The following is a 144,179-nucleotide window of genomic DNA, read 5'->3' as shown; positions in this document are numbered from 1 at the left end:
TTTACAGATGAATATACTGATAAAAAAAGGTCAGGTAGGTACTACTTTTAGTGTTTACAAACAAACATGGCGTCGCCCTTGTGGAAACGTTCATTGAAGCATATTATGTTACGCAATTCCATGTGTGTTATCATCATCAAAATAATAGCCTAAGATATCGAAAATCAGTGTCAAAATGCCAATTTCAGTTGGATCAATACTGCGGTGTCACTGTCCAAGTGTCTAATAACTAAGTTTGTTTTTTATGAAATCGAAAATTGAAGGAAATGTTGTTTAATTCCATTTATCTACTTAACCATCACTAATTCCTGCAACTGTCTGCAAAAAGTAATCTGTTGCCGGGTAATTCTGTGCAAAAATAAATTAGTTGAATGAAGATTGGGATGTGAAATAAATATACAACCACATGACCCCTACCTTGTTTGAAATTTAAATGTTTGCCCCAAAAAGCAACTTGATTGATTTTCAAACATAAGATGACGAAGTTACCATATCAGCTGTTGTGTATTAAGCTAATAAAAAAATAATTTTAAAAAGTTTTAAATCAAATTATATTTTTAAAAATAAGACCATGTAGAATTTGTCTTTAGGTGCTGACTAAACGCCAGTTTATCTTTTGGATATCATATCGCTAACTTAAGATATTTGCAAGTGAAAATCAAAAATGATAAAATCAACTTAGAAGTATAGCTTTTGCCCCTCATTTTACATGCAGCCATGAATGTAGAGCATGCCGTGATTAGCGAATGTCTCGTTTCATGAAAAGGTGTAATTTAATTCCTCCGCTTTCTTCTATAATACGAAAGCCAGTTTGAAAGCATTAGTTTTTTTAATCGAAATTTCTCTTTTTATCAACTATTTTCTCGAATGTTTGAGCTCTTACTCGTTATTTCGAATATTTCCTCAATATTTCAAGTTTATCTAAAAAGAAATCAAAATTTCGATTATTTTCTCGTTGCTTCGACTGTTTTCTCGTTATTTCTGTTAGTTTCTCTTTATTTCGATTATTTTCTCGTTGCTTCGATATTTTTCTCGTTACTTCGATTATTTTCTCGTTACTTCGATTATTTTCTTGATATTTCAAGTTTATTTCAAAAACTCAAAATTTGGATTTTTGTTATCGTTGCTTCGACTTTCTCTCGTTATTTCTGTCATTTTCTCATTATTTCGTTTATTTTCTCGTCGCTTCGACTATTAATCGTAATTTCGACTATTTTCTCGTTATTTCAAGTTTATTTTAAAAACTCGAAATTACGATTTTTATTGTCGTAATTTAAATTATTTTCTCATTGCTTCGAGTTTTTTCTCGTTATTTCAATTATTATCTCGTTGTTTCAATTATTTTCTCGAAATTTCCAGTTTTTGAAATGAGCTTAAAATAACGAGAAACTATGCGAAATTACGAGAAAATGATTGAAATAACGAAGAAAAAAACTCGAAGCAACGAGAAAAAAACTCGAATCAACGAGAAAATAAATGAAATTACGAGTAAATAATTGAAGTAACGAGAATTTCTTTTCTTTTGCTACCCCTGATGCCGACCATTGAGAAATACAAAATGAAATTGAGACCCTTCTTACAGATATGAACGATTGGTACATAAAGTACAAAATGTAAATCTTTAATTAAATACAATATCTCTGACAGAAGCACAAGTTCAACGAGTGCCTTTTAAACGCAAACAAATGTCTTTGAGCACCTACATGTATAGTCACATCCTCTTATATCCAGGGATCGCATTTCGGTAAACTTATATTAGTGCGAAATGCGAGGCCTGCAGATGTAAACGACGCTTTAGTCAGTTTCGGTGTTATTGTTTATGTACGTAAGTTTCATTGTATATCTGGTTTTGTTGTTATAACTTAAAACTAAACTATTGAGTTAATGTTTACACATTAGATCTTATATGTTAAAAATATCTAGTGCAAAGTATGTATACATGTACAGGGTGCGCACCTCCCTGTTTATCTGACATACATGTCAACATATTATGTGATTCTGCTTGTGTCACGACTTCTTTATTTCCCAAACTTGGGATCAAAAACTCGGGATCCACCCAGCCAACCCACGACCCCCCTCCCCCCTACAGCCATCCCTACCCCCACGACCCCCAAACCCCCTATATCCATCACTACCACCACCCTAAAACCCCCTACATCCATCCCTTCCACCACCGCCACCCAACGCCCCCCCCCCCCCCCCCCCCCCCCCCGCCATACACCTATCCATACCACCACCTCCAACCCCCCCTACATTCATCCCTACCAGCCCCACCACCGCCACCCCCCTACATCCATCCCTACCCCCACAGCCACCCCATGACCCCCAAACCCCCTATATCCATCACTACCACCACCCCCAAACCCCCTACATCCATCCCTACCCCCACAGCCACCCCATGACCCCCAAACCCCCTATATCCATCACTACCACCACCGCCACCCCCCTACATCCATCCCTACCCCCACAGCCGTCCCATGACCCCCAAACCCCCTATATCCATTACTACCACCACCCCCAAACCCCCTACATCCATCCCTACCACCAACGCCACCCTCCCCCAACATATATACCTTCCACCACCACCACCCAACGCCCCCCACCCCACCCCACCCACCCACCCCGCACACCTATCTATTCCACCACCGCCACCCCACGACCTCCAACCCCCCCTACATTCATCCCTACCACCGCCACCCCACGACCCCAAACCCCCCAACATTCATCCCTACCCCCATAGCTACCCAATGACTCCCAACCCACCCACCCCCATCCATCCCTACCACCACCACCACCTTGACAACCCCCAGCCCCACCCCCCACCCCAAAACACACACACACACACACACACACACACATCCATTCCAACCACAGCCACATCACGGCAGGAAGATTAAAGCCGTTATTCATTGACTCGAACTGTGGGATACCCTGAAACGTTGATGGAGGGAGATGGAAGAGATTTTGACGTAAAAGACAATATAGTCAATTAACTGCCACGTGGTTAGTCGGTTTGGTCTGGTTAATTAATATGTAAGTCTTTCAGTAACCTTGTCACAATATTGCAATAATATTTATCTTGTATGAACGAAGAAAATATAAGTCCATCTTGGCCCCGGGTTGCCACGAATAGCTGCAAAATGCTGATTCGGCGAAACGCAAGATTCATTTATTCACTCACTGCTCCGTTTAGGGGTTGCCATCACAACAATATACCCACACCCACCCCTCCCCAAAATGATACAAAAGGGGAATTCCTGGAGGAATGGCATCAAAGCGTGCAATCAGTATTTTGTAAAAGGAAAGGTGCATTTGACAATTTCCATTCAGTAATCGTGTAATGTGCTGAGGAAATACCACAAAATGAGATCGCTTAAGTGTTGAAATGCGGTTTTTTCATTTTAGTATATCGATAATTTATAAAAAATTGCGAATAAACAAATGTTTAGTGTTTCAAATCTGGGAGGCGGATAACCCCCTGGATCCGCATATAATGAGTGAGTGAGTGAGTGAGTGAGTGAGTATGGTTTTACGCCGCTTTTAGCAATATTCCAGCAATATCACGGCGGGGGACACCAGAAATGGGCTTCACACATTGTACCCATGTCGGGAATCGAACCCGGGTCATGGGGTGACGAGCGAACGCTTTAACCACTAGGCTACCCGACCGCCCCCGCATACAATGACAGACTATGGCAGTGTGTTTAATAACTATTGATGGCATCAGGAAGCAGTCTCACACAAGCTGTGATATGTGGAAGGGCTTAAACTTCTATACTTGACATGTAAAGGCGACTTGTATAATTCGGATTTTTAATTAACGCAAATATCCAATAAACCTAAATCCAATTCTGTCCAATCTCTTTGTGTTACGGTAGCAAGCACTAAAATCTGAATTTAATTAGATTGAATTTTGTGAAGTGAGGTTTGTTCTGGTGCGTCGTTCAATCGATATTCAAAAGCAGACATATCCATTTCAAATGACAAATGAATATTCTGTTTCAACAGAACTACAATCACATGGAAATATATATTCCGTTTCCAACTACCGCAGGACTTCGAAGTCTTTCCTGGGCAGAACAGGCCCCCGGTGCTTGTCGTTGAAACTGACTAAAGTGGGGCGTTAAATTTTTACTCACTCACTAAAGTGGGGATCAGGAGGTCACAGTGTGTCACCTGTCTGTCATGTCATGACTGACTGGTTGTCGCTAATGCTTTTAAACAATGGTATTTCTTACCTGGACTAGATTCTTAACGTGTAGAATAAAACACGTCCGAGAATTTTAATGAAATTTAAAACACGCATCCGATGGTTTTAACTCTCATAAAACCACCAAGGGAAATGTTTTGTTTCAAACATACTTTCCACGACCCTTAGGAATCGGACGTAAAATATCTCTTGCTATTCCTATTCTAACACCTATTTTAAATATGAATGTGTATACTATATAGAGGATATTATATAAAATGTTCTATTTATTACCGAAGAGGATGTCTACACACAGAGACGAATGTTAGTGTTTACCTATAAGGACAGCAAGTCGCAACAAAAGCGGAACCGCAATTTCTCGAATGAGGTAATAAATATTTTTTTACCAACGAGGGCAAACATATCGGGGTTCATAAAAATCTGGACTGGTTCCCTGATCCCCCGCTTGGTGTCGCTGCTCTTGCTCCGCTTTCCAAAGAAAGGACCGGAATCGCCCACCATAAAACATCGTCTGCTACAACAAGATGGCGGCTGTCAAAACGCATTGGGCGAAGCTAGTGAGCTCTGGAAAATTGTAGTTTTAAGAGGTGAGTATTGGTACCAACATAACGGATATGGGATGACAATGTATTCTTTGACTAATTTCCTGCAAATATTGACACGGCAGTGTTTTTTGTTTTAAATGGAGGACGACGAATTTCTTATGAATTTACCTTCTGAAGAGATTATCATCATCTTACGCAAGAAAATTAAGTTTCTGAGAAATTCTGTATGAAATTGCCGTGTTGTCAACTATCAGTTGCATGGACTATTACATATGCACTTATATTCATAATTCAGATGCTTGTCATTGTGTCTGGTAGTACGGAAATGTCATTTCTAGGCTACAACATGACAGAGCCAAAATGTCAATGACAGCACACGAAACTGAATTTTAACCGAAATAATATCTAGAAATTTTTTTAATAGCTTTGATGATTCCCGCATAAAAAAATGCAAAGGCAATGAAAGCACGAGTAAATATTTAGCTGCAAATACTTTATCGTTACAATAATTACGAAACGGGAATCATTTGAACTGGGCTATGTATATGGTCATGTACCCTAATTTCGTGGGTATATTAATAAATTCCTGAGCAAACTGAGGGACCATTTGATATTGGTTGGGGAGTGGGGTAGGGTAGGTAGGGTAACACGATTATCTCCCTTAGACCACTTACTGCATGATGGCGCCGCACGGCTGCTTGCTACCTTCACAACACACCGCGCTGGCAGTATAATCTTTTAACGACGTTTATAAACGTCTCGTACAGGTGAATGCTTCTATCTTGATTCATTGTTCGTCATTTATGAACGTCTGTTGGGATCGGGCGACGACATTTATGTCACACAAACTTACCGGAAATATCCTGAGTTCCAGATGCCTTGTTGCAAATGTGATCAATCTTTCAGAGTATCATAGTTACCGATTTACCCTAAAACATAACATGGCATAAACCCATATCACGTTAGATCAAACCTTTAACGTCACATTATATGTTTCATAACGGCAGGAAATGTGCAGATGACATGACGTATATTTTAGGATTTGCCGATCTATAAAAAGCCATACAGTTACTGATCGTTAGTAGCATTAAGGGCGTTCATACTGATTTTTGTGTTTCCAATCTCCAAGGTTTACCCAGATTTCAGAATACCTATTCAAGGCTTTGACGATCTATACCAAATATTTGGTAATTTAAACATATGTCTGGTCGACTATTGAGAGAAAGCTGAACCTCAAAACACAAATTTAAACACATTGTGGAAAAGACCTATTAAAGAGGAAGGCACATGTCGATAAAAAAAAAGAACCCATCACTATAAACATGATAAAGACATGCTGTAATTCAAAAACAAGGGCAACAACTCCAGCCCGGGACAGTGTAGTTGCATTAAGAAATTGTTGCAGGGACCGGTTACAAAGATCAACTAATGTTGGGGTACGACGTGACAAGGTTTGTTCAAGCTTATAGACATTATTGTATTTTTACCAACTCCCACAACTGTAATATTAGTGTATAGAGTGTATAGTTTACTTCCCAGTTGTAGCTGACAGGGGGGCGGTCGGGTAGCCTAGTGGTTAAAGCGTTCGCTCGTCACGCAAAAGACCCGGGTTCGAATCCCGACATGGGTACAATGTGTGAAGCCCATTTCTGGTGTCCCCCGCCGTGATATTGCTAGAATATTGCTAAAAGCGGCGTAAAACCAAACTCACTCACTCACTCACTGTGGCTGACAGTTAGCAAGTGCACTACAACAGTTCCACTGTGGAAACAATAGACAGACAAAAACATCAACAATGCAATAAGCCTTATTGAAAAATAACAATACAAATATCAATAGATGTATAGTAATAATTACAATGTGTAAAAATATTTCTACATTTTAGATCACATGCATCATATTGTAAAGAATCCATGCACACATTATTTATGAATTATGAGGTGGAAATGTTCTACTAAACAGCATTATAAATATATAAACTCATAGATTATGTAGGAAGCTCTTTTTTTAAATATCAATAAATTAATCAATAAATGTAAAGTCATAATAAACATTCATAACAATAGTACTTTTTTATGGATCACATGTTGGATATTTTTAAGAACATACCAACATATTTTTTAAAATAAGATGTTTGGTATAATTTATGAGGTGTAAACTGTTTTGATAAATTTCATATACATATATACATTCACATGTTACGTAGGAAGTTCTTATTGAGAGATATCAAAATATATTAATCAATATATTTATAGTAATAATAACACCGTGTAACAATAACACTATATAAAGATCACAAAATGCTATTTTAGAGACTATCTACACACAGTACTTTTGTACATGGCTATGGTTATGTGGTAAAATTGTACTCAGCAAATACATATCATACTAAATTCATATGTATTTACAGTTTACCAGGAATGTATTCATGAAAACAAATGGTATCTATATCTGGTAAACTCAATCATAATGTATAGGTATTTATATCAAGTATGTAAAACTGACTAATGGTAATGACATCTCATTTTTTAATAGTATAGTTCCAAATCATCTTTCTATTTATTACTTCAATTACACTTCCTCCCCCCGAAATATTGCTGATGCTACCTTGATGTTTTCACTGGATCACACACTATCCTAACCTGCTCCATGCTGCCTGTCCAAACCGAACCCATCCACTGTCATCTTCTATCACTCATCCCCATCCTTTCAGAAACAGGCACTCCAACCTCATCACTACATCAAATGACCAGACACAACTCTCAATAACATGTATACAATTTTAGCCATTCTTTGAAACCCAAGTCCATCCTTTCCCTCAAAGATGAAAAAAAAGAGGTACAATCGTATACCTATGAAGATCATCTATGCACTCAAGTGTCGCTCCGATACACAAGGCAGGGTCAAGGTCGGTCCTATACACACAGCAGGGTCAAGGTCGGTCCTATACATAGGCAAGGTCCATCTGTGCCGATCCGCCTTGCACTTGAGTTATGAAGGTGAACTTCAGTGCCCTGTCTTCAGGGTGTGGCTCAGATTCATGGTACCAAACGTGCCGCTCACATTCTTCCCATACCTGTCAACTCTCACGCATCTCGCGTGAGCCTCACGCATTTATCACCTATGTCACGCTCACACGCAAGGTTGAGAAATTCTCACGCATTCAAATAAAATGTGGATGAAACATATTTTGAAACGCTTTTCTCTTTCGATTTATCGCGATTGCAATCAAAACCAGTTTTCACCCTGGCTTCGCACTCATTTAGACATCCAGGGGTTGACAGCTATGTCTTCCAACTTTGAGGCTGAAGAGAGGAAATACAATCTGGTGTGTACTTCAACATGTCCACTTCTTCAAGGTGCTATATGTTTAGAGGTGTAGAGTATTTGAAAGAAATTGAGGTGTTAAATATGTAAATTAAAATAAAGTGATATGTTAACACAGTGTTTTGAATAGCTGATTATGTCTTTAAGATGATTATAAACATTTGGTAAAGCCAGAATCATGCATTAAGATTCAGTCGTTATCAAGAATTCAGAAATATGTTTTCTTACCTTGGCAAAGATGCTGAACTGCCCATGTCCCATTGCAGGGACTGTGTTCATGTCATTGTTCTGAAATAAACAAACATGTAAACATTATGATACGATCCATGTGTCTCCTTTTACAAACACCACCTTTCCAACTGCCAGATTGTATAGAAAGAGTACCAATGAAAACATAAAGTTACATACCGAAAATATACTGAACTGGCTGTGCCCTGTGGAACGTTGGGTGTCCATTGCCTCTTCCTGAAATTAGAACACGTGTATGACAAGAACAGCCTCCCTCCAATGCGCCGACCTTGATACAAGAGAAAGCAATAAGGCACCCTATATGACAAGTTTATGTATGTAACGCTTCGTCCAGAATACGATGTATATTCAACAAAGAATGTTGTCTGGTTGACCTGGATAGTGCTAGAGGAATCCCACGTTCTGATTAAAATCACGGAAATCCTATAGGCCTTCTCTCTACCAAACACCCCCATCTATATTTGCGCATAATAAGAAAAGACCCCCTGCAAGGAAGCTATGCTTGTCGTTGGAGGCGACAGTACCGATCGGATGGCCAGGCCGGGACTTGATTGTCATTGCCATAGTGCTCGTGGATTGTTGATCAGATTATCAATCGTTACTTTGTCTTATCCAGACTCATTATGTACAGGCTGCCGCAAGAAAGTTGGAATATTGTGCGGCGTTAAACAACATGTAAACAGGCTAACAAGCTAACCCTAATGGGATGATAAAACAAATCAAAATATTATTATTAATATAGTTCATCCTTCTCGATGGACACCTTAATATAACCCCCCAAAAGAAAAAACTCACGACAGTGACGAATATAAAGAAATCTTACCCCGAAGATGCTGAACTGACTTGGTCCAAAAGCAGGCAGCGTATCCATTGCTTCGAAAAACTGTTATAAAGTAGACACAAAGACATACAAAGAAAATGTTTGTCTGATTACTGCCTTCTTATTTAATTCCTACCGTCTTATAAATGTAATGACGACTTCTTATTTCTAAGAAACTTGTTTACTTCAAACATGACCCCTCCGTGTGTGTACTACACTTTGCGTGTTTCATGTGCTGAATTTACTGTCTTTTACAAAGACCAACAGACGTAAAACTGTTACCTGTTGGGCGGCATGTCCGGCGATGGTAGAAGGGAGTCTCCGTACCCCAGTGCCTGATGTCGACAGGTAGGCGGCAAGACCAAGTTTGAGAGCTGCCAATGGTATAGAATAAATACATTAACGGCAGGTGATACAAGAAATGATAAATAATAAATTGCACGATCTGCTTCATAATCCAAGTTTTTTCTTCACTGAAATGCATGATTCCTTTTCCAAGTATGTCTACTCCAATATGATAGTCGCGCGTATTGACATAAAGGCGCTGAAGGCCTGAGTTCGATTCCCCACATGGATACAACGCCGTGATATTGCTGGAATATTGCTGAAACCAGTGTTAAACCCAACTTCCTCACCTTAGTTCTGAAAGAAACCGCAAATTAATCCAAAACAATGAAGAGTATGAGAGAAAATATTCATAACAGTTCATAAGACAAATTTATGTAACTCTGAAATTACTACCTACCAAGCATTGTTCCGTTATCTAACTTTCAGGGCATATACAACTTAACAAAACTTGATAACATAATATATTAACACTATGTGTGTGACATGTTTCCAAGAACACGTAAACTCATTCATAACATTCTAGAGTGTGAGAACAGTACCTAAAACCATACCATACACGTTCTCGCTGAAGAAAATTTGAGAAAGTTTCAAAATTACCCTCCTACCAGACATAATCTTCTTGATTAACTCTTTGGAAAGAGTTTGAGAAGTCCCGTAGACGTATAAGACAGTGTATCATCAACAAAAGCAGAGACAATGTGCTTTGCATGTGCACATTCAGCGATTGTCGATGACGAATGAAAACGTCGCCACAGTGACGTTGTCTGTTCAAAGGGACGCTACTCTGCAAGTTACGAGGCGCGACTATTCAAACCCGTGACAAAAATTTCTGCGGTTTGTAAGTTGTTTTTTATCGTTTTTGGACGGTCATGTTTATCGCGGTTAGTCGCGCTATGACGGGGTTTAGCATCACACAGACATTTTAAATACTCCGATGATGGCTGTTTTTAAGAGAAAGTGCCTTTTACAGTTGTTCATGTCATTTGAGAGAAATCAACGAATGTTTCCTAAGTGTCCGAAAACCCATGACAAGGGGATACGTTAAATTACCTAAATATATTGTTTATCGAACTCAGAATACTGCTTATCGAACATGAAACACCGGCGTGAACGGAATGTTGGGTAAGAACACATTTCCGTTGAACAAGGGACTGCCGTGCACAAGCATTCAAGTCTCGGTTTGTTTGTTTGTTTGTTGTGTGACGTCGCATTCAGAAATATTCCAGCTCTATGACGGCGGTCTGTAAATAATCAAGTCTGGACCAGACAATACAGCGACTGACATGAGCATCATGAGATACGATGACATATGACTCAACTGAGTCACGAGCCTGACAACCCGATCCCGTTAGTTGCCTCTTACGACAAGCTGGGTTGCTGAAGGTCACCTCACTGGCAGAGTCCACGCTCCAAGTGTATTCATTCGTCAGTGCACCACCTCGACTCGACACATAGCTGTACTGTGGCAAACTTTCCAGCCCTCCTGCTGTTATATCAACTGCACGGATTATGCAGATCTGCGGACTCATTAACCAGGTCGTGATTTCAAAGTTTGTTCAGCAGTATGTGAACCGGTTTACCGGTATGTGAACATGTATACAATGGTATGTTTGTACCCGCGTACCTTTGGTATGACCTATCGAACTAAGATAAAAAAGACATTAGAAACCATGGTGGAAGTTTATAAATGAAACAAAAAGTATCACATCCGAAACCAAACATTCAGAGACTTTTACCAAAATATAAAGAGGTCAGAATGTTTCGAGTGACGTTTGAAGCCTCTGTGTAAATAATCAAGTAAGGATCAAACAGACCAGGGATTGATATTATGAGCAATGATCCACGCTTTAGGGGTACGATGACATACAAACAATCACGTCACCGAGCCTGACCATCCGATCCATTATGACGCCTCTTACGGCCAGCATAGGCTGGTAGGGTCCAGGTCTGACCCTGAATCACTATTGGAGTCTTTCTTAAAACCGACCAATTCACCCACCCACTTCTAACTTCAGGTAAACATTGCTTTCTGTCTCTTCTTGTATAAGTAATTGTTAGCGAGTTTTCAAATGTTTTGATCTATCTTTCTATCATATGATCACAATACGAATATAAATTTTATATATATATATATATCGATGTAGTCTGAATGTACACAAATATATACTGATAAGTATCAAGTCCAGCCCATCGCCGGAGGTTCAAGGTATGTCCTTCGGGGCCATATAACAGATTGTATGACTCTTCAAAAGGTAACAATGTTTTCGTATTAAATCTTATAAATTTGTTTGTTGGTTTGCTTCAGCAATGTTCCAGCTATATGACGGCGGTCTGTAAATAATCGAGTCTGGACCAGACAATCCAGTGATTGACATCATGAGCATCGATCTACGCATTTGGGATACGATGACGTGCATCAACCAAGTCAGCGATCCTGACGGCTCGAGTCCATTAGTCGCCTTTTCCAAGCATGGGTTGCTGAAGACCTATTCTAACCCGGATCTTCACAGGTAAAGTTTATTAGAATTGAAATAGTAACGTATAATAATACAGCTGTAAATAATAAAGACCAAGGGAAGTCGGTTTATATAGTTATTACTTGTGGGTAATAATGGATTTACGACAAGTTTATATAAATGATAAGGCCAAACAAATAAATGTATGTTTCCGGTTTTCCAACCGCTCCTATTCTGGAACCCCCCAAAGCTTAAAGCAAGAAAACATCACAAGACTGGGCCTAGATTTTCGAAAAGATCTTAGCTAAGATTAATCTTAACAACTTACCTTCAAAGATAAGATATCTTAAGTTTAAGATAAGATAAATTTTCGAAACCATCGTAAACCTGTCGCAGATCGTTCAGAGCTATCGTTACTCTGACAGAGTACTCATTTGTGTTTGAGATTGAAAAAGCGGGGTGTTTCCCAATGACGTCACGGTATTTCCAAGCCGCTAGCAATAACAACATGGAGAAGTGACACGGAATTGTTAGGTCACACTGTTTAACACGCAACTATTTGAGTGACATTCCGTACAATTATACATATGTCCTACATGTAGACGTTTCGTTCTTATGATAAAACGATGCCATGACCCGAACACAAATAGCCTTCGTGTTCAATGCAAAAGCATTTTTCAAACCCAATAAATCTTATAATCAATAAGTATTGTGTTGCCACAAATGCCTCTGAAAGAAGTCAACCACTATTTAAATTGAAATAATGTGCCAAAAGATACTTCACTATTTCCCCTGCCAATGGTCCTCTGGCGAGCGCGCAGAACTTTATATAAACACATAGCGTCAAGGACTAAAGTAAGGGACGTTATTCTAAATGAGAATGACGAGACCTTTGATCAAACAGCAGGCCTTCAGCATTTGAGATGCGTGTTCAAGTCTGATGATACGTGATGTATACTGGGTCAGTTTGACAATACTGCATGTTTTTGTGTGTTTATGTCAAAAGTCAAGTTTATAGAGAAAACACCAACATTATACCTGGAAACACTCAATACAAAAATTGTTCAGGAAGCAGCGCACCCACGATCGAGCCAGTTACAATGACAATGTAAGCTTGTTAAGTTTGTCTTGATATGTATACATCCATTATATTTCACGAATAAACAAAGGACTCAAATAAAATATAAAGCTATTTTTATTTAGATGATGTAATTATATATTTTTTTATCTGTCTGGATCCATACTTATTTTCAAAATGTGAAAGTGACACTAAATTTCGTTCAAAGGGAGACAATTTAGGAATTGTCAAGTTATGTTGTCTCATGGAACATGCCACATGTTGACGTGAACATACATGTAATGTAGTCCTTTTCTATACTTTTAGATTAAGTTGAGCTAATAAACTGATATGTCTGATTTGATGCAAATCTGACTGAGGAGCGAAATAACTACATTGTGAATGTGTGAAATTTATTCCTGAAAGTATTATGATGACGTTTGGCTTGTCTGACAGCATTGCCGAGGGTCATTCACTAGTATTTGTCCGGTGATCTTACAATGATTGTATTGTCTGAATGGTCTCAATAGCTATATTTTTTAAATATAACACGGCGAAAAGAACACTTAAATTTAAAAAAGACTGTCATCAATTATTATTTTAAAATCGTTCCATTGAATGCAAAATTCAAAGATTATTAAAGTGAAACTGTCAATTTCATATTGATCAGTAAATTTAATTCAATAAACATTTTCTGCGAAATTATATTGGAAAGAGTTCAAACTCTGCTGCTTTTTATGACATTTTAAACCCAAACGAGCATGGGAACCTTTTTTTTATTTGATTTTACCAATCGCCATTCTTGAAAATGCGATACGAAAATCTGTGCGTAACTTTTGCTGTCAAAATTTTTAAAAATTGCTTTTCGTAATGGAATATATCTATGCCGCTAATCACCTGTTGCAGTTGTTCAACAGACAATATTTAATCACTTGTTATCAAATATTTGTCTTTCAATAACATAGATGGCCTACGTGTTGTTTTTAAAAGGAAACAATATAGAATTACTTTTTATAGAAAAATATTTAATATATTCTTTATACGAATATACTACACAAATATTTGATCACATGGATGTCCTTGTTAAATCAATAAATACACTGTATAGTTCATCCCACACCATTTCCTCACAGCGATAGTCCCTTCGCGGAGCTCTCTATATTTTTTCCATTTGGCTTGGCCGGGCGAATACGAAGGGAAACCACTCTCAGTTTAAGAATGGAACGTCAGTTTGGATGGGTTCATGGAAGTGTGAACGATTTCAAAGCGAAGTTTAACCAGCGCTTTGAAATCGTTCACACTTCCATGAACCCATCAAAACTGACGTTCAATTCTTATAATTTCAGACTTTGTAGTTTACTGGTCTCGCCGAATAATATTGTAACACTATTTGCTTAAACTTGAAGTCCTCTGGTTTCGCCAAAGAACATTACAACAACGTTACTTTATCGGTATTTGCCGGCTCTCGGTCGCATACGTTTCCCCACTCATACTCAGTTACGCAAAGAAAAATAGTTCTTTGAATATGTACAGCATAATCTAGAAATATGTCAACATAGTTTCATTCTCTGAACAAATTTACAAACAATATTTGGGATAAATCAAATCTTAAAAATAGGTTACAGGAAGTTGAACAAAAATATAAACATGACCTCGATGCACCGACCGAGGCGAGGTCAATTTTCAAGCGCGGATGTATACATGACGTCACATAAGTTTGTAAAGAGGTGTATTTCGAGTCGAACGGGAGCATGATACTTACGTACTGCTGTTGAAAATGACGTTCATGGAGCAGTTATGGAAACACCCCGACGCGTGAACCCTCTCATGGCACTAGCAAATTCGGAATATCACCGATTAATGAATGTGTTGCTTGTGTTTGGATAATCGCAAACCTATCCGGACGATGCGGAATGGACTGGTTGGGGTTGAACAGAGTGCTCTGAAACTTGTGTGTCTTGTGATAATTTTCAACGTCAGGGTATGTTATATTTGAAGTTTGGGATTTGTCGCGTGTGCTGTAATACTTTGCTTAGCTGGTGTTTCTTGTCACCTGAGATGGACCTACTGTATGACCTGATACCAGTTTCATTTCTGTGCCCCGTCATTCCTCCTGTTACCCCGCTTCTCGGCCTAGAATGCACGGAGAAGGTCGGCCAACGCAGAAACCGGAATAGCCTAGGCCTAGTTGATTTCTTATTCCGTCTACGGATATTTTCTCGACTCCGATGACCAAGCGATAAAACAGGTAGGCAAGTTTTGGGGTTTTTTTTAAATTTAAGTTTCTTTCCTTACCTTTTTATGTTTTATGGTTTCTCAAAATCTTAGATTTTTTCCCCGATACGATAGTAAATTGGATTTTAGTTTGGGATTGATCAGGAGCAGTCGCGTTTGCTCTGTCAGCGGCCACATCTGAGCAGGGTACGACATTGTTTTCATTGGTGCAAAATTCCTGTTATTTCCGAAAACAAGGCATCAAAGTCAATATCGCTCAATAAATCAATTTCGTTCACCTCAGTAATTTTACAGAATTAATTTTCTTCACTTGCGTTATTAGTATTGAAAGTTAACCATTCCATATCCAAATCATCGCAAGGACAATTAAATCCATTAATTTTTGTTTCATGTAGCAGCTAGACGACATCATCTATTACCAGAACCAAAGCATTTATTTATTTATAAATCAGATGAAACGTTACAAGACCAGGCAAAAATACAAAATTAATTATTTTGCTGATAAATGCAGGTATTAAAAGAAAATAGAACAACGAGTTGATCGTAAACATACCGTCCAAATTTCAAATTGCAATTCAATTGTAAACTTCAAAGTATGAAATTATTAGAGTATGAACTAAGATAAGCTGCCCCTGAGTTATCAATGAGGTCACGGTCATTACTGTAGCCTGCCGACACCTTCCGTTTAAAAGGTATGTTGTTTCACATTTCTTCAGCATGGTGAGGTGAGGTGAAGTTGGGTTTAACGTCGCGTCCAAGATTATTGCACTTATATAGCGACGTGCATGTACGTGTATGTGTGTGTGTGGCTGCTTGTACTAGTCCGGACTGATGCCGATTTATAGTGCTAGCTCACTGAGATACCATGCCGCAGTTTAACATGAATACCCCACTCAGACACAGTATACTGACTCCGAGCCGACCAGTCCTTGTTTTAGCCCCTTAATGCCGAGCGCCAGACAGGGTAACAACAAGTACAATCTTTTAACGTCTTTTTGTATGACGCGGCCCGGGATCGAACCCTGGACCTTCCGCTCTCCGGGCGGACGCTCTACCACAAAACCACGGAGGCTCTTAAGCATGGACTCGGATAGAAATATATTGTAAGCTATCGACTCCATAGTTATGTGGATCGCTATCGCGATTAAGAACATTTCTGACTTGAAATCTTTAATGCGTTCTTCATGTTTTTGAAGTGTCAATTTGAATTACAGTTTTACAAAATGAAATGTCAATGTTTGAGCGTAAAGCAGACTAATTGTTTGGCAAAATATCTATGGCAAAGGATGCCACCATCTTGGATGAAGATAAAATAAACTTACGACAGGTATGGGGCTATCTTAGATTTACGACAGACTTAGATAGCTTAGGGCTACGATCGTTTCGAAAATCTAGCAGGCCTCGATTATCCAGTGTATTATTTCCCCACTCTACCATAATAGCACAAAAACGTTGTTGAAATATACTCTCGAAACTTATGACCAATCTTTCCCTATTTAAAAGTGTTGGAAATCGTAGTACTGAACTTCTAAAAATTCCCCTTTCGGCATCGTCTGCTAAGTTAACCATGTTTGTAAACAATATATCACGTGACTGACGTCATTAGATGCCGCGCGGTAAAAAAAATATGGAAACGTTTTCGGGACATCTCTTATACTATTTTACCGTTCGTTCCAATGGTTCTAAGATACTTCTTTATGTTCTTTCAGACCAGTGCGACCGTTCGTGGTCATTATAGATCCAATTACAGCATTGATCACCTGGATAATGCCTATAAACTTGTTACCGAAGAAAATGTATCTGGACAGAGGACTGCAGCTAGATGGGGTGTTCCAGTTTCAACACTTAAAGACCGTCTTCTCGGAAATATCAGCCTCGACACAGTCAAGTCGGGACCGATGCCGTTATTTACAGCAACACAGGAATCATTCTTGGCCAGTCACAGTCGGGTTATGGGGGAGATTGGCTATGGTTACACTCGTCAGGAGACAAGCAACCTTGCGAGTTACTATGCTGTCCACTTGGGATATCGGGATCGTTCTCATCCATTGAGTTTACGGTGGTTGTACAGTTTCATTGATAGATGGCCAGAACTTAAAGTCCAGAAACCACGCAAACTGGAGGCTGCAAGGGCGAGATCGGCGACCAAGGAGAACATTTTGAGGTATTTTGAAGAGCTATCACAGGTCATAAAGAAGCACTGCTTGGACAATTCTCCTATCATGCTACCTTCAACATCGACGAGAAAGGCCTCTCTGCCGACGTTACACCCCCGGAGATTGTTGCCGGTGTTAATTGCAAGGCACAGACCGTGACATCGGGGAAGTCTAAAACAGTCACGATTATTGCAGCTGTCAGTGCAGTTGGCGGGAATGTTCCTCCTTATTTTGTATTTCCTGGTAAACGGATGAGAGAAGAACTGCTGTCCGAAGCAGCACCTGGAGCCTCTGGCACTGTGTCTGAGACAGGATGGTCGAATGCGGATGTATTCAGTACCTACATGAAGGATCACTTGGCGAAATACCTCCCAGCTCGTGACGCAGATTCACCCGTTCTTACATTATATGACGGCCACAAGAGTCACGTGTCACTTGGTTTAATTGAACGAGCGAGGCAAAATCACATCATATTGTTTGTTCTTCCACCTCATACCAGTCACCTTTTACAACCGCTTGATATCGGGTGTTACGATCCTTTTGAGACCACCTGGATTACAGCCTGTCATTCATTTCTGGGAGAGCCATCAGTAAACACGACATATGCGGGATAGCATGTAAAGTGTTCAATTCCACTTTGACGCCTATTAACATTGTATCTTCCTTCAGAAAATCTGTAATCCACCCGTTCAACTCAGAGGTTGTTGATGACTTGCTTGTCATGCCTGCTCGGTCTTTTACCAGGCCCCCGCCGTCTGATTCGGAAGGAAATGCGGTTGTTACCAATACTGATTGTGCTGCACGAGATTTTCTGGAATGTCGGGATGGCGTAACAAGGTTTGATCAAACTTATAGACATCGTTGTATTTTTACCAACTCCCACATCTATAATATTAGTGTGTGGAGTGTATAGTTTACTTCCCAGTTGTAGCTGACAGTTAGCAAGTGCACTACAACAGTTCAACTGTGGAAACAATAGACAGACGAAACATCAATAATGCAATAAGCTTTTTTGAAAAATAACAATACAAATATCAACAGATGTATAGTAATAATTACAATGTGTAACAATAGTACTACATTGTAGATCACATGCATCATATTGTAAAGAATCCATGCACACATTATTTATGAATTATAAGGTGGAAATATTCAGCTAAACAGCATTATCAGCGTTAGAAATTGGCACTAGTCCTATAGTCCTTGCCAAACTGCCCAATGGTAAAGGTATCATAAGGACTAGTAGAAATGTTCCCTTTTTAAGGGTTTTGCTATATGTTATCATTATAAGGACTAGTGGAGGAAAACTGTTAGTTTCTAACCCTGATTATAAATATATACATATTTACATTCACATCTTACGTAGGAAGTTCTTATTGGAAGATAGAAAAATATATTTATCAATAAATTTATAGTAATAATAACACTATATATAGATCACATAATGCTATTTTAGAGACTATCTACACACAATACTTTTGTACATGGCTGTGGTTATGTGGCAAAATTGTTCTGTTCAACAGCAAATACATAAAATACTGTATTCATATGTATTTACAGTTTACAGGAATGTATTGGAAACGAGTGGTATCTATACCCGGTAAACTCAATCATAATGTATAGATATTTATATAAAGTATGTAAAACTGACTAATGATAATGGCATATCAATTTTGAATAGTAATTTTCCAAATAATCTTTCTATTAATAACTTCAATTACTCTATACTATATTTTCTTACCTTGGCAAAGATGCTGAACTGCCCATGTCCCATTGCAGGTGCTGTGTCCATGTCATTGTTCTGAAGTAAACAAACATGTAAACATTATGATACGATCGATGTGTCATCTGTTACAACACCTCTCCCACTGCCAGATTGTACAGAAAGAGTAACAATGAAAATAAAGTTGGGTGTCCATTGCCTCTTCCTCAAATTAGAACACGTGTATGACAAGAACATCCTCCCTCCCATGCGCCGATCTTGATACAAGAGAAAGCAATAAGGCACCCATTATGCATGATATTTGCGCATAATAAGAAAAGACCCCCTGCAAGGAAGCTATGCTTGTCGTTGGAGGCGACAGTACCGATCGAATGGTCAGGACGCGTTTGATTGTCATTGCCATAGTGCTGGTGGATCGTTAATCAGATTATCAATTGTTACTTTGTCTGATCCAGACTAAATTATTTACAGGCTGCCGCAATAAAGCTGGAATATTGTGCGGCGTTAAACAACATGTAAACAGGCTAACAAGCTAACCCTAATGGGATGATAAAATAAATCAAAATATTATTATTAATATAGTTCATCTTTCTCAAAGACCAACAGACGTAAAACTGTTACCTGTTGGGCGGCATGTCCGGCGATGGTAGAAGGTAGTCTCCGTACCCCAGTGCCTGATGTTGACAGGTACTTCAACATGTCCACTTCTTCAACTTGAGGTATTAGAAATGTAAACTAAACTAAAGAAGTGATATGTTAACACAGTGTTTTGAATAGTTGATTATGTCTTTAAGATGAATATAAACATTTGGTAACGCCAGAAGCATGATTTAAGATTCAGTCGTTATCAAGAATTCAGAAATATGTTTTCTTACCTTGGCAAAGATGCTGAACTGCCCATGTCCCATTGCAGGGACTGTGTCCATGTCATTGTTCTGAAATAAACAAACATGTAAACATTATGATACGATCCATGTGTCTCCTGTTACAAACACCACCTTTCCCACTGCCAGATTGTATGGAAAGAGTACCAATGAAAACATAAAGTTACATACCGAAAATATACTGAACTGGCTGTGCCCTGTGGATGGTTGGGTGTCCATTGCCTCTCCCTGAAATTAGAACACGTGTATGACAAGAACAGCCTCCCTCCCATGCGCCGATCTTATGGAAATACAAGAGAAAGCAATAGTAGTATGTGTGCATGATGAGTTTATGCTATAATACATGCTTAGTTCTGAACTCCATACTGCCGCCATATACCTGGAATACTGTGCGGCGTTAAACAACATGTAAACAGGGTAACAATCTAATCCTAATGGGATGATAATATAAATACTATCATAAATATATTTCTCGATACAATATCGTCTGAGTAGAACCCCAGATGTAATTGACAACCACGACGGATATAAGGAAATCTTACCCCGAAGATGCCGAACTGACTGGGTCCAAAAGCAGGCAGCGTATCCATTGCTTCAAACATCTGTTATAAAAAACACACAATGAGCAAGTCCTAATATATATCAAATGTTTAACCGCGTACGTGAGCTAAATTGTTTCATCACCGCCTTCCTGTTCAATTACTGCCGTCTTATTGAATCTCTGCCTTCTTATTTCTTAAGAAATGTGTTTCCCTTAAATACCACCCCTTAAATTCGTATCTGAACTATTATTTTGCGTATTTTATTGGTGATAAATTTACTTACTTTTGTAAAGAAGAACAAGCATAAATAAAACAGTTACCTACCTGTCGGGCGTTATGTCCGGCGATGGTAGAAGGGAGTCTCCGTACCCCAGTGCCTGATGTCGACAGGTAGGCGGCAAGACCAAGTTTAAGGGCTGCCGATGGTATGGAATAAATACATTAACGGCAGGTCAGACATTAAATGATGAATAATAAATTGCAAGATATGCTTGATATTTCAAACGTTTTCTTCACTGAAATGCATGATTCCTTTTCCAAGTAGATCTACTCCAAAATGATGGTCGTATAAACTTTGACGGCGCTGAAGGACTGTGTTCGATTCCAAGTAAATTCCGTTTGGTATTAACTTACAAATGAAGAATATACAGAACGCGTGACAACATCTATTAACACTATGTGTGTGCCATATGTCTGAAGGGAAACGTAAACTCATTCATAACAATCAAGAATGTGAGAAAGTATTATATGAAATCATACCATTCACGTTCTCACTGAAGACACATTGATATCAGTTTCAAATTATCACCTACCAGACATAATCTTCTGTTTGGGAAGAGTTTGGGAAGTCCGGGAGATGTATAAGACAATGTATTAGCAACAAAAGCAGAGACGATCCTCTTTACGCGTGCACATTCGGCGAACGTGGATGACGAATGTAAACGTCACCCTCGTGACGTTGTCTGTTCAAAGGGACGCTACTCTGCAAGCTACGAGGCGTGATTATTCCGCGGCAGCTATGCCGCCATTGTCCATTTGAAAAAGTTTTCTGAAAAATCTTTGAGACTTGTGGGATAATTAAAATGTGGTCTTAAGGGTAATTGAATAGAAAGTACATGTAGTTCTATATTTTAAACAACTGTTTCCAACATTAAAATTCACGACGTTTTGTTTGTTGTTGAGTGTTTATTTATTTTTTTAAAACCTGAAATGCATAACATTTGTTTGAAAGTCTACCGCAATAATTAGAGAGAGACACATTTTTTCTGAGTAAACTAGGGGAGACGATTGGTAATTTAAACAAGTGTTTATAACATGCCATATCTGGTCTTCTAGTTCTTAAATGTCTCTATATATTGTTGGTTGTTCAGTTATATTGATATTTAAAGCCTGAAAGGCATGACACGATAATGAGAGAGACAGTGCCAACTTGTGTGTTCATCACAAGCAGAATGCACTTTGACCTAGTTACGGCCTGAACCGGCTACCGCCTCATTTACAGTGGAAAGACATTGTTTATCAATTTCAGTATATATTGTAAATTTAATCTGATCAAAACAGATTGCCGCCGTGTTCATGTAACGCATCAAAGGTTTTCTTGTCTTCTCTAGTAATATACTCATGGAAAAAACAAATCTCTGGCAATCATTTCATATTCTTTGATTCTACATGAATTAAATGTCTGCATTAAATGCTTTTAAACAACAAATAAGTCTGAATTACGTTATAATTGAAGTGGATAATACTTATTCATATACTGCTTATCAAACTTACGAAATATCGGCGTGAACACTGCGTTTTGGGACAGTGGGCGTCTCTCGCGCAACGGAAGAATCAAGAAGTTCTATTGAACAGGGGACTGTGGTGCAGTGTGACGCGGTGCACATGGAGTTCATGCTAGTGTGTTCGTCAGCGCGTCACATTATGACCCGGCATCCCCACAGGGGTAATCTGAGATCATCATCCAACGTGGAAGATGCAAATGGCGTCATTCCGTGAGGGGATTCCAGATTAGAAGTAGTCCAGAACAACCTATGCTTGTATACAGGGCGACTACATGGATGGGGTGCTCGGTGACCTGCGTGGGTGATTGTGTGTCATCGTACCCCGGCGGCGTGATCGTTGTTCATAATAAAAGTGAGGCGACACACAAAAGGAAATTACGTCAAGGGAAAACATATAAGACCTAATCGCGTTGATGCCGTAACAGACAACATGGGTCTTTATCACCGACTCTACTGCCAGCTGGATCGGACAGGACTTAGATATGGTAGGAACATTTATCAATGCCGTCCGGGTATTCGGTGGCACAAAGCTACCCAAACTAGTGAATTGGGTTTTACGCCGTTTTGAACAGTATTCCAGTTATATCACGGCGTGTCAGCTCAATGTTGGAGGAAAGCCCGAAGTGACGCAGATCTAAGACGTTCATCACTTTGGTGAAACCCATGAGCTGGTGCTGCCAAACCTAGAAACATAAACCGGCAAACCGGTATTCGAACCCATGACTTTAGGTTTCCGGTGTGCCCAAGGGACGCAACTCTACACAGCACCCTTAGAAATAAAGCCATGCAATGTTCATCTAATAGATCTACTCAGTAGCCAGTGAATCTAACCATCCTTCTCGATGTCTCGTGGAGTTGGTGTGTGAGTGTTGTTTAACGCCAGTCACCAATATAATCAATATGAATAATCGAGTCCGGACAGCAAATATGTGGGAAACTGGGAAAGCGGAAAGCTTGAGCGGCGATCCCCACCATCGGGGCAGAAGAAAGTCTGCCAGGTCACAGGGTCTGACGACCCGATCAATAGTAGTCTTATGACAAGCACAGCTAGGTTACTGCAGAGACCAAATATTGAATTACTTCTGACGTCACAGACATGTGGGATCAGCTACATGGGGCGGTAGCCCAGTGGTTGAAGCTTTCGCGTCATGCCGGTTCGATTCCCAACATAGATACAATGTCTGAAGGCTAGGTGTGGATTGTTGGTCAAGCTATAACCAAGACATCACGATGACAAGCACCATCACGATCAGCCATGAAAGCCCTGAGCAACCGATCAGTTTCAGTCGACTCTTACAACGCGCATAGGTTACTGAAGGGACCAATTCTACCACGGAATTTCTGTAACATTGGTTACTGCAGGGACCGATTCTACCACGGAATTTCTGTAACATAGGTTACTGCAAGGACAAATTCTACCACGGAATATCTGTTACATTGGTTACTGCAGGGACAAACTCTACCACGGAATATCTGTAACTTTGGTTACAGCAGGGGCCAATTCTACCACGGAACAGCCCTGAGCACCCGATCAGTTTCAGTCTACTCTTACAACGCGCATAGGTTACTGAAGGGACACATTCTACCACGGAATTTCTGTAACATTGGTTACTGCAGGGACCGATTCTACCACGGAATTTCTCTAACATAGGTTACTGCAAGGACAAACTCTACCACGGAATTTCTGTAACACAGGTTACAGCAGGGACCAATTCTACCACGGAATATCTTTAACATAAGCTACTACAGGGACCAATTCTACCACGAAATTTCTGTAACATTGGTTACTGCAGGGACCAATTCTACCACGGCATTTCTGTACCATGCAATTCGGATACAATGACATGCATCAACCATGTCCGTGGGCGTGACCACCCGATCCCGTAAGTCGCCTCTTACGACAAGCATGGGTTGCTGAAGATATAACCTGGATCGTCACGTGTCGGATCCGATTAAAATAGCGTAGTTCACTGGTCACCGAGATCTCCATATGGGCGCAGTGGACAACAGTATGTCCCAGTCACTATATATGCACAGCAGGAGACCGAAAGAGTCACAAGGTTTGTTCAAGCTTGTAGACATTGGTTGTATTTTTCCCAACATCTATAATAGCAGTGTGTGGAGTGTACAGGTTACAGTTGTAGCTGACAGTTAGCAAGTGCACTACAATAGTTCCACTGTGGAAACAATAGACAGACAAAAACATCAATGCAATAAACTTTATTGAAAAATAACAATACAAATATTAACCGTTATATAGTAATAATTACAATGTGTAACAAACAGCATCTACTAAACAGCATTATAAATATAAAAACTCATAGATTATGTAGGAAGCATACGATGACATGCATCAACCAAATCAGCAAGTCTGACCACCCGACAGGCATGGGATGCTGAAGATGTGTCACGTGTCGGGTCGTATTAGAATAGCGTACTTCACCGAGATTCTCCATTTGGGCACAATGTGTCAGCAATATTTTGCTACTGGGTCCGTCGTAACATGGCTGGGATATTGATGAAAGTTGGTTTGTTAACTGTTGTGTCAGCAATACTCATGCAAAATGACGTTTACCTGTAAATAATCAAGTATGGATCAAACAAACCAGTAATTGGTATTATGATCCATTCCGTTGGGGTACGATGCCACACAACCAAGTCACCGAGCCTGACCACCAGATCTAGTATGTCGCCTCTTGCTGACAGCAAAGATTGCAGGGGACCACTTCTAACACCGAACCACGTTTGAGGTCTTGCTAAAACCGGCTCACACACCCACTCACTTCTCAACTTCAGATAAACATTACTTTTTGTCTCTTCTCTTATAAATAATTGTTCGCGATTTTGCTGATCCATCTTTGTATCATATGATCAAGTTAAAGGTTATAAGTATCGGTCTCTTAACGTACACAACCATTGACAAGTATCAAGTTTAGCCATTCGGCGGAGTTTAAAGGTGCATCATTTCAGGACCATATGACAGATGTAAGGACACTTCTCCGTATTAACGTTTGAATATAGAATTGAAATAGTAACTTAAAATAATACAGCTGTACAAAATGAAGTTCAACAGGAAGTCTCAATTTCTTTAGTACATCTCGAGTCAAAATTAATCATTAAAAAAACAAAGGTCACCATCTTTGTTCTAAATTTGACTGGTTAAGACTTGTACATGTATCACTCGTGTCATTACAACCACAACCGCAAACTTCCGGTTATGATATACATGTATACCGTCGGGCCATAGCTTAAAGCAAGAATACATTACAAGAGCAGCCCTCGATTATCCAGTGGCTTATTTTTCCAATCTAACATGGTAGATGTCATAGAATATAATACTCTGGATAATCGAGGCTGAAACCCTGTTAGTCTTCATTGTCCAATCCCAAATGACATAATACGGTTTAACGAATCATTGGACAACAGTATGCCCCAGTCACTATATACACACATTCCCAACAGCAGGAGACCGAAAGGGTGACAAGGTTTATTCAAGCTTATAGACAGTGTTTGTTTATTTACCAACTCCCACATCTATAATATTAGTGTGTTGAGTGTATAGGTTACTTCCCAGTTGTAGCTGACAGTTAGCAAGTGCACTACAACAGTTCCATTATGGAAACAATAGACAGACAAAAACATCAACAATGCAATAAGCTTTATTGAAAAGTAACAATACAAATATCAACAGATGTATAGTAATAATAACAATGTGTAACAATAGTACTTAAAAGTAGTATAAAAAAACATACCATACACGTTTTCACTGAAAACAAATTCATATACGTTTCAAATTATCACGAACCGACATACTCTTCTGTTTGGGAAGAGTTTGAGAAGTCAGTGAGATGTGTAAGACAATGCATTAGCAACAAAAGCAGAGACGATGTATTTTGTATGTGCACATCCATCGATCAGCGATGCCGAACGAAAACGTCTCATAGTGACGATGTCTGTTCAAAGGGACGCTACTCTGCAAGCTACGAAGCGCCACAATTCAAACAAAAGATATCCGTTCGCCAAACAAAAAAGCAGTTTCTGTTGCGAAAATGTTTTTAAACGTTATTCAAGTAAAGCCGCCTAACAAATGCATTTTCTCCAATTATTATGTATATCGAGCAGTATTATGTAGATTTTATATTATGGCAATACCTGTGTTTAGTCTGTATTCACACAGGTAAAGTTATTCCACTTATCAACTCATAACCGAATTCTCAGTGGATCGTGGGTTGGTTTTAATATCGTTTTCCCCCAATGTATTTTAAACAAGAAAACAGCGTCATCACTATCCCCCGCAATGGGGCACATTAAATGCACTAAGTAACATGTAGTATGGATCAATCACTGTAAAAACATAATTTACAGCACCAATACTATACGTGTAATTTTATTAGTCTTGACACATATCTCTCAGATAATCATGCAAACTGTCATGCATGTAACTACAATAGTTTATATTTAAATAACCGTGTCCCCATTTCACGCAGTATGCACCAGTACGGGCGTAAAAAAATGGACTATATTATTTATGATAACACGACAGAGTGTTAGATCTAATATTGATATTATATTTAAAAATATAATAAGACAATATAATGTACAAATATAATAAGACAATCTTATGTACACACAGTTGAGCAAGTTAATTGAATTTTTAACAGTGAGAACGCTGGCAAAATGAATAATAAATCAAACAGCCTTCTTAATATTATGGCCACACATATAAATCTCGAATGGTTCAAATAATAACATGATTAGTTATAGTAATTACACACAATATAGACCATTGGTTTCTGAATAGCAAAGTGTTTTCTTTGTAAATGTGCTTTTGTTTTGAACTTATAAACAGTTTTCGTTATATTCCTTTTACCCTATATTGTCTCAATTACTTTCATATGTATTTAGTAGTGAGTGAGTGAGTGAGTTGGGTTTAACGCCGCTTTTAACAATATTCCAGTTATATCGCGGCGAGTCAGCTTAACGTGGGAGGAAAGCCCGAAGTGATGCAGGTCTCAGACGTTTACCACTTCGGTGAAACCCACGAGTGCGGGTATGGTGCTGACAAACCTAGAAACATAATCGGGGCGAACCGGGATTCGAACCAACAATCATAGGTTTCTGGCGTGCCCAAGGGACGCAACTTTGCAGAGCGAATCGCGGCGCCTTAGACGACTGGGCCACCCGTGCCCCCATGTATTTAGTAATATCTACAGTATTTTGAATCATTCATGAATAATAGAATTTGTAAAAAATAAATCTAGTGTTCATTCAGATGTGTTTTTTCACAATCTTAAATTATATTTCCCTCTATGCTCTAGTTTAGCTTGGCCAAAAGAAAAAGAAAGACAGATGCAATTCCTGAAAATAAATATATATATTGCTGGCCTTATTTTCGTACTTCAATTCTAAAAACCTATTAATATTCTGGGTTTTCCTTTATGACAAAGAATTCCATTAGTTTCATTAGTCTACGATCATTATCAAACATTTCGTTTTGTAGAATGGAGTGAAATGGGAACCTTTCTTGAAATAAACTATCACGTATACGTGTCTTCAAATGTAAAACAAAAATATTTCCTTTCACCCGCGCAAGTTGTACTTTAATAGCCTAAGATTTAAACCATTAACAACACATCATAACACCCGAAGTATAAATAAGCGGTCTGCGTGATTCAGCCACCTGATTCATGAAGTTGCCTCGAACGACGCAAGTTGCTGGGGACCTGTTCTAACCTGAAATTCTCACGGGTGTGTTCACGATGTCTCTGAATTGAAGTGAGATTGCGACACCTTTTCTAAATACTCAAGAAAGCATTACACTGTGATAGATATGAGTTCATATGTTCGGCTCTTCCAGTGTTGCCGAAACTTGAAAGAAAGATGCGATTCAATAAACAATGTTATTATTCTGTCATGTCTTGAGGGAAATTGCTTACGGGAACGCCAACATTCCACGTAATACTACCATTTATTGCCGTTTTGCCCTACAACACGTGTCTTAAAACAGAACCCGCAAATTTTGTTAATAATTCAGCCCCCTTGGAGTCAACGGGATTAGCTTTAGCAAGTATTCGCGTCCCCGGTGTCTTATAACTGGGGCTTTATCAAACAGGCGGGTGCGCCTGTCACGCAGTTCACGTTAATCTCGTGCAGCACGTGCAAATGCTACTGTGAGTTTTATCAGGCGGTGAGTTGCGTCGTGCTGATTTGAACAGAAACGATGACCAATGTTGAGTTGGTGAGATCACTTCAGCATTTGGGGTGACGCCATTTGTGTAAGTTGCGTTATCAGGTTCCAAATATGAAATGACTTGTCAGTTTTAAAGTTTGTCAAACGTTTTTTTTGTGTCTCGCGAGAAGCAATGAAACGCTCGATCATTAACTCTGGATTTACTCCTAATGATACTAACAGCAAAACGTAACAGTTTACTTACGTTATATTATGAAACTGTTATTTTTTTGTCATGCTGTAATAACATGTTATTGGTACATGATTAAAGAGTCATGGTTAATTTGAAGGAATAAACGATGCTGTGTTTAGTGTGGGTGACGTGGACGTGAAATATATTCAGATTATAAATAAAACACATTTCTTAATTTTCTAATTGACATTCCTGCTGTCACTTTGGTTTTGCATAGACAGTTATTCATTATGTCTGATTTTATGTGAGTTGCAGCTAATACTGTAAATTATTTAAGGAAGCTTGAAGGGAGACAATTAATGGTTATATTTCAGTTCCCATTAACAATGGTTAAGACTGTCCAGTTGGATTATTGACCATTCTTTAAAGTCAGTAGTTAATATCATGTTTTTAATAATACAATTACAAAGTTGAACACATTTAATTTTTCTATTATTGTGTATATATTTCTATGAAATGGATCATATTAAAACAGAAAGAGAGCTTAGAAAGGTTATATATGTTTGCATAATATAAACAATTTGTTAATATCATTTGTTATTTAATGCAGCACTCAAAATATTCAACATTTATGACAACAGTTTGCAAATACTTGAGTTTGGACCAAATACCCCATTGACTGATATCATGGAATATTGTTGAAAGAGGTGTTAAACCCAACTCACTCACTCACTCACTCACTCACTCACTGTTTGGCACCAATACACTTTATAACAAGTTAATGCATTCACAAGTGGAATGCTATTATTTTTGTTTATATATTATCAGTCACATTAATGCACCTTGTGAATGTTCTCTCTTACCAAGTTGTAATGGAAATAGCTCAGTGAAAGGTTTCCCCATCACACAAGAGAATGAGTTTGATTCCCTGCATTGGTGCTTTGAGGCAACTGTTGGTGTCCACATATTGCTGTGCAGAGTTGTGTCCCTTGGGAAGACCAGAAACCTGTGATTGTGGGTTCAAGTCCTGGTTCGCCCTGATTATGTTTGTTGGTATAAAATCAAACAAAAAAGACAAAAGTATTTTACAACTCAGTTAATAAAGAGCATTTTAGGGTTCTGAATTAAAATAGGCAAGCACACATGTCACTGTATGCTGAATAAGTCCCTGATAATTACATAATTACATTATTATACATTTTTAATGGTTGCCGTGTGGCCATGTTTAAGATTGGTTCAGATACTGTGAGCTGGGACCACATTCATAAATGCTTCGTGATCTCGGTGGCTTTAGACATGTGGCAGACATTTCCAAATTTGAGGTATCAGTGATGAAAATGAAGCAATTCTTCATATTTACTTTTACTATATTGTTCAGGTGAATAATTGACTTGCCTTTGCATGAGTTTGTGATGGATATGACCAGTGAGGCTGCATAAGGGATGTTCAACGTTTAACGAACACCTGGTATCACTTTTTGATAGTGATTCTTAACACATGCTCATGATTTAGTCAGAATTATACAATCCACTCTGTTTTTAGCAGGTATTTGCTATGATTATGCAAAGAATTTTGTCACTCTTATGTTAGAGGAGGTCACAGATGATGTATAACAAGATCCAAGGTTTCAAAATACACCAAAGTCAAGCTATACATTTGTATATTAATATGCTTAGAGGGCACAGGTGGTCCTGGTTGTTTAAGTCACTATGCAGAGATGCATGTGTTCGGATGTTTCCATATTTACCTCAAATTTAATGTGAGAAATGGTTGAATAACAGACTAAAAGAGTATTTAAACCTGGCTGTAGTGGCGGCCATAATTAAAATATGAAATACTCACAATGTATGCTTCGTGACAATGGGAGGAGCAGTGGGGTAGTCCAGTGGTGAAAGCATACGCTCATCGTGCCGAAGACCCGGGTTTGATTCCCCACATGGGTAAAATGTTTGAAACCCATCTCTGGTGGCCCCTACTGTAATATTGCTAAAAGTGTTGTAAAACCAAATTCATTCACTTCTTGACAATGGTCAGAATGTGATATTAGATTGTTCGTTGTGTTTGAAAGTAAAGATCAGGGTTAGAAATTGGCACTAGTCCTATAGTCCTGGCCAAACTGCCCAATAGTAAAGGTATCATAAGGACTAGTAGAAATTTGCCATTTTTAAGGGTTTTGCTATATGTTATCATTATAAGGACTAATTGACTCAAACTGTTAGTTTCTACTGCTGAAGATACAAACAAAACCATCAAGTTTGTCAAATTTCACAATCATCAATGCAGAAATAGCTGAATGAGTGCGGCTATTTTCAGTGTTGGTGCCATGATGGCCTTGTGTGGAATTCCTTCACTAAATGTCATCACCGGTCAAAGCCAAGTTTCATCTCCGGCCTTGTAATTCCAGAGGTAAGATGAGTTAAAATAAAAATATTAAGGGAGACCATATTTTTTTATTTTTTTTATTTTATTGTTTTTAGAAAGACGCACCTGTTACATAAATGGGCTTCCGCCCAGGGTAGCAGAAAGCCCATGACATAAAGCACAACTTATCAGTACATCTTACTTGGTTGTTTTTTTTACAGAAAATAACATACTTCTCACTCACACATTCACTCTTGTTTATATATCATATTGCAGTTTAGGAAAGTACAGGGAGACAATATTTTACTATACTCACTCATGGAACAAGAGTGCCCACTGTTACACAAGAATAAGGACATACTTCGATATTTTATTATTTTAAACATCTTTGACTTGGGATGCAACTCAAACATAAATTATTTTTTGTTATAATTTCAAATGAATAGTCAATATGGAAATTTAGATCAAGGTCCATGTCAAATTACGGATAGAGGCGAGTTACGGGATTGGGTGGTCAGGCTCGCTGACTTGGTTTGATGCATGTCATCGTATCCCAATTGCATGGATCGATGCTCATGATGTCAATCACTCGATTGTCTGGTCCAGACTCGAATATTTACAGACCGTCGTCATAGGGCTGTAATATTGCTGAGTGCAGTGTTAAACAATAGACAGACATGCAGTTTTAACTCCATGGAAGAAGACTTTCTTATAAATGAATAAATGAATAAATGATTGACATAGCTATTTATTTTTATTTCAACTGACTTTGTGTGGATAAGCTGGAATATATCCATAAAACATAAGATTAAAGAAGTTTGACCTTTTCTAGCCCTGATCCTCCCAGGTTACAAGCCAAAGTGACACAGCTCTAATATTTCTGGGAACTGCCTAAACAATAAATAAAGAAGTTGAGGAATTCTCACCTCACATCTAAAACCATACAATCAGTGATCATTAATTCCTATTCATATTGTCATTGTTTGTAACTGATTGTTGTGGGTCCTTGTTTTCAGAAACTGACCCAAAAGGTTACCATAGTAACCATCTTCCCAAGTGCTCCAGAATGGCTAGTCCCTCAGCTAAGCGTAAATCAGACAGCTTTAAAAAAGTACGAAAGAACTGTAGAAAGAAAATGACAATGAAGAAACGAACATTCACATGTCATAAATGTAAGGCTCATTTCAGAATAGAAACATATCTTGTTAAACACATGAAGGAATGTCCAGGGTCACAGCAGGAGATGGTGATTTGCCATCTGTGTGGGAAAGGTTTCCCTGACCGAGCAGGCATTGAGAAGCACCTGCGAGCCCACACGAAGAGCCCTTGCTGCTTCTGCACAATGTGCAACAAAACATTTGCTGAGTTCGAAGACCTTGAAGCTCACATCAATGTCTGCAAAGTCCTGAGATTACGAAGAAAGGAGATGAGAAAAGCATTCATCAGAAAGCATCAAATTTTTAAAAGGTTAGAACAAATTGAGATTATGTCTGAACATGAAACATCAAATCAAATCATTGTTTCACCTGATAAAACTGTGGATATTGCTGGTGGGTATGCAGGAGTTGTGATCAAAGAAAAAGAGAATGTTGATATGAACAGCACTGTCAGCATGAACAACCAGCATTTGGACGAGAACAACACCGTCAGCATGAACTACCAGCATTTGGACGACAACAGCACCGTCAGCATGAACTACCAGCATTTGGACGAGAACAACACCGTCAGCATGAACCACCAGCATTTGGACGACAACAACACCAACAGCATGAACTACCAGCATTTGGACGACGACAACACCATCAGCATGAATATCAATGAGTTGAATGAGAACAGCACTGTCAGCATGAATGACCATCAGTTGGACAAGAACTCCATCGGCATGAATGGCCAACAGTTTGATGAAAAGAACACCATCAGCATGATTGACAAGCAGTTGGATGAAAACAGCACCATTGGCATGAATGACAAGCAGTCGGATGAGGACATCATCAACATGAATGACAAGCAGTCGGATGAGGACATCATCAACATGAACGACCATCAGTTGGATGAAATGGACCTGAAATCACATGACAACCTGGATGCTGATCTAGATTTTCTGTGTGAGAATTGTGGACTTCAGTTTGAAAGATGTTCAAGTTTGATAGAGCACTACCAGGTTCATAAGGCCCCCAAATTGGCAAGTGAAGATGACCACAGACATGTGGAAGAATTTGATTACAGTCTGTTCTTTGGTGATGAGGAACTCAAAGAAGTTTCTGAAATGAAATCAGGGCCAAGGTTGTATGTTGATGACATAATGGATTTAATGAATGAAAGATTTGATGTACCCACTGGGGGAAGGAACAGCATGTCATCAGAAACTGGATTGTTCCATGAAGGAAACAGTGGTCAAGACCACACAGACATGCATGAAGATCAAATGGTTACAGAGAATCTATGGGCAAAGGATCAAGTTGAGTGTTTCAGGCCTAATCAAGTTAAGCAGCAGAAAGTGTTTGAGGTGTCCGAGGTTTATGCTCTGGATTGCGCATATCATGAATGTGGAGGATGGAAGTTCACAAAGTTGTTAAAGGCTGACGACAAGTGTGAAACCCAAACCTCTGACATTGCTGTCCCTTGGAATACTGACAATAATTGGACATCCATCTTGGATCCCAAAGGACACGATGCAACCATCCCTGATCCCAGTGGATGTGATCAGACCATCTCTAATCCCAGTGAATGTGATCAGACCATCTCTAATCCCAGTGAATGTGATCAGACCATCTCTAATCCCAGTGAATGTGATCAGACCATCTCTAATCCCAGTGAATATGGTCAAACCATCTCTAATCCCAGTGAATGTGATCAGACCATCTCTAATCCCAGTGAATATGGTCAAACCATCCAAGATAAAAATGGATATGATGCAACCATCACACATCCAAAAGGATATGATCAAACTATCCCAGATTCAAAAGGATATGTTGTTACTATGCCAGACCCTAAATGGCATGAAAGAACCTTCAAGGATCATGCAGGATGTGACAAAATCTTCTCACATCCTGAAGGATATGTTGTTACAATCCCAGATTGCAAAGGGTATGATAAAAACAATCCTGATTGCAAAGGATATGATAGCATGTTTGATCCTACAGGATATGACAATACAATCAAAGATACCAAGGGAATTGATACTACCAACCAAGATTCTAGTGGATATGTTGTTACCACCCCAGACAACAAAGGATATGTCAATCATGATGCTGAATTTGAACTCATCATCACTTGGAACTCTGACAGTTCATCTATGTATTCAGAAAATGTCAATATGGAAAATGTCTGCAGTGAAGAAAGACTTGATGCAGATGGACATCATTTCTCAAATGATGCACTGTCCTTTGATGTGTGTAGTCGTGATTTGAAACCAATTAAGGTTTATAATTTCGAGGATGTTTTTGAAAAGTTTGTTTCTGACAGAAATTCCAATAAGTGTGTTGAAATTGATGAGTGCACTGATACCATATTCGTTTGCAGTTACTGTAGAGAATGGTTTTTAACAGATCCTGACCTTAAAGACCACTTATTGCAGCATTGGGACAATCCAAACTTTAGCAGTGTTGGTAAAGAGGATGTTCACTCTAGCTGTAGCAGTATTGGTAAGGAGCATGGTCATTCAAGCTTAAGCAGTGTTGGTAAAGAGGATGTTCACTCTAGCTGTAGCAGTATTGGTAAGGAGCATGGTCATTCAAGCTTAAGCAGTGTTGACTCAGTTTTAAGCATGATCCCAAATGGATCTTTTGACACAAATGGGGACCTTATTCAATCCTCTCAGTTCAACTCATTTGAAGAATTTTGGATTTCTGATTCATCTTCCCAAGTTCTGACTGAGCAATCAGAACAACCGGCTCAGGAGAATCCAAGGGAAACTGAGCAGGTAGAGCCAGTCGATTTACGTAGACACTTCAACACCGTAGAACAGAACACTGATTGTCACAATCAGTTGAAGGTTGATCAGATCACTTACTTAGACACCTTGGACAACATAAAAATCACATGCCATCAGTGCAGCAGATCGTTCAAGGAGGATCACCTATTCTGCCACGACCCATGCTTTACCAACAAAAACAAGGACCTGGATGATTGTGGGATCTGTCATCGTAAGTTTTCTTCCTATAGAAGTGTTCTAACACACATGAGAGCCCACAGTGAACTGGCAAAACCCAACAAATGTTCCATGTGCCCAAGAACCTACATGAATAAGGCTGTGTTGGATGTGCACTGTGCGGTCCATACCTTGGAGAACCAAGAGTGTCACATCTGTGGTAAGCTGGTGAACCCCGCCCTGTTGAAATACCATGTAAAGCTTCACGATAGGAACGAAGGGCAGCAGAGGTCGCTGCAGTGTGTTGTGTGTGAACAGGGCTTTCAGAGCATGGCCTCCTTGGCCTCCCATCAGTACTCGGAACATGACATGCAGGATGATTCTGTCACTGATATCATCTCCTGCTACAAGTGCCCCCACTGCAAGGAGGAAATGCAGCACAAGCCGTTATTCATAGCTCATGTCGCTAGTCACACTGGTGTCTTCCCATTCGAGTGTAGCCAGTGCATGGAAGGCTTCTTCTACAAGACTCTGCTCAATGTGCATTCAATTAAATATCATTCTGTGCCTTGAAAAATGGTTAAGTATTTTGAACATTTTTGCATGGAAACAAAATGCAGTTAGAATTTGGGTTATCAATTTGGTGAAAAGGACTTAACTGTTCTCATTTGGCTTCAACTAAATTGCTGCAAGAACAAATTAATGCGACAATACAATTCTCTCTTTTTCGTCCCTTTATGGTTTACAGAATACAAATAAAGTTTCATTTGTGATGAAAACCAAAGTACTGAAATGTGTTCAAGTGATCCTTCATTAAAAGAAGAGACCTAAAAATATAACCTGACCTATCAGGATGGATAAAAAGATTGTTTTTGGCTTGAAATTTGAAATCTTAGAGGATTTTGTTGCCAATACATAGGACATTATCTAATTTTAATCCATTGTACTTGATACACATTAGGCCTGATTCACTTGATTATTAGATCACCACCAAACACCCTGCCTAACATTATTTTATTGTCCCTCCATTTTATAAGTACCAATACCTTTACTTCATGAAAGACATGACAAACCTAGCCCTACCAACCATTCTTGATACATAGGAATCATGTGTCAAATATCCACAGATGCCTTGATCAGTTCGCTTAAAGTAAAATATTTTAATATGGGAGCTAGTGTATTCTGTAATCGACTTATCATTGTTCTTAAGTTACTTTCAAGTTCATAAATTTTGCCGTTTTCATTTTCATTCCAAGGAATATTCAGTTAATCTATATTGTGTAGGGGTTTCTGAGAACATCCCTGATTTTGAGCTATTAGTTCTATCAAATGTTATTTTGTTGTCCTCTGGTCATTAGTGATACTGTTTATCTTCACAATTGTTATCCATTGGTATGTGGGGGCACGGGTGGCCCAGTCCTCTAAGGTGCTGCGATTGGCGGTGCTGAGTTGCGTCCCTTGGGCACGCCAGAAACCTATGATTGTGGGTTCGAGTTCCGATTCGCCCCAATTATGTTTCTAGGTTTGTCAGCACCATACCTGTGCTCGTGGGTTTCACCAAAATGGTAAACGTCCGAGACCTGCATCACTTCGGGCTTTCCTCCCACGTTAAGTTGACACGCCATGATATAACTGGAATAATGTTAAAAGCGGCGTTAAACCCTTTGGTATGTATCAAATACCTCCCTGTCAGTCTGTATAAGGAGCTCAGATGTGTAATAAATTGTCACAATAAAATATTTATGTATATTTATGGAGAAGTATAACATAAAAAATAAAATGCCACCCAAATTAATTTGTGGCATTCCTCATGTTCATTATTGTATGTTGGACCAGGAAAAGACTCAACTCAAACACAAACGTAGGTGTTATGATGGTTATATAACAAGCATTTTAACACCAGGCTGATTTGGTAGGTAAATACATTTTCAAAGAAAGTGTTGTTTTATTTGACATGTATTTTATTGAACAGCTGTGATCAGTACCAAAAGTCAAATCAAAGGACTTTAAATGACATTACATATTTTTGTTATGGCTCATTTGTAATGAGGACTGTTACCCTGTTATCTGTTACTTGTGACCAGCTCTGTGGTCTAGTTGATAGAGCGTCTGCCCGGTGAGCAGGTCCGTGGTTCCAACCCCAGTCTGAGGACTGTCCAAATGGGGCATCCATATTAAACTGCAGCATGGTATTTCAGTGGGCTAGCACTATAAAAACGGCATTAGTCCTGTCAAGTACAAGCAGCTACACACAGACACACGTGCACGTCTGTCTGTTTAATACATTGTTAAACCTCACCTGTTATTAGTAAACAAACCCAAACTTCCCCTGTGGCATGTGTTGAGGTAAAAGCAAGATGCAGATATCATTGTTTGGACATTTCAAAATTGCTTGAAACCAGTGTATTCTGTAGTCATCTTATCTTATTTGCAAGTATTGAATATGTTGTTTCTTTCAAGTTCATCAGTTTTGCTGTTTTCATTTTAATTCCAAAGAATATTCAGTTAATCTGTATTGTGTTATGGTTTCAGTAAATCCCTGTTTGCTTGTGATGGTACTGGTTATCTTCACGTTTTTGTTATTATCTTGGTATGTAGTAAATACATACGAGTGAATCTCTCCCACCCAGTCTGTATAAGAAGCTCAGATTGTGAAATAAATTGTCATAGTATGTTGTGTTGTCATCATTTTGCTTGAACTGATTAAAGCTGTGTAGCACATGTGGAGTTTGCCTGGGGCAGGGATGGCCCAGTCGTCTCAGGCTGTGCAGAGTTGTGTCCCTTGGGAAACCTATGATTGTCTTCGGGCTTTCTTCCTCCATTATAAACCGGCATGCTGTAATATAACTGGAATGCTGTTCAAATGTGGTGTTAAACCAAACTCACACACTCCATGGGCATGTGACTTTGTTCAAAATATGCCTCTGTTCTCACTTCAGTGAGTGGGTACCCAGTAGGATGAAGGACGGTTAACCTTCTAGCACCCAACAGGCAAATTATGATGTACACCCTGTATTGTATGATGATATTGTCTCAGGGGGGGAGGGGGCACGGGTAGCCCAGTCGTCTAAGGCGCCGCGATTCGCTGTGCAGAGTTACGTCCCTTGGGCATGCCAGACACCTATGATTGTGGGTTGGAATCCCGGTTCGCCCCGATTATGTTTCTAGGTTTGTCAGCACCATACCCGTGCTCGTGGGTTTCACCGAAGTGGTAAACGTCTGAGACCTGCATCACTTCGGGCTTTCCTCCCACATTAAGCTGACACACTGTGATATAACTGGAATACTGTTAAAAGCAGCGTTAAACCCAACTCACTCACTCGGGGGAGGCTGGAGAGGATCTGGAAACAAAGTGCCGAGATGGCCTCTGTGGTTTAGTGAATAGAGCATCTTCCTGGAGAGGATGTCGGTGGTGAAGGATTGGTCGGTTCGAAGTCTGTGTAATGTGTCTGAGTGAGCATCATGTTGCACTGGCATTTTATCGTCCCAATAAGTGAAATCATATTGAAGGTGACATTAAACCCCTTTTCACTTCACCTTTGTCACTTGACAGTATTTCAGTTATATCACTGCATGTCAGCTTAATGTTAGAGGAAATCACAAAGTGATGCAGATCTTGGACACTTCCACTTTGGTGAAACCACTGTATTGTGCAGCCAAACCAATGATCGTCATATTTTTTATTCAAGCCAAGATCCTGGCATGTCCATGGGAAGCAACTCCGCATAACAAATTGCAGTACCTCCGCAGCTGGTAAAAAGGAATGTGTCCAATTAATTTGAACCAAACATGGACTCCTATTGAAGTCAATTCCTTGCTCAATGTCTACACTGGTCTCCAATGAAATGCACACAACGCTGAAAAGGATCAAATCAATTTTATTGAAAAACATATTTTGCAATATTTTACATAATGATGAAGGTTATCAGAAGCAAATAAAACATATACACTTACAGTGTATTACAAGATAAGGCTTGTGTCTCCCAGAAACTGTAATCAAAATATCTTCTTTGTACTTAATAATTACACTCACATTCATATAATTCAGAGCTAGCAGTATGCTTTGAAACATAGAATATCTACACGAAATATTTACAAGCAAGTTCTATTACAATCAAGTGCGGTTCAATTTACAAAATTCAGCTGAAGACTTTTCATGGTGTCAAGATAATTTTTATTTCCATTTTGGGCTAAAGATGACTTGCAGTCTTGTTTTACTTTACGTTGTGCAGTGTGTGGGTTATGCTTGGGAGATGTTCAAATTGCTTCTTGGTGTGTTGTTTGATCCCTAAGACTAGAAACTGATTTGAAAGTAGAGAGAGTACTTCTCACCGACCGATGTATACTACTCAAAATAGGCTTATCTTCCCGAGGTAAGGGAGTTTACTTACAATAGAAGTCTAGTTTCCACTCTTGCCAAATTAGGCTGGACATCCCGAGTTACACTTGGCTGGACCAATGAGTCAATGCATAGTCAAATCAAAACCAATTAATGGACTAGACATCCGGATTGTAAACAACATGGATTTCAAAATACAGATTTTCGTCAACTGCAGGATTTGCTAAGCATGTGTACAACTGGGTGTCAACAGATGTTTTCCAAATCTTTTCATGTTTCTTATCAAGGTGCTCACATGATTTGAGGCACTTCGCGAGGTAAGACCTGTTTTATTACAAAAAAGATCTTGCCATTTTGTTTGAATTAATTGCATGTGACATAAAGGTGGAATCTGATTGGTCAATAGGAGGGACATAACTCTTAATAGCCACGATCGGGCCACGAAATTCAAGCCTAGTTCAACAAGGGTGGAAACTGGACTTTAATTGTCAGTTAACGCCCTTGCCCAAGGAAGATGAAGACACTAAACCACACCCAATTTTTTTCCATATACCTATAGTTCATCTATCACGGCTGGTGGGCATTGCAACACACAGCCCTCCAACCGTGGGTGTTCTTTAACTTCTTTTGAGTAGTATAGATTAGATATTACTTGTGAGAATTCATCCAGTGAAGCCGTGTTAGCGTGAAGTCATGGGTACCAAGATCAGTACCACTGAAAATCTGCATATGATATTCAGCAAATATTGTCAATAATATTGTTTTTCTCATCAAGTGAGGATCACAATGAGTACCATTGAAAATATGTAGGGGAGTTTTGGCAAACCTTGTTGAATAACATGTTTATCACGTCGAGTGACCTAACAAAGTTCTATTCAACGGCAAAGATACGAAAGAAATGGCAATATTGTCCGAGACACAAATATGTTACTTGACAAGGAAAGCCATATGTTGTTCATAAACTATGTATTTTCTTAGTCTGAATCACAGTGTCAATGAGGCTAACTGAAATAAGTTCTGACAAAGTGTTCTTTCACTTAGTTGTGTAATAATAATTCACTCCAGTAGAATATCAATATATTTTCAGATAAACATAGTATTTCAACACTGCATAATAAATCAAGCTATCCATAGTTCAGGACAAGCAGAGTGATGATAATAAACAAAGTGCAGAAAACAATTTGTCCAATACTGATCACAAACTTACATCTGGTTTGAGCACAGCCATAAAGGAGATTCGTTATTTGGGTCAGATGTGTACAATGTTATCCCAACAATGTTCTCCAACCTGACACTTTATGAAACAGTGCACTTGACCTGCATGTACATTCATGGACTACAAGGGCACCTTGTCCGTGGGTTCCCCTTGCGCCAGCTGTTGACAATATATGCTGATATGCTATTTGTGAAAGTGAGTATTTGGCTGTACTCTAAAACAGACAGAGGAATTGTGACAGTAAAATCAGTGTTCCCGTTTGCCGGTAATTAACAGTTTTTAACCGTTAAAATTAGGCTTGGACCGGTAATTCATGTGACTGCCAGTCACCTGTGGACCGGCAAATAAAGTACCTTATACATCTTTGTTGTTGAACAAAACATTGCTGATATTCAGATAAGTATATTTTTCGAACAAAGTCAGCTTGTCTGTTACCATCAGGGTTTCCTGTTGTCTATTTTTTGTGCAAGGAAACATCATTTCGCTTTGCTTTGAGGTTAAATATATATTTGTAGTGACTTAGTCTCGAAATACCAAAAAAACACGAGAAAATTGTGACTGAACTTTCTGTGAATGACGTGTAGATCTAACTAAGTTACTTCAGAGATGACGTCACTGCATTTATTTGTTGAAAGTTGGGACTTACAAAAATTAGAGGGGACTGGTAATTTTTAGAGTTGCCAGTCCACCAGGACCGGCAGTTTCAAAACCCAACGGGAACACTGAAAATATGGAAAGCTGCAAGAGCTGTAACTGAATATCACAATACAGTTCTGTCAAATGTCCTGAATTACTTTTGGCTATGGCTTTATGTTTGGCTATTTAATGATACAGCCGAGAACTGAAGAGAGTACAGTTAATTATGCGCTGTCATTAGATGCATGTACATGCACAATAGTCTTAACTCGGTAATATACTCCACAAAAGTAATAGATAAATCAGTTTTAACATTACAACATATAATAGCACTATCAACCTGGAAACAGCTCACATAAATATTTTGGCGGAAAGGATAATCAGTAATAAGTTAAGCGTTCAACCATCTAACTTGGCACGATTATTCCTGGCTAAACAAGGTACAATATTTTGGCTGTTAGATAGATTCCCAACTAAGTATCAATGTAGCACCCTGAAAAAACACTCCCCCTGCGATTCCAACCATGTAACCTGTCACTCAAAATACATCATGCAGGTCATTTGCAATGATAGTGTGGCGAAATTAATACCCTTCGTTTGGTTTAAACTACAAACATGGCCTAATAATCATGATACCACCCTTCTCAACTGTCCACCCTGTTGTCTAAACATCTAACGCCATCCCATGGAAAATAAAACTGGAACAAAGAAATCTATATTGTGTATGCTGAGATATTATGTATGTTATATTTATGGATTTGCTTCCAATATAGCATTGTGGGTTAAATGGCCATGATGAAGGTAATAATTTACAGTAGTTGGTTAATTGTTCAATGGTAAGATAATGTCCATTCCAGCTTCTGATTCGATTACAATTTGGCAGATTGTTTTAACTAAAAACTTGATTTAGCTAACATTACATACCCGTTATCATGTTTATTGAAAAGAATTTTGTGCAATCAATAAAAAGTTACATAGAGCGTATACTGTACTGAAAGATTGAAGGAGCAGACAATTTTATCCCCTTGGGATTTTTGCCTGAGAGGACAGCATACCAGTATTGTATATCGCAGGCTGAGTTGACATTGCAGTGGTTGAAAATAGTCAAGCAGTGCATGTTGTTCTGCACATGAATCAATACCCGAGTGATAGGTGTTTCCGCATGCCCGAGTGAGTGAGTGAGTTGTAACACCAATTTAAACAGTATTTCAGTGATATCATGTCTCAGCTTAAGTCGGGAGGAAAGCCTGAAGTGATGCAGGTCTTAGATGTGTACCACTCTGGTTAAATCCAGGAATGCTGGTATGGCGCTGACAAACCTAGAAACATAATCAAGGAGAATCAGGGATTCAAACCCATGATCATAACTTTGGGGCAGGCCTAAGGGACACAACTCTGTGAAGTAAATGGTAGTGCCATAGGCAACAGAGCCATCATGCCGAGTTTTGTGCGGTATACTTGCCACAATCGCAAATCATTCTCACATCTTTCCGGATTGGTCAATGTTTTAAGTGTTCCCTTAATTCTTCTGGCGGGCATAATATACTACTGAAAAGAAGTTAAGAACCACTCGATTCTTTTATATTACTATAGTTAATCTGTTATGGCCATGAACATATGAAAAATCGGGAGGTCCTTAACTTGGTTTATGTAGTTTTCATCACCATAATACACATAACATACCTCAATCAGCCTGCCATAAATCTGCTTGTTCTTTAGTAACTGCTTATGGCTTGTTGATTTTCATATGCAATATCACAAACAGGAATCATAATTTTTACATTAATTTCAAATACAAGCATTACAAAACAGAATTAATCAATTACTAGATTTTTGCCCAAATTTTCTTCAAAAGTCTTGTTTGTTTGTTTGTTGTGTAACGCCTCAGTAATATTCCAGCTATATGACGGCTATCTGGAAACATTTGAGTCTGGACCAGATGATCCGGTGATTGACATCATGAGCATCAGTCTATGCAATTGGGATACAATGACTTGTACGAACCAAGTCAGCGAGCATGACAACCCAAATTTGTTTGTCTTCTCTTCCTTCTTCAAAAGTAAAGTCGAGGCATATTTTGAAAACAGTTGTTGAACTAAATCTCATTCTTCTAGGACTAGCCATCTTGCTGTTTAGGTGAGTAATGAAAAATAATCACTCAAAATACAACTGACGAAAAGGTATTGATACCAAATAGGCAGGGAAGAAAATCTCTCCATCAATTTATCATGGACCATAATATTTGAAACGAGAAAAAGAAGATGGATTTTGAAACTTTCAAAATGCAAATTCACAATGATCATATAAGGTAATATTATATTAGTACAACAGTAACACATGAGTTTCTATGGAAATTAATACGTTTAGATCGAATCTGGTTTTCTACCATTACCCTAACTAGAGTGCTTAACGGGCGAGTTCACTTGAAAAATACATCAGAACAATGCAGATACCTACGAACAGCAGTCATGATTGATGTTTGCAAGCTTAGTATTGGGTACCGTGGAAATCACCATCAAATATCCAGTGTATTATCTCCATGCTATCATTATAAATACCCTAAACCCATTCGGCACCCAAGTTTGTTTCAGAAGTGACCATACCTCCGAGTATGGATCAAAATGAAGTGATGGATGAAACAGGGCCTCATTCCACAATGCCATCTTAGCTCTAAGGCGATTGTAATTCCCCTACTTTAACATAGGCTTAAGACAGTCATAGGCTAAGATCGCTTTATGAAATAGGACTATGGGTATTTTCCCAAACTTATTATAATCTAGATCAATCTAATTAAAATCAGATTTTAGCTTTCGCTACCGCTAAACAAAGATCTGAGGACATCCCATTAGGGTTCATGTCAGAACGATCTTTGGCGAACTTTGACCGATCAATGAAATGACTGACAAGAAATCGACATTAACCAATCAGAAGGCAGCTTTCTCAAGCTTTATGACACTCGTTTCAAACTGGAGACTACGCTTCGAAACATATTTTGACATATTCTCGATTAATTTTTTTTTAAACTGATAAAAAGAACGTTCTGGAATGGCTTATAGATGGCCTATATTGTATGGATATATAATCTGTAACTGTCCTTCGGAATACCCTCTGTTAAATATTTTGAGGTTGCATGATTAGAAAACACATTCCGTGTGTCACTTTCTTGATCTGGTAAGCGACGCTCTGCTTGGTTGGATGAAAGGTCGTTCTGACGTGACTCCTAATGGGATGTCCTCAGATCTTTGTTTAGCGATAGGGAGAACTAAGATCTGATTTTAATGAGATTGAATCTAGATAATCACGGATGGTAGGAAACAAAATGTAGAGATAATTGTACCTCTGAACCTGTCCAAACCTTTGCAGGATATGTATTACATTTTATTATAAGGTCATGGAAATTTTTCAAAAATGATTCTCATCTCCAAGGTGTGAAATATATATTTTGATGGTGATCAGTATGTTTTTTCTGTCCTGTATACAATATCTACTTAAGCAACTATTTTTTCCCAAAATAGTAATCTGAATAATTTCATGCCAAATAAAAAATAGCTTAAGCTATAACAAGAGCTTCTTTTTATTGATATTTTATTTTTTTTATTTGTAAACCATATCAACAGATGGCCTTGGTACTGACTAGAGATGTCTTGATTGTAACAATAAAAATAGTAGATATCATTTTTTTGTAACAGATTTCAAGTTAATAAAGATTTGATAATAGAATAAGATTAATATTTGTGAAATATGAGTTGCTTTATTGATTTGAGAATATATTCCTAGGGTTATAGTAGTGACATTTTATTAAGTAATATGAGCACATCTTTTAGAAACCACCAACATAGAATTAGAATGTATCTATAATGTATCGCAAACTATATGTATCAATATTGGGTTTACCAGTTAAATAACTTGAAGTGTCATCTGTTAGTTTATTCTGAAAATCCTGTCGATAGTTTGTTATTTAGTTTTTCAAAGTATCTAAATCCAAAGAAGCAAAGTCTTTTTGAAACATTCGAAACATGTAGAATTTGAAAACTGCTGCATCATGAAATGTGTGCCCCACTGCTTCATCGTAACGCTGAAGAGAGAAAACAATATAGAGAAACATCTTTCAGCGGACTATATCATCAGTAGACAAATACAGGTGCAGAATATGTGCAGTTGATGAACTTAGAACATCACACAATGTATATACAAGTATTTATATGGGTCCTGTTCTCTATTATCTCAAACCTGGCCTATTCATCAGTTTACCATCAAACCCCTTCGTGTGATTAGTATACCAGTAGTGAGTGATGAGTTAAGCATCTCAATTACAACATGGCTTGGCAGCTTCATGTGAATGGACAGCCCAAAACGATGCACGTCGCACGCACTTACCACTTTGACGAGACCCATGGGTACGATGACCAAGGGTTGTAATCAGGACAAAGATGGAATTCAAATCATGCTCACTGGATCCTGACATGTCAAAGGGACATAACTCTAATGGGTAAGTTTATACTATAGGGTCATACATCATTAACAGTAAAACATGGTGGTGGGCACCATGAATGAGTTTGTCTGCCAATGCTGATAACTGAAGCTAGTCTTCTGTAACATGATCAATCATTTACTTTCGAAAGAATCCAGCCATACTGAGTTAAGAACACCAACATGGTGCTTTAGACATTGTACCACCAGAACGCTCCTTATTACATCATGAAGAGGGCTGATGTATCACAAGGTTGAATACATAAATTAATCAAATCTGTGCTGCTTGGAACACTTCGCAGCAACATGTCACACCATCTAAATGAGTGTTTGTATCAAACTGTCAAAATTGCTCCGAATTTCAAGGTCATTTTAAAAAACCGTGAAGTTTTGTCCTTTTACTCTAATTTCTTGTTTAACTCTTCAGTGAAAATAGATCTAAATGTACAACACAAACAGACATCGTTTTATACTTATATGTACCTTCAATGTTTGACCGACTGACCTATCCAGGCACCTGAGGTCAGTGCCACAGTAATGACATCCTTCACTCCAAACAGCTGCTGCTTTCCCACAGAATAACTTTCTTCCTGATGTCATGAACGAGAATATGGACGATTCAACCAGCTTCAATATAAATATCACTCTCTCACCGACAACTTCCAGAGGCACAAAAACACTATATACTCCCATGATATCAGAAACACTCTTTCAATTACATAATGATCTCCTACGTTTACAGTAAATCTTCAATCCAGCAACACACAAGGTCAAACATGTCAAACAAAAGACATCATCAATACTTCAGAGCTTTGTATACACTACGTTCATCCATCCCCCGTGACACATTCAGCCGCCTTGCGGTATAATGGTGATGTGTATAAATAAGTCAAACAAAGACGTGTCGTGTATCACTCATGGATGTCAAATGAGCCCTACTCTGTGCATGAATTCTGCATAAGTGAGTGAGTGAGTATGGTTTAACATCGCTTTTAGCAATATTCTAGCAATATAACGGCGGGGGACACCAGAAATGGGCTTCACACATTGTACCAATGTCGGGAATTGAACCCGGCTCTTTGGCATGACGAGAATACACTTTAACCACCAGGCTACCCGACCGCCCAAATTCTGTTAGAACAGTGGCATTGCCTGATAATAAAGAAATGTTGTGTAGATGTTGTATGAGAAAGGGTTAATGTAATTTAAGCAGTGGTCGGACCACTGTGATTTCCCATTCACTGGACCCAGACCACAGTTTGAAATATCAGTTCAAACATAGCGACTACACTGGAAAGCAGCCATTCACAGGTTACGGCAGAACATAGTGAATACAAACGCATGAAGTATTAAAGACGACATTTAGTCGGTAAAGAGGAAAAGCAGTCTTGTGCCATGTCCTCCCTGCTTGATCATGTAACTAGTGCCTCTTTCACATTTCATTTAGGCACCCAGCCTAATTGGTACAAGGGAAACCCCCTTTAAATCAAGCATTGTATACATACATTTTGGTATGACAGGCATTCATTGTCTCATGATGAGATGTCATAATGTTGCCAGTTCCTACTGTAACCATTGTTACATTTCAAGGATTCCAGTTGGACTATCAGTATATAATCACACTCCATATAGAACACCAATACTCTCTAAGACCCTTCTCTGTGTCCCTGTCTTTCAACCATAGTTATGTGTAATAGATGCATGGAGATATAACTACTAAAAACATTGCATTAGGACTGCTGATCTATGAGATACTCTGTTGCCCTTTCGATATCCCAGTTCCGTGTTGATAAAGCTCGCCTCGCTTCCTCCTGAAATAGGCAATGTTTGCATCAGGTTCATCATCACAAAGTACTTTTAAGTTTTGGGAGAAATAAGAAAAGAAATGAAATGTAGGGCGTGACGTGTTAAACGCCTCAGTCAGCAATATTCCATAACGGGATGAAGATATCACGCGCTAATAATCAAGAATGCGTCAGCATTCAATAAGCGAGGTCACATATTGTAACTATAAGCATTAGAGTTATTTAGATCCCAATTCTCGTCAGCTCTTCCTACAAAACAATTTGGGATGCATTCTTCTCCGAATCCCCATGGAGAAGAGCTTTGTCTGATATTAACATCATAAATTTATTTTAATACCAATAATTAAAAAGTACTTACCTCTACAAATCCCATGTTGACAATCTCAATAACCTTTTTTTCTAATTCTTCTTCTTTCTTTGGTCCTGCAAACGTAAACACACACTTACTACAGAATACCCAACATCAGATACCAGGAGGTAAACAATCTCACGTATTTAGAGGTGAGGTGGCATGAGGTGAAATGGGGATTAACGACATGTTCAAGATTATTTCACTTATACTGAGATGTGCAGGCACTTGTGTATGGATGCTTGTACTGGTCTTGTTTTATAGTAGGGCTGGGATAAGTCCAAATTTAGTACCCGGGTACCCGACCCCCTATTACCTGACCCTACCCGGGTATCCTTTGTCGGTCTCAAGTGGGGTAGAAAATGTTCAATTGGGAATTGTTTTACTGATGCCCTGGCAAAAAGTACTTGGATCATGTGGATAGGGTACTGATGCCCTGGCAAAAAGTACTTGGATCATGTGGATAGGGTACTGATGCCCTGGCAAGAAGTACTTGGATCATGTGGATAGGGTACTGATGCCCTGGCAAGAAGTACTTGGATCATGTGGATAGGGTACTGATGCCCTGGCAAGAAGTACTTGGATCATGTGGATAGGGTACTGATGCCCTGGCAAGAAGTACTTGGATCATGTGGATAGGGTACTGATGCCCTGGCAAGAAGTACTTGGATCATGTGGATAGGGTACTGATGCCCTGGCAAGAAGTACTTGGATCATGTGGATAGGGTACTGATGCCCTGGCAAGAAGTACTTGGATCATGTGGATAGGGTACGAAACGATCTGATTGTGCATACACCGAAGTTGACTGAAGCTTTGTCTTTACTCAAACATATAAAGGAATGTGCGTCTAGTCAGAAAGAAATGCGAACATTAGCAACTTGCACTAGAGTAATCATAAATTTTTATTGTCATTGTAATTGAACAATATATCACATGACTAACCGCAGGTAGTCCTGTGGGTACCCGGGTCCTACTCAGGAGCCACCCGACCCGAGTACCCAAGTTACCCGTCCCTATTTTATAGTACTAGCCCACTGAGATACCATGCCACAGTTAAACATGAATACCCAACTCAGACACTTCATACTGACTCTGAGTCAACCAGTTCTTGTTTTATCCACTTAATGCATGTTAATGCCAAACATCAGGCAAGGTGACAACAGGTATCATCTCTTGACATATTTTGGTGTGACATGGCCAGTGATTTAACCATCATGCTTCTGCTCTCCAGACAGACACTCTGTCCTATGCATCACTGCTGGGTTCCCCATTTCAGAACATCAAACTTGTCTCAAAAAGCATGCATTGCACCATCTTGAAACTTACTAAAGGCTGCGACATGTGTCATGTAACTGCTTCTAGACTAATCAAAATACTGGTACGGAAAATCATATCACTTTTTTAACACCACAAGGGGCTGAAAGGGGGATAACTCCAAATGGTATGTTCTTATTTTGTCACTATGGGGCGTTAAGTTCTGCTTAGTGCACTATATTGTCCATTATGGTATGATAAAACAGTGATAGTAATTGGCACCAGAAATTCAAACCAATAACCCTTGCCAAAATGCCTAAAAGTTCAGTTACCATAATGACTAGTGTATATTTGCCATATGTAAGGGTTTTGCTATGTTATCATTCATTGTAAGGACTAGAAGGCTTAAAATGTCAGATTCTATTGCTGAATAATGTATTGACCAAACATGCTGAAAGTGTACTGCACCTCCGGCATACACTGATGTCCAGTGCCTTGCTGTCCTGGCAAATATCTCCGGCACTTCCTTGTATTGCTGGGCTACGACTGCATCTTGAGGATCATCTGGCTCCGCAGCTGCCAGCAGCGCTTGCAACGACAACAACACCGTCCGTAACGTCATGGCAGCAGCCCTGACAATACACAACAGTCAGGTGTAGGTTCTTTCATATATGGCACGATCTATCAGTCTATTTTAATTCTTCTGAAACATGATTCAAAATATTTTTAGTATTTCAGTACAGTCATCATGTTCAGTGAAGCTAACTGCATGGTTCATACAAATCTCAACATGTTTTCAAGGCTACAAAATATCTTTTCAAGGACATTTCAACTTTACACACACTTATAGTTATACAGTCAAGTCTCGTTAATCCGACACTCGTTAATCCGACACTCGGCTTTATCCGACACAAATGATGGGAACCGATTGATTCAGTGCTATTTAGTCCCGTTAATCCGACATTCTCGCACTCCGACTCCGACACACCTAATTTGCAACGAATTGCCGAAATCACTCATTAATCAGTCTCGTTAATCCGACACAGTGATCAGCGTACTCCGTGGTCATCTGACCGCGAGTACACAACCCCGTGTTTTGACACGCACTGACAGACTATTTTAAGTAGATGAAGCAAGTTGTTAAGACAGTAGCACTTGCATTTACACGGGGAAACGTGGGTCGTTGATCATGTGATAAATTCAGTGAGTAATGTCTCTATTGTTATGTATAAATGGGAAAATTATTATTATTTTTATTATCATAGTCATTAATTATAAATTAAGGAATGAATAAACAACATAACAATATTAATATTTCGTTTTTAATGATTTTATTACAAGGTACACACGGTTATTATCTATCGTGAAGATGTCCGATTTTCGATCACAAATCACTTAATTTCGTTAATCCGACATACTCGTTAATCCGACACAATCATGTGCAACCAACGATGTCGGATTAACGAGACTTGACTGTACTTAGGGGGCCACCCATGGCTAAATTCAGCCTTGCCTTTGGCATACTTTTCATGACAACCAGTGTTCCAGCTACTGCAAACAATCAAGGGACTGATACGAGCAACAATCCACACTGTTGACGTTCATTGACACCATCAACTAAGTCAGTGAGTCTGACCACCAGATCCATTTAGTGGCCTCAAACAACCAGCATAGGTTGCTGGGGATCAATTCTAACCCAGAATCCATATCAACCAAATTAATGAGGTGAGTGAAAGTTGTTTCACCGAGCACATTTCTCTGAAATACAAGATGATATCAATATTCTAAACATAAATGCGGAAAATCTGCATGTATCTTAATTGCGGTTATAGTAATACATGACCTGAAAGGCTTTCAAACTTACCACTGATCTTTTAAGATATCCAAGCATATTGCACCTGTGACTGAGCTGATGTTTGGATGCCATATTTTGGTGACGAACTTCACCTGTAAGTGTAAAGAAATCTCATCGATTATCCAGCGCATCCAGTTTGTAAATATTGTACTGGGTCGGGCTGGAAATCATCCTTGATACAGTAAATCTGGAAAGTGTTGTGTGTTGACCTTATTGCTAGTTTGATTTATATGGCGACGTGCATGCATGTGCGTGTATGTATATGTGTGTGTGTTGCTGCTTGTACTAGTCCGGACTGATGCTGATTTATAGTGCTAGCCAACTGAGATACCATGCCGCAGTTTAACTTGAATACCCCATGCAGAAACAGTATATTGAATCCGAGTTGACCAGTCCTTGTTTTAGCCCCGAGTGAGTGCGTGAGTGAGTGAGTGGGCCTGACAGACTTTAAAACATAATCAGGACAATCTGGGCCTCGAACCCACGATAATAGGGATCTGGCGTGCCAAAGGGTGTGACGCTGCACAGGGAATTGCAGTGCCTTAGACAACTGGACTACCAGTTTCCCCTCACAAACACATGAGCAGCATGACCAATATGACGACACATCTCCGTTGTCACCACACCAACATCGACCTTAGCAGTGAACCTTTATAGTTGATAACCTGTGTATTGTTCTCCTGGCATCTAGAGATTTTTATCATTTCGTAGCCTTACTGTTGCAAACAAACTTCATATCCTACCAGGGACGGTGGGGGTAGCCTAGTGGTTAAAGCATTCGCTTGTCATACCAAAGACCTGGGTTCGATTACCCACATGGGTACAATGTGTGAAGTCCATTTCTGGTGTCCCCCGCCGTGATATTGATATTTGATTGAGTGTGGTTTTATGCTGCTTTCATCAAAATTCCAGCAATATCATGGCGGGGGACACCAGAAATGGACTTCACACATTGTACCCATGTGGGGAATCAAACTCGGGCCTCAGCATGACCAGCAAACGCTTTAACCATCAGCAGCGTTAGAAATTGGCACTCGTCCTGTAGGCCTTGCCAAACTACCCAATAGTTAAGGTATCATAAGGACTAGTAGAAATTTGCCATGTTCAGGGTTTTTGCTATATGTTACCATTATAAGGACTAGTGGACTGAAACTGTTAGTTTCTAACGCTGATCAGGCTACCCCACCACTCCCAAATGGCTTTAAGGTTTAGACTTGGCAAGAAAAAAATGGTACTTGAAAGCTATGTTCACTTTTGCTCCTACATTATTTAACAATGCCAAAGATGGAGTCTTATTTGTCCAAAATGCTGAGACTACCTTGTTACATTATCAGTGAAGAGATGGGGTTATTAAATTTGTTGCTCTGGTATTTGAATTTGGGGACCCACAAAGTCATTAACATCTAACATTGGGCCCATGATAATGAGAGCTTGGCTATCATGCTTAATTTCTAACCCTGATACATTTCCAGCTTAGCTTACGAGAAAATAAACACTGTAACCTTAATCTCTGTATGTAAAAGAATGCCTTGGAGAGCAGGAAATACAATTCAAATGGTAAATTACCATGTATAGTGATGTTTTATATCAAATTTCATATTCTTATTGACCAAGTTTGTAATACCTGTTCATTCACATGAATTCACTGAAGGGATACCGTACGTTTTGTTGAAAGCGCATAACACTCGATAAATCTTTTTTTACATTATGAATCACAAACAACTACTATTCTAATCTTTTCGTAAACTCTGAAACGTGCAGCGTAGATCGTGTCAGGTAGGCAGCGCATGTATACTGTTTTGTGGTTCATCTACCCCCTACGACTCCACCTCGGTTAAACCGCTGATCGTCTATAACACTCATCAATTATTTGGAACCCAAAATAGCGTTGCAGCAAGGGATCACTGTATACGAAAAAGTAACCAAGTACCAACCTTGGGAGGATTAAAGGGATAGGTTTCTGGTACTTTGATATCCAGTTTGAATGTGCCTCCTTCATAGGGTGTGTCAGGAGGCCCCGCTATCTCGCCTCTCAGGTCATTGTACTGGTCATCAACAAGTTCCACCTTGATGTCACACTTCGCGATCTGAAGAAAAACAAAGGTCGCAGCATGTTGATCAGAGTGAACAACCAAAACAAACAAATATGTGGTGTTCCATCAAGTGTTGCTTCTTAGGGTAAGCGGAATGAGTGGTAAGTATGGTTTTACGTAGCTTTTAGCAATATTCCTGCAATATCACTGCTGGGGAAACCAGAAATGGACTTCACAAATTGTTACCATGTTGGGCATCAAGCCTGGGTCTTCGGCGTGACAAGCCAATGATTTCACCACATCTACTGCCCCTAGGTAAGGGGAGGGGGTTGCAAGGAGCCGTCGTCATGGTCATACATCGAACATTTCAGTATGACATATGAACATGATCAACAGAAACATACCACTATATGTTGATACATTAACAGGGTTTTACACAACACAGAAATGTGCATCCAGTAGGCACAAATGTATAGAACTGATGAGATGCACAATCATATTTATTGTACAAAATTCTTGACAAGAAATGTAAAGATCCTGTAATTAAAGTAATTATCAAATCTTACAGCACAGTACACTACATTATTTCATAACTTTACAGGACCCTTGTAAGGACCTTTAACATGTTTACAGACCCTTGACATTAGTAATTGGGGGTACTCTGGACCATTAGTTTCGTAGGTCAAGGTAAAACCCTGCATTATTGTACTACAGCTAATCATCCCAGTGAGACTTACACACTTCCTTCATCTAGATAAGCAAGCACCATTGATTGTTAATAATGTTTGATTTATATCTTCACCATGTTCACAAAGACTCTCTTTTACAATCAGTTTTGAATATGGTACCTTTTAAGACGTTCTTATTATGTTTGCTATGACACTGGTAAGCAAGGAGGCGGTATTCTGACACTACCTAAGGGCTAGTACAGCAGAAGAATTTCAAATATGATTGGAAATGTTCCTAAATGTCATCACTATTCAAGCTAGTAGACTGCCTTGGTTATTTTTTATACCTGAACCTGACACAGGCTTTCTTTTACAGCACAACCCCAGGTCTCCCAGCCTGGATATTGGGAAATGTCATTCTGAACAGATAGAACACTCTCACGTGTTCTAATTTCAACTGGTGTTTTGTCTGGTACAGTTTAACTTGTGGATTAGTCTAATGTTATGACAGCTTAAAAAGCAAAAATAGCATTGTGGGCAGTCAGTTTCAGTAAGTGTTACTTGAAAACTGTGTAGGCACCAGGCTTTTAGGGTTAATTTCTGGAACAATAACTGGTGGTCATCCAGTAGTCCCAATTTCTTTTTCCAAATATGGTATTGACATGAATTGAGTGAGTAAAAATATAAAGTCACATCGGCAGTATTTCAGCCATATCGGGACCATAATGACACAGAAGAATGTCCTAACAAAAGTACTAATGCCACTTGTGTCCCAAAATTACCGACGCACTCACCGTTCACAGTTCTATCTTATGCACTATCATTAAATAGTAGTTGCTGGACGATACACAGATGCATCGGTGGATCATGATTTTTCACTTCTCGATACAAGTCTTTATCACAGTCACACACTAAGTAAAGAATATTGATTCTTATTTCAAATGTTTGCTTTAATAACTGTTACACCAAACACATATTTGAAGTGAAAAATTAAATACTTTTTCATACATTGCACCATACTTGACACTACCAATCATAAATAGTCAGCGTGCCAGGTATTTGGCAATCCTGTTGATGAAAAAGATGGTTTACAAGTATCGTGAAACGTATTGGATCACACAGTTGGTGTACTGACCCAGCCCTATCAAATAGATTTGAAGTTTGCATGTTGTATTGCTCCTAATTGTCCACTACATTTACAAGCCTTAAAGAACACAGACTATACCTTCCTAGTCATGACAAGTTATTTTATTTTCATGTTTAACGACCTGGTGTATGTGATGGAAACTGTAAACATGATACTGTTACATTAGATACCATGGGTGAAATTCTACTTGTCTGCCACTTATTTCAGGCTACAATATAAAAAATCATATGTTCATATTAATCCCTGTGCAAAGCCATACATGAACTAACTAACCTGGAAGGTTTTGTGTTTAATGCCAAAACTGTAACATACCCATAATTGTTAGAAGTTGACTTTGGGAGTAATTGACATATTGTTTTATGTAAACAGAATAGTGACGCACGGCCATACACTCAATAAATAACCCAAGCACGGAAATGGATGTTCCGGACCCCAAGTATTGTATAGAGGGGCCATATATGAAGGTGAACTATTATTGAACAGGTCAAAAAAGGTTGTCCTGTAACAAGTGTAAAGTGAAAAACAGAACAGCAGAGCTAATACTGAGACACTGCTGCACTAGGTAAAGTGCATTTTGGCCTTTGATACTTTTCACTCAGTGAGTAAATCACTGTATAACACGTATGCAGAATAAACTTGATATAGGTTATTGTTACACAAGTGGTGTGACAAAATCTGCTCCTTGCAATCCATCATGTTTATTATTTCATCTGTAGGCGGAAGCTCCTAACTTTTCCGCACGGAGCTTGGCACATGCTAACAGAGAAGGGAAACAGAACATTTGTTGAAGTCAGCACAATTCTGTACGAGGAAGATCATACAATAAGTAGCATATCTAAAGCTTCCAGAAGATGTGATTTTACGTTCGCCAACTCATGACGAGCTTTCATTTGATTTTCAGTCATTAAATATACATAAAAAATACATACCTCATCACTTTTGATAACTTCTTTGAATTCCCTCTTTATTCTGTTAATGGCGATCGGGATGGTAGCCATTATAAAAAGGGACAATAGTTTTTGTTTGGCTTGTTTCTGAAGACAACACTGTATTCCAACTCTAAATGTAACTTCCGGTTAACCCCGAACATGCGCATACCATTTCTACCAAAAACCTATGTCGTTAATTTTTCAAAGATAGATTATGGTTTCTGGATCATTCGGGATAAAATGCAACGGCACATTGTTTTGTGTTTTCTGTATTTTCTTAGGCACCCGAGAGCTGAAATGAGAATTTAGTTCCCTGACAAATCTGAAGATGTTATGTTACAAAAGACAAACCATAGCATATCTGAAATGTGAATCTGGTAAGGTTCACCAACCTTCGCGGGTTCACATTTGATATCTGTCATTTACTTACGTCACCAAAAGCCAATCAATACTATTATGTCATTTTATTAGATGGCCAGTGTTAAAAAAACACACAAAGAAATAAGAGAAACAGAGACATGAAAATGGGAGATTTTACAACCAGAGGCACAAATCAGGTTGAACAAGTGTCAATTTCTAAAACCCTTTCATTAAGTTTTCTGCTTAGGGAATTGATAGAGTGAGGTGTTATATTGTTGTAAAAAACACAATGGGCACAACTAACTTTGTACATGTATTTTTGTTGATTAGTGATAAATAAACATTCAGGCGTGTTGTTTATATTGTCATTACTATCACATGATGATACTGCTACTACTACTACTACTAATAATAATAATATTCCCATGAGAATGCGTGTATGGCAGCAAAAACACATAGAAACATATTCATTTTCTTGAACATGAGGGTCTCTAAAGACTAGTCTACCTGAATTATTAAATTTACATTTTGAAAGCAAAACCTTAGCAAACATTCGGAAAAAGACTTTGTTTGTTTGTTGCTTAGCGCCGCACTCAGCAATATATTCCAGCTATATGCAGCGGTCAGTAAATGCTCTAGTCTGGACCAGACAATCCAGGGATTGACATAATGAGCATCGATCCACTTAGATTGTAACTGGTCCATTCTTCTTTACATTAATGAAAATACTTGCATATATGTTCATTTGAAAATGTTATTATACCTGTTTATATATGCATAGTGTTAACAGTAGTGTCTTGTTTACATTGATATTATTACTTAATAATTGTAAAAACAATGTTTTTTGCAGCAGTGACAAGTGACGGTAGTGTCTATATAGCTGTCACTCATTTTTCACTGGTCACAATATCTGTCATTACCATCACATGTATTTAGGCCTATTGTGACACGTGACGGTAATGACATTAGTCCTTCTCATTTATTTTTTATAATTCATTTGATATTCAAAATGGTTTACTATAATGTATTTGGTAAGACATGGATTTAGTGTCATATACTAACCTCAAACATCACATCGCAGCCATGCTGCTCTGGTCCAACATGCAACTTTCTGATGAGAGTGATCTCCCTTGGAGCAAGTACTTGACATGATATTATAGTAGTACTGTGACGGTTATGAAAAAACATCCTGGGACATACATATTTCCTTTTAAAAAATGTAACTTTACCGATATTTTAGTTTTTCAGTCAAATATTTCATGAATGTTTATTTCGTGTTTGCGTATAAGCTAATAATCTAGACCTTTTAAGGATTATATTGCAAACTACAATGGGACAAACAAATGTCATCAATTACGTGTGGGACATGGGAGAATTGACAACATACACACATTAATAAATCACTATCTTTCTAAATATTAACATTTTTCATGAACTGAAATATTATGTTAATGAATTAAATTACCCTAAACTGATTTATCTAACTTGGATGTTATATTTTAAATAATGTTTCATTTTAATATAAAATCTATGTTCCGGACACCTGTTGTGCCCCCAGTTATAAAATCACCCGGATATGAATCGATTCCATTTAAGTGCCTTAAAATACGAAATTGCAATGGTTTCAATATAAAATTCTCCCTCATATATGTTACCAACACATACGTTGCTAAATAAAATGGGATACGTAGACAACAGTATATGGCTACTGTAATAACGAAATTGAAACTGTTCAACATTTTTCTGGTATTGTAACAATGTCAGCTCCCTCTGCACGCAGTTTGACAATTGGTTAAAAAATAAAGACACAAGCTACAGTTTAACTAGATACAAAGGGTGTACTCAAAGGAGACAAAATACCAAATTCAGAACCGGTTGATCTGTTAATACATATGTGCAAAAGTGTAATATTCAAACACAAAACATTCAGAAAAACACTTGAATTCGATAACACACAGAAGTAGCTCACAAATACTACCTTATGTCCAAGCACACAGCAAATGTCTCTGGGTAAAACAGTCACTTCACCAATTACGTGTTAGTCAAATTGTCATCACCCTTTTATAAAGCAATGTACTGTACAAACTGTGTAAATAACAAAACAGAAAAATGATCTTCGCGCATTACTTCAAATTCGCCTAGAATTACAGAACATTTTCTATTTTTGAATTGCAGTGCATTATTAGTAATCGTACCTTTTTTAAAAGATGTACGACATTGATTCCTTATCGAGACCTCATGATACCAGTATGTGGTTGTTGATTTTTGGCTTTATTTTTTGTGTTGCCTGGAAGGATTTTCACATTCAGCGATTCAAACTGTACAACGCCCATCCAAGCATTGTTTACTTCAGTATATTTCAAAGAAATTAACTTGTCAGATTTAAAGACAACCAAATTACCGAAAGTTTAATTAGTTTAGTGTCGAATTTGACACCAAAAATATTTGGTTTGAGTGAGTTGGGTTAAACGCCGCTTCGAACAGTATTCTGGTGCTGACAAACGGACGAAACATGTTCATGTGAATCTGTCATGAGAGCCCAGAATCTGTCATCTTAAGTATTTGGTATATGAGAATCTGGCGATATAAGCGTTCTGGGAAAACTGTAAAGCGAAGGACAGCCCAGACATTTAATACCTGTGACAATTTGTTCTGTCAACTTGGTCACCTGTCTTGTATAATGAGTGACCATTTTAAACAATGATGAATGAATACTCATAATTCACTGTTTACATGTACACATAACTAGAATAATGCACGCTACAGAACTACAGTAAACTACGGTTAAAGCGCACCCAAAGGGACGGACAATGTTAGTTCGTTATAACCGTAGATCGTTATAAGCATATATACAGCAAATGACCTGGACCAAAAAATAAATTCCTTATATCCGTCAGTTCGTTTTAAGCGTGTTCGTTATAACCGTAGTTTACTGTACATGCAAGCTTCAAGCAACACGAGGTCGGGATATCTGACTGAGACAGTAACATATGGTTAAAGAAATCAATCGAGTGCTAAAACAATAAGATATGGCTCAGTTTGACCCACTAGACATGTGAAATTCTAAACTTACGGAGAACTGTTATTATGGTAAGACATTTATCAGACATGTTCAAGTGGTTGACAACACGCTTTTCTCACTTACAGTTTTAAATTATTTCATTCTGACATCTTAAAGTAAGTAAGTATAAATTAAAATGGCTAAATAAGCGAAAAAGTCTTCAAGATACAAAAAGTAGCTTTTGGCCGGTCCGTGACCAAAGAGGATTTTATACCCCATATGTGTGTATATGTCTTTATTTACATCTCCTAGGAAAATCAGCTTGGTTCAAAGACATGCTCATGTTCAATAATAAAAAAAGCAGGTTCCCAAAACCTCTATAATCAGCCTTTTTGAGATATTGCTTAGTGTAAACATTTAGTGTGCACAAAGTATAGTTATTCATATAACATATCTGACTTACATAACAATTTTTAAAGTTTTTGCTAATTTCTTTAAGAATACAGATCCTGTTGGACCAAAAGGGCCTTATCACACCTTGTCTTATGTTCATTTTATTCGTAGTTCTTTACTAGCGGAACTTATCCTCCATTTTGTTTGTTTGTTTGTTTTTGAGTGAGTGAGCCAGCCAGCGTGCGACCGACTGACGTCAATATTTCAGCCACACAGCGACAAAAACAAATTATACATTCACAGTGAAATATCCAGAAACATATCCCACATATAGGAATATGTACATGTCAAACAATTTAGACAAATAACTATAATAATAAGTAAAAAAGCGCTTTTCCAAAACTCGGTCTTTCCTAAACGAGTTGGTAGTCTAGTGGTTAAAATACTCCCTCGTGACGCGGAAGACCCGGGTTCTATTATAATATGTGAAACCCTATTTTGGTGTCCATCGTCGGGATATTTCCCTGATCGCATATCAAGGCAAAGGTAATTGTGATCATATGCATTTATTGATTACATTTTACTTGAGTAAATTTTTCACAGCGGCTTTATATATAACTCAGTTGCATGTGATCAGCTGAATAATTTGGTATCTCTGCGTATACATTTAAACACACAAGTACAGTACAGTGAACATGGTTTCGCGACGCTTTCCAACAATATCACGTAGGGGTACATTAAACACAGGAGATCAACGGAGTGCGCGAAATTAAAAGAGGAAATACGGTATGTACCCGGAAACACCAAACCCTGTGGTGGTCTTAATCTTAAATGTTAAAGATATATAATTTGCAGTAAGATATTTGAACAGATCTCAGTGTTTTGAAAAATATGTTAGTTTTATTGTGAAATAAAAACATAATAACATGTATTTATTACCCATATGGGCTCAAATATGCAGTGTAATAACTTTTTGACAGTGTGCAATTAGTGATTCTCGAAGCTGATTGGTCAGTGGAACAAAGATCAATTTTCATTGGACAACGGAACTATTTTTTTCTCATCCCATTCGTTCAGAAATCCACGCCTTTCCCTTCAGATGTTTTACGTGCTACAATCTCACTGATTCGAGATTTTTAAGACAAGACACATAGTTTCATATTAACAACATGATTTCACATTATAATTTTTTTCATTTATTTCACATGATTTTCATTTTACAGTAAAAACCAAAACAACGTCCCCGTTTGTAAACAAATATGGCTGGCCATTTGAGACCTGTCAAAGTAAATGACCTCGTTAAAGCGGACGGAGATCTGACTGACATGAAAAGTTATTCGTATACTTCAACCTCTGAACACATTTAATGTCTTTGTTGTCAAAACTACATATGGCCGGATTGAAGTTCCAAGATTCAGATTGTGATGTTGCCAGAAACTGTTTCTAGGGCGCCAAGATCATCACCACCAAGTCCTGGTTTGCGTCTGTGTAGAGGGCTTGCTGTTTGATGAATTTTTCGACCACCCGAATCCAAAAACCGGACTTTGTATGGACAGGTTTGCCTTTGTGAACGATGATGACATCGATAACTGCCAATGAAAATGAAAACACAATGAAAAAGACTAAACTTGACAAGTTGACATGAACTTAGTTCACAAATGTAAGATAAGGAAAACACGAAAAATATGACTACTCACACTTTCAACGATGGCATGAGAATAAAAACAAATTCATTTTGCATCAATATTTAGACTTTCCGACAGACATCATAAAGATACACTATTTCGTACAATTTTGTAACGTTGTGTGAAGAAATAAGAACGTGACACTTTTTTATACAATAACTACGTTTTTCGTAACCGCGACGTCTGCAAAGTACGGCGCTGAGCGGTATGCAGGCTGACTGGCGTCCGGGGACCATATGACTATGAGGGTTAATGACACAGGAAAGGTGCAACTAAACATTATTATTTGCAAATTTATCATTTCGGCATGCACATCAGACAGTTCAGAATTCGAACTGCCTACTTTGAAGAAGATCAAGGGTAGCATAGAGTGTTACCTTAGCTACATAATTACCAGCATCTGATGGCGAAATCGATGCACTTTGCTGAACTCGGAGAGGTTTTGAAATGAAAACAATTAAAATACAAGGAAAAGAAAACTTACCCCAGCGAGCTGATCCTGTGTCCGATATTGAACTAAATGAACTCCGTGAATGCGGACAGCTTAGCACCAAGTCTCAAGATACCGTGTTTTTCTATCAACAGGTAGGCCTATTCGACCATTATGAATCACATCAAAATATCAACAAACTCCCGTCATCTGACTGTTTCCACTCCGCGTTTGACAAATCTTCCTGAAATCCCACATGCACATGTTTCCCATCAGTGACACTTGTCTCAAATCACACACAATGTTAATTAAACTTGTTGTCCGGATTAAACTGTAACGCTGTTTCTGTTGTCATTCCTGGTTTCGGCTGTCTCATATCTGGGTCAAGTCGGGTCATTCATTCCGACACTGTGACAGCAATCGTACTTTTCAAAAGTTTACCTTCTTTTCGTAACTTTTCTCTAACAAGCAAGACTTCTGTACATTCCGTTTATGTTGTTGTTATAGGTTTTGGCATTTTTGTCAAATGACACATAAAAAAATTGACAGGTTTTCCGTGTTTCCTCTTCTCAATGTGAAATGCATGTAGCCTATCTGCCGATGCACGACGGGGCTCTCTGTCAGTGACGAGATCTTGTCAAAACAAGCTTTGATTAAAAAACCTGATGAACCTTTTTTGAAACCTGTCTTCTTTATCAATGCTAGATAGTGTACGCTGTGTAAATCGGACAGAAATATAACTGCAATAATGTGATCTTTACAATTTTTTAACAGAACTATATTTTTCACGCGTAACAACACGTTAATTGTACAAAACAGCTGATTCTTATTCGGCGACAGTTGATTGTTTTTTTCTTGAAACACGTCTTTAATATGAATATGGGTAATAAATAGAATAACCCACTCGGTACGAGTGATAACGGAAAATATGTCACGAGTGAAATTAATGTTTTAAGTTCCGAGCTTTAGTTATTCTATAAAATAATATGTGTGTGTGTTGCAACTGAGTGTATTAATGATATATCTGTGTAAAGCGAAGCCATTTAGAATCCGTTTCCATATCCAAACTGCATTCCAACTTTTCAGCTGAAACTTCGTCTACCGTTCGCGCCGCGAACCTTAATGCAACATATACGGCCGCAATCTTCGGGTCCGCTGAAGGATATTGGAAGGATGCCAAATATCAAGGTGTTTAGCGGTACCTCACATCCCGATTTGGCTCAGAAAATATGTGACAGACTTGGTATTGAGCGTGGCAAGGTCGTCACCAAGAAATTCAGCAATGGAGAGTGTTGGTAAGCACATGGTGTGGGGCATTGTTTGGCCTAGGCCTAGACTAAGTCTTGTCACATGTGTTTTCAGTGCATAATCACCGAAATCACAAGTGACGAGTTTCGTCAAGTCAATAACCTTTCTGTTTTCAGTATGAGGTTTACTATGACACAACATTAGTTTAAAATCAATTACTCAGTTTTATAATATATGGAACAAATCATTGGTCAGTTCGATTAGTGGCGATATAGAAAACGTCACTTCATCACTTGGGGCCCATTTAGGGTTTAGTAGTTTGGTAAGATTGCGTTCTCCTTCACGCAGTGGGGCTTGTAATGTAATAATAATATTACTGTTACATCTTGAAAATAATCAAATAAATCTGTATCCAGAAGTTGAACGTATCTTCACCATGTTCTCAGAAATTCCTATGTCTTTTACATATCCTCAGTTGATTATGGGGAAGGAATATGTCAAATTGTCCAGCAGCGTTATTTAAGATATATGTTGAAATTTATATTCTGACCATGAAGTCATCAAACCATTAACAATGGAATAAGTAGGGGTGGGTTCATTACCTGGGTACCCCGACTCTTTTACCCAGGTAGTAGGTACCCCCACCTCTATTACCTGACATGACTTTGATACTTGTTACTTGACTAATTTGTTGAGTTATTCCCCTTATCAGCTGCTTATGCCGTGCTGCCCATGACCAACAATGGTTGGAAATGCAGTTGGAAAAAAGAAAAGTGAGGTTTGAAAGTATTTCAAACTCATAGGCCTAGCTGGAGACAAAGTACTTCTCCGTCTTTAACTTTTTAATTCATTTCATTACTTATATTTGAAGAGTGGAAAGTCCGGGGTTCAATTCCCGGCCACGTCATACCAAAAGACATTAAAAGATGGTACTTGTTGTTACCCTGTCAGGTACTCGGCATTAAGGGCTTTAAACAAGGACTGGTCGGCTCGGAGTCAGTATACTGTGTCTGAGTAGGGTATTCATGTTTAACTGCGGCAAGGTATCTCAGTGGGCTAGCACTATAAATCGGCATCAGTCCGGACTAGTACAAGCATCCACACACACACATGCCTGCACGTCGCTATATAAGTGCAATAATCTTGGACACGACGTCAAACCCCATTTCACTTCACTTATATTTGATGTTGTGTTCATATTAAGTACAACAACATTGTGTGTGAAGTGAGTAAAGTTATGAATGACTTCGCACATAATAACTGAATCGTATAAATATACTCTACCATTCCATCATGTAATTTGTACAGCATTTATCAGGGCTCTCCGAGAGGCCGCTGTTTGACTCTGCAGCAAATGTTGGTGAAAATGGAAATTTGCTATTGCACATACTTTAACTTTCAATGTTTTACCTATGAGAGAAAATCCCCCCTGGTATAAAACCAATGAGATTTTTTGCCGTGTGATGAGATTTAATCGCAAATTTTCAGACGTTTTGTCTTCCCACAGTGGAAACTGTATTTGATTTTCGGTATTTGTGACTCAAATTATGTTGCAATGAATGTTACTAGATTATACCGTATATTGCTGTGTATAAGGCGAGTTTTTCGTACCTAAAATGAGGGGGCTAAGAAGGGGGGTCGTCTTATACACGGAGTCGAAGATCTCACATTTTTTTTTTTTCATATATAAGGTTTGTGTGCGCACTTGTGATGTGTGCGAAATATGCATCAGTCGGAAAGCGCACGTTAAATCTCCAAAGTAACCAACTAACTAACTAACTTGTGATGTCCATGTGCAAAATACCCTACAGTCGGAAAGCGCACGTTAAAGCTTCTATATCAGTCAGACTTGTGATGTGTTTCATTCCCGGTCGCCTTATACACGGAGTATAGGATTTTGGGTTGATTTTTAAGGCGTGTACAGGGGGGTCGTCTTATACGTGGGGTCGCCTTATACACAGCGATATACGGTAGATACATCCTTCGATATTTTCGAACATTATCTATTGCACAGTGAATATTTACATATATTAGCATTAGTATCAACAAAAATATGCATTAGTAAAATTTATATTTCTGTTCATTGTCTACTTTAGGAGAAAATACATTAATATTTATGTATTTGCGAGAATAATTATAGATAGGCATGTTTACCACCATCACCTGTTCATTTCGTTGGCATGCGTGGGAGCATACAATTTATAGGTCTTCGACAATGTCTGTTAAGATAGAAATTTAATATATTTAAAGCGATGACATGAAACAGTTGTAAATGGTGTTACATTTTGTTGGCAAAAAATATATGTAATTAACATTCCAATGCGTTCATCAATGTCACTGTCTTGTAGTGTCTCCAGTGTGTACTGTATCAAAGACAGGGTGTCTGACTGTATCAAATGAAATGTTATCAATATGGACTCTTTTAATTATTTAATAGTGACAGTTCATTATACGTTGATTTTTTATTAGAAACAATTAAGTCATTTATTTTCTGCAGAAGGCGGCATGTTTAAGAGTAACCTGACGTTGAAAAGATTGTTGACATTCACAATGTTTATGAGTTACATTTGAATAATTAAGTCAGTTTTAATAAATATGGACAAATCTGGAAGCAAAAATATCGTAGCATATTCTAAAAAAACTCCATCTTGCTGTTTGGCCACTAGAAATAGTTCAAAATTTGTACGTATTTCATGCCTGTTGGCCATTCTGAAGAGGGTATTGTTAATGAAAACCAGTGCTGTCTTATCTAAAGTCTAGGCGAAGCTCATCTGAAATACGATCGTTTGTGATCTGAAATTTGTATATTCTTATGGAGAAAGAGTTGTATGTATATTCATTTAGGTTTGGTTTTGTCATTCAAAAATCAAAATTTGCTTGTGTTTTGAAACTTTACCCGTGATTTCTTTTTCTCTCTTGATTTCTGCACGGATGCACATACATGTACATCTTTGATTTCTGCTAGGATTTAAGTGACAAAAAAATACGGCTAATGACTTGTTGTAGATCACCGAATACAATTTGACAATCAGGAATACAAAAAATGTAGTGCAAAGCTCCACGCAGTGCTATAGGAATCATTAATGCACAGTAAGAGATGGCATGCAGTGTTACGAGTATGCAAATCGCTGTTTCGATTGACAACTTTCACGATTGAAGAAACTATCAAGTATTTCTCTAACACAGAATGCCCCTGATTTAAAAAAATCATAACTTTAAAAAAAAATCTACCTTTTGTAGAGAATGCTTTTCCCCAATTGCCTTCTACAGTCATTTCAAAAGTCAGAATTTATTATCGTGTTTATCCTGGTTCACCCTTAATAAAATTACGCTCCTGAACAAGAATAGGAAGAGTTAAGGACGAGTGACATTTCCTTGTAGACTACCACTTTTACCATAATGTAGATGGCCCCAGTAGATCATTTTTGCAGATGAGTAAATGCATTTCTAATCCTGTTGAGATAAGTCCCTGCATATTTCACACAGCTCATTGCTACAATCACAGAACATGTTCATTAATCTATAAGCTGAAGATGAAAATGAAATGATGAGAAGGGCACATGTTGAAAGTTTGTGAGAAAAATGGGTCATCATTAGTCAATACAGGTTTACAGCTTGACCATCTGACCTTTTGTATCGGTTAAACGTACAATGATAAGGCCACTTGCCATGCTCCTGGAACCCTGTTATTTAATGTTTGTGTACCCTACAGTCATGACCGGCCACACATGATGGAGCATGGTAAACACAGGGAGTAGTGAGTGAGATGACACTCACATAATGGTGTCCATGTTTGTCATGGTAAAATAATCCATTCTTTTCTCTCATTTTAAACTTTCAGTTTGACATTCATTTGGGGTTTATATGATGTATAAATGTTCATCCAGTGGGCACTAATGTTTAAATATCAACTGCATCAAGAAGAAATAAAAAATATGAAACATTCAGTGTGAACTTTATTAATTAATTCGTAGATTTATCTAATTTTGCTTAGAGCATGAAGAGGCCGATATCAGGCCCCAAGTCTGCAGCAAATGTCAGTTAATATTACCAAATTGGAATTAGTGTCCTAATTTATGTTATAAAACAATAACAATTGCAGTCTATACCAAACACTTTTGAGTGTACTATCCTGAACTTGGCTCTTAGCCTTATTTTCTGTACACTTAAGTGTTATGAGATTATGCTTTATTAGCTGATCTTACTTGACTGAACAAAATATTATTTGAGTCAGACTTTGGACGAGTGACTAAAGTTGCAGTCTGCTATTGTTATGGTTTCGCACAGGTGACTTCTATATCACTGACTGTATTGAGCAAAATAATGATTCCTTTCAAACTTCCCTGCCATGGGCACTTAGTTTGGAATCCTGCTTAAAACATTATCTGTTTTTAAAGAATCAGTTTCTGAATAAACACTTTGGTTTATCAGCATGCAGGTTTCGGAATTCCTTGTCTAAGAGTCTTGTAATTGTACCTCAAGCATAAGTTCCTAATGCCTGTATTGCAATCTTTGAAATAATATGAAGCAACTATTGTAATATTTTGACATGGGAAATGAGACCTGCGAACAAAGGTAATGCACAACATGAGCATGGTGAGTGACAATTAACCCTGGCGTGACAATTAACCCTGGCATGTAGAAATTGAAAAGGGTAATATTAATCTCAAAGGGAAAAGGTCACACCTTTTAACTTACACCCACATTGGGATTCCAGGTTATAATAGGTCTACAGCAACCGATGCTGGCCATAAGAGGTGACCAAATAGATCTGATGGGCTGGTTCATTGATTTGATTGATGTGTATCTTCGTACCCCAATCTCATTAAAATCAGATCTTAGTTCTCGCTACCGCTAAGCAAAGATCTGAGGACATCCCATTACAGGTCACGTCAGACCAACCTTGTGCAAACTTTGACTGACCAACGGAATGACCAATCAGAAGGCAGCTTTCTCGTGCTTTACGGCACTAATTTCAAATTGGCGACTACGCTTTGAAACATATTTTGACAAATTCTCAATTACAAATTTGAAACCTGAACAAAAGAACATTCTGGAATGGCGAATAGATGGTCAAGATTGTAGGGATTCAGTCGTTAAACCCGTAACTATTGTTCGGAATATCCTGTGTTAATGTTTTCGAGGTTGTATGATTAGAAATCACATTCCGACTGTCACTTTCATGATCTGGTAAGTGACGCTCTGATGGGTCGAATGATAGGTCGTTCTGACGTGACCCCTAATGGGATGTCTTCAGATCTTTGTTTAGCGGTAGCGGGAACTAAGGTCTGATTTTAATGAGATTGCTTCATGCCCTAACATTGTGAATCTTTGCTCACATTATCCTTTACTTCCCCGTGAAGATATGAGTTAGAATAGGTCTTCAGCAACCCATGCTTGCAGCAAGAGGTGACTAATAGGATTGGGTTGTCTGGCTCGCTTACTTGGTAGATGGATGTCAGTGTATCCCCATTGCGTGGATCGATTCTTATTATGTCAATCACTGGATTGTCTGGTCCTGATTTGTTTATTTACAGACCTCCGTCATATAGCTGGAATATTACTGAGTGCAGCATTAAACAACAAACAAGCAAACAAAACATTGTTTACTGGATTGTCTGGTCCAGACTTGATTATTTACAGGCAGCATCTTATAGCTGGAATATTTTTGAGTGCGCTGTTAAATACCAAACAAATCCTAACCTACAACTTCTCATGGGTCTAAAAATTAGCCTCAGCTATTGGTTCTATATGACAACTGGTAATTTTATGAAAGCTGTCAGTTGAAACTGTCATGTTATGATTCATCTATTTGTGTAATTTGTAATTCTCTGTTAACGGTAGTGATGTGACTGACAGATGTTGCAACATTGTTGAATGTTATTTTGTTTTAAACAGATCATCTCAAAAGTTAATTTCAAAAGCAATTAATGTTAGACTTAAATTGTTATTTGAATCAAGTGACCCCACTCAATATTCAACTTCTAACATTTTTGCTGTGACAAGGACGTCTTGACTTTACTGCTTAATTTCGAACACAGGTACTGGGTAGTTATTTAAATGAATTTTGGTCCTGCTGCAAGTTGATTCTTCTGTGCCTGTCCGCAGTGTTGAGATTGGGGAGTCCGTGCGTGGAGAAGATGTGTACATCATCCAGACCGGGTGCTCCGAGGTGAACGACATGTTGATGGAGCTGCTGATCATGATCAACGCCTGCAAGATCGCATCAGCGTGTCGGGTCACTGCTGTCATACCCTGCTTCCCGTATGCAAGACAGGATAAGAAAGACAAGGTAGAGTTAACTGTGTTTTAACTTCTCGACCCACGTGGCCCGACCATACAGAACGAGTCCTATTGTGGTTATCTGGCATTGAAGGGAATATCGTTACTGCTGGTGCAGATGGTATACAAGCACATTGCAATGATGGAACATTTTTAGATGTTTGGTACGTTTGATTACAGGTGCAGATGGCGAGTGCAAAACTTATTTCAGAAGTCCTCAGAATGTGTAGCTAGTTTTGCAAGACTGATTTGTTATAAGCTAAAGGCGTGGTGAACTGGTCCAAAATTCAAAGTACCATCATTAAATTTTCAGCTGTTCTCAGCACTCAGTTTTGTAGTCTAGGGTTAGTGGTCTATCATGATTCGGGACGGTCGGGTAGCCTAGTGTTTAAAGCATTCGCTCGTCACGCCGAAGACCCAGGTTCGATTCCCGATATGGGAACAATGTGTGAAGCCCACTTTTGGTGTCCCCCGCCGTGATATTGTTATTCTTATAGGAGCGGCGTAAAGCCATACTCACTATCATGAATTCCTTAAACAAGTCCTTAAAAAATCCAAATCATCAATGAAGGGTAAACATTTGCTACTCCTTAGTGGGGCCCATGAAGATCAAGGGTAGAATAGGTCTTGTGCAACCCATGTTTGCAGTAAAAGGCGACTATGCTTGTCGTAAGAGGCGACTAACAGGATCTGGTGGTCAGGCTCAATGACTTGGTTGATTGCTTGGATTGATGCTCATGATGTCAATCCTAGGATCGTCTGGTCAAGACTTGATTGTTTACAGACCGCTGTCATTATGTCTGGATTATTTCTGAGTGCGGCGTTCAACAACAAACCACAAAACTTGTAAAATAGTCCCAGCACTAAGATTGTTCTGTGCAGGTGATGCCTGGTCTGTGTTATAGGGGCAGTTCATCCCACATACCCTGACATGCTGTAAGTTTAATGAATATTATTCAAAGTAGACTTGAAGCGAACTCACTCACTCATTGATAGTCCAGGGATCTTCAGTACAGATTCAACCCCTTGAATAGGTCCTCAGCAACCTCTACTAGTCATAAGAGATGTGGTCGTTAACGGCATGGGTCATTGCGCACAAAATCAATCGCCAGATTTTAATGGCTGGAATATTGCAAGAAGCGGTGATTAAGCAAACAAAAAGAAACCTCATTCTTGTCATAAGGTGCTAGTGATGGGAATACATCTAGTGAAGTTTGGCTTGAATACTGAGTATGTGAAGGTAAATTGGTTGTCCTGTGTTCCAGAGTCGTGCTCCCATATCTGCCAAGCTTGTTGCCAACATGCTGTCCACGGCCGGCGCAGATCATATCATCACCATGGATCTTCACGCCTCACAGATTCAGGTCAGTGGGTTCGATAATGGAATTTATGATGTACATTAGACTTGTCTGATATATTTATGCTTATTAGAAATACAGTCACTGTGTTATTTGCTGTTGGTACACTGGTACAAGGCCTGGGCCCCCAGATATGTATTTTCGAGAGCCTGGAAGATTCACAAATATGCTCACTCAAAAGAAGTTCAAGTTTCAAATGACTATACTTAATCTGTCGTGGTTGGTGGGTATTGCAACACGCAGCCTTTCGATTGTTCTTCTTTATGAGTAGTATATATTTTGCTGTGCTAATTCCATTAGCATGCTCTCAGGGCATACAAATACTGCAGTCTGCAACTTTAGGTGCTGGTTTGAAGCCAATTTTTGCTATTGTTAATTTGTTACATGTGTAGTTACCTGTGGGGCTCAATTGGTGTTCCATTTTTTGCGGTATTTTAAGAGTTTGACCACATTCAAAGCTTGGTTGACACACGTCATTGTACCCCAATTGTGTGGATTGTGGTCAAGATGTCAATCACTGCATTATCTGGCCCAGACTCGATTATTTACAGCTGAAATATTCCTAAGTGCTGCAATTTACAACAAACTAAAGAAGAAACAAACAAATCTTTTTCTATTCTTGATTATGCTTTTAGTTGTAGACAATTTGTGAAGTATCACAATGTTATGTCTCCTATTTATTCTATGTTTCCTTTAATCTTGTGGCAGGGTTTCTTTGACATTCCTGTTGACAACCTCTATGCGGAGCCTGCCGTCCTGAAGTGGATTCGTGACAACATCACTGACTGGAGGAATTGTTGCATTGTCTCCCCTGATGCTGGCGGTGCCAAGAGGTTAGTTGGAATTGCAAAGCACACATTTAAATTACTTTAAAATATCACAATATTTAACAATAACACTGGTGAAAACTGGTGAGTGTCTGTGGAGATTCCGGATTTAAAAAGATCCCCAGCAACCTGCGCTGCTTGTTTGTGGCAATTTTGTTTATTTGGAGGTCAGTCTTGGTGACTTGGCTGATTACGTGTCACTGTACTGTGATGGCGCGGATTGTGTCTCATTATATAAGCTGAAGCATTGTCTGGTCCAGACTACATTATTTACAGGCCAACAAGTAAAAACGAAGTGGTGATGCCATCATTCCATTTTGAAAGCCCCAAGGAGATTAATGTTTTAATCTAATTCATTTAGAGTACAGTTTAATATAGAGCTCATGGCATGACAGATTAACTGTAATAACATGAAATAATCAGGTGGTCCTTAACTTGTTTTGAGTAGTATATATTGGCCAAGGTAAATCCCTGCAACAAACTAAGCTTCTTTTCAGTTTCCAGTGCTATGTTTCAGGGTGACGTCCATCGCTGACCGTCTAAACGTGGACTTCGCGTTGATCCACAAGGAGAGGAAGAAGGCCAATGAGGTGGCTTCAATGGTGCTGGTGGGAGATGTGAAGGACAGAATTGCCATCCTGGTGGATGATATGGCCGACACGTGTGGAACTGTATGCCATGCTGCTGAAAAGTGAGTATGTGTTTTGTGTGCGTGGGAGGACTGCATACTGGAGACTGAAGCCTGTTATGGGGATGACACATGCTGTCGTCCAGATAATTTTTCAACCATACGAGTACAGGGCTGGTCATTAAGAGAACTGACAAGCACTGAAGTACAGTACTGCTTGTTTGTAGACTTGAGGACAACTGGTATGATAAAATAGTAATATATGCATTGTAATTTAATGTATTCTTTACCTGTCCGGGGGCGGTCAGGTAGCCTAGTGTTTAAAGCGCTAGCTCCGAGGACCCGGGTTCGATTCCTGACATGGGTACAATGTGTAAAGCCCATTTCTGGTGTTCTCTGCCGTGATATTGCTGGAATATTGCTAAAAGCGGCGTAAAACTATACTCACTCATTCTACCTGTACTGACCACCATTACATTGGTTATCATGTTGTTTAAAATTCGTGTGACTATTTGATGACCGTCTCTAGATGAATTTATAGGCCTATTTGGATGGAAAATATTCCTCCTCACAAGTTGCATCATTTTAAGAAAACCATGTGTAGTTCTCTTTCAATTAGGATATTTTCAAGGTTATGACGTGCGGTGGGTAGCCTAGTGGTTAAGGCTCTTGCTCATCGCACTGAAGGGCCAGGGTTTGATTCCCCACATTGGTGCATTCTGTGAATCCCATTCAAATGGTGTAGTGTACTATATGTTTACATAATTACTTTAGAGCCTGGAATGAAGCAATGATCATGTAGACAGAGGTCATGCTTGATATGATTTGTTTGTTTGTTGTTAACGCCGCACTCAGCAATATTCCAGCTATATGACGGCTTTCTGTAAATAATCAAGCCTGGACCAAGACAATCCAGTGATTGACATCATGAACATCGATCCACGCAATTGGGATCAATGACAAGCATCAACCAAGTCAGCGAGTCTGACCACCCGATCTCGTTAGTCGCCTTTTACGACAAGCATAGTTGTATTTTACGGCATTCATGGGTTCCTGAGAAATAACAGACACCCATAACTACTTTTGATACTCTGTAGGTACAATGAATATTATTGTGCGTCCTTTGGGATGCCAATATTTTTTTCTGTGTCCATTCTCTGCTTTTGTGCATACTGGACGCACATTTGTGAGTTGCATAAAACCCTGAGGTTATGACGAGCCCTGTCTTCTTTCAGACTGTTAGAAGCTGGTGCAGTGAAAGTATTTGCCATCTGTACACACGGTATATTCTCGGGCCCCGCTATCTCCCGCATCAACAACTCAATGTTCGAAGCAGTCGTCGTCACCAACTCCGTCCCACAGGAGGAGAGGATGAAGATGGCCCAGAAAATAAAGGTATGTTACCATGGCAATAAGGTATGGTGAGGAAACTGAGATGTGCTAAGATGGACAAAATCTTTGAGTTGCTAAGGAGATCAAAGTGGTCATGTAGGAAGTTTAGCTGTTTTACATTATGTAACATGGTCTGTAATAGGTGTGAATTAAGTGTCATTGATTTTAAGAAAAATAACTTCAAGCTTGAGTACAAGAGGTGCCTGTCTAGATTTTACGAAAATGTGATCTTTTTGGTTTGTTGTTGGCGTAACTGATTTGCAGAGGATTATGAAAGGACTATGAAAAATGGCTGATAAAGAGCAGTGTGTATTCAACATGGATGGCTAGATTCGAACTGCAAGAGCTTCATATAGTGCAGAGAAAAATTGTAAAATGAAGTGTGTTTTTTCTATTTTTGAGTTTCATCATGTTTATGGCGCCAGGTTACTGGGCCAGTATGGAAGAACAGTGGTGGAGCAAGTTCAGTCAGTCGGGCCTTATGTCAGTAACCATAGTAACAGTAAACCTGGAATTGTTCCTATCAGGAAGTTGTCAGTATCTGACGTATCCTCTCTCGTTATTTCTTGTGACAACTTTTCCATGAAGTGTTGACCTTACAGTCTTGCCATAGGAACTAGATGTTTGGATGTAATGTTTCCTCTTTGGAGCAGTGGTGTTGCTGTTTAGCAACGTTTCGAGAAGTAATACCATTTTTGATACAGTTCAAGCAAGTTGGCAGTGCTTGATGATCTTGGATACCTATCTGTATCTTGATGTGACAGAATAGGCTTCGAAAAGTTGCCACTCTCTTGATCTTGCATGAAGCACGGGTGGCCAAGTCTGAAGCACCTCATAATGCTGTGCAGAGTTGCGTCCTTATAATAGTAGGGGTGAATACTGGTTCGCCTGGTATATGTTTTTAGGTTTGTCAGCACCATACCCGTGCTAGTGGGTTTCACATGTGAAACTTCGGGAGGGAATAGTGTTCTAAGCCAGGTTTGTGGTGTGAAGTACTTGCCACGTTAGGTGGTCATTGACTTCGTCATGTCACAAGTGATAAACATGCAAGTGTAAGAAAGAAATAATCCTAGATGGCAGCCCTCCATCTTCCCGAGGCAAGAGCATCCTCTGGCCTTATTATCAAAGTTTTTTTTCCACCCTTGCCACATCAAGCCCACTTTTCTGTGCTAAATATGACATTATCGCACATATCGATAGTCCAATCAGAGAAAGTTTCACAAAATCAACATCCACTACTGGAACACATTCGTAGGAAAGTGGTTTACCACTGCCTGTCTTTGTTGACATGAATATGTCTTTTTCACCTTTTAGACCCCCCAACGATATCCTGTGATTTTGTGTCAGGGACAAAATTGCGAATGTTTTCGTTATCTGATCGACTAAGTCATCGCCTATTGTGGTCGCCATCTTTGTGAAGCTATACAAGGTTGGCGCCAGGGTCGAGCCAAGAAAAGTGGCTTTGATGTGCCAAGGGTAGAAACTAGGCTTTGGTATAGGCTAGTGGACACGCTTACCTCGGGTCCTCATGTCCAATACTTTTCATGACATTTCATGAACGTTTCCTGTAACCTTGATATTTAATGTTTCCTGTGGGCCAACAAGGGTTCTTGTCACACCTTGCAGGGGCGGTCGGGTAGCCTAGTGGTTAAAGCGTTCGCTCGTCACGCCGAAGACCCGGGTTCGATTCCCGACATGGGTACCATGTGTGAGGCCCATTTCTGGTGTCCCCTGCCGTGATATTGCTGGAATATTGCTAAAAGCGGCGTAAAACCATACTCACTCACTCACTCACTCACTGTCCCACCTTGCAGACATTCTTCATAGACCTATTGCTGTGTTGTCAAGTTTCTATTTTTAAGGGTTGATTTGTCTGTCAACTGGCTATTTTTGGAACTGCAGAAGTCGAGAGTTTTTATATTAAAATGGGCCTTGAGGATTCGTTCCACTTTGTATCCTTGCGCTTGTACGTAACAGATTGGCGTCGACTTCACGCAGGAATGACAGTGGGCCTGAGTCCACGTTATGGCAGTAGATGCAGAGTATTGGTAGTACTGTGTTGGTTGACCCTGGAAGACAGTGCTGTGGCTGATGCCTTCCTATTATGGGGATTCTATGGCATGCTTGGTCCACTGTACCTCTTGTTGTAAGAGCTGATGACCGAGGTCATTGTACACTGCTGGATCCCTGTTTGAGTGATGCCGAGCTGGTTTGCCTGGTCGGATATTTACAGTTCGCCGTAATGTAGCTTGAATATTGCTGACTGAGGTGTACAGCAATATTAACTCACTAGTGTTTCACAAAGGTGTGGGTGAGGGTTTTTTTTGGGCTAATGGTTTGCCTGCTCTACACCTGGTGTATATTGGCAGGCTGTTGTAATGTAATAAAACTTGGTGTAAGGTATCTCTCATTTTTTCAGTGCCTATCACATCTACATGTCTACCCTCCATCCTCACCCCTCATCCATTCTCCACCCTCCAACCCCACCTTCATCCATTCTCCACCCTCCAACCCCACCTTCATCCATTCTCCACCCTCCAACCCCACCTTCGTCCATTCTCCACCCTACAACCCCACCTTCGTCCATTCTCCACCCTCCAACCCCACCTTCGTCCATTCTCCACCCTCCAACCCCACCTTCATCCATTCTCCACCCTCCAACCCCACCTTCATCCATTCTCCACCCTCCAACCCCACCTTCATCCATTCTCCACCCTACAACCCCACCTTCGTCCATTCTCCACCCTACAACCCCACCTTCGTCCATTCTCCACCCTACAACCCCACCTTCATCCATTCTCCACCCTACAACCCCACCTTCATCCATTCTCCACCCTCCAACCCCACCTTCGTCCATTCTCCACCCTCCAACCCCACCTTCGTCCATTCTCCACCCTCCAACCCCACCTTCGTCCATTCTCCACCCTACAACCCCACCTTCGTCCATTCTCCACCCTACAACCCCACCTTCATCCATTCTCCACCCTACAACCCCACCTTCATCCATTCTCCACCCTACAACCCCACCCCTTCGTCCATTCTCCACCCTACAACCCCACCTTCATCCATTCTCCACCCTACAACCCCACCTTCATCCATTCTCCACCCTCCAACCCCACCCCTTCATCCATTCTCCACCCTCCTGCCCCACCTTCATCCATTCTCCACCCTACAACCACCCCTTCGTCCATTCTCCACCCTCCAGTCCCACCCCTTGTTTAAGGGGGCAAGGATCCCCTCCTCAAATCAATACCCTCCACCCCTTCCATCTAAACTCCCCCTCCATCTCCACAAGTCCTCAAATCTTCTTTAGACCCTTGCCCTCTGATCTCCCTCCTTCCACCCTCAGATCCAGGGCTCAATTTAAGGAACTTGATTTAACATGCACCAGGTATATGTTGACATGAAAAACTAGTTGCACCAGACAATACCAGGTTGCACACTAGTTCCATAATTTTATCAAAGTTAAAACATGCACATAATCTTGAAGTACCCACAGCTGGATGTCAAGCCCTAAAAAGCAAGACAATTACAGACAATGCAGGGATTATTGATGAAGTATGGCAAATAAAGCTAAGAGATATTGAGGAAGATGTGTGGACTAGTAAGGGTTAGACACAAATTTGAAAGATTTTGATATGCACTTGGTGCACAGACATAATTATTAGGTTTCATATTTCAATAATAGGTTGCACTGGTGTATGTCTTGTACAGCTAAATCAAGCCCTGAGATTCCCCCACCTAAGTTCTCGACTCTCTTGTGTACACTTTTGTAGTCATGTTAAATGTCCTGTCAGCCTTTGTGTGTCTTGTATGTTTAAACTGCACATCTTCGTCCTATTGTGCTTCTAGTTGAGTATGCTGTAGATAGTGTCTTTATAGTGGGATGAAATATAGGGAATGATAATATAATGACAATTAGTAATAAAATATAATATTAATTTAGTGAAGACTGAAAAAAGGAACCAACCTGTGGTTCCGTGACATTTCAGCAGATTTGTAAAACAGAATATATGTTCTTCATTGCAATCCTTTATATGTGTCTTTTATGTGCACTTGATTTATTTTTCTGTCCTTTGTCTCGTATTGGTGCTATTATTTGTTGATGATCACTTACTATATTTATTTATATCTGCATTTGCACAGCGTTGAAGGGATTTAGGGATTCTAGTGGCTAGAATTTGTGCTTGACTAAGAAAGTGTAATCCCAAACATGACATGTTATGTTACAGCTGTACAAAGTATTAGACGTAATTTATGGGATGTGGCAAATCTAATGTTGTCAAAATACATTGTCAAAAATCTATATAAAGAACTGATTTCTATTCTAATGTAGCATATTATATTGGATACATAAAATATTACTTTTGCTGATTTAGCACATTTCATGTCTTGAATTGTTTTTTTTTCATTTTGTTATAAAGTAAATAGTGTAACTACAGTTCACACATAATTTATCTATTTTAGACTGTCTTTTCTTAGAAACTAAATAGATAGGTGAAATCTTGATATTTTAAAGCTTCAGTTAGCTTTATGGTACTCCATGGAAAAGGCATACTCACCAATAGACTACCTGCAGATATCCGACCCGTGAAGATCCGGGTCTTCAGCAACTCATGCTTGCCGTAAAAGGTGACTATGCTTGTCGTAAGCGGCGACTAACGGGATCGGGTGGTCAGACTCGCTGACTTGGTTGATGCATCATCGTATCTCGATCTCGATGCTCATGATGTCAATCACTGTATTGTCTGGTCCAGACTTCATTATTTACATACCGCCGTCATATTGCTGGAATATTGCTGAGTGCGGCATTAAACAACAAACAAACAAAACAAACATGCAGATATCCAGACAATCAGGTCAAATGTCACTCCGATGACTGATATCCATCATGGTTGCAGTGTCAGCATATTTTTCAAAACAATGCAATAGTGTTAAAAAAACAGGGAAAATAGGTGAATGAAGTGGTCTAGAACACAGAGTCGCGTGGTAATAAACATGTGCTTGTTTATCTGACATACACTTTTTCTTGGAAATGATTAACCCGAAATATCTGTTTGATTTTCAAAATATGTTGAAAGTATTGAGACTGTTAAAAATCAGAAACTGAATCAATATTACATAATTGAACAGCTGTCTGAGGTGCCTCCCATAGGGGTGGGTGGGTGGGATGGGATGGGGTGGGTTGAAGAAAACATTTTTGTTACCAAGCAAAACTAATTTCTTAAAAAAAACATGTCTCTTAACTGATTTGAACATACTACAGGATTGTTAGGAAACTTTGTTAATTTAAGGGACACTAGACATGGGACAGCTTTTTTTTGTTTCTGATCATTCTTAACTGTGTCTGCAAACTCACATTTTACCATGTATGTTGATCTGACAGTAGATTAACTGAGGATAAGAATTTATTGATGAACTTCTTTATTATAATTAAGAGCGACATTTCGGTGTAGGTTCTAACACTGTTGTCAAGCAAGTGATATTCGGAGTATGGTTGACAAGTATATATACAGGTAGGAGGCAATATTTATACAGTAGAGTAGATATCAGATGTAGTTATACTGGAGTAGAGAAGCCTGTTATGTATACACATGGTTAGTGATGACAGTCATCAGTGAAGTCAGTAACATAAACAAAGGATGAAGCCAGTAATATAAACAACAGGATTATGGCTGGTTGGGGTCTTTGATGAGTTGATGGAACGCTGGGGGGGGGGGGGGGGGGGGGGGTGTTATGTAATAGCCTTGGTCATGGTTGATTGATGGTTGGAGTCTTTTGATGTTGATCGCTTCTTGTAGTTTTCTGATTTTGAAGTCTTTGAGGTTGGTGGTGACTTCAAAACTTCTAAATGCCTATCAAAGAAGTGACAGTAGATTGTAAGGCTAGAACAAATAACGGCAGTGTTTCTTGGGCATTGGCTCACTACTAGTAATACTGTGCATCAGTCAATTGATTGCCAATTTCATAACATTATTTTTCATATTTCCTTGTCATACGAAGGAGACTCTGTTATCCTTGCTTGACAACTGCCGTTGTATTTAAGATCCAAGTTCCATGTGTAGCCCAGTTGAGTTTGTTGGTACTCTTGCTTGGGAAAATATTAAAAGTGTCCCTTATTACTTGTTTTTAATTAAAAAGAAGGTATTAATAGTCTCCATCCTCACTCTGTCGAAAAATGTTTTGTTTTCAAGCAAAACGGACACATTGCTATGTCTCTGTTTCACATTGAAATATTGAACTAATTACATTGAGTTAAAAATTTAGATAATTAATGTTAAACCTTCTAACTAAATTTGATATAAACATACATTATCAATTTGATTTAACATGTTTAAGTTTAACGATGTCATTTTCTTGAACACATATTTCAAATTGATTTAAACATACCAATTTATTCTACACTTATTTCTAATTGATTAAAATATACTGTTTTCTTGAACACTTATTTCATATCAATCTAAATAGGCTGTTTTCTTGAACACTTATTTCAGTTTTTTTTAACATGACATTTTCTTGATACTTATTCCTAATCGACTTAAACATGCCACTTCAATGTTAGAAAATTGTTGGTTACATGGTGACATATTTTATGTGAGTTGTTGGGATTTGTGTTGGCCATGTGTATGTTGTAGAGCCTTCACCTCCCTCTTTCTCTTCTGCTTCAGCTGATTGACATTTCTTCCATTCTCGCTGAGGCTGTGCGAAGGACTCATAACGGAGAATCTGTCTCTTTCCTCTTTTCCCACGTCCCCTTGTAACCACGGAAACTGCCCGTTTTAGTTTTGCTCATGTGGGTGGTATTCAATCTTTGATATTCTTGTAATCCTTACATCTACCACCCAGCCGATTTTGCAACCTTACGCCATTTTCTTGAACCCTTACTGTTATCTCATTTTCCCAACTTTTGTATTTAATCTTCAATACTTTCATTATGTGCTGCCTTTTTGTGTGACCGTAATTCTCCTATATCTTGTGCATGGTTCATTATCTTACAAAATCATATATATTAATTTTACATGTATGTGTATTCCGAACTCATCTGACTAAGCCATCAATCATATGTATTCGACAAGCCTGAAATAATTAATATAAGTAACAAACTGATTCGTATACTTATTGTGTGATATATATATCTAACACAGACCTGTATAAAAAAAATGTTTTTGTTTATTATTTGATAAAAGGTGTAAAACGAGTAAAAGAATTTAAGAGTAATTGCCACCTGTCGAATGATCTGTACAGATTATGTTGGTACTCGTTTATTGACAGGTTTATTGATGTAGATTGAGTACATAAATTATTATCTTCAAAGATAGTGTTTATTTCGGTGTATGCACAATGTATTCAATCTTTTATGCTACATTAACATAACTCTCTCCACTTACTGACTCTTTTGTGTGGCGCCTTTCCCCTCTCATGTCTTCTCAGCTAATGTAAACAGTTTGACATTTATTAAACTCTATGATGATAATCTAAAGATGATATGTTCATAATTAACACTTAAATGTTAATGTTGTTAATAATTACCAGATAATGCATTATAATAAAAGTTATGGATAATTTGGATGAATGCAACATTTGTGGTTTTATCGTATTTGACATTATGTTTATGGTTGCTGCTTGTTTTTAGATTTTACCACTTGTACTTTTAACCTGTAATGCATCTCCTAAAATCAAGGTGTACATGTAAGTTGCTAAGTTAATTTTGACTTTTTTCACAAATATATTTGCACAAACACGGAAATACAAAAAGCACTAACTTATTTTAACTTTACACAATGTTTCAAGGGATGTAAGCTGTATCACCTTATCTTAAACCAGATGTGTAAATACCTCCTCACAATACAGCACCAACACTAGACAACATTTGATCTTCTTAGCACCTTTTCATATTATATCTGGTCTCCAGTTGTTTCCATGGGGAAGCGGTACATTGTCACTTTGATGCAAACTTTCACAGTATCACACAGCAGTGATGAATCAGGCACTGACTGTTATTTGAATACCATGTTCTTAAAAGCACATTTTAACAGCTTACTAAATTAACTTCTACCATGATTTTGAGCATATCAATTCTGATTTGCCTGTCAGAGGTTTCAAATCACAATATTATGCCTCTGATAAATACTGCTGATTTGATGGCTGCGTCATCAAGGTAGTTTGAACTGTTGAACAGCTTGGTAAAATAACACAATAACCTTTGGGAACTTTGAAGGAGGGTTATCTAACCAAACCACCTCGCAATCACCAAATACACCAACTATAATCAAAACTTAATTGAACCACATTATTGATGCATATAAATCTTTTTCAAAATGTATCTGAAGGCAGTTTGAACAATGATGTCACTCTGCATCACTACACTACCATGAAGATCAGGGGTAGAATAGGTCTTCAGCAACCCATGCTTGCCGTAAAAGGCGACTATGCTTGTCGTGATAGGTGACTAACGGGATCGGGTGGTCAGGCTCGCTGACTTGGTTGATGCATGTCATCTTATCCCAATTGCGTGGATCAATGCTCATGATGTCGATCACTGGATTGTCTGGTCCAGACTCGATTATTTACAGACCGCCCTCACATAGCTGTAATATTGCTGAGTGCTGCGTTAAACAACAAACAAACAAAACTTATGTTTGATTATTTGATTGTTATGCTGAATTGGAATTGTCTTGGTTTCTTTAAAGTGATGAAATTGAACCTGAAAAGTCTACTAGCCCAAATAGCCCAAACAATTTTATAAAATCCTCTTTAAAAACTTGAAATTCTAATAATCTGAAGGAAGATTTTCTGTGAAAATGGTATAATGCTATTTATAATGCTAAATGTTTTAGTAAGTAATAGACATTTTCTGAAATCTAGATTCTTATGAATGAGCAAATTCCTCCTCACACAAACCTGACTGGAAAAGCACAAAAGAATGCTTATGATGCACTGACTGAATCAACAATCACACATGTTAACAAACTATTCACTGCCAATTAACAAAAATATTATCACAAGACCAGGATTACTGTAGCACTCAAAATATGAACTACCAAGTTACTAAAATATTTTTTCGATAACATCTTATAATAAGATTATACCGAATTAACTTGCTAAAGTCATATTTATGAGCAGTTAACAATTTTAACAAACAAGCTCAATAACACTATTACTCTGTTTCCAACAGTATCATTTACTATGTATGTCCAGAACATGAGACTGTTTGAAGCCAGCCTAACAGGCTCAGAGACCTGAACAGTTTGGCACTGTTGGCTACATAACTATCCTGGCCTGTTCCCATTTCAGCTGTTTGATCTTGCTGTTTGATCCTGCGCTCTAGGAGACTGGGTTATGACTGTCATTGCCTTGCAGATTGTTCCAGCACTCAAGTAGTCTCAGCATGGCTTTCTATCTCCCACCTTACATTTTAGCATTGCTCTCTTCTTAAATACTTTGACCATAATTTAACGTTTTGTCTCTAAGATGCTGCATTTAACATATTATGAAACTATAGTTTTACCTTGATGAAAAATTGCATATTCATTAAGAGAATTTTAACATTTGTTAATTAAAAAATTCTGTTTTTGCTTCTTCACATTTCTATGAAGATTTTTTTTTAGCAAAAAGCACTTGGCAAGATAGGGTGTATGCTTCCTCACTTTTTAGAAATAATGTTGTTATTTGTTTTCTCCGCACAATACAGGCCTTGCTATTTGCTATGCGAAATATTCATTATGAACTTAATGCTTTCCAAATTAATGGCGCAAAATATGCAAATGGGTCAAGGTCATCTGAGCTCCAAGGTCATCTTCCAGTTATCCAGTTTGCCTGTGCTAATACATGGTCTTAGGAGGGCTAGCAGGCTAAGATAGCTTTGTGCAAATGGGCTTAAACCTGTAATTGTTCCACTGTGCCACCCTGACACTTTGTTTATTTTCTTTGCAGTGTATTGATATATCCATGATATTGGCAGAGGCCATTAGAAGAACACACAATGGGGAATCTGTGTCCTATCTCTTCAGCAACGTTCCCATGTAAGAAGAAATAATTTCTCACATTGTTCCTATGAATCTGCCTCAAAGTTGACATTTTGTCGTTTCAATTATAAAAGAAAGAAAAACTGCCCATGAAACTAATGGTCTGCACCTTGATCCGCTGGCGTGGAGCCCTGTGTGTAGGTTTTCTGTTGTAATCAATGAAGCCGTATTGGCCTCATATGATGGAAAAGGGCTAAAAGTGCAAAAGGTTTTTGGTACAGACTTTTTTTATATCATACTTCATGTCCCCTAACTGTCATAATCAATTCACTTTCCAGTCAGGTCCTGTCTTAGGTGGCGGTCATGCGAAACAGGGGCCCATGGTGAGGAAGTAGAACATGGAGCCATTATAACATATGTCCTTAGTTTCTTATTCCCCAGGGGCGGTCGGGTAGCCTAGTGGTTAAAGCGTTCGCTCGTCACGCCGAAGACCCGGGTTCGATTCCCGACATGGGTACAATGTGTGAAGCCCATTTCTGGTGTCCCCCGCCATGATATTGCTGGAATATTGCTAAAAGCGGCGTAAAACCATACCCACTCACTCACTTATTCCCCAAATCTTGAATTTTGCTTATCGACCTCAGTTTAAGTCTGTTTGACCTCCACCTTAGACACAATGCCATTTACACCCATGAGGAACAAGTGAAAAAAAGAATTCAAATTTCACAGGCATGGAACGTTTTGAAAATATATCCACTAAATCACGTATTATATCATACAGTAACTATTTTGGTAATAATTTTTTTTTGGTATAATGTACTTTTGGTGGGTGTGAACACAATGGCCTCCACCTTTGACATAAGGCACACCAAAAAATTACTTGTGTTTCCGGTAACCCGACCATCCATTGTTTTCACTGGCTATAAAACAATATATTTGTTTATATGTTATGTTCCCACAAATTATTCTTGACCTACAGATTTGAGGTACTTTGCAACAAACATCAGTTCTAAACATAAAAAAATGACCCTACCTGCGGACCATGTATGTTGAGGCCATGTTACCATGGTGACCTGAAACACAAGTATTTGTTTTTGGCCTGAGGTTAATTCCTCTCAATGGATAAGAAATGATTCAGGAATGCTATGGCCTCTATTGCAAGCAATGCTTTCTTGTACCAATGTTTGCAGTACAACAAAATACATCACCGATGCATCGTGTTTGTGTGTTGCATGTTGTTTGATGGGCATGGGTAAACATATATCGGTTTCCTAGAAGTGTAGCCATTTGTGTGAGGTATATATTGTAATACACAAAAATGGAATACAGTGAAATCTTGTTCACTCAAGTTTAGCTGACTCAGTGCTGTGTTCATGAAGAAGTATGGTCAGGGCAGAGTCATCCTCGGCCCTCTTGTTTGCTCCAATAGTGATGACAGATCAGGAAAGATCTCAGTATCTCATTCTAGTATTGATCACAAGTAACCTATGCTGGTCGTAAGAGGGACCAACCCGCGAAGATCCGGGTTAAAATAGGTCTTCATCAACGCATGCTTGACGTAAAAGGCGACTGCTTGTGGTAAGAGGCGACTAATGAGATCGAGTGGTCAGGCTCGATGACTTGGTTGATGCATGTCCTTGTATCCCAATAGCGCAGATAGATGCTCATGATGTCAATCACTGAATTGTCTGGTCCAGACTTGATTATTTACAGACCACCATCATATAGCTGGAATATTGCTGAGTGCAGGGATAAACAAGAAACAAACAAACCTCGTTCTTGTCGTAAGCTGACAAATGATGGGGTTGGATGGGTGTGGCTCAGACTTGATTATTTACATGCCCAGCATACAGCTGGAATATTTTAACTCAGGCATAAACAACACACAAGCAAAGAAACATAAACAATATGGATAACACAACAGCTCTTCGACTGTCTTATGACTTGAGGCACCTGCTTTCACTGTATTAAGTTTTTGCTAGATATTCCTTCGATTATAAGCTGCAATGTCATCCTCCTCCAAATGTGCATCCTGTTGCTTGAAGCTCCACACTAATCACAAAAGAATAGCCAGTAGCCCAGACAGTGGCATAGTTTTAAACCAACCAATAAATGTTTTCATTTCAACCTGGAGGACACATTACACAGGTACCGTTGTCACCAGTCCTACGGTAATCTTTGGACATAATTTCTCATCTTCAGCAGTTGATTCATCAGTCTACAAAGTGAAATGAAATCCTTGTACATTGGATTCATGAATGAATTTATTCCTGCTGTAGAGATTTCATGGATATACATCATGTTGTGTACTGAACCAAAAAGTTAGATATCTTTTATGAATTGTGTGCTCAGTGTTCACTCCAAACAAATATTGCCCTAATATTCATGATTCCTAACTTTTTCTTGTTTAGTATTTTAGTATGTGATATGTTACATTTTGTCATGGATGAGGTAAGAATTTATTTGAATATCGATGTCATCTGTCTAATGTTTATTAATTGTTTTGTGGTCATGAGAAGGTTTGACTTGGGCATGGTCATTTGGGGCCAGACCAGTTAATTTTTACCTTAAGTTTACCTTACAAAATATCAAAACAAAATGTGATAAGATTATAAAACAAATGTGAAAATGTGTATGGTGGAAAAAAATCTTAGTTTAAATTACATTTTGTTTGTAATTCAGTTTTAAACAACTTCTATTCTGTTTTAAGGAAATTAACCTTAAATCTCATTAAAATCAGATCTTAGTTCTCGCTATCACTATACAAAAATCTGAGGACATCCCATTACGGGTCACGTCAGAATGACCTTTCATCCAACCATCAGAGCGTCGCTTACCAGATCATGAAAGTGACAGTCGGAATGTGTTTTCTGATGATGCAACCACGAAATATTTAACACGGGGTATTCCAAATGACAGTAACGGGTTTTATGATTATATCCATTACAATCTAGGCCATCTTTTAGCCATTCCAGAATGTTCTTATCAGCTTTAAATTTTTTAATCGAGATTACGTCAAAATATCTTTCGAGGCGCAGACGCCAGTTTTGAAACTAGTGTTGTAAAGCTCGAGAAAGCTGCCTTCTGATTGGCTAATGTCGATTTCTTGTCAGTCATTTCATCTGTCGGTCAAAATTCGCAAAAGGTCGTTCTGACTTGACCCGTAATGGGATGTCCTCAGATCTTTGTTTAGCTATAGCGAGAACTAAGATCTGATTTTAATGAGATTGCTATTTGAATGTAGCTGCAAAAGTTTGATTTCATGTTTTGTGAATGTTTGGTAGAAGTATGAGTGCAAAAGTGTCATCCCATACCATTGTCATCCTGAGTGTCTCATTCAGTGTTATTCTCAAGTATTACCTTATTACAGAGACCCATGGTAGCTCATGTTTGCTGAATTAGTCAGTTTATTGCAGCTTGTTTTTAAAGAAGTTTTGTTTTTCCACAAGGCCATTAAATCTTGAAAAAATGTTACTTGTCATGTGGGTCAAGGTAATTAAAGTTTTGGTTGGTAAGAAACAAGGCCAATACTGACCTTGCCTAAATTATTTTGCCATTGTTGCAAAAGAATTTCAGATGAAAAAAGGAGGCAGGGCAACTGGTGTCCATGCTATTTTCAAAATGGTTCTAAATTATTTCTTTGGTCTTTGTTGCTTTTTACAAAATTATTTTTATCATAGAAATTATGAATAGCATGATCATGTGCAAGATTTCATTGTGATAGTTTTTGCCTTGCTATTAATGTAACTTCACATTGCATTTTGTTCTTCAGAAAGTTGTATTTCACTTTCTTTGAATACTCCAGAGCTGTTTTCTCTTTGACATCATAATGTGGTACTCTATATCATCATTGCACCATTGGTCCTGGAATTAAACTATGTGAAACCCCGCGTGCTGTTTCTGTTTTGTGGACGAGTTATGATGGAATGTGGTCTCCTGCCGTTGGAATGGTCAGCAGTCCACCTGCACAGTATTAAAGGGCACTACAATACGCTTTTCTAGGTATACATATTGCAATATTCTTGTGTTCTGTTATATTGGGTATAACAAATATATAACAAGTTTTGTTATTTGTATCAATTGTCCTTCAATTCACAACTGATGTTTCCTTTTGGAATTGTTTGCCAAATTTGCTGAGTAATATTTACTTTGACATGTAGAAATACTTCGGCTCCAAATATATTACATTGTATATCGCAATACTTATTGCAATCAAGATACCCGTGTCGCAATATACTGAGGTACAATTGTTTTGCTAATACACAGCCCTAGGCATAGCAGCCAGTAATCAGGCCTTTATCTGACAACCTGCTGACTTGCTCATTCTCAGTCTCTCCCAGTAACCTCCTTGAGCTTGTGAGACTGTTCTAGTGGATAGTGTCTCCAAGGAGAGTGGAAGGTCTGTGGTTCCATCCCTGGCCGCATCATGCAAAGAGACAGTAGAAGATTGAACTTGTGAACCTGCCTTGGTGCCGACCATTATGTGGATAAAACAAGGACTGGTCTGTTTGGAGTCAGTATAAGTATACTGAGTGAGTGAGTGAGTGAGTGAGTGTGGTTTTATGCCTCTTAGCAATATTCCAGCAATATCAAGGCAGGGACACCAGAAATGGGCTTCACACATTGTACCCATTAGGGGAATCAAAACCGGGCCTTCAGTGTGACGAGGGAACGCTTTAACCACTAGGCTACCCCACCGCCCTGTGTCTGAGTAAGGTATCAATGTTAAAGTGCGACATGGTATGTCAGTGGGCTAGCACTATACATTGGCAGTAGTCCTGACTTGTACAAGCAGCCGCCCGGAGAGCAGAAGGTCCTGGGTTCGATCCCTGGCCACGTCATACGAAAAGATGTTTAAAGATGGTACTTGTTGTTACCCTGTCTGGTGCTCGGCATTAAGGGGCTAAAACAAGGACTGGTCGGCTCGGAGTAATTATACTGCATCTGAGTGGGGTATTCATGTTAAACTGCGGCGTGCTATCTCAGTGGGCTAGCACTATAAATCAGCATCAGTCCAGACAAGTACAAGCAGCCCCACACACACACACACACACTATATTAGTGCAATAATCTTGGACACTGGAACTTCAAGGACACTGAAACTTCAAGGCGATGTGCCTGATGTGTATACCCAGTTTCATGAAGAAATATTGAATGGTTTATGAGTTATGCTCTTGGAACAAAACATGACAGAGTCCGTTCCCCAACACAACTTGGGAGAGGATAATAATCAGGGCTGTGGAGATCAATCCTCAACAACACAGGCCAAGAGTGGTGAAACTGTCGCCTACATTCGTCACCATTCGCCTCTTTTCGTAACCTGCAAGAAGACTCGTCCCCCTATCGATGAATGTTATGTGCGAAAATACAACAAACCAATCCGAATGCGCGTATGATTTCAAGTTGTTCGTCAAAGAATCCCTCAGAAATAATTTTTGATTTTACATATGTCGTGCATCTAAAAATATACCAAAGACACAGTTAAATGTGTTCAATCATACTGTATAATTACACACGTCCCGATGTGGTTTAAATTGCATCTGAAATATATGTAATATATGGGGAAATATATGTGAACCATTACGCAACGAGTTGACAATTGTTTTATGTATGCCCGTTTGCGCTAAGACGGAACCCGGTCGCCTATTTATTCAACTTGACTTGACATTACCTTACAGGGTGCACGAGATACATGTAGTGTTTTCACAACAACTAACATTATGATGAAGAGGTGCTTCTGTTGAACCTTTGTAGAAACTCTGCACAGTGAAGTGAAGAAGCTTGACGACATGGCCATCTGATCTCTGCCAAGATGATTTGGATCACAACAAACCTCTGGAATATAGTTGAACGTGTTTATTATGTTTACACATACACAGTACACAATACACAGCCGCTGGCAGTGATACAGCTGCAAGTCCATGAAGTAATGGCACTATCTGTGGAACAACCCTCGCCAAAGTACTTGCTCAAATCTTTTCATTAACAATCCTGAATATAGTATGTCAGAATGTTCATTTTGGTGATAAACAATTTCGTGAGGGAAAGTTATGCTGAGAATTAAGATTTCTTAACTTTATTTATTGCATTTTTCACTTGGAAATTTAGGAATATATAAAACAAAGCTGTATGAAATGATTACAATGGAAGACAGCCAATATTATAATTGTGATTAAACTTTTGGCAAATTGACTGCAATGGAACCCTGTAAAGTCATGGGAAATCAATGAAAATATAAGTTTTCTGTAGTTTGAAACAGGCGGGGAACCGATACAAGCCCAAAATACGAGTCGGGATTCTGTCAAAACCATAATCTTAAAAATGAACAATGGAGTTTTACACAGCTCTTCATATAGCAATATCACTGCAGGGAACACAGAAATGGGCTTGACACATTGTATCCATGTGGGGAATCGCACCCGAGACTTCAGCAAATGCTGTAACCACTAGGCCCTCCTCCCCTCTGATGTTACAACGATAAAATGAGTTTACAAGGTTTTGAATAATAAGCTGCGAGGGCTGATGCCTCCATACTATATGTTTGGTATTACTGGATTTGTATGTATCTACAATGCCTGGTTTGACGGAACGGTCTTGTACGATCATCAGATGAAATGATAACACAACAAACTAAACAGTTGAATAAATAACATAGAATACAATTCACTAGCATGTTAACAGGTCATAACTCAAAGCTGAATATATCTTAAATAATATCTAGCTATGAAAAGCAAAATAATATGGATGAATAGTTTCATGACAGACAGGCCATGGTATGAAATATAATGATGTGTCAAGCATAACCAGAATAAATAGCACCAAGAATCGGACATGATGACATGGCAAAGATCACTGCATTGGGAGATTATTCAGAAATATCCTGCAACACAAATATCAGAAGTTGACAAAATAAAAATTTGGATGGACTTTTATATGAATATTTGTGTCGGAGAGAGATCATTGATAAATTACATATCAGACAAAGGATTTTAAGTGAGAGAGGTTAACATTGTAGTGTAATAAAAGTTGTAGACTTTACACATTTTATTTACTCGAGGACTGAACCCAGACTTTGTGTCCGTCAAGCAAACACCCTATCTACTGGGCTACAACATCTTTGGACAGATGGCAACGGTTTGTATACACTGTCATTTCTTCTTAAATTTCCTCAATTCAAACTTGCAGTGATCTGAGGAGATGGGTTTTATTGACATTCAAAACACACAGTTCTCATGTTAACAGGTAACATATTGCTGCTTAATCTGTCAGCCCAGCTCATGGAACAATAGAGCGTCAAACAATATTATTTTCTACAACTGTTTGATCACAGAATCTGTCAAACAATATACAGATGTACATAGTGTACTATATTGTTGCTGCATCTAACGGTTGAATTAACCATATGTACACAAACATTGTCAACATTTCCTAGACAAGAACATGGAAATGCCATTTCTATTTTCCTCTTCATTGAACATCTATTTGATAAATTCTGTTTGTATTGTCAACAAAGCTACATTGTGGAAAGTAGGAATAAGACAAATACAAACAATATTATTATCATTTGTACAGCACTATCAAACAATAGGCACACCATGGTACACATCACTTGTCTGACTGACAGCCCAAAGTTAAATATGAACCGTGTCCCATGCACTTGCTGAGACGCTTTAATGCCCATTTTAAGAAATTAGTACCAATCTTACTTTTATTGCTCAGAACTAATTAAAGCTGCAACCCAAGATAAATGTTTAAATAAGTATTGAAGAAATAATGAACAGTTTGTGAGACATCCCAGAATGCCATGACAAGAAGCCATGTGACCCTGAGGGTGTTAAATGGAACACAGTGATGGAAATCTCCCTGACAAAAGAGGATGTCATTGTAAAACCTAAAGGTGAGTCAGGTAGTCAGTTACTTCTTTCAGGGACGGAAACTGACATAGAAACATTTACTAGCCTGATTAGTGACAATATGACACACCTAAACAAGCCTGAAATTTTGCTAATCCTCAAAATACCATTAAACAGACTCAGGCTAGCTCAGGCTAGCTCAGGCTAGCAGGTGCCAGCCAATTTGCCATCACAGTAAATGACAGTAGCCATGTTAGCCAGATGTTTCAGGGCCATGGTAGCTATAAGAGGATCATGGCGGCTACTAGAAGAAGGATATTTGTACCCAATGGATAGCCGGACGTAGAGCTTTGACAACAATTTGATGAAAGATATTGCTTGCCAGTAACTAGAGGATCACATGAGCCATCTGAAGACCACAACCACCCTTGTCTTGCCAGAGAATATTATGGACAAGCGTAGAGTTTCTGGACTTCCTTCAGTGGTGGATTTAAAGTTTTTAGACGCAGAGTGCCTTCAATGATTGACCCTGCTTTCTATCTGGGGTGGACGCTGACCTAACTGCTCAGCTTCATCTTCTCTAGGATAGGGATGACCATGTCGTAGCGCGGCCGTTTGCCCGCCTCCTCGTTCATGCATATCTTGATGAGGCGAGACATGTGGCTGGAGATTCCTGGAGGGATCTTGATGCGCAGACCTTCTAGGGCTACCTGGAAACACACAGTAGGCGGCCATGACAGTTACAGCTGTAGCCCACACCATCTGCATCCTTAAGTGATCAGAATAACTTGAACAATTCCAAAAGTGGGCAAGTCTGGCAGGAAATATGAAGATTTTATTACGTCCTTTACATAGGTTGAACATACTTTCAAAACAACTACAGACCATAGACACCTATCTTTCTGTCTGATAGAATGTCTTTCTAAAAAGTATGTTGAATCATCTACATTCTTGCCAATCTCCATGGACGTAAAGTCAAAGATACATACATAAGAGTGGAGCCAAGGTCACTTGCAGTGAGGTCAAGGTCACTCATATGAGTAGAAGGTCAAGGTCACTTTCATAAGTGTGATGTCAAGGCCACTTACCTTCATGCCAATCTCCATAGGTGTGAGATCCGCAAACGGCACCTCCCGAGTCTCCAACTCCCACAACAAGATGGCAAAGCTCCACATGTCCGCTCCTTTCATGTTAATTTCTGAAGGCTTCTTCAGCATAGCTGTGTATTGATACAATATGTTGTGTATTGATACAATATGCTGAGCCTATGTTTAAGCTCAGTAGAAATAGAAATCCCTATTTAGTAATACAGATTGGACAATAAATCCAGTTAACTGCTAAATATTTGCCTGTGATTAGTAGTAACGGTAACCATCTTCCCGAGGCAAGGGAGTCAATTGACCTTAAAAGTCCAGTTTCCACCCTTGCCGAACTAGACTTAAATTTTGTGGAATTTCATAGCTCGATCGTCGAGCAACCATTGGCTATTACTATTTAGCCAATGGGTGCATCCCAGTCATCAGGGTACGAAGACACGCAATCAACAAAGTCACCAAGCCTGACCTTCCGATCAATGTAGCCATCAAAATCCAAGGTTGCTAGGGAGACATTCTAACCGAGAATCCCTTTGACATGCTGATCATGCTGTCCACCTACCTTCACTTGGTCAGGCTTGCTGACTTGGTCGATGCATGTCATTGTATCCCAATTGTGTGGATGGATGCTCATTATGTCAATCACTGGATTGTCTGGTCCAGACTCTATTATTTACAGACTGCCGTCTTAAAGCTGGAACAAAACAAACAAAACCTACCTTCAGGGGCCATCCAGGCCGGGTTGTACTCCTTGCCTCGCTCGTGGAAGGTGAACCGATAGTCCGCCATGTTGATCCGGGCCGTCAGGTCCTCGTCAATCTGATCACACCAAGGGAAGAGATGGTATCACAACTGGATACATGGAGGACATCTTTAGAACGATCATAACATCATGCCAAACATCTCAATCTCTCAAGCATACCCGATACTGTTTTGTGCATTTGTGACCAAGTTTTGACAGCTAGAGTTGATAACTAGAATGAAAAATTCAATCTGACAGTAATTATTCATACTCATGTAATTGAAAATGGCATTATAAAAATGCTCCAATTCCAACACTGGAGTGAGTGAATTTGTTTGGTTGAACACCACCTTGAACAATATTTCAGTTATATCACAGTGTCAGCTTCATGTAGTATGCAATCCTGAAGGGATGCAGGCCTTTTAACACTTTGTTGAAACCTAAGAACATGGGTATGGTGCTGACAAACCTAGAAACATAATCAGAGTGAACCTGGATTCGAACTCATGATCGTCGGTCTGTGGCGTGCCTAAAGGACCAAACTCCGCCCAGCCAATCAACAAATGGGCCACCCATGCACCGCCACAAACACCTGGTGATTATAACGGTTATGTTACATTTCCTCATAGTTTACAATCATGATTTCCTTTTTCATGTTCTTTCAAAACCAAACGTTATGTGAAATATTCTTGTTATGTTTTTGTATTTGGCATTTTCTTTATGGTCATTCTAAATGCATGTATATAACTGATCATGATAATTGATAACAAACCATAAACAACAATATTTGAGATATTTCATACTCTACACCACCTTTACTGGAGGCCATGAACACGAAAGAGATCAAAATGTTTTAAAATGGGATTCTCGTATGTAAAGACCAAACTGTGATCTTTCAACCATCTGGTGGAAATGTTCCTTAATAATCTTCTTCAAATGAATATTATTCATATCTTTGTAAGTAACACATCAACCCATTCACAAACCCATTCCTCTTGTGTTACCATGGTTACGTATACATTCTAACTATCTGTATCAACCCAAAGTCGGTTCATTCTCCACAACAATCAACTTAACCACACAAACATAATTTACAATCTTTAGTGCACAAATAAATTGTGTGAATATTGACATTGATGGAACCTTGGTCAACCACAGAAGACAAAACTTTTGACAAATATTTTTTTAAATGTACGGAAGGCTCGTATTCAAAATAACACCACAAAGAATCAACACTAGCACTGGTTCAAGCTGCTGTTAAGGGGAGACAACCTTTCCGAGTGTTCAGAATTAATTTCAATCTGAATCTTTTCGGTAAGCAAAGCTTGCAAAACTCCATCAATATGTTTTTTGCAGTTTATTTAGTCATCAATTTTTCATATACTTGATTTCACAGCATAATGGCGGTTGAAAACGAAGTTAAAAACACTACACACGTCTGTGTCGGGAATAAAACTCAGTATCCCAGCTTAACTACAGAACATTTGAAACAGTGGGCCACCCTCAGCATGCTTGAACAACAGCAACGACAGACTGATTCGTCATGGTCATAAATAATTCAACTGTCGAAACAGAAGCCCCAAACCACACTTTTGAAATATTTGTTTCTGGACGTGGGTGTCCAGGGTTCCATCCTACATGCACAAGCATACATCAAGGACTAGTCCTCCTTCATGGTGGGTCTGCATCCCACTGGCTAGCTGCGAGTTCTGTTACCCAGAAATGCTGATGGTGTCGGTCAGTATATAATGTTATTCTGGTGGATGTCCAGTGCATTTAATCAGAATTCGAAAAAAATATACATGTACTCTGAACCCCTGACCAACTTCCAACTGACAAAACGTGCCTCAACATGATCATTTATCTAAAAGTAGATATTTTTATTAAATCTAAATTCTGTTTCAAGTGGGGCATAAAGGTTACTTTGAACGGTATTTCACATGTCAGCTTAATGTGAAAAGAAAATCCAGATGAAGTTATGAGATGTTTACCACTTGGGTGAAACCCATGAACACAGGTATCATGGGGAACCAAGAAAGGACGGTGAATCTGGGATTCGAACCCATGACTAGCAGATATCTTATCAATTCCCCATACTAGGCCCCCACATTAACACGACAGTCCATATTTCGGTATGCATATTTCAGAATTCTTTACAGAAATCACAGCAGTTGAAAAGGGGTATTTAATTGCCTCGTTACTATTGTCAAAAAAGCTTTAGTTTCTTCGATGTTAGACAACAAATTTGACTTGTATGGTATATGATTTTAATAACCTTCCCTTTGTCAATTTGCTTTGGACACAGGGCACATATTACATCAAATATTGTATTGATCATTGCATTTCTGGGCTATGGAATCCGCAGCTAGCATTTCAACTATATATAGTGTCCGATTCCCATCAAACTTGGTATGTGTCTACACGTGTGTGTGTGACCTCTATAGCTGAAAATGAAGACACAGTTCCATCAATATGGAGAGAATATGTTAAATGAATATCTGATCTGTCAAATAAGAGGCCCAGCTTCCAAGAATCTCTATGTACTACCACTAAATAGTGACAAGTGACCCTTATCCCAATGAATATAATAACAGATTGAAAAATGAAATAGATTGGAAAATGAATGAATGAAAATGATTGAATTGTTTATTGAATCATTATGCAGCCATTTATTTATATTTTTCATGGGTCGTTGATTTATACCTAGAGTGGCATGAGGAAAAATAAAATTATCATGTTGTTGTTGACAAAATATATTTGCGGTTAAATAAATACATAATATAAAAATAATATGCTACAGGAAGATTTTCAATCAAACAAAGCATTTATGGTTTTTAAAAGAGCTTTTTAGCAATTTGGTATATAATTTCCTGTCAAAAAAGGAAATTAACTGCTAGTTTTCAAGTTATAGGTCGCACACAGAAATTTTCTTGAAAGGATGGATGGACGGAATTCCTTGGTATAACGATATACCTCCGCCCTTTTAGGTCAGGGTATAATAAAGACACCTTGCTAATTTTAACCAAACATAAAGTGATAGTGTATAAGAGATATATCTTTGTCTAGTTTGTGATGGGTGTCCACACAAGGTCTTACTTGCGACTCGTTGGGCACTATATCACTTGCTGGATGTCTTCCCAACCTCACAATTATATCTTTTAAAGTGTTTGATATTGATATTGTACTTTCATAGTATTGTAGTACATAAGTTCATAAATGACTGATCACAAATAAAATGTGACCATCACAGGGAACAAAAAATTCCTGGAAGTGCACTTCTTAATTTATCCACTAAGCCATTATCTTTTAATCGATTTATTAGCCCAAATCAATGATTTTGATTGGAAAAGGATATAATAAAACATTTACCATTCAAAACTACAAAGCTGTCTTAGCAATATCCCTGCAGAGCTCCAGATAAGCTTTTGGTGTTGTGGGTATTTTACCCATGCATTTTAAAATCATTGGGTATCAGTAATTCTATCTGGGTATTCAAATTTCTGTTACCCACTAGTTTTTACACTTGGGTATTTAAGTTAAATAGTAAAAAAATATTCATCTAGTCCCTGCAAACTGGTGTCGTATGGGTTCGAGAGCTTTATAAGGACTCAAAAATAGCACGATACTTCCACAAGAAAGTGTGATGGCAAATGATCATGATCTGACTGTCATCGTGGAGTTTGGCAAGGTTGACAGACTGCCCGTTTATAATTTCAAAATAAGTTGCTGATTTGCTAATCGAATACGCAGGGTTACTTCACAATATTTTGATGATACGCCCAAGTTTTATTTTTGTAGCGTATCTGTAATGTTCGTTGTGTATTTGATATGTTTGGATTTTATTTTACTGCATATTTCTGCATTTCTGATGCGTATTTTACGCAGATACGCAGCTTATCTGGAGCTCTGTCCCAGTGATATGACGTTAAGTTAAGTTCTACATGTTGGCTTTAGTGCTGTGAACGTTTTCAGCAGCTGACCTACAGCCAAATTACATAACACTTGGAATTAATTATGTATCTACCATAAATAAGTGAGCTGTGTGTCTAAATATACTTTTGTCAATTCATGTTAGGTATTAATGTGCATGTGCCCTTCTTGTAAAACACAAAAATAATTTTCTTGTTTCCACTGTCTGTTCAGCACAAAAATAATGTGAATGACTCTTACAATAGATTCTTTCTTTGCATTCTCTATCTCTGCGTGCTTTGTCAGAAACAAATAATTGGTGTTACAGACAAATAATTAAATGGTGGGAAATTTATCAAATCAAGATAAAGATTCATGCTCAAAAACAGAATTAGCTTAAAACACATTCACAAAACAAATGAAAACTAAGTACCCTTGCACCACTTCAACCAACAGAAAGTCATTCATAAACAACACAATACACAAACTTGTCTCCTAACAGATATTGTGTGTGTGTGTGTGTGTGTGTGTGTGTGTGTGTGTGTGTGTGTGTGTACTACTCGGACTGATGCTAGCCCACTGAGATACCATGCCGCAGTTTAACATGAATACCCCACTCAGACACAATATAGTGACTCTGACCCGACCAGTCCTTGTTTTAGCCCCTTAATGCCGAGCACCAGACAGGGTAACAACAAGTACCATCTTTTTAACGTCTTTTGGTATGACGTGGCCGGGGTTCGAACCCCGGACCTTCAGCTTTTTAGCAAAGGAATACAGTATAGTAAAACAATGAAGCTGAGGAGAAATGTGGTGTTTGTTTCAATCACAAACTCAGAACAGAACATGTGGCGAACGTCACTGAAAAAAACAGTTACCGTATTCAATGTAATAAGCACCCAGGGCACTCTCAAAATTAGAAATAGGGGGCTCTTATTAGAATATTATTTTGAGTTGAAAGATTGTAAATTTTGTAAACAGCCTGAAATGTTTACATACGACAGATATATTTATCAAGAATTTAATTGCCCATAATTAAGGGTGATATAACACACGAGTGCGTATTATACACAAATAAATAAGTCTTGTGTACATTGATCAATCGGAAGGGGTGCTGATTGGGATTGTTCACTAGCCAATATATTGGCAAATATCGCCGTGAGCGCTTATTAGAACGGGGCCTTATTACGTTGAATACGGTAATGAAAGGGGTGTAACGATTCACCTGATTTTCAGTGCACTGCGATAGAAATATTGCATTGTGGGCTTGTGTATCGATACACAATGATACAAGTACATCTAAGGAGGGCACTAAAATGGTAAGAATTTGTTATAAAAAAATCATTCTAATGAATGTACAAAAACTCACAGGCCAATTTGTTTTTAATTGGCTTAAATTTATTCAATTAACTTTGATTGGGTGTCTTTTCATTCCCTTTAAAAAGATTAAGGATTAAATGTGTCTGCTTAACAAGACATGCGTCACATATTCATGGTTTGTATCTTGTATCACAGCCCACCTTACTATTGTGTCCGGGCCCACTTGTACAAAAAGCAGTCCTTATGCTAAGACCCTCTTAGTGAGTGAGTGAGTTGGGCTTAACACTGCTTTGAACAGTATTCCAGTTATATCAGTGAGTCAGCTTTATGTTGGAGGAAAGCCTAAGTGATGCAGGTCACAGACAATTATCACTTCGGTGCAACCCACAAGCACAGGTATAGTGCTGACAAACCTAACAACATTAACTTCTTTCATAGGCATTTAGAAGTTGAGTACTAAGTAAGGATAAGAATTTATGGATGAACAGCTTCTTAATTACAATTAAGAGCGATGGTTTCGGTGTAGGTTCTAACACTGTTATCAAGCAAGTGATATACAACACAAGGAGTGATTGACAAGTATATATATACAAGTAGGAGGCAATGTTTATAAAGTAGAGTAGACATCAGATGTAGTTAACAGGTTTCTCCACTCCAATATAACTACATCTGACATCTACTCTAGTGTATAAACATTGCCTCCTACCTGTATATATACTTGTCAACCATACTCTGTATATCGCTTGATAACGGTGTTAGAACCTACACCGAAACGTCGCTCTTAATTGTAAAAAAGAAGTTGTTTTTCCTTAAATTCTTATCCTTACCTAACAACATTATCAGGGAAAACCAGGATTTGAACCCACAAGGGAGGCAACTCTGCCCAGCGATTGCGGCACCATAAACAACTGGGCCCCCCATGCCCCAAACATCTTCATAACTCCCATACTGGAATATACACTTACAGTCTCAGCACCAAGATGGCTTTGTGCAAGCAGGCTCTGTATCGTATCACTAGGGTGCATCGTTAAGCCCTAGGTAATGATTCATGATTGGCTCCTATAGATCTGTTTGTTTCCAGTGTCCACAATGCATGTTGTTACCATGGCAATTACTGGTGTAGCCATTGTTGGATAAATATGATAACCAGTTATAGAGACCATAGAATAGTTTAGTTTCTGAGAACAATATAACATGTCAATACCTACAGATACCAAAGAAATGGAACAATTGGTTTCATCAAACAACTGTTGGAATGTTTAGTGTCTGGGAACTGATTTGGACACATCAACAATCGACAGTGAAGTCTCAATAATCCAGACGATATGGTCAACACAATATTGGCTTCCAAACAATTTCTTGATAGATCAAAGATGAATCGTGTGTTGTTATTCTTATTATACTGAACAGGAAAACAAATAAATTCTGTTTTCACAAATCTTCTCAAGTCAAGCATCCTTGACTAACAATGCCATTAAGCCATTATGATCAACTCATGCTATTGTTGTGGCAGTTGATTCTGAGCCAGGACTTCACTGGCCATTCTGACCATTATAACAAGAAAACCTGATGCAACGATAGCTCACTTTGCAAAATTACAGAGAAATCATAATTTATCAACCATAACATGTTTTAAGTCGCAGAAATCACTCAAATCCAAATTCCAGAAGTAGAATCATCAGATTCATATGATTTCCCCATTACGGAATAATGAGTCCTCACTGCCTGTCTACTGGTAATTCAGTTGAATTGAATTCAGTTCACTTCAGCTTGATTTCAAATTTTCTTATTCCAGTTCTTTAGACTCCATGATATAAAAACTAGGCTGTTCTCAGAAACTTAATTTAAGTCCAAATTTGAAAATGTTTTGGTCAGCAAATTACACAAAATAAGTAATTAAAAAGAAATGTCTGAGGAATGTTCCATAATTACAATCCTATGAGACAAAAATCATTTAATCATGTTCACCAGAAACAAACAAGTCTTGTATTTGAGCCTGACTATCTGATCACCAAAGAGTGCACATATCATATAAATATTCTGTAATACCGTGCTGAAATACATAACCATCCACTCCAAGGCATCACAGTGTTAGTGCTACACAATATAGGCTACATCAATGCACAGGCGCTTCTTCTGAAGTCCTTTACCCCGTTTATTTCGCTGGCATATTTGGGATCATCAACATTAATTTTAGCCAAGTCCTCGTCGATCTAAAATTGAAAATCCATTAGCTGTAGTGTGGCAAAATCAAAGCTGAAGCTCAAAACAACAAAAGAAACGTGAAGACGAAAACAGTGATTGAACAGAACATCATAAAACTGTGAACAAATAATCAACACAAGAATTTGTATAATACACAGGATATCACCATGGTTATGTTACCCCAAATTCTTCAAATATTAACTCACATAAAAAAACAAATAAACATGTATTGATATTTACCGTTAAAAATAATTACAAGTAAAAGTAAAAGATTCCTAAATATTTGCAAAAACAAATAATTTCTATATGATAACCTGGTTACCATGGTTACCATCATAAAGACAGAATTAAATCCCAAATAATTCTCACATGTCTGCCAATCTGAACAAATATTAACTTCGGGATACAAATTCACCAGATTCAACCAAATTGCTAAATGACGTCTGCTCTGTAGTTCAAATCCATGTATTGGTGACAGGCATCCTACCATGACGTGTTTGCTGGTCAGCAGGAAGTTGGGGATCATCGGCTCCATCGAATGCAGAAACTCCATCCCCCGAGCGATGTCGATTGCAAACCTCAAGGCCTGGTTCTGGTCCACCACAATTCCTGCAATCAGAGACCTGATAATGCAGAGACCTTTCTTGACATTTTCCTGAATTTACTAGCCGCCACGATTTCTGATATCTGAGCCTGTCATTCACATTGTTCTCTCTGTCATAATGCAGCACCTGACAATTTCCTGAATATTCAGCATTTTTCAGACCAGACCAATTACGTTTTTTGTTTGTGTAAAATATATTGTCATATTTGAAAAAGAAAAACAATGACATGCTGTGACATACACTTTTTCATAACATATTTGTTTTACTTTTCTGATATTTTGTCTTATGTTTTTTGTTAAACTTTGATTTCAATTGGATTACCTTGACTAGAATATGATCAGTCCATTGTGTCATTGGTGACTGGTGTTGGACTAGTGGACTAGTGGACTAGTATGTATTTACAGTGTGATATATACAGGTGTGAATTCTCATACTTGTACTTCTCTATACAGTATAGTGAGTGAGTGAGTTGGCTTAAATGCCGCTTTGAACAGTATTCCCGTTAAATCACAGCATGTCATTTTAATGTGGGAGGAAAGCCCTAAGTAATGCAAGTCTACCACCTTGGTGAAACCCACAAGCACAGGTATGGTGGTGACAAACCTAGAAACATAATCGGATGAACTGGGATTTAAACCTACAAATATCAGGTTTCTGGAGTGTGGGTCGCAACTCTGCACAGCAAACTGTGATGCCTTCGACGATTGGGCCACCCGTGTCCCCCCTCCATGCATAACCTGGGTGTATGGCCTACATTACGTCTGAAGACACTACCACAGTGCTGGTGAACTGACCTGACTCCCCGTGTAGTGTGTTGAAGAGAGACCCGAAGGGCATGAACTGGCTGATCACCACCAGGTTGGGGGGCTGGTTGCAACACGCCAGCACCGGCAGCACATTCGGGTTGTTGAAGATTCTGTAGAGAGGCAACAATTCGGACATGTTGATTTTTACAAAAGAAAAAATCCACACAGAACACAAAAATACCTTCAATGGTATTTCCTTTAGTGTGTCAATGCCATGGCAGTAAAAATGACAGGGTGCATAAATACCCACTTGTACGGAAAAGTTAGGAGCTTCAAGCTGATTGGCTGAATAGAAAGTTCACCTAACATGACCTCCCATGGCAATGCCGTCAGAGCTTCACCCAGAGAGGTATCAAATCAGAGTCAAAGATCTCATCTCAATGAGATTACAATATATCAACTGTACATTACAAATTCAGGAAGAGGCACTAAGTCAGTAATCAGTCACAGAAATATAGAAATGGTTAGGTTCCTACAGTACATGAATCTATAAATCCTTCAACTTTGACATAAGATGCATGACAGGGCCCCCTTCATTTCCATGCTTAATTACAAACATTGTGACTGTTGACATAAATGGAGTAAAATTGTGTTTCTTTACGGTAATAATTATTACATCTGCAAGATAAGGCTGAAAAACACCATGGCTGTCAGGCAATGCCTCTACCAAGTCAGTGCAGTTCTCTTTTGTCTATATGTGTCTTTGTGACAAAGTGCCACCCTGGCAGCAATGAATGCTGGGCAGTGGTCGACTGATGTGGGCAGTGCCCAAGACAAAGGATGAACCAGTTCAATAATTTTGTTTTCTTTGTTGTTTAACACCGCATTCAGCAATATTACAGCTATATGACAGCGTTCTGTAGATAATCGAGTCTGGACCAGACAATCCAGTGATTGATATCATGAGCATTGATCCACACAATTGGGTTACAATGACATATATCAACAAAGTCAGCAAGCCTGACCACCTGATCCCGTTAGTTGTCTCTTATGACAAGCAGAGTCGCCTTCACGGCAAGCATGGGCTGCTGAAGACCTATTCTACCCCGGATCTTCATGGGTCTAATAATTTTGTAGCCATCAAAATTGTCAGCGAAAGTTGTTGCCTCTGTTAACAGGTCAAGACTCACCTTAGGCGAGGGAATTCTTCCTGGAAGTCCCGTGAGTTTCTGAGAGTACACTCTACAATGTTGAGGATCTTGGCAACAATGTCGTTATCTTGCCATCTACCGCGCCATGTCTGGAGATAAACATCAAACATTAAACCTACTCTGCAAACAAATTTAAAATTTAAAGTCTGACAAACATTTAATGGACCAAATTATATATATTTATAAATATCCCATCACCACCACCCTCTTCCCAACAAATAATGTGAAATGGTCAGGCCCTAAATCAACACACAAAGAATATTCCAAGGGTTTGTATTCAAGAATACAACTGTTCAAAGCAGTGTTCCTCCCACAAAAAGCTGACATGTTGTGATATAACTGGAATACTGTTTTTGCAGTGTTAAACCCAACTGACTCACAATCCCAAAGACCGCCTGCGTGGTCTAGTGGTAGAGCGTCCGCCCAGAGAGTGGAAGGTCTGGGGTTCGTTCCCCAGCCTCATCACACCAAAAGATGTTAAAAGATGGTATTTGTCGTTACCCTGACTGGCGCTCGGCATTAAGGGGCTAAAACAAGGACTGGTCGGCTCGGATTCAGTATACTGTGAGGGGTATTCATGATAAACTGCAACATGGTATCTCAGTGAGCTAGCACTATATAATCAGCATTTCACCTATTTCACATCCTGACTTACCTCCCCTGAGTGAGTGGAGGCAACATGGCCGACCAGCTGTAACTGGGCAATGTCAATACCCGGGTGGCGGGACAGGAGGGCATCACCTGGGGATTGAGACGGTGCAGATCATTATCACATTCGGGTTGTTCAAACTGTACCAAACTCTCCAACAATAACAGCACAAAGTCATATACACTAAACAATGCAAAAACAGACTTGAACAAAATGACAAAAGTCCTGTTTCATTAAGCGATCTCAGTGCAAATGTGTTCGTAGCTCTCATACTATAACACATAGATTTACGAAAGTAGTAGCGCTAAAAACACATTGTAGAATGGGGCAATGTCCTATACTTTAACATTGATTTAGGATAGGGAAAGCCTAAAATTCAAGAAGTGTGTGCAAATGGTGTGGGAGTGAGAATTTATCAAACTGAGCTTCAAGCAACTTTTTTATTCCATGGCTTATGGACTTTCGCTAACCAAATACCCTGGGTCAGTTGAACCACAAATACAAACAACTCTGTAGCTCAGTAAATTTTATTTTATTACGCAAAAGTTGTTTTGGTCGGTCGGTATAGATTAGTCACAAAGATAAACATTAATAAGTTGGTAATCCATAAGACAGTGCACCTGCAATTATGAGTTTTATATATATCAATACCCTAAATTGGTACATTAAATGTTTCATACAAACATTATATTTTAGTGAATTTCTTCGTGATAATGCAAGCAGCTACTCACGACTTCTTGTCTTGTAGCCCAGCCAGCTCCTGTCCTTGAAGGGGATTTTACTCAGATCCTGGCCCAGTGCCAGGGCTCGATCTGGAGAATAAGGTTTCCAATAATGACCATGTTTTATTCATTTCTTGTATTGGCTGTAATTGTCTGTACGAGTTTGACTAGTGAGTGAGTGAGTATGGTTTTACGCAGCTTTTAGCAATATTCCAGCAATATCACGGCGGGGGACACCATAAATGGGCTTCACACATTGTACCCATGTCGGGAATCGAACCCTGGTCTTCGGCGTGACAAGCGAACGCTTTAACCACTAGGCTACCCGACCGCCCCAAGTTTGACTAAGACAAAGTGCTGGGGTAAGGGGTGCAAATACACACCTCTTTCAGCACAAATTCATTCAAATATTTAATCCATCTTGATTTGTCTTTGAATGAAGATCTACCGAAAAGGATTCAGGTCTTAGACGTTTACCACTTTGGTGGAACCCACAGGCACGGGTATGGTGCTGACAAACCAAGAAACATAATCAGGTCATGTTGATGAAGGAACCTGGATGTGCTGCACCAAATGCTTTGCTCCCTTGTACCAAGGTTAAAAGCAAAAGTAAAAGAACTTATCACTACTTGTTACACAATGTAGCTGTTTGACTGGCCAGTTACCATCTTGTAAAACCCCATATAGTGAGTGAGTGAGTGTGTTGGGTTTAACGCTGCTTTTAACAGTATTCCAGTTATATCGCGGCATGTCAGCTTAATGTGGGAGGAAAGCCTGAAATGATGCAGGTCTCAGACGTTTACCACTTCGGTGAAACCCACGAGCACGGGTATGGTGCTGACAAACCTAGAAACATAATCGACTTAGACGACTGGGCCACCCGTGCCCCCAAAACCCTATATAAGTCAGTTGGCCTGCCTGTTTGGGTATCATGACGTGAAAATGTTTGGTGTGACGTCACTTGTTTGTCACATTTGGCCCTGTTGGCACTTCAAGTTACCATGCTGAAAGTCTGATGGCAGTCACAAGATAGATCGTACTATCACACCAATAGTTCACCGAAAAACTCAGGATGTGTAATGATAAATGTGTAACACGTGTCCCCTTATTCTTGTGGTGTATCAGCCAATTCAGCATGTAAGGTCTTTATCATACCTCCATGTCAGAATGACGAGATCTGCTGGCCCACATCATCTTGATAAAATACTGTGTAAACCCGCCTTGGAGGGGAATAAATTTCTCAGTGGGGCAATAAATCTCTTATACCCTGCCATGAGCAATGCAGGCTGCACTGCATTTCTCAGAGGCAGAATAAATCCCTTATACCCCGCTTCCTGCATGCTTTCCCCCCCGAGTCAATGGAAGTTACATTACATAGCACAAGCTAACCTCAGCTGATTCGTACAGCTGTTTTCTATCAATTTTAAATTTGTGTTAATTCTTTTACAATGTCACATTAAAACATGACGGTAAGATAAATTAATTGTAGCAGGACGCCTTGCCTCAGGTCTCATAAATCCCCATGTACCCTTCGTGATCCTGCTACCACTTAGGCCAGGCGTTTTATATTTTTCAGATTACGGACCTGCCAACTCTAATTTTTGAGAAAATGTTAAAAAAAATCTTAAAAAAATAATCAGATTTCCATATTTTTTTTCCCACCAATGGCCACGTAGTCAGTTATTTTATTTGTTATCATCACCTTTTAACAAAAAACATACGAATTTACCGTTGTAAACTAGTAAAGAGATACATAATCAATCTTTGTTGATCTCTAGGCCGAACATGAATCATTGATGAATAACCTCCCTTGATAATTGTCCGTGTTGTAAGTGGTAGAATTTTTATTGCTTCAAGGGGCTTTATCGTCACAAACGGCAGTCTTTTGAGCACAGAATATGTTCATAAAGTATGCCAGAGGCATTCTGCATTTAAAAAAAATGCATCTGGCTTTTTTTTCCCTCCTCCAACCCTGGACTTGGGCTGAAAAATCTGTAATCCTAAAAATAAAAAAAGCCTGGCCTTATAGTATACCCATCTGGTGACACATGTAACATGATGATGGGGTTGCTTCAACAGTTCCTCCAAATAGATGGGAGGGGGCCTGGGCCTTAACCAGGGAAATGTCCCTACTGCTTGTTCTGTGTTATTCAGAAAACCTACCTTTCAGCATCTTTGTCAGAAATGGCTTTGCTTTATCGAGTGGGACTTCATCATATTTGTTGGCAATGCTGACCAGAGCTCCATTGTTGACAAGATCCTGACAGAGGAAAAGACATATTTGTTGGATACAGTTGCAACAGCTTACATAACACTTAGAGACGAACTTCAAAAGTACAAGGATTTTGGATTATTCATATGGTAAGTAGAGTCTTAGCACTGGGTTTTTAACATTAAAGTTTGGAAATTGCGTGCAGCATATCGTGGTTAATAGGAAGTCACTCTGTGGTAACACTTGACTGATTGATAGTTTTGTATTCAATTGGTACACATTGGAAACATCTCTTCTTCACGTAGATATGTCATAACATGTTTCTATGGTTCGCGTTTCTTTTGGCGGGGAGTATATATTATTCAGCAACATACTGTTACTGTTCTATAAAAGTTGTAATCAAGACCTGGGCCCACTTGCACAAAGCAATCTTAGCACTAAGATGATCTTAACTCCCATTCTTTAACACAGGCTTACGATAGTCTTAGCGCTAACATCGCTTTGTGGAAGTGGGCCCTGTTTTACTAACCTCAGCAATCTGGTCAAATCCCCAGAAGCAGGCATAATGCAGTGGTGTGTTGCCATGTTCATTGATGGCGTTGATGTTGGCTTTGTTGTGGAGGAGCTGAAACAACGAGTGAGTGAGTAACTTGGATGTCACTTTCAGTATTATTCCAGGTGAGGTGAAATGGGGCTTAATGTTGATTTCAACATGTTCACGATTTAATATCACCTTAATATAGTGATGTGCATGGAAGTGTGTCTGTGTGTATTGCTTCAGGTACTAGTCCGCACTAATGCCGATTTAACAGTTCTAGCCAAATGTTTGTTTGTTTATTTGTTGTTCAAGGCTGCACTCAGCAATTTTCCAGCTATACTACAGCAGTCTGTAAATAATCGAGTCTGGACCAGACAATCCAGTGATAGACGTCATGTGCAGCGATCTACGTAATTGGGATACAATAACATGCAACAACAAATTCAGCGAGCCTGACCACCCGATCCCGTTAGTCGCCTCTTACGACAGGCATAGTCGCCTTTTACGGCAAGCATGGGTTGCTGAAGACCTATTCTACCCCGGATCTTCACATGTTGGGTGAGATTTTCTAGGGCTTCAGCCCTGCCCCACACTGAAGCACATGTGACATGTGTCTCATTGGCAAAGGGACTTTGTTTGAAGAATACTTCTGCTCACCCAGCAGTGAATGGGTTACCGGTAGGATGAGATTTAAATGTGACTGCTCGACTTCTAGCGCCTCATAGGCAGCTTAGATTGTATATATTTTCCAGGGAGCTGAGAATGATTTTTGAGTGCACAAGGATCCATTGACTGAGGTAATGATAAGGTAGTGCCATGAGTATTCACTTGGGGACTGGATGACTGGTATTACACATTGGGTAATTACACAGTGTGCTGTTATTCTTCATGTGTTATAGTACACAAGAGACTGCCCCGTGGTCTAGTGGTAAAGCATCTGCCCCGAGAGCGGAGGGTTTGATCCCGGACGTGTCATACGAAAAAAATGTTAAGAGAAGGTACTTGTTGTAACCCTATCTGGCGCTTGACATTAAGGGGCTAAAACAAGGACTGGTCGGCTCGGAGTCAGTATACTGTGTCTAAGTGGGGTATTTATGTTAAACTGTGTCATGGTATCTCAGTGGACTAGGACTATAAAATCAGCATTTGTCCAAACACACACACACACACAAAGCAATAATCTTGACCCCATTTCACCTCACTTTGTACGCAAATACCTTAATGAGTGAGTGACTGAGTATGGTTTGACGCTGCTTTTAGCAATATCCCAGCAATATCATGGCTGGGGACAACAGAAATGTGCTTCATACATTGTACCCATGTCGGGAATCGAACCCGGTTCTTCGGCGTGACGAGCGAACGTTTTAACCACTAGGCTACCTGACCGCCCCACAAGTACCTTAAAATTAATAGGGTAAAGGTGATGTATTTTGCGTATTTACACAAATATGCATCTTATCTGGACCTCTGTAGTGATACTCAGATGTCTGGTCATTATCTCCCTTGCTCACCATAACGACGACATCCCGGTGTCCGTGTCCAGCTGCCAGATGCAGCGCTGTGTCGTCGCCCATGTTGGTGGCGTTGATCCTGGCACCTCGCTGTATCAGCATGTCGACTATGTTGGTACGTCCCTCTCGTGCTGCCCAGTGCAACAAACTGAACCGATGGTCATCTCTGAAACGTTATACATCAAAATTAGCAAAGGACATCAACACTAGTTCGCTAAAACATTGAAAATCAAGGCTGCTGTTTGGATCATCTCAAGCGATCGATTTTCAAAACTGATCAGTTGGCGTAACTTGGCTGTTGTTCAGTGATAACATCGTCAAATTAGATCGCACGTAAAAACAAAAAAAAACACCGATTTCACTGGTTTTCACTTTTTTCTCCCCTTTCTACGTTGTAAGTAGTGAATAAAACTATTGTGTTTGATTCTTTGGTTGTTTGGGCCTTCCGATCAATCATTGATTATTTCATCGGAACACCACTAATCATCATCAAGGCAGAAGCTAATCTCTTCAGTCATAATGATGAAGATTCCAGGGTAGAATAGGTCTTCAGCAACCCATACTTGCCGTAAAAGGCGACTATGCTTGTCGTAAAAGGCGACTAATGGGATCGGGTGGTCAGGATCGCTGACTTGGTTGATACATGTCATCGATCCCAATTGAGTTGATCAATGCTCATGATGTCAATTACTGGATTGTCTGGTCCATACTTGATTTTTCTACAGACCGCCGACATATAGCTGGAATATTGCTGAGTGCGGCATTAAATACCAAACAAACAAACAAACAAACATAATGATGTGCTTCTATATCAGAGTACACCATCAGTTTGATCAAAATAATGGACTTCATGGAATGAAGCCAAAACGTTGATAAGTTCACTTTCATCATCATCTCGTCTCATTTGTTCTGTATTGTGCTGTTTTGAAATATTTTATCATTCGGGTTGTATCGATTCATGCTTAAATTCTGTATGATCACTTTTCAGCAAGTAATATTCACTATGTCTTGTGATAATTGAGCCTAATAACTACGTGGGCTAGCCTTACCTTACCATGCATCACTATACAAAATGTTGAATCTGATCACATGGCCAGCCATTGAAGCTAGGCAACAACCTCTATTTAGTTGGTCCACACGGAATACAGATAATTTCATAGAAAAATGGCACCAAATTGAGTCCCGCAATACTTATATCTGACTCAAGTATCGCAATATGTATCGATACATGAGGTGAGCATATCACGATACCTGTCGTGACTTCAACCCCGACCTAGTACCACTACCAGTTTGTTCGATGGTTCCAGTATGAAATGATAAGAATTACTGTGTCATCAATAGAGCACAGAGCTGGATAACAAGCTGTGTTTGCCCACTTGGTTTTCTCATTGAGATTGAATGGGCGGTCGGGTAGCCTAGTGGTTAAAGCATTCGTTCGTCACGCTGAAGACCCGGGTTCGATTCCCGACATGGGTACAATGTGTGAAGCCCATTTCTGGTGTACCCCGCCGTGATATTGCTGGAATATTGCTAAAAGCGGCGTAAAACCATACTCACTCACTCACTCATTGAGATTGATAATCCCTTCTCTGCTTCTGAATCCCCAGAATTATCTTATCAAACCAAATATTTTGCGTTAGGCATGTCCAAGACGTCCACACGTTAATCTCTATTGTTATTACTCTGGTTCATTTGTTCAAAAGTACTGACTTCATATCATAAACATCATCTCAAGGTGTTTGTTTTTTAAAAATGAGTATGATTTCTTAGTGCGTCCTTTTGGCAATGGCATCTTACTTTAACTGTGCCAATGACATTCTTCATACAATGAATGCTGGAATTTCGAACCCTGCAGCCATACACATTTGTCTCCCTGGATGTGACAGTGAACATCATTGTGTCCATTCTCCATTTTTATTAGTACAGGACACACTATTTTGCATCTGGTAGAACCCTTATCATGTCAACAAATCTCTGAACTGTGTACGACTGCATCATATTTGAGGTTTTGTATATCCCCACTAGGGTTGGGGTGAGTCCAAATTTACTACCCGGATACCTAACCCCGGGGCCCCTATTACCCAACCCTACCCAGGTACCTGCTGTAGGTCTCGGGAGATAGGTAAAACATGTCTGATTCGAAATAGTTTGACCGCTACTCCTGTCAAAATAAATTTAGATACACGTATAAACAGATCTGGTCATGCATACACTGAAGTTGACTGGGTTTTTTTTATCATTATGAAAACACATAAAGTCAGAAGGAATGTGTGCAAAGTCAGAAAGAAACGTGAACACTTATGACTTATAGTGAAACCATAGAGTTCAAGATAATTTTAGCCATTAAACAATATAATCATGTGACTAACCACGGGTCCGGGTAGTCCTGTGGGTACCCAGGTCCTACTCAGTACCCACCCGACCTGGGTACCTGAGTTACCTGTCCCAGCCCTAATCCCACCTAACATGTTTTCAAGCCTCACCTCTTTTCGAACCCCTTAACAATACGTAACCATGTGCTTAATGACGTAATCAAGGTAGACGTTCACAGCTCACTTAAGACACCAAAGTGTTCGCAACTTGTCGCTGAAGTTAGGTTACAAATTAAGCTCAACGAGGTAAGATATTCAATAAGTAATGGAAACATACCTCAAAGCTTACTATTTCACTGATGCACATTTTAATCAAACTTGATCTGATGATAATTTTGCACCACAACAATTGTATGCACCGATGATATATCTGCTGCTATTTGTAAACTTCCTGTCTGTCATGTCATGTGACTGAACATGTTGTGCATCTATTTTTAACTTGAATGTCATGGAGGGGCTCGAAATAAGGTGACGGTAACATGATTGACTCGTCTTGTCTGGAAAGACATTTTCACGATTAAATTGACAAGATGTGGTCATTTCACTATCCAATAGTAACAGAATAAATGTTCTCAAAGGTAAGACTTAATTTTTGTGTATTGCGATTGTTACTAGATACGTAATGAGAAATACTTCTTAGGGCCTCGAAAACACAGTACGCGGGTGAGTGAATCTGTCAAAACCTTACTCATCTGGATCTTTGTTCATACTGGGCCAAATTTATGTTTAGAAATTTACTACATAAATTTTTCATGAAATAAAATGTGTCTAATCTGTGCTTCCTTTACTCTGTATTTCGGGCTGAAACTGTGCTTGTAATATGCTGCTCCCTAATACAGATTTACCTTTCAAACATCCGGTAACATGACTAATCGAGCTAGTTAAATTCTTATCCTCATTTAAACATGAATATTTCTGGAAAATAAATAAATAATAAAATGAAAAAGTAAGCCATTCACCTATGGCAGTAACACCAGATATAATAAAGATGAGAGTTTCTGTGAGAATCTAAAGTACACATGTTCAGCATCACATATGTGTATGTGTTCAGTGTGAAAGTTATATGCCAGAAGTACATATAGTTATGTTTATTTATATTTCCCCCACACCCCTGTATCAACAACCTGCTCCATCCCGTTAAAGGATCAGTAAGTCAATGAGTAACAGGGATGGACTCCTGCCTCTATCTCCTTTTTGGTTGCAACAGCTGAGCCAATCAGAATCCGTTTTTAGCACATTTCAACAACTTGATGCTATAAATAGAACAGGTGCTCTACTTCTATTTAATAAAACAGACCATTAACAATGTTTGATATTGATTATATGTGCCAGTTGCTGCACTGGCGCTTACGGGTGTAACAAATTGTTATAATGTACATGAATTCATTACAACGACAAACACTTTATCATTATGATTCATGGAACTGTGTGTGTTATTATAAGACCAAACCTTACCCTTGGTTCAGATCGTTCTCGGTGTTATCCAGCCATACTCGTACATGGAAGGCATTGCCTTCTCGCACTTGCGTGAAAATATCATCCATGATTGCTTGTTGAGGTAAATAAAGTTTCCGAAATAAATAACACCAAAGCTTGACCTCCTTGGAAACTTGGAAGCGGTTTCCGGAGTAAGCGGGAGTATCCTCACTGTCGGTGTAAGTATGAGGTCTTATTTAAGCTCACACGGATACCAGCTTGTAAATCCTTCACTGGGGTGATATTTTACGTTTCCAAATTATCCATGGCTTTTGTAGATCGCAAGAAACTCGAAATCATCAAATTGTTGACATTCTTTCAAGCTTGAGGGCTTTCCGATAGTAATGTGTGCAAAAATGGATAATCGAGTGTAATAAAGCGTTTACTTGGTTTCGTCAAAATGGGTTATCGGGTCTATGATTGACATGGCGAAGTTGTACTTCCGTTTTTATGTAGGTGAGAGTTGTAATCCGGAATGAGATCAACAACTCGAATAAGTCGTGTTTCGATTTTCGCGCTTTTTGTTATACATAAGGGAGGCAATCGGTGTGTAATTTAATATCGTAAACACTGAAACGTGCAAATGTGAAAACATGTGCTTGTAAATATAACGGTACGTTTGGGTAGAATCTAGTCAGTTATTACATGCAGGATGCTTTTGATGTTTTGTTTGGGGACCACACGGTCACATGTATTTTTCAGTTTCGTTGTTCATTTTCTTTTGACTTCTATTCAATTCATTCTATAAGTTTACGTCACACGTACCTGATTCTATCAATATTGTTGGACGTACTTTTATAATTTCCAATTGATTTAGGCATAAGGGACAACAGCAAGTTAACATGACAAAGTAGACACAATTTATGAATAAAGAAGTTGTTGTCCATAAATTTTGTCTTCTTTGATATCCGTCAACTTCTAAGCAATGCCATGGACACATAATACGATATTTAGGGTTCATGGTAATGCATATCAAACAATTCAAACGTTAACATGTTTAAGATCTGTTTAATGGCAGATATCCCATACTACCGGCTTTCTCAGAAAGCTGCTTAAGCAGAGTTTGTGCATGGAGCATCCATGACGACTATGTTTCATATTGTATTGAGATTTTGTGTGTACAGTGATTGAGTTTGATCAAACTTTCTAGTACTGCCAATCCTGATCTATGTCCTCCTTGAAAAAAGCCTGAAATTTGTCAGGCTACCCGTTTTCAGGCCTTATTTTAATATTATTTGTATTCTTTCTTGAAAATTTGATCAGTTATGTCGTGAATTTGGCCAGTGTGGTTAACCCTGCTGTTAAATAGAAGTTACATTCATGGTTTCTATATTAATGGTTGATAACATCATCAAAAGATTTGTCTATAACTCAGAAGAATGTTGTGTTGACTGACATGTTTTTGTTGTGTATTTGAATGTACAAATAGAGCCATTCTTGGGCCTTACTTTTTACCCTTGAAAATTTAGATTTTTGCCTCTATGGGACCTTTGAAAGGCTTTAAAGGGACAGGGTGTTGACCATTCTGCGGTTGAAGGCTTATCGCATGACCAGACTTTTCTCTTGTTTGTAAACAAATGCACATACACTGAGATAAGTACAGACTGGCCAAATACAAGCCTTTCGATGCAATTTACATATTGTTTTGTATTACTATGTAGACATACCACTGCAACTGCGACAGTGAGGTGAATGACAATAAAGCTTTCCACATCAAAGTAACCATATCGCTAGCACTCCGTGGGGCTTGGATGAAAACAGGTGGAGGATAAGTACACAAATGGAAATAGTTTTCACATTTTAGGATATTTTCTAAATGAAAGTTATGTATGCAAGGTTTGTACAGGCTTGAAAAGCCTTGATTTTTAGTGTCAACCTTGAAAAGCCTTCTAAATCACCCAAATAGCTTTAAAAGTCTTGAATTTGTACAACGTATGCAAAATAACATATCCTAGTTAATAAAAGTATTAAAACACACAAAACTAACAGTTATGTACCATGGATGTTTAAGTGTGATTTGTCATTGTGTTAGATTTGCCAAACACCTTGAAGGTTTCATGACAGACTTATAAGTTTTATTTTTTGATGGTGAAAATCAATCTTCTTTGAACATGATCAATATATAGTATGCTGGATTTAAACAAATATTGACAGGCTAAGGCTTATAGCCCAACTTAAAAAGCCTTGAAAATTACAGTTCAAAGCCTAGAAAAAGCCTTGAATTTCTGAATTTCATTCCATATCTGAATGAACCTTGGTTCATCTAAATATTTGGGCTCGTCCAAAATGAAACAGATGAAAACACATATATATGGACAGCGTGAGATGTGACAGAGGTTCTCAGGTGGCTGCATGAAAATTATTTCATGCATGATTTAGAAACACACAGAACCGTGAAAGCAATGTCCCTTTAAGTTTGGTGGATCAAGTGTTGTGTGAACCATAGTTATGATACAGTTGTATCTGTCTGGGGCTGAGTGATGTTTGATTAGGACAGTGGTTCAGATTTTAGCAGGAGTTGCTTCCCTTGCTGTCACAAGATTGAGTGAGGGAGTTGGGCTTAATGCCGCTTTTAACAGTATTCCAGTTATATTACGTTGGTCAGCTTAATGTGGGAGGAAAGCCCGAAGTGATGCAGGTCTTATGGGTTTACTTCAGTGAAACCCACGAGCACGGGTATGGTGATGACAAACGGTGAAACATATTCGGGGTGAACCGGGATTGGAACCCACAACCATAGGTTTCTGGCATGCCAAGGGACGCGTCTCTGCACAGCGAAATGCGGTGGCCTAGACAACTGGGCCACCTGTGCCCCTCTGTCACAAGACCACAGACAATATTTAAAATTACACCATGTATACAAGAATCTGTTCCCTGTTTCTACCATGTCTACAATGTTTGTAATTAATTGAAAGAAGAAGAAATATCCTAACAACAATATACAAATCTTTGATAAAAATGGCAATCTATATTTTTAATTCATGTTTTGTGAATAAACATAAACTTTGAGAGAGTGTCTTAGTTGCAGGCAAGGAGTTAGTCCAGATAAGAGAGGATCCATAAGTTGGTCCTTTGTCACACAGTTTCCAGTTCAGAATACAGACTGAAGGAAGTTTGGGTTAGACAGGTTTTACTTTATGATAAATAAACACAGTGCCAGTAAATAGGAGACCATACATTTGGTCCTGTATTGACTGTTTGTTGACAGAGGTTTGGAAGGGTCTAGTTTTGTTGACAGAGATCCGATATGGTCTGATTTTAACTGATTCCACTGTAGTCATGCTGGCTGTTTACTTCTGCAGGTGGGCGGAGGGGTAGCCTAGTGGTTAAAGCTTTCATTTGTCATGCCAAAGACCCAGGTTCAATTCCCCACATGGGCACAATGTGTAAAGTCCGTTTCTGGTGTTCCCTGTCGTGATATTGCTGGGATATTGCCCAAAGCAGCTTAAATCTGTACTCACTCACTCACTCACTTCGGCAGCTCACTCACTCACTCACTTCTGCAGGTCTGGCAACTGATCCATGCTGACAGAGCTGAGTACAGGACAGAGTACAGCGATGTTTGACAACGAGGACTGGAATGTGGATGGCGAGGCGGCCCATCTTGCTTCTTCTCTGTTTGACCCTGTCACACCAACTCCTCCCAGAAATAAGGTCAGTAATGTCAGGACAAATTCTTTTGCCATAGGCAATTTACTGCCCACTTAAGTCCACTTATACAACATCAATGCTACTTGTTAAGGTCTTTCTGGATGTATGAAATATTATTAATTTACGTATCACAAACTGTGACTTCAGTACTTCAGATTAAACAATAGGTAGTGGGGTAGCCTAGTGGTTAATGTATTCACTAGTCATGCCTGGGTACAATTCCCTGCATGGGTACATGGCTGGAAGGCCTCACTCACTCACTCACTCACTCACTCACTCACTCACTCACTCACTCACTCACTCACTCACTCACTCACTCACTCACTCACTCACTCACTCTCTCACTCACTCACTCACTCACTCACTCACTCACTCACTCACTCACTCACTCACTCACTCACTCACTCACTCACTCACTCACTCACTCACTCACTCACTCACTCACTCAGAAAAAAAGTTAAAAACGGCGTAAACCAAACTCACTCTCTGTGTGATTGGTCCAATGCTAGAATATTGCTGAGTACCGGTACAGTCTGTCACAGCAAACAAACAATTCTGAGCAAAAGGGATCCCATGGCTGTATACAGTCAAGTCTTGTTAATCCGACAGTCGGCTTTATCCGACACAAATGATGGGAACCGATTTAATCAGTGCTATTTAGACCCGTTAATCCGACAGTCTCGCACTCTGACTCCGACACACCTAATTTGCAACGAATTGCTGAAAATCAGTCTCATTAATCCAACACAGTGATCAGCGTACTCCATGGTTCGCCCGTGAGTACACAGCCCCGTGTTTTGATGCGAGACGAGTCGGCGAGTAGCTGCATATTCTTTTCCAACGTGTTCGTATCGTTTTCTATCGTGTAGTCAAATTTTCGATCATGAACGTTTCTACTACCTAATTTCATTTATCCGACATACTCGTTAATCCGACATAATCATATGCAACCAACAATGTCGGATTAACGGGACTTGACTGTATATATTTTATGCCTGGCTTATCATTTTTACTGTTAATAGGTCCAGAATTCACTAAAATCTGCTCTGAAAAAACATATCTGATTACACTTGTATTTTCAGAAAAAGAAGTCGAAGCATTCTGATCCAAACTTGACAAACACCAGTGACACAAAGTCTCCTGCGAAGAGAAAACATGCTGACGAAACCAGTCCTACTCCGAAGAAGAAAAAGAAAAACAAGGACAGTGAGGAGAGAAATACAAACGTTACACCAGTAGTAGCAAAATCTGGAAAACAAAACCTTCACAAGGACAGTGATTCAGTGAGCAAGAAGAAGAAGAAAATGTCGGTATCTCCAGAAAGTGCTGGGGATATCAGCAGCGAGGGAAAAGTTAAAAAGAAAAAGAAGAAAAAGAAACAAATTGTGTCTCATTCACAAGAAAATGTTGCAAAACCTGATCAGTCTGAAAATTCCCAAGGTGACAAGAAAAAGAAATTAAAAAGGAAAAAAATAAGTGGAGAAAAAGACAAAGATGATGAGTCAGCATCTAAGAAGCTGAACGTTCAAGAAACCCAGGGACGGGATGAAAGTAGAGTTGAGGGTGATACCCCTCTGACTAGGAAGGAAAGAAGACACAAGCATAAGAAGAAGACATGTAAGAAGAACAAATATAAACATCTAGCTGATGCTAGTAAAATATCGGACAGCACTGATGGGAGCACAAGCAGTGTGGCTGTAGCTTCAAACCCAGATGTGAAAGGCCAATTTGTTTTGTTAAAGAAAAACACGGATGATAGTGGCGAAACTAAGCCAGGACAATCTTTAGATAGAAAGAAGAAAAAGAAACGCAAGAAGAATTTAGTGGTTTCTGATCATCCAAGTCCACAGGTGAAAAATAACAAAGTGAATATGAATGTCTCTACACTTAGTGAAAATAGAACTGATGAGAATTCAGAAGATAATGTTTTTGAAAAAAGTGCTGGTGGAAAGAAGCGGAAAAAAAAGTCAAAACCTGAGAGTGATGTTTCTGGGAATGTGACGAAGTTGAAGACTCCCAAGAAACACAGTTTCGATTTGGAGAAATTGAAAGAAATCATTTCCTCTGATAAGAAACAGTATGTGAAGAAATTAACTTCTGGTAATGGACAAAAAGAAAAGAGAAAATCAGTGGAGGTTACAGAAACACCTAAGAAGGTGATTAAAAAGAAAGGTTTTACAAACGGTACTTCAACTGATACTAGTGACACCTCAAGCAGTCCCACGAAAATAAAAACTCCCCCAAAAGAAAATTTCGATGTGAAGAAATTGAAAGAAATTATGTCCTCTGAGAAGAAAAAGATGGACACTCTGAAGCAGGATCTCGAGAAGAAAGTGAATAGGAGAGGCAGGAACCAAGGGAAGTCTTTAACAGACAGGATGCATGAACGCCTGTCCGCTGCGCGCTTCCGCTATCTCAATGAGCAGATGTACACCACAACGGGCACCGAGGCGGCGCAGCTGTTTGCTGATGATGAGGAGGCCTTCCATGTATATCACGAAGGTTATAGGTCACAGGTCAGCAAGTGGCCAATTGATCCACTGGACATCATCATCAACGAGATCAACGCCAGGCATAAGTAAGGTCACACATCTTTTTGTTTTTTGTTTTCTAATACGCCACTTAAAATATTCTAGCAATAAGGGGCTACAATTCTGTGTGCAGAGTTGCCTACCTTGGGCATGCCAGAGACCTATGATCATGAGTTCGAGTCCTGGTTTGTCAGCACCAAACCCACTAATGGGTTTCACTGAAATGGTAAACGTCTGAGACATGCATCCCTTCTCAGGTCTTCCCACATCAAGCTGTCACACCTTGATATAATAATAACCGGAATAATGTTCAAAACGGTGTTAAACCAAACGTATTAGCTCACTCTAGGAGTATGGCGACAGGTTGTATATGAATTGAGTCTGGACCAGGGAATCCAGTGATTGATGTGTGCGGCGTTTCAGATTATCAGGGAGTGATGACACGCAATCAACTAAATCACTGAGGAAGATCATCGATCAATTTAGTTGCCTGTTCCAACAAGGATAGGTTGCTAGGGACCAATTCTAACCAGGATTCCCCTTTGAGGACATCGTTTGTTTTGTTTAAAGGTTTACAGATCCATTGATATTGCTCTGTATGGCGTTAAACAACAAACAAACAGATTTGTTACTTGCATGCCAAGATAATAATGGATGGTATTTATTTAACATTGAGTTATTGCCTTGGCTGGTTCAATTGAGGAAAAGTGATGCTGTCATTAAAGCTGCAGAATGTTTACTAGTGTTACAGTATCAAGGACATGTATTTACTTTTTAAAGTACCTGTGAAGAAAAATGTTATTTTGAATATTATTTATTCAAAATATTTAAAATATTCGAACATTTCTTTGATCTGTGAACAATTACACATAAACACATATTTATCATCATGATCATAAATATTCAACAAATCAAGTATTTTAAGTAATAGAAACTAACAAGTTTGAACAAACTGATAAATGATAAATTCCCAATTGCTAATTGTAAGTCTAAGACAAGCGAGACAACCATAGATAGTATGCTTATGAACATGATAATGTTGGACTGTATTTTTTCAGAACCCCAAAGACTGTCATTGCAGATTTAGGATGTGGAAGTGCAAGACTGGCTCAAAGTATCTCTGGGGTCAAAGTTCATTCGTTTGACCTTGTCTCAGTCAATGAAAGAGTCACTGCATGTGATATGTCAAAGGTAAGTGGTTTATATCAACACATTTGGTATGTTGTATATGCAGGTGCCCCGCGATGCCGGTTGTGTGGATGTATATGCAGGTGCCCCCAGATGCCAGGTGTGTGGATGTATATGCAGGTGTCCCCAGATGCCAGGTGTGTGGATGTATATGCAGGTGTCCCTAGATGCCAGGTGTGTGGATGTATATGCAGTTGTCCCTAGATGCCGGTTGTGTGGATGTATATGCAGGTGCCCCTAGATGCCGGGTGTGTGGATGTATATGCAGGTGCCCCCAGATGCTGTGTGTGTGGATGTATATGCAGGTGCCCCTAGATGCCGTGTGTGTGGATGTATATGCAGGTGCCCCTAGATTCTGTGTGTGTGGATGTATATGCAGGTGCCCCTAGATGTCAGGTGTGTGGATGTATATGCAGGTGCCCCTAGATTCTGTGTGTGTGGATGTATATGCAGGTGCCCCTAGATGCCAGGTGTGTGGATGTATATGCAGGTGCCCCTAGATGCCAGGTGTGTGGATGTATATGCAGGTGCCCACAGATGCCAGGTGTGTGGATGTATATGCAGGTGCCCACAGATGCCAGGTGTGTGGATGTATATGCAGGTATACCTAGATGCCGGGTGTGTGGATGTTCAGCAGGTGTCCCTAGATGCCGGGTGTGTGGTTGTATATGCAGGTGTCCCTAGATGCCAGGTGTGTGGATGTATATGCAGGTATCCCTAGATGCCGGGTGTGTGGATGTATATGCAGGTGCCCCTAGATGCCGGGTGTGTGGATGTATATGCAGGTATCCCTAGATGCCGGGTGTGTGGATGTATATGCAGGTGCCCCTAGATGCCAGGTGTGTGGATGTATATGCAGGTGACCCTAGATGCTGTGTGTGTGGTTGTATATGCAGGTGCCCCTAGATGCCGGGTGTGTGGATGTTTATGCAGGTGTCCCTAGATGCTGTGTGTGTGGTTGTATATGCAGGTGTCCCTAGATGCCAGGTGTGTGGATGTATATGCAGGTATCCCTAGATGCTGGGTGTGTGGATGTATATGCAGGTGTCCCTAGATGCCGGGTGTGTGGTTGTATATGCAGGTATCCCTAGATGCCGGGTGTGTGGATGTATATGCAGGTGCCCCTAGATGCCGGGTGTGTGGTTGTATATGCAGGTGTCCCTAGATGCCAGGTGTGTGGATGTATATGCAGGTGTCCCTAGAAGCCAGTCATATGGATGTATATGCAGGTGCCCCTGGATGCCGGGTGTGTGGATGTATATGCAGGTGTCCCTAGATGCCAGGTGTGTGGATGTATATGCAGGTGCCCCTAGATGCCGTGTGTGTGGTTGTATATGCAGGTGTCCCTAGATACCAGGTGTGTGGATGTATATGCAGGTGTCCCTAGAAGCCAGTCATATGGATGTATATGCAGGTGCCCCTGGATGCCGGGTGTGTGGATGTATATGCAGGTGTCCCTAGATGCCAGGTGTGTGGATGTATATGCAGGTATCCCTAGATGCCGGGTGTGTGGATGTATATGCAGGTGTCCCTAGATGCAGGGTGTGTGGTTGTATATGCAGGTATCCCTAGATGCCGGGTGTGTGGATGTATATGCAGGTGCCCCTAGATGCCGGGTGTGTGGTTGTATATGCAGGTGTCCCTAGATGCCAGGTGTGTGGATGTATATGCAGGTGTCCCTAGAAGCCAGGCATATGGATGTATATGCAGGTGCCCCTGGATGCCGGGTGTGTGGATGTATATGCAGGTGTCCCTAGAAGCCAGGCATATGGATGTATATGCAGGTGCCCCTGGATGCCGGGTGTGTGGATGTAGCTGTGTTCTGTCAGTCACTGATGGTTCTAACTATGTTGTATATGCAGGTGCCCCTAGATGCCGGGTGTGTGGATGTAGCTGTGTTCTGTCAGTCACTGATGGTTCTAACTATGTTGTATATGCAGGTGCCCCTAGATGCTGGGTGTGTGGATGTAGCTGTGTTCTGACTATCAGTGACTGGTTCTAACTATGTTGTATATGCAGGTGCCCCTAGATGCCGGGTGTGTGGATGTAGCTGTGTTCTGTCAGTCACTGATGGTTCTATCTATGTTGTATATGCAGGTGCCCCTAGATGCCGGGTGTGTGGATGTAGCTGTGTTCTGTCTGTCACTGATGGTTCTATCTATGTTGTATATGCAGGTGCCCCTAGATGCCGGGTGTGTGGATGTAGCTGTGTTCTGTCAGTCACTGATGGTTCTATCTATGTTGTATATGCAGGTGCCCCTAGATGCCGGGTGTGTGGATGTAGCTGTGTTCTGTCAGTCACTGATGGTTCTAACTATGTTGTATATGCAGGTGCCCCTAGATGCCGGGTGTGTGGATGTAGCTGTGTTCTGTCTGTCACTGATGGTTCTAACTATGTTGTATCTGCAGGTGCCCCTAGATGCCGGGTGTGTGGATGTAGCTGTGTTCTGTCTGTCACTGATGGTTCTAACTATGTTGTATATGCAGGTGCCCCTAGATGCCGGGTGTGTGGATGTAGCTGTGTTCTGTCAGTCACTGATGGTTCCAACTATGTTGTATATGCAGGTGCCCCTAGATGCCGGGTGTGTGGATGTAGCTGTGTTCTGTCTGTCACTGATGGTTCTAACTATGTTGTATATGCAGGTGCCCCTAGATGCCGGGTGTGTGGATGTAGCTGTGTTCTGTCTGTCACTGATGGTTCTAACTATGTTGTATATGCAGGTGCCCCTAGATGCCGGGTGTGTGGATGTAGCTGTGTTCTGTCTGTCACTGATGGTTCTAACTATGTTGTATATGCAGGTGCCCCTAGATGCCGGGTGTGTGGATGTAGCTGTGTTCTGTCAGTCACTGATGGTTCTAACTATGTTGTATATGCAGGTGCCCCTAGATGCCGGGTGTGTGGATGTAGCTGTGTTCTGTCAGTCACTGATGGTTCTAACTATGTTGTATATGCAGGTGCCCCTAGATGCCGGGTGTGTGGATGTAGCTGTGTTCTGTCTGTCACTGATGGTTCTAACTATGTTGTATATGCAGGTGCCCCTAGATGCCGGGTGTGTGGATGTAGCTGTGTTCTGTCAGTCACTGATGGTTCTAACTATGTTGTATATGCAGGTGCCCCTAGATGCCGGGTGTGTGGATGTAGCTGTGTTCTGTCAGTCACTGATGGTTCTAACTATGTTGTATATGCAGGTGCCCCTAGATGCCGGGTGTGTGGATGTAGCTGTGTTCTGTCTGTCACTGATGGTTCTAACTATGTTGTATATGCAGGTGCCCCTAGATGCCGGGTGTGTGGATGTAGCTGTGTTCTGTCAGTCACTGATGGTTCTAACTATGTTGTATATGCAGGTGCCCCTAGATGCCGGGTGTGTGGATGTAGCTGTGTTCTGTCTGTCACTGATGGTTCTAACTATGTTGTATATGCAGGTGCCCCTAGATGCCGGGTGTGTGGATGTAGCTGTGTTCTGTCAGTCACTGATGGTTCTAACTATGTTGTATATGCAGGTGCCCCTAGATGCCGGGTGTGTGGATGTAGCTGTGTTCTGTCAGTCACTGATGGTTCTAACTATGTTGTATATGCAGGTGCCCCTAGATGCCGGGTGTGTGGATGTAGCTGTGTTCTGTCTGTCACTGATGGTTCTAACTATGTTGTATATGCAGGTGCCCCTAGATGCCGGGTGTGTGGATGTAGCTGTGTTCTGTCTGTCACTGATGGTTCTAACTATGTTGTATATGCAGGTGCCCCTAGATGCCGGGTGTGTGGATGTAGCTGTGTTCTGTCAGTCACTGATGGTTCTAACTATGTTGTATATGCAGGTGCCCCTAGATGCCGGGTGTGTGGATGTAGCTGTGTTCTGTCAGTCACTGATGGTTCTAACTATGTTGTATATGCAGGTGCCCCTAGATGCCGGGTGTGTGGATGTAGCTGTGTTCTGTCAGTCACTGATGGTTCTAACTATGTTGTATATGCAGGTGCCCCTAGATGCCGGGTGTGTCGATGTAGCTGTGTTCTGTCTGTCACTGATGGGTCTAACTATGTTGTATATGCAGGTGCCCCTAGATGCCGGGTGTGTGGATGTAGCTGTGTTCTGTCAGTCACTGATGGTTCTAACTATGTTGTATATGCAGGTGCCCCTAGATGCCGGGTGTGTGGATGTAGCTGTGTTCTGTCTGTCACTGATGGGCACAAATCTTGTAGACTACCTTCTGGAAGCAAACAGGATTCTCAAAAAAGGGTAAGGCTTTTACCTTAATCAGTCAGAGATGAAAGAAAGTTAAACAATAATAAACATATTTGCAGTTATGTTCCATTTTGATTTGGATAATATCATAACTGAAAGCTCATCTATTGTTTCATCTTTTCAAGAAGTGTTGCTTTAAAACTGACAACTCTATCATTGGTTATACAACACAGTGACATTTTGTTTTTGTGAATAGTCTACGCCTTGTGGAGATAGGTCTCACTGCCCACTGCTTGTTGGAAGACTAATGAGGATTGGGTGGGTACAAGGTGTCACCTGACCTGAAGGGGTCGTTGTCGGCTCAGGTACTACAGAAATGTACCCTAGGTTGAGTCCATTCCGCCGCAGGGCGCAATGCTTGTAACCGGTTCTTTAGGTATTTGTCACTTCCTGTATGCCAAACCGCGGTTACATTTAACGTGGCAGTATGCGTTCGTCAGGGGAAACCTTTGAATTATCTTCTTAAGCTGCATTCCAGCGTATCATATAGGAAACAATCATACACAGTGACGTATGTACATTAAGGTAATATTCTGGCAATATCCGCGATGCACGCATACATTCGTAATGATACTAATCAGGCGAACCGGAACTAAACATGAACTGGTTTCGGTTTCGTGTTGGGGAATATGGACACACCCGCCGTTTAGGGAACCAGGTACTTTTTCTGTACAGTAAACTATGTTTATAACGAACACGCTTATAACGAACTGACAGATATAACAAACTTATTTTTAGTCCTGACCATTTGTTGTATATATGCTGTATGTATGCATATAACGAACTGCAGTTATTATGAACTAAAATTAGTGGTCCCCTCGAGTTCGTTATAACCGTAGTCTACTGTATTTTGATTTTGGCTAGGGTACATTTCTGTATACAAAATCGTACCTGGGGTACATTTCTGTAGTATCTGTGCCGATATCTTCAGCGATAATTCACCCTCATGGAGTCAACGACTGGTTTTACTGGCCCAGATTGAATATTTATAGACTGCCATGATATTGCTGAAATCCTGCTGACTGTGGGGTTAAACAACATTCACTCATTTTGAATATTGTTTGTTTTGTTGTTTCAGGGGTGTAATGATGATTGCTGAAGTTGAGAGTCGTTTTCAGAAAGTTGGTGCTTTCATATTAAAAGTTGAGAAACTTGGATTTGAAATTGTCAACAAGGTAGGTCTTGCCCATTGTTGTTTTGTTGAAAATATGGAATGGATGGTAATTTTAAAGGATAATCAGGATTTTAATAATAGATGGAAATAATATCCACTGCAAATCTCATTGGATACAAGTGAGTATTGATGTTGCAGGGTGTTACGCGACGCAGAAATGTGCATCCAGTATGCACAAATGTTGAGATTGGATACAGAAAAAGAATAGCCTACATCCCAAGAGATGCACAGTAATGTTCATTGTACCTACAGTGCATCAGGAGCAGTTATGGGTGTCTGTCATTTCATCCATCAATCATGACCACTGTCCACATGATCATTGATTCATTCCGGCTCTAAAGTAATTATCCAAACGTACAGTACACAACACCATTTCATTACTTTACAGGACCCTCATATTCCCTGCAAGGACCCTTATAACTAATTATTGGGAATCCCATGGACTCCCACTATTGTAAGTCAAGGTAAAACCCTGATGTTGGAAGCTATTTTGATAAATAGTCGGACAGTCTATGCCTTAGCGATGACAGAATATACTGATTCAGGGTTTTAATCCCACATTTGCCTGGTCTATGGGGTTGACATTTGAGATATTGTTGCATTTTGTGACAAAGAAATGGTTCTTTGTTGATTCAAGTACTTCACAATGACAACTTAATGATGTTTCAGGACACCTCAAACAAGATGTTCTATCTGTTCCACTTCAAGAAGGTGCGTGGTATGAAGGAAGCCCCTCTCAACTCAAGCATTGAACTGGACCCCTGTATCTACAAGAAGCGATAACCAAGAAAGCGGTGACCTAGACATGTACCTTCAAGAAGGCGATTTTCTGGACACATATGTTTCTACAAGAAACAGTTACCTGGATCCATTTACCTTCAAGAAGCAATGACCAAGATCCATGTACCTTCAAGAAGCAGTGACCAAGATCCATGTACCTTCAAGAAGCAGTGACCAAGATCCATGTACCTTCAAGAAGCAGTGACCAAGATCCATGTACCTTCAAGAAGCAATAACCTAGACACAGTTACTTTCAAGAAGCAATGACCTACACATGTACCTTCAAGAAGCGATGACCTAGACACATGTACCTTCAAGAAGCGATGACCTAGACACATGTACCTTCAAGAAGCGATGACCTAGATCCTTGTACTTTCAAGAAGCGATGACCTAGAGCCTTGTACCTGCATCTTGATACATTATAAACATCTATTAATTATTCAGTTGCTTCTGTGAATTATGAAATCAAACTTTTTAACTTACGATGCTGTTGTCCCCGTTACTCCAGCTAAGAACTTTATGCATTTTGATACAAATGTTATGGCTTAAATATTGAACAGTCTTGCAATGCTCTTCACATGTGATCTCATGGTGTGATGCATTGCATGTCCATCCGTTGTGTAACATTTTTACATCTCCTCTAAACCACATGGCCAAATATTCCAGCTATTGTGTCAAGAAATTCTCATAGAATTCTGATTCAATTTTAAACAGCAGCCATAAGAACAATATTAACCTATTGCTCATTATGCAGTTTAAAGTTATGGAATTATGAAAAAGTGTGTAATGACAATTGATATGTTGTATATATATATGATATATATATATATATATATACAACATATCAATTGTCATTGTATATGATATATATATAGAGAATCTCACCCGAGTGTCTTTTGATATCAAATATATCAACATGAGTTGATAAACGTGGAAACATTCCGAGGCTTGCCGAGGATTTTTGCCACTTTTATCAACGAGTGTTGATATATTTGATATCAAAAGACACGAGGGTGAGATTTTATTTATTTTCCAACATCATTTTTCAAACTTGTTCAATTTGTAGACAGTAATTAGCAGTGTCTTCAGTGTAAAAAGTACTGCTAACAGCTTTAGTAGCAGAGCCATTAGTGATGTCATTTGATTATGACGTCATGGTAACCAGTGACGTCACAATGGTCTGCAAAGCATTGTGATGTAATTTCATTACAGCGATATCTACAGTGTAGATATCGCTTGATCTAATCCAAGCCATATCACCTGTGGGAGCCAGTTTTGGATGATAAATTCTCCATATCGCTTTGATTTTCCAGTTTTTCTTTTTTCTGAATTTTGTTTTTTTTATAAGCTGTCAAAATGCATTTGTCTCAAGCAATTGTGTCGCAACATGCTCACGGATTCATAATTTTCAACATGGTAAGCATATTGAAAATGTCATTGCCACTACTGCATCGATCAATTTGAGATGTTCAAGCTGTTTTGTTGTATCGCTTTGTTACACTTCTTTCTGATCCTATAGTCTAATGCAAATATTGGTACAGCTGTTTTTATTTGATATGAATTTGCAACATATTGCGTATATTACCCACATGTCTCTACAAACAAGGTGCATTTCAGACAGTTATCAGTATTTTTTCTTGTCATGACTTTACTGTCTGTACTTTACCAATGCTTTGTTTGTTTGTTGTTTACCGCCTCACTCAGCAATATTCCAGCTGTATGACGGCCGTCTGTAAATAATCGAGTCTGGACCAGACAATCCAGTGAGTGACATCATGAGCATCGATCCACGCAATTGGGATCGATGACATGCATCAACCAAGTCAGCAACCTGACCACCCGATCCCATTAGTCGCCTTTTACGACAAGCATAGTTGCCTTTTACGGCAAGAATGGATTGCTGAAGATCTATTCTACCGCGGATCTGCACGGATCTTTTGCCAATGCAGCAATGCAGTATCAGTGGTAATTTGTCATTTGGCCATGGATGGATCCAACTCGATAGTTTGATTAACTGTTACGTACTTCCTGATGTCCCAGGTTGTTATTTTCTACATCAGTACTGTGTTTGGTGCATTGTCAGTTAATGTGGCAGACCTTGTACATACATCATATATATCATGTAAATAAAGATATTACCATTGAGTCTATTTGTTTATGTAAATTGGAACTGGGCACCACGGGGATGCACCATTGTGAAATTGTTAATGAATTTGTAAATTAATTTATCAGTATACTCTTTCTGGTAAAAGTGCATTAATCCTGCAAATTGTCACAGATTATGATGTGTTGTTATTTGTTTGTCATTATACAAGAGTGCAAGCTTACAGTCAAGTACTAGTCCAGTTGACCAGACAAACCAGTGATTGATACAGTGAGCAATGTCCCATGCCATCAGGGTTCGATAACATGGAAGAAACAGTCACCAAGCAACAAGCATATATCACTTGAGACCTGTTCTAACACAGGATCCCACCTGGGCAAAGTTAACTAACCGAACAAAATCTGGAACATTGCTTTTGTTGGTCAGTCGCTAATATCTGGAAAGGAGATTTGATGACATAAAAATGAAGCTTGCAACACATAATAAACATGACATCAGTTTTGTCTCTAGGGCAACACTTTCACTGAACCATGAGAGATATTTATTAAAACAAATGTTTGTACATGTATGAATGAAATGAGATTACAGTATCTTGGAATACTACATAGAAACCAAAGAAGGCCATTTGTAACAATAATGTTCATTAAAAAATAGCAAATAATAACAATATATTCTGTAATATGTTATTGCTTCATGACGGACAATATTGTAAAGTTGTAAATAACATCATATGACGGATTCATTCAGTACTATAAATATTGAATCTGGTTTCAACAAAATTTTAAATCAAAATGCATTGAACATTAAGTACGCATGTTATCAGTGTTCTGTGACCTTCAAATTCCATTGTAAAATTATTAAACGCCAGTGCCCCACACGCAAACGGCACTACTTTTTTCTGGAGCCAGTACTGTATTTATCTTACAACGAAGGCCTTGCCGGCAGGGAACTTTCTCCCGAAGTTGTCTGCCTCACTGACGTAATACTCTGTTCTGTACATCCAGCTGGGAGGACAGTAGGCAGTGAACGGCCCGTCGTCCTCGTGGTAGTTGCTGGGGTGTGGAAGTGGTGGGAGCAGGTCGTCCAGGAGGTAGGGAGCCTGTCCTGGGTCCATATCCCCCCATCTGTTGAAACTGTTATCCTCAAGGCCGATGTGAGGCTCTGCAACAAACGTAATTATGTTATTAACGCCATATGGATTCATTTAAATAAAAGAAATTACTTCATTAGCATCCTGTATTTTTATTTCTTCTGTGTAATCGATCTTAGTCTGGGGTTTTGCTTTTCTGTCTCACAAATTGGCCGTTCCTTTCATTGTCACGTGTCGTCATTTGAGTCACGTGTAGCACTTACGTTGATGATGTGGTCCGACCAATACACTTATTACAAAGATCGCTCAGCTGAATGTACCTTGACATTTACGCCGATTCCTAGGAGTGGAAATGGAAAGAGTTGTTTTTTTGCGGGAACTATTTGCTAGATACTAGGATGCCCCTCTCTTGAAAATCGAGAATTTGATTGCTTTATGACAGAGAGAGGACTCGTGACAATACTTAAGTGGAGTACTTACCACGAGACTTCATGAATTTCTTGACTTCATGGGACGCCATGGCGAGAAAGGTCATTAGAATCATATTGACCAATCACGTTCTGAAGTAAAAACAAATGAGCTATGAAGAGGTATTTATTTCTCCGAACAGAAATAATAAATAAGGAACTAAGACTACCCTATGTCGACTAAAGTACAAGATACAGTAGATTCGTGGCACTCAAATACTCAGCCATAAAACATTATTTGGGTAAGAGATTAAAACATTGAGTTTTCACTATGGCAATAAACATTCATTAAAGACAGATTATTGAGGCACTATGTGAGCGGACCTGAAGAGTTGTTCTAGTGCTAGCATCTTAGATCATAGGTAATTGTTACCCAGATAAAACTCTATCAAAATATATTCTGACTGAAACATTAATTTCATTTTAACGCAACGTCAATAAATTTCAATTTGACCAAGAAACTACATGGAAATATGAAAGCACAGCTAAACAGTTAAACCAACTGGCTCACAGCAACAGATGGCGTCCATAGCTCACCTACTCCAGGTTATAAGGTTCAAATTTCCCGCACCGTTCTACTTGTATATCTGACAGCATCGACACCTTCAGCTGCTTGTGACGTCATAATCACCTCACGTGACTCTACGTAGCCACTCTGTCATCGTTGTGTTGCGAATGCGAATGAATGGGAAATACGTGCATTGTTAAAATTGCCTTTCTATCTTTTGCTTTAACACGAAACGTGTCTTATACATGTATTTATATAAGAATTAGATATATAATATATTTCCAAGACGCCTTGAATTCTATAGTGTATATCAGACATTTCGCTACAATAATGAGAAGGAGATATCTGTCTGCACTTGATTAATTGATCGTTGCAAAGTGAATGCGGCAGGATCCGGCGATATCACACACCCTTGCATCGCCACATGACTCAAATCAATTCAGATTAAGAAGTCTCGCAAACAGCGTACGGGTGCACTTGGTTGCAGCAAGGTTTTTTTCGCTTGGCGCTGTTAAAATAGATTGCTGCACAATTTTAGTTATTCGGAGACCGACACATCCATCATATGGCTGCACTTGACTGCATCGAGCTATTGTTGTCGATTTTGCAATGTGAGAGAGTTACAATTGGCGTGTCATTAAACAGCGGAGTTGCGAGTTTGTCACCCCTTTTTTGTACGTGCGAACCTCTCCGTCGAGTTTTCACATCAAACACGAAATTGAAGTTTCGCCATATTTGCGTATTTTTCGAATCGTTAAGCATAACCATGCAATTGTCAGTAAGAGACCTCTTGACAATGACAGAACTATTAGCAATTTGATGAAAATCGTGTGTCGGCAGAAGAATTCGAACCCGCGCAGTCTGCACATTACGAATGAAGAATTCTGTCACAAAAGATGTTGCGGTGATTTAACCACTGAGGTATTAGTTGGTTGCACGCAATCAATCGTAACCGTCATGGTATTCAGTTGAGATTGGTGTGGTAACGTAAGGTGTGCCTGCCCTATTTTGTCTGAATGCTTGTAAATGCCTTTATCATATAAATAACAGATGTTTGTTACAGACAGTTTGTTATCCATATTCATTGGTCACTGTCGAATATCTTCAAAGCTTGAAACAGGCCTGTGTCTGTTCTTGAATCCGGAAAAGTAATGGAAGCTGGTAGGAATTCAGTGTTTTACAAAATTTCATCTGGATGTTACTGAGAAAACAATATGTGAATTGCTGGACTTCCTCATTGATAGCATCTATGTGAAATTTGGAGACAAGACATTCAGGCAAGATTTTATTGAAATGTATATATTGTCGCTAGAGCTTCTTGAAAATTATGCTTCAGGCTCTTAAAAAAAATGAAATTGCGTGCCACAAAAATTAATATTGTTGCAAGGTGTTTTTCTTTAAAAAGAATTCAGGCTCATAGTTCTAAATAAAAAAAACAACCTTTATCGTTTTGTTTCTGAAGCTGAGAAAATATCTAGTCTTGATACAAACGTTTTATGGTGACATGTGGAAGACATTTCCAGATTTTACGCTTCAGTGACAAAAATGGTATTGTTAGGTGTACAATCAATCTCATTGATCAAATCAGATCTTGGTTCACACTACAGCTAAACAAATATAGATCGGTGTGTAGCAGTAGCGAGATCTGATTTTAATTTAATTGAGTGAACAATTGCCTTGCCTTTACATGTATTTGTGACGAGTGCCAGAGTTGAGGCAACATATACGCCCACATTTTCACAAACACCTGGTATCATCACTATTTGATAGTGATTCATGAACACACGCTCATGATATAGTCGGATTCGAACTCTGCTTTAAGTAGAGATTTCTAAATGATTATGGAAATGTTTTGTTTTGTCATTTTGAATAATTTCAAATGGGTATCCAATCCGCTACGTGTCAAGTCATAAAAGAACTCGATTCGCCCTTATTATGGAATTTTTTTGTCTATTTTTAATTTCAAATAGGTACTTGGCAAGTCGATAAAACAAATGTCAACTCGATTCGCCCCTATATAGGTACAACCAGCCTTCCAGAAACGGTTCAATACCGAGACTTCTCGAATGATCAAGTCTGCCATGATCAGTAAAAAAGGGCGGTAATTCTAAATTCCAGTTGACATTTTACTACCCCATCAATCACTTGCTGCCACTGATTACTGTCACAATTACTACTACTACATTTACAACAACACATCTCTACTGCCACATTACAACATATAGTTCCAAGGCCACATTATCTAGAAATAGTCTTGTATTTACTTTCCTGCACAAAGGAAGCAGAAAATTGACACTGGAGTTTGTGACGATATTTCATTTAACAGTATGGAATATATGCGGTACAATTCAATGTTATTTGATATATACTGAACAACAAAAGTTCCCGTGACATTGAATACGATTTAATGCAAAGTTATGTGTTTTACCAAATCTGAAACAATTTCGGTTTGCAACAGATAAAAGACTCCTGTAAGTGTTCAAATGGTTTAATTTGCCATCCTGACTTCAGAAAATGCGTGATTCCATAAAAAACAAAACAAAACATGAACATGCCAAAATGTCAATTTACAAATCAATAGCGTGTGTCCACCTCTGGTTGCGATGCAAGCAACACATCTTCGTCTCATGGAATGGACCAGGCGTCGCAAAAAGTCCTGTGGGATATCTGTCCATATCTGCTGGAGCATGTTTCGAAGTTCCTGGAGTGTCTGTGGAACACGTGGTTGACGTCGTAGGCGCCGATCCATCTCATCCCACATGTGCTCGATTGGTGAGAGATCAGCGGAGCGAGCCGGCCAGGGGATGACATTCACGTTGTTTTGTTGAAGGGAATCCTGAACAAGTCTAGAAATATGAGGCCAGGCGTTGTCATGTTGAAAGGTAATGCCTGGGCCATGACGACGCAAAAACGGTAGAACAACAGGGCCGATGATCTCGTCGCGGTAGAGCTGTCCATTGAGATTTCCCTCTACCACTATCAAACGGGTCCTCTGTCTTGCTGTAATCCCACCCCATATCATAACGCTGCCGCCCCCGAACCGATTTTCTTCCATGACACAATGATTGATGTAACGTTCACCTCGACGTCGGTACACTCGAATCCGTCCATCGCTGTGGCTGAGGTGAAAACTAGACTCGTCAGTGAATAGAACTTGTCCCCACTGCATGGCCGTCCAGCATAGGCGCTGTCTGCACCACTGTAGACGTGCTTGACGGTGGTTTCCTGTCAAAAGGGGACGTCTGGCGGGTCTTCTTGCGACAATCCCTGCACATCTGAGGCGACGACGTACGGTTTGTGAAGTTATTCGTCGAAGGCCAGGGATGCTTCTTGCAGTCACTGTTGCTGCCTGGAATGGATTTCGGAGAGATGTGTTGTTCGAATCAAGTTGTCTTGTCGATTATTGGTTACGCGTGGCCTGCCACTCCGAGGATGGTCTCTGACTGCATTCGTCTGCTGCCAACGTTGCCATAAACACCAAATGGTTCAATTGTCTTGCAACATCACGTTGACTCGATCCTGCTTCAAGCATACCAATGGCTCGCAGATGCTCATTTTCGGACAGGCGAGGCATTTCGTAATGTTGAATAATTGCGTAATTTTGTTGTTTTTCTGAGTGGTTGTTAGCACGATGCTAAAAAATGCATATGGAATCCCGTTAACGCACATGCTTTTATACCCATTCTTGGGTAGTGAAATGCATGGGGCTTGCATAAAAGTCAACTTTTGCATTGAATGAATGCTTTTCTGTAGCAGTTGCGTTTTTGTGACTTGATTTCATACATGTACTACAATATTGAAAACCAAATTTTACTTGTTTGAAAAATACACTAAAATATTGGTGTCACAGGAACTTTTGTTGTTGAGTATATGTATCACAGTGCTACACCGAATGACAAATTTAAACTTTCCCTTCGTAGCGGACACTTCCATTTTTGGTGTACACGATCACATGGAGGGCTATATACGTCAAATAGCTTCTCCATATAGGCTATTGTAGACCGCTTTTATACAAATAAAATCAAACAGACAAATTTCTACACTATCGGGAGAGGGATCTTTACTTACTGTATGACGTCACAATGTGCCTGCCAGGCCATGTGGTTACGTAGAGTCATGTGACGTTGATTATGACGTCACAACAATCAGACCAGCTGAAGGTGTCGATGCTGTCAGACATACAAGTACATCAGAGCGGGAAATCTGAACTTTTATAACCTGGAGTAGGTGAGCTGTGGACGCCATCTGTTTTTATATTCCCTGTAATGTTTTTTGTTCAAATTGAAATTTATTGAAGTAGCGTAAAAATGAAATTAATTTTTCAGTCACATCAGATTTTTATCTTTGTAACAAAACACTGTCTTATTGCCTGTTATCGAAGATGCCAGCATTAGAACAACAACAAAGGGACATTTTCTTCGTTAGGCGTAATTTATTCTGAGAAGTACGAAATACCTTTCTAAAGTTCCGTTGTTGTTTTCCAGAACCTCAAACCAAGATGATATTTCTGACCTTTCTCGCCATGGCGGTACATGAAATCAAGAAATTCAAGAAATCCCTTGGTAAGTGCGATTCTTTTACTCATTGTATTTCGGCAGGCGAATGAGTGAGTGAGTGAATTGGGTTTAACGTCGCTTTGAACAGTATTTCAGTTATGTCACGGCGTGTCAGCTTAATGTGGGGGGAAAGCCCAAAGTGATGCAGGTCTCAGACGTTTACCACTTTGGTGAAACCCCCCAGCACGTATATTCGGGGCGAATCGGATTTGAACCCACGATCATAGTGTCATCATACATTTGGATTTCTCTGGATCCGCCTGTGATAAACTGCACAGTAATAGTGTGTATTTAACATTCTTATGGGGTAAATCTAGCTTTTGATCTATCTGATGTTAATAGACTGTGTTTGTTCAGAACCTTACAACGGCCCCGAGGATGACCCTTTCGTCAGATGGGTGGATGTGGACCCAGGACAGGCTCCCCCGAACATGCCCTTCCTCCTGGACGACCTGATTCCCCCGCCGCCAAACCCCAACAACTACCACAACGACGGCCGGAACCACGATCCGTCCGCTGCCTACTGTCCTCCCAGCTGGATGTACAGAACAGAGTATTACGCCAGCGAGGCAGACAAGTATGAGAAGAACTTCGGGAGAAAGTTCCCTGCCGGCAAGGCCTATGTTGTCACATAAACAGTGACTCCAGAGAGACTATTGTTTCGCAAGCGAAAGGGGGAAGACATTTGAATAATGCGATTTTTTCGAACATTGATCTCAGTATAAGTTTTAATTGAATACTCATTATATTTTAAATGTATGTGAGGCACAATTGCCAGATGCAGTATATATATGTATATAATATTATTATAGTTTTCATTCTTTCAAACATGTGATAAACGATATTCTTTCATACATAAAATGTTTACAAATACATCTTGTATTAAATATATATATACATATACATATATATACCATTGTATATATATACAGTATATAATATGTTATATACGCACGAGAAGCGGCATTGCACGGAGCTCTCGTGAAAATGAACATATATCTAGTTTTTATTTATGTACGGCATATACGGCCACTATATTTTTAATAAACATTTGTTAAAAATTGCTGGCCTTTGACTTTCTAGAACAAGCAATGGAAATTGAGTTCTATAGTTGAGAAGAAGTACATGAATGTGTACCAAAGTCAGGGGTACTGATGGTCCGCATTACAGAGTTGCGTTACCTAAACGTGTCAGGATCTGCTAATCGTGGGTTGGAATCCTGATTTGTCCTGAATCTATCCCTTGTATGTATGCACCATACTTGTCAGCGACCTTCATCTTTTCGGGCTGTCCTCCCTCACTACATCAAGGTCTGGTATTGGATGGTGGAGAACTGGAGTCGCTGAAGCACAGTATGGAGATTGCCATGATTATTCATTCATTCAAACATATTTCATGTGTATTAATTTTTGTTGGCATTTGTTTTTAAAAGATTTACCAAAACAATTCCAAAATTCCGGTTGTTGAAATGAAAAACACATGATGAAATACAAATGACTATTTTTAAATTTTTGTTTGTTCGTTTCAGTTTTTTTCTCCTTCGATATTTGAAGTGGGGTTTGGGATTTAATGATATATAATCTACTTGCCCTTAATTAACAATTACTGTTAACTTTATTATTCGTGGAAACTCAATTTCGCAAATGCGCGTGGAACAAAATATTTAAATTTCAGAAAGCAAGCAACCCCTTGTCATGTCACTGCACGGGCCTCCAAAACATATAATATTTATTCTTAAGTTCACTCGATCGACAGCAATGTAGAGAACCCATTTTTGAAAACCACTACTTTGTTGTGAGGAGTAGTGTATCAAGTGAGTGAGTGAGTATAGTTTTACGCCGTTTGGGCAATATTCCAGTATTCCAGTCCTGGGGAACACATTGTACCAATCTCATTAAAATCAGATCTTAGTTCTCGCTACCGCTAAACATTGTGGGGAGTCAAACCCGTATCTTCTGACGAGCGAACATTAAATGAAAATGAAGTGATTATAATGTATTTATAAATTGACTAATGATTGAGTAGATTAACATTTAAACCATTCAGTTTAACTTTTTTCGTCTCATATTTAGCTGGTTGAATGTGTGTTTTTTTAACAAGTAAATGAAAGAATGAAACTAGCTGGCACTATTCATATTTGAAACAAGTACATTTATGTGAATAAACTGTTTATATAAATGTATATTCTGACTCGGAAAGAATCCCCAAGTACAAACCCACTATCCCCCACCCCAATTAAAACGTAAACAAAGTTTTACACCTTTCATAATAATGGTTTCATAGCAGTGCAGTTTTTATACGTCAAATAAGGACGTTCACACATTTCAAACCTAGATATGCCCTCCACGTACTTACATTACTCTTGTCATTGAATCTAAAACAAAACAAACAACACATTCAGTATATAAGTTTAGAATAGAATAATAATAATAAAATCATTACCAGTAAAACTTTACGCGTGGAAATCAACTAACCTGCTAAGTTATGAAAATTAATATGAAAATATTGGTCCAAGGGAAACAACTCTGACAGTTTACGACATATAGCATCGCAACAACTTTTAACACGTAATATTGTTATAACTCTGAACATCTTCAATTTTCGTTATGAAAAGAGTTTTCGGGTATAAATTTCAATAATTTATAGGAAAACATATTTTTTCATTTAAGCATTTATCAACATGCCGTCATCGCATCTGAAAATAACAATGGCGTCCTACACAAGCTACAGACGTGTCTTGGCATCAGGTAAACAAACTTTTTGCGCTTTCTGTGATGCAGTTTGTGCATGTGGCATTAACGTGTTAAATGCTGACAGACAAAAGTTTGAATTGCTTAAAACACGTGTTTTTGAACAACCTTTATCCTAAAAATTACGAGTTTACAGTAATCCTAGTAACGAACAGTGCTTCACTGTGTGAATATTCCGGTCAAAGTCCAATGACAGTAACAAGTAGACGTGACAGAGTACAGCGTTTTGTGGAACCTTTGGATTTTATGAAGGTGAATGGAAGGATATTTCTCTTCCTTTTCCTTATTCACCATGACGTGTTTGTTGCAATATCTGATAACAAACTATGCCTGAAAGGGATGGTAATAATTGCGGCTAATCACTAACATTTTAGTGATTGCATCTCTTACCCACTAGAAACATTGTACACTGTCACATTAATATCACAAGTCTGCATTCCAGTGTATTTATAGCTTTAGCAACATGAATAGGTTTTCTGTTTGTTGTATGTTAGTGTAGCAAGTGTACTCTGACACAAGTTATATAACTTATATAACTTATATAAGTTATATAACTGATGTCTACCCCTACTTCTATAGTTTAATGATTTACTAGGATATCCGGATGCCTACAGCCATTTTGTGTATGTGCACCGGAAAATGAGCTGGAAATAGCAAGATCTACTTCCTTAGCAATGAAGGTCATATTTACAGCAGTAGAAACTAACATTGTTAGTCCTTATAATGATAACATATAGCAAAACACTTAAAAATATCACATTTCTACTAGTCCCCGTGATATCTTAACAATTGGGCAGTTTGGTAAGGACTATAGGACAAGTGCCAATTTTAAAGCTGATTTACGTTTCTGTATTTTAACATGTTTATGTCGATTTGCCTGCCTTATAGCTTATTGTTGCTTCCAGAGATTCTTTTAGCTCTAATATTGTGTGAAGTGACTTCTTTGGCCCTAATAGTAATATGTTGCATGAGTTCACTTCTTTACCCCTAGAACGTGTATTGTTGGACTTCTTTTTAACCCTTATCATGTTAAATACATGAAAGTCATTTTTATACTATGCACTGACTTACTTGCATTACATTGCAACATCACCTAAACTGTCATTCACAGTAAGCCTATTATTGATAGGAATCAGTGGACAAATGGAACAGGCACTCTTGTCTGAGGCATGATTTTGACAGTGCTCCCTACATTAGCCTGAAGTCTGAGTAAAATTATGTTTGGTAAACTGAACTAAGAAATCTAATGAAATGATTATGATGCAGCCAAGAGACTAGTTTTTGGCACAGACAGCATTAGTTGACAGCATTAACAACTGGAACTACTCCAATGATCATGATAATCCCAACCAAAATTACTATTGGTTGAGCATGTTGAGATAACCATTCCAGCAGAAACTACTTAAATTTTGACATGTTGGAATTTAATTCCTGCCAATATCATGTATGTTATCATTGTGCTCCAGATAAGGAGATAATCCCCACACCTTGAACAGTATTGAACACTGAGCTAGAAACAGTATTCATTCCACTGTGAAATGTCTCTTCAAATTGATGTTGTGATTGAAAATGGATGGTGGAGCTTACAGTTGTGTTTTATCATGGTTCTAGTGTTATTGTGTGACACATGTCTTGTCGATTTCAGCTCGTCTCGTGCGTCAGTGTTTGTACCAGAGTCGTGCATACTCATCGCAGACAACACCTCGCATCACCACACACTATACCATCCATCCTCGAGACAAGGATCCAAGGTGGAAAGGTCAGCCACATACTTATTCCTGATGGCAGGTTTTCATTATCATGATTGTAGGAAACATGTGTTTGTGTCAACATGACATGTACAAGACTGATGTCATGTATGTTATTGTACATGTTGTAAGGCTATAGAAACAAGGAAATGTTTCTCGGGCCTTGGCAGGTCACTTTTAAGTTTTGTGGGGTCTCTGAAAGGTTTGTCTGATCATGCTGATAGGTACAATAATGACATTAAGTACTTGTAATCTGATTGTGTTTTTATTTTGCAAATGTTATGCATTAGGAATAATAATTGAATTACGGTAGGCGTTTTAAATGGGCTTTTGGCAAGCAAAAATACAAGGGATATCCAGGATTTTCAACTACGTTTTTATGGTTGCAAAATTTTGAAAACAAAATTTGTTGTCCAAAATTGGGATTTTTGTAACATTCTCATATAATAACATGATAATATGCTTCATACATGTCATATGAAGCAGAGAATTTGACAAATATATTTTTAGAAGCAATAATAAATGACTATCGTGCAGGATCTAAAGTGACCTGCCAGGTCCGAGAAAACATTTCCTATATTTCTTTTGCTTTACAACACATACAATTACATACATGATATCAGCCTTGTACAAACACCTGTTTCCTACAATCATGAGGAACTGATTGTTTAAGCCATAGTTTCATTCAGCTAGGTAACTGAAGGAATACCATGTCTTAGTTAACTGCCCCATTCATCATACAGTGCCAGTTGATTTGCAGCCATGTTTACGTAAGGACTCATACAAAGTAAAACCTCTACAGGTGTCAGACAGTAGCTTTTACTGCAAGTAGGTCATGTATTGATATATGGAGCTGATTAAATGTAATTTCTTCGAGCATTTCTAGTTGACATCATTTGCATATTTGGAGATCATGATAGCACACTTATGGTTTGCCAACTTGAGTTTAGGCTTTCAAGACAGTCCAGTCAACATCAGATGGAAGTCTATTATCAAGACTAAGCTTGTCTCTAACTATTGATAACTCAATATGCTTTCCATGCTAATAAAGCTTTAAGTTTAAGAGGGCAAATATTTAATGTGACATGAAAGACGTTTTGAATTTTACTCATGTGGCACACTGTTAAAATTAAATCTCTTAGTTTTATATAATGATAGTAGCAGAAATTAAAACCTATGTGATTCGGGGCTCATATTAACATGCTTGAGTATCTGATACATGTAGTTGTAATGTGATGACTGGCAGATTAAGTGTCACTCCACTGATGCTCTTGTAATCTTTGGTTGGTTTGTTGGTTTACACCGCACTCAGCAATATTCCAGCTATATGACTGCTGTCTGTAAATAATCGAGTCTGGACCAGACAATCCAGTGATTGATATCATGAGCATTGATCCACGCAATTTGGATACGATGACATGCTTTAACCAAGTCAGCTTGCCTGACCACCCAATCCCGTTAGTCGCCGCTTACGACAAGCATGGTCGCCTTTTACGGCAAGCGTGGGTTGCTGAAGACCTATTCTACCCCGATCTTCAGGGGTTGTAAGCTTTGGACTGAATTCTGGAGCATATAGATTGTAGAGAACTTCTCTTTTGCTTTCTTTTTCATGCATGGATCGGTCTTTGTGTTCCTCACCAAGAATTGATAATTGACCACTCCCGTTACAGAGATTGAATGTTCCTAACTGCAGCATGAAACATAATTCACTATTTCATCATTTTTTAAAAAATACTGACGTTTCACTAAAAATTACTGTTCTTTTCCCTGAAGATGTGGACATGGAGCGCTTCGCAGATGAGGCTGACGTTGTCATCGTGGGTGGAGGGCCAGCAGGGTTGTCAGCTGCCTGTCGCCTCAAACAGATGGCCAACGAGCAGGGGAAGGAACTCCGTGTGTGTTTGGTGGAGAAGGCAGCAGAAATTGGTTCGTCAGATCAAATAGTTTGTTTCTTTGATACAGCTAAGTTTTGTACTATTAAAAGCCAGCAGTACTCAAGCAATTACAAGAAGAGTCTGACATTTTGATAAATATTTTTTAATGAAATATGTTTTGATTAAATCTATTATTGTCATAATCAGTTTTAGAATTAACATGATTAATGCAAAGTTTAGGCTTGCAAATAATTCTATAAGAGTCTGGAAAAAAATAATTTTTTCCTTTTTCCAGGTGGGCACATATTGTCTGGGGCCTGTGTGGAGCCCCATGCTATTAGTGAACTCTTTCCAGACTACCTTGAGAGGGGGGTGAGTTAACAACCCGTTTTAAGATTTAGACCCATGTTATCAGATGACCTTTAGAGGGGGGTGAGTTAACAACCCATCATAAGATTTAGACCCATGTTATCAGTTAGATGACCTTGAGAGGGGGGTGAGTTAACAACCCGTCATAAGATTTAGACCCATGTTATCAGTTAGTTGACCATGAGAGGGGGTGAGTTAACAACCCGTCATAAGATTTAGACCCATGTTATCAGTTAGATGACCTTGAGAGGGGGTGAGTTAACAAACCGTCATAAGATTTAGACCTATGTTATCAGATGACCTTGAGAGGGGGTGAGTTAACAACCCGTCATAGGATTTAGACCCATGTTATCAGTTAGATGACCTTTAGAGGGGGTGAGTTAACAACCCGTCATAAGATTTAGACCCATGTTATCAGTTAGATGACCTTTAGAGGGGGTGAGTTAACAACCCGTTTTAAGATTTAGACCCATGTTATCAGATGACCTTTAGAGGGGGGTGAGTTAACAACCCATCATAAGATTTAGACCCATGTTATCAGTTAGATGACCTTGAGAGGGGGGTGAGTTAACAACCCGTCATAAGATTTAGACCCATGTTATCAGTTAGATGACCATGAGAGGGGGTGAGTTAACAACCCGTCATAAGATTTAGACCCATGTTATCAGTTAGATGACCTTTAGAGGGGGTGAGTTAACAAACCGTCATAAGATTTAGACCTATGTTATCAGATGACCTTTAGAGGGGGTGAGTTAACAACCCGTCATAGGATTTAGACCCATGTTATCAGTTAGATGACCTTTAGAGGGGGTGAGTTAACAACCCGTCCTAAGATTTAGACCCATGTTATCAGTTAGATGACCTTTAGAGGGGGTGAGTTAACAACCCGTCCTAAGATTTAGACCCATGTTATCAGTTAGATGACCTTTAGAGGGGGTGAGTTAACAACCCGTCCTAAGATTTAGACCCATGTTATCAGTTAGATGACCTTTAGAGGGGGTGAGTTAACAACCCGTCCTAAGATTTAGACCCATGTTATCAGTTAGATGACCTTTAGAGGGGGTGAGTTAACAACCCGTCCTAAGATTTAGACCCATGTTATCAGTTAGATGACCTTTAGAGGGGGTGAGTTAACAACCCGTCATAAGATTTAGCCTCATGCTATCAGATCAATGCTGAAATCTTTTTCAAAAGACACTCTTTAACTGGTTGTTGATATCATGAAGTCGTGGGGGAGAGTAATTCTGTGCCTAGATCAATCATTTTATGAACTACATTTCATTAACCTGAATGTCATTTCCTTTGCATGCTGATTGAAAATATCCAGCCAATCACACTTCAAAACACATACATGGTGTATGTATATACTCTTATTATGATTTAGATATTTGTTGTGCCATTTTCAGGCCCCCTTCCATACCCCTGTAACAGAAGACTCCTTTGCATTCCTCACAGAGAAGGGGCGCATCCCCATTCCAGTATTACCAGGTAATAATATATCATCATTCATCAATAATAGACAGGAGTTCGGTCCTGGGCTTTATTTCACCCAGCAATGCTATAGCTATGCTCTGTCTATGTAAATGTATGGAGATTGAGAGAGTCACGGTGGTGTTATGTTTCTGCTGCTTGTCGAGGGTTCAGTTTCCGCAACTCTCTGTTGGAATTCAGTTGGCGCATTTTAGATCTGTTTTAAAATATTTTGTGCCCTTTTTGCTATAAAAGAACTTTAAACTCACCTAAAGGAAGACATAATGTGACCATGGTGACACTCTGTCCATGCAAAGTGATTTAATGTGAACTTCAGTGAATCTGGCCAAGTATGTGCAAAAACAAGTTTTGTAGTTGGAATTAAATATCTACATTTACAAGAGGCCAGCAGATGGCGAGGCACTTTGGGAGGCACTTCTGATTATTGTTAAATTTGAACATTTTCTCTGAATGGACAACTCCATCTCAAGGTTTGCATTTGATTAAACCAAATAGCAAAGTAAATGATTAGTCCTTTTTAAGTAAAGTTGCTTTTAACAATATTCCTGTGACTGATCAGTTACAATACTTTGACGCAACGATCCTTCATGCTTATTGTATGTTGTGGGTGTAACGACTAATTGATCTATCTATGCATCGCGTTTGTCCATGGCATGATTGCAATACATAGTTTCCTAGTATCAGTAGCTGACCTTGATTCAACACTTTGCTATTGATAGTTTAGGCAATAAAATGAAACAACATACTGTTTCTCAGCGATATGACTCAAGTGGGTCTGGATCATCATTGAATGGACCCTTTGTGGGGATTCCAGGTTAGAACTGGTCCCACAACCTATGCTGGTCTCCCCGTGGGGATTCTGGGTTAGAACTGGTCCCCCACAACCTAGGTTGGTCTCCTCATGGGGATTCTGGGTTAGAACTGGTCCCCCACAACCTATGCTGGTCTCCCCATGGGGATTCTGGGTTAGAACTGGTCCCCCACAACCTAGGTTGGTCTCCTTATTGGGATTCCGGGTTAGAACTGGTCCCCCACAACCTATGCTGGTCTCCTCATGGGGATTCTGGGTTAGAAC

At 39.2% G+C, this 144,179-nt stretch overlaps 10 protein-coding genes across 18 annotated transcripts in view; 6 read left to right on the top strand and 4 right to left on the bottom strand.

The window, feature by feature from the left end:
- Positions 1 to 6,655: 6,655 nt before the first annotated feature.
- Positions 6,656 to 10,776, bottom strand: LOC124146961. Of its 2 annotated transcripts, XM_048388271.1 has the most exons (6): positions 10,105 to 10,776; positions 9,434 to 9,525; positions 9,155 to 9,214; positions 8,491 to 8,547; positions 8,311 to 8,370; positions 6,656 to 8,060 (listed from the first exon to the last, which is right to left on the bottom strand). In XM_048388271.1, exons 1-6 carry the CDS (start codon positions 10,109 to 10,111, stop codon positions 8,040 to 8,042), a joined length of 297 nt encoding a protein of 98 aa, XP_048244228.1. In that variant the 5' UTR covers positions 10,112 to 10,776; the 3' UTR covers positions 6,656 to 8,039. The 2 variants fall into 2 exon arrangements, with proteins under 2 accessions (XP_048244228.1, XP_048244227.1); XM_048388270.1 differs by having other exon boundaries at positions 6,656 to 8,370.
- Positions 10,777 to 16,368: 5,592 nt separating this feature from the next.
- LOC125376196 lies at positions 16,369 to 19,833 on the top strand. The gene is made up of 3 exons (XM_048388147.1): positions 16,369 to 17,558; positions 17,660 to 17,781; positions 17,949 to 19,833. The coding sequence occupies exons 1-3, from the start codon at positions 16,924 to 16,926 to the stop codon at positions 18,314 to 18,316; spliced, it is 1,125 nt and encodes a 374-aa protein (XP_048244104.1). The 5' UTR covers positions 16,369 to 16,923; the 3' UTR covers positions 18,317 to 19,833.
- Positions 19,834 to 28,530: 8,697 nt separating this feature from the next.
- On the top strand, positions 28,531 to 36,662 carry LOC124146980. The gene is made up of 3 exons (XM_046517569.2): positions 28,531 to 28,611; positions 31,012 to 31,104; positions 32,076 to 36,662. The coding sequence occupies exons 2-3, from the start codon at positions 31,053 to 31,055 to the stop codon at positions 35,720 to 35,722; spliced, it is 3,699 nt and encodes a 1,232-aa protein (XP_046373525.2). The 5' UTR covers positions 28,531 to 28,611; positions 31,012 to 31,052; the 3' UTR covers positions 35,723 to 36,662.
- A 2,347-nt stretch (positions 36,663 to 39,009) lies between these two features.
- On the bottom strand, positions 39,010 to 56,104 carry LOC124146979 (ubiquitin-conjugating enzyme E2 K-like). The gene is made up of 6 exons (XM_046517568.2): positions 55,852 to 56,104; positions 53,009 to 53,161; positions 51,084 to 51,166; positions 49,688 to 49,851; positions 47,974 to 48,038; positions 39,010 to 47,621 (listed from the first exon to the last, which is right to left on the bottom strand). Exons 1-6 carry the CDS (start codon positions 55,918 to 55,920, stop codon positions 47,541 to 47,543), a joined length of 615 nt encoding a protein of 204 aa, XP_046373524.1. The 5' UTR covers positions 55,921 to 56,104; the 3' UTR covers positions 39,010 to 47,540.
- A 6,691-nt stretch (positions 56,105 to 62,795) lies between these two features.
- Positions 62,796 to 87,310, top strand: LOC124146978 (ribose-phosphate pyrophosphokinase 1). 2 transcript variants are annotated; one of them, XM_046517567.2, is made up of 8 exons: positions 62,796 to 63,015; positions 69,077 to 69,260; positions 70,516 to 70,614; positions 71,317 to 71,441; positions 71,953 to 72,126; positions 73,299 to 73,458; positions 80,124 to 80,248; positions 83,389 to 87,310. In XM_046517567.2, exons 1-7 carry the CDS (start codon positions 62,843 to 62,845, stop codon positions 80,214 to 80,216), a joined length of 1,008 nt encoding a protein of 335 aa, XP_046373523.1. In that variant the 5' UTR covers positions 62,796 to 62,842; the 3' UTR covers positions 80,217 to 80,248; positions 83,389 to 87,310. The 2 variants fall into 2 exon arrangements, with proteins under 2 accessions (XP_046373523.1, XP_046373522.1); XM_046517566.2 differs by lacking the exon at positions 80,124 to 80,248.
- Positions 87,311 to 89,261: 1,951 nt separating this feature from the next.
- LOC124146977 (integrin-linked protein kinase-like) lies at positions 89,262 to 112,948 on the bottom strand. Of its 2 annotated transcripts, XM_046517563.2 has the most exons (13): positions 112,565 to 112,948; positions 108,738 to 108,903; positions 107,218 to 107,313; positions 106,640 to 106,736; positions 104,486 to 104,566; positions 103,761 to 103,846; positions 103,085 to 103,194; positions 101,943 to 102,064; positions 101,031 to 101,152; positions 100,489 to 100,551; positions 93,087 to 93,186; positions 92,362 to 92,492; positions 89,262 to 91,983 (listed from the first exon to the last, which is right to left on the bottom strand). In XM_046517563.2, exons 1-13 carry the CDS (start codon positions 112,651 to 112,653, stop codon positions 91,831 to 91,833), a joined length of 1,416 nt encoding a protein of 471 aa, XP_046373519.1. In that variant the 5' UTR covers positions 112,654 to 112,948; the 3' UTR covers positions 89,262 to 91,830. The 2 variants fall into 2 exon arrangements, with proteins under 2 accessions (XP_046373519.1, XP_046373521.1); XM_046517565.2 differs by lacking the exon at positions 100,489 to 100,551.
- Positions 112,949 to 113,073: 125 nt separating this feature from the next.
- LOC124146975 (ribosomal RNA-processing protein 8-like) lies at positions 113,074 to 126,977 on the top strand. Of its 4 annotated transcripts, none has more exons than XM_048387705.1 (7): positions 113,074 to 113,198; positions 116,092 to 116,239; positions 117,319 to 118,814; positions 119,826 to 119,958; positions 122,053 to 124,187; positions 125,272 to 125,368; positions 126,037 to 126,977. In XM_048387705.1, exons 2-7 carry the CDS (start codon positions 116,108 to 116,110, stop codon positions 126,148 to 126,150), a joined length of 4,107 nt encoding a protein of 1,368 aa, XP_048243662.1. In that variant the 5' UTR covers positions 113,074 to 113,198; positions 116,092 to 116,107; the 3' UTR covers positions 126,151 to 126,977. The 4 variants fall into 4 exon arrangements, with proteins under 4 accessions (XP_048243662.1, XP_048243663.1, XP_048243661.1 ...); XM_048387706.1 differs by lacking the exon at positions 113,074 to 113,198 and adding an exon at positions 115,384 to 115,703; XM_048387704.1 differs by lacking the exon at positions 113,074 to 113,198 and having other exon boundaries at positions 116,049 to 116,239.
- A 1,768-nt stretch (positions 126,978 to 128,745) lies between these two features.
- LOC124146973 lies at positions 128,746 to 130,425 on the bottom strand. Of its 2 annotated transcripts, none has more exons than XM_046517559.2 (3): positions 130,346 to 130,425; positions 129,822 to 129,901; positions 128,746 to 129,412 (listed from the first exon to the last, which is right to left on the bottom strand). In XM_046517559.2, exons 2-3 carry the CDS (start codon positions 129,883 to 129,885, stop codon positions 129,168 to 129,170), a joined length of 309 nt encoding a protein of 102 aa, XP_046373515.2. In that variant the 5' UTR covers positions 129,886 to 129,901; positions 130,346 to 130,425; the 3' UTR covers positions 128,746 to 129,167. The 2 variants fall into 2 exon arrangements, with proteins under 2 accessions (XP_046373515.2, XP_046373516.2); XM_046517560.2 differs by having other exon boundaries at positions 130,350 to 130,418.
- Positions 130,426 to 134,450: 4,025 nt separating this feature from the next.
- On the top strand, positions 134,451 to 135,934 carry LOC124146960. Of its 2 annotated transcripts, none has more exons than XM_046517540.2 (3): positions 134,451 to 134,543; positions 134,801 to 134,878; positions 135,230 to 135,934. In XM_046517540.2, the coding sequence occupies exons 2-3, from the start codon at positions 134,815 to 134,817 to the stop codon at positions 135,505 to 135,507; spliced, it is 342 nt and encodes a 113-aa protein (XP_046373496.1). In that variant the 5' UTR covers positions 134,451 to 134,543; positions 134,801 to 134,814; the 3' UTR covers positions 135,508 to 135,934. The 2 variants fall into 2 exon arrangements, with proteins under 2 accessions (XP_046373496.1, XP_046373498.1); XM_046517542.2 differs by having other exon boundaries at positions 134,464 to 134,539.
- Positions 135,935 to 137,562: 1,628 nt separating this feature from the next.
- Positions 137,563 to 144,179, top strand: part of LOC124146972 (electron transfer flavoprotein-ubiquinone oxidoreductase, mitochondrial-like) — a 20,324-nt gene continuing 13,707 nt past the window's right edge. Inside the window, exons 1-5 of the mRNA XM_046517558.2 lie at positions 137,563 to 137,619; positions 139,268 to 139,381; positions 141,144 to 141,296; positions 141,540 to 141,616; positions 143,020 to 143,101. Of these exons, the coding sequence (XP_046373514.2) occupies positions 137,580 to 137,619; positions 139,268 to 139,381; positions 141,144 to 141,296; positions 141,540 to 141,616; positions 143,020 to 143,101 (466 nt within the window). The 5' untranslated portion in view covers positions 137,563 to 137,579. The remainder of the gene's footprint in view (positions 137,620 to 139,267; positions 139,382 to 141,143; positions 141,297 to 141,539; positions 141,617 to 143,019; positions 143,102 to 144,179) is intronic.

This window comes from Haliotis rufescens, unplaced genomic scaffold (assembly GCF_023055435.1).
Source record: "Haliotis rufescens isolate VD_foot unplaced genomic scaffold, xgHalRufe1.0.p SCAF_7, whole genome shotgun sequence".
Classification (NCBI taxonomy): domain Eukaryota; kingdom Metazoa; phylum Mollusca; class Gastropoda; order Lepetellida; family Haliotidae; genus Haliotis; species Haliotis rufescens.
Note: the sequence above shows the minus strand (reverse complement) of the source record. Positions and strands in the feature narration are given on the sequence as shown.

Bases quoted from the DNA above. Each gene is read 5' to 3' on its own strand.
- LOC124146975 (XM_048387705.1), top strand. From the start codon at position 116,108: ATGCTGACAGAGCTGAGTACAGGACAGAGTACAGCGATGTTTGACAAC. The intron at 118,815-119,825 runs GTAAGGTCACAC...GTATTTTTTCAG, and splicing joins GAGATCAACGCCAGGCATAA to AACCCCAAAGACTGTCATTG. The intron at 124,188-125,271 runs GTAAGGCTTTTA...TTGTTGTTTCAG, and splicing joins AACAGGATTCTCAAAAAAGG to GGGTGTAATGATGATTGCTG.
- LOC124146979 (XM_046517568.2), bottom strand. From the start codon at position 55,920: ATGGCTACCATCCCGATCGCCATTAACAGAATAAAGAGGGAATTCAAA. The intron at 51,167-53,008 runs GTTGGTACTTGG...TTACACTTACAG, and splicing joins ATCCCTTTAATCCTCCCAAG to GTGAAGTTCGTCACCAAAAT. The intron at 48,039-49,687 runs GTGCAGTACACT...TTACGTTTGCAG, and splicing joins GACATCAGTGTATGCCGGAG to GACCAAAGAAAGAAGAAGAA.
- LOC124146961 (XM_048388270.1), bottom strand. The intron at 9,215-9,433 runs GTAACAGTTTTA...ACTTTATAACAG, and splicing joins CCGGACATGCCGCCCAACAG to TTTTTCGAAGCAATGGATAC. The intron at 8,548-9,154 runs GTAAGATTTCTT...TTCTAATTTCAG, and splicing joins GTCAGTTCAGCATCTTCGGG to GAAGAGGCAATGGACACCCA.
- LOC124146980 (XM_046517569.2), top strand. From the start codon at position 31,053: ATGTCATCACCGGTCAAAGCCAAGTTTCATCTCCGGCCTTGTAATTCC. The intron at 31,105-32,075 runs GTAAGATGAGTT...CCTTGTTTTCAG, and splicing joins CCGGCCTTGTAATTCCAGAG to AAACTGACCCAAAAGGTTAC.
- LOC124146978 (XM_046517566.2), top strand. From the start codon at position 62,843: ATGCAACATATACGGCCGCAATCTTCGGGTCCGCTGAAGGATATTGGA. The intron at 71,442-71,952 runs GTTAGTTGGAAT...GCTATGTTTCAG, and splicing joins GATGCTGGCGGTGCCAAGAG to GGTGACGTCCATCGCTGACC. The intron at 72,127-73,298 runs GTGAGTATGTGT...GTCTTCTTTCAG, and splicing joins GTATGCCATGCTGCTGAAAA to ACTGTTAGAAGCTGGTGCAG.
- LOC124146973 (XM_046517559.2), bottom strand. From the start codon at position 129,885: ATGATTCTAATGACCTTTCTCGCCATGGCGTCCCATGAAGTCAAGAAA. The intron at 129,413-129,821 runs GTAAGTACTCCA...CGTTTGTTGCAG, and splicing joins GAAATTCATGAAGTCTCGTG to AGCCTCACATCGGCCTTGAG.
- LOC124146960 (XM_046517540.2), top strand. From the start codon at position 134,815: ATGATATTTCTGACCTTTCTCGCCATGGCGGTACATGAAATCAAGAAA. The intron at 134,879-135,229 runs GTAAGTGCGATT...GTGTTTGTTCAG, and splicing joins GAAATTCAAGAAATCCCTTG to AACCTTACAACGGCCCCGAG.
- LOC124146977 (XM_046517563.2), bottom strand. From the start codon at position 112,653: ATGGATGATATTTTCACGCAAGTGCGAGAAGGCAATGCCTTCCATGTA. The intron at 106,737-107,217 runs GTTAGTAAAACA...TTCCTCTGTCAG, and splicing joins GATTTGACCAGATTGCTGAG to GATCTTGTCAACAATGGAGC. The intron at 100,552-101,030 runs GTAGGATGCCTG...TTTCAATTTTAG, and splicing joins TGACCAGCAAACACGTCATG to ATCGACGAGGACTTGGCTAA.
- LOC125376196 (XM_048388147.1), top strand. From the start codon at position 16,924: ATGGTTCTAAGATACTTCTTTATGTTCTTTCAGACCAGTGCGACCGTT. The intron at 17,559-17,659 runs GTGACATCGGGG...TAAACGGATGAG, and splicing joins TTAATTGCAAGGCACAGACC to AGAAGAACTGCTGTCCGAAG. The intron at 17,782-17,948 runs GTGACGCAGATT...GATCCTTTTGAG, and splicing joins GGCGAAATACCTCCCAGCTC to ACCACCTGGATTACAGCCTG.